The sequence below is a fragment of the Elaeis guineensis genome, chromosome 1, assembly GCF_000442705.2.
Source record: "Elaeis guineensis isolate ETL-2024a chromosome 1, EG11, whole genome shotgun sequence".
NCBI lineage: Eukaryota > Viridiplantae > Streptophyta > Magnoliopsida > Arecales > Arecaceae > Elaeis > Elaeis guineensis.
The window spans coordinates 106876772-107020950 of record NC_025993.2 but is presented as its reverse complement, the minus strand read 5'-3'; the positions used below and the strand labels follow the sequence as shown (position 1 = coordinate 107020950).

Genomic DNA, 144179 nt, shown 5'->3' with positions numbered 1-144179 from the left:
GATACAGTTGGAAGATTATGAAGAACATATCACATAATAAACAAAATATGTGTAAGAATTATTGGGAACCCAATGGAGATGCCATGTTGGCTCAAAAAGTTGGTGCTTAATATATGGATCACACTGTTAATATTGGTGTATGCCCATCAACCATTATAAGTGGGTCACAATTATCAGTTCTACAGAATGCCTAATTGCTATTTTGTTCAATAACATAATTTGTAAAAAAAATACAATTCTAGAATCACCATACATTTGTGCCACCAAAGTAGGATGTCAGCATACATAAAATTCACATTCAATTTCTAAAAAAATTGTGTAGGAACTCAATTTCATATTCAATTATCATTTTATAGCAATCAGAACTTTGACATCCACGCATGGTAAGAAGATCTATATCATAGTTTCAGCTCAAAACTGAAGTTAACTTTGTAAATCAAAGGCAGGGTTCTAATCAAAGGTTTACATATGAATTACAGAATTACACGAAATTTGTTTATGCAAATGATAATAATACTTGGTACTTTTAGCTATGTTGCGGTCAATTCCCTCGTCGCCTGGTCGTCGGGAGCGAGCGCCTGCAAAAGAAGTCCGCACTGACCGGAGGTGTCTCCGACGGAGACCCTCCGACGGTCAAGTCAGGGAGGAGACTAGGCAACAGTAGAAAAAAATCAAGGAGCTCAGCGAGAGAGAGAGAGAGAGCTAGAGAGGAAGAGTTCAGAGGTTTCGAAAAAGAACCTCCTCCAGCACTGTTGCCTTTCCCGTTTTATAGTAGAGCGCGGCGTGATGCCGTCATTAATGGCGCAGACAATGGGAGAGTTGTCAAATCGCCGAAGACTGTCAGAGTCGCCGTGAGGCTGTCAAGTCGCCGTGGGGCTGTCAAATCACTAGGGTTGACCCATGCCTTAGGTGGGACAATTCCCAAGGCAGCTACTCCACACGCCTTTGTCAGGGTGGCGGCCCACAGTAGTCATACGGCATTCGGGGGAACCGACCGACTGTACGTCGGTGTCTGGTTGAGAAATGTCGGATGGAATCCCAGGGACCCTCCGGCGGATAGTCGGGGGCGTTGTGGGAGTCGGATATCGGGCTTCACAGTTCAGCCAGTAGGGAACGGAGAGGGTTTGCCCGACCGGAGGTCGGGCGGCGTCGGCAGTCTTCGGTTGGTGCGGTCGGTAGAGTCGGATGCCGTCAGGCGGGCCCGACGGTGAGTCGGCGTGAGAGGGACCGGCCGGCATATCCCAACAGTTGTCCCTCCCACTCCTGAGTCGGACGGTGCGCTGGCCAGCATCCTTGCGTGGGCGACGGTGTCGGGCGAAAGGAATGCATATCCGTTGCATTAAGTCCTGACCCTAACGACCATACCGTTGGTTGGTCCTATGTCAGGCATCTTATGAGTGTCAGACGTCCCATCCCGTCAGCGTCAGGCATCTCGTCCTGTCAGTATCGAACATCCCGTCCCATCGGTATCGGACGTCCCGTCCTGTCGGTGTCAGACGTCTCGTCGAGAATGGAAACCGCCGTTTCCGCCGTCTCTTCGGGAACGCGAAATGCCATGGCCTTTCCACCGCATGGCAGGTGGCCATTGGGCCGGGTCCGCTCAAGCGGATGGAGGTGACGTGGCCCGATCTGAGGGCAGGTGCGTCGAACCGTCGGGCCGAAGGAGGGGCCCAGATGTCGCCACGTGTCACGATCTGGGAAATCCTCGCTGGTCGTGCCTTCATCTCGGCCGTCGGCGGGTGCTATATATACAGGGTCGCCTGCATCCAGATTTTTACTTTTCAAACTTACTATCGAAACTCTGGTTGAGCGGTTCCTTGCCTCAGGTAACCGTCTCCATTTTTTTCCCTCAGGAAATCTTTTTCTCTAGGAGCCTTCACCGTTGTCCTTCTTCCTTGCTTCCTCGTGGTCCTCTTCCTTCTTCTTCTTATTCTCTAACTTCTGTTCCGATGTAATGGCTAGAACATCTCCACGAGGAGGTCGGTCGGGGAACCCGACTGACGATTCCCGATCGACCCCGGAGGTGGAGGTCTCTTCACTTTTAGAGCCGAACATTGATCGGCTTCGGGAGCAGTACTGCATCCCGGAGTAGTTTCAGCTGTTCGCCCCTGAAGCCAATGGTTGGGTTAACAACCCACCTGAGGGCCAGGTGACCTTCTACGTCGAGGACCTCTGGGCCAGTCTTCGCTTCTCGGTTTTGGAGTTCGTCCGGAACGTGCTGGACTACTACGGGCTATATCCGACGCAACTTGCACCAAACTCGGTCCAGCTAGTAGTCAGCTTCGCCCTGTTGTGTCGGCTTTTGCCGACCGACCCTCGAATTTCACTCTTTCGAGCCTTTTTTGTTCTTCGACCTCACCCTAAAGTCTGAGGGTGGTGGTATTTCAATCCTCGGAAGGGTCTCTCCTTTATCATCGATCTTCCATCGTCGATTCATGGATGGAAGAACCAGTTCTTCTTCGTCTCCTCTTCCGTTCCTTGGAGGTTCCCTACCCATTGGGGGGACCGTCGGCCGAGGGGGCAGCCTCACCCGAGGGACGGGCGATCGAGGAATCGATCGAGGAGGTGCCGGCCGCCCAGCCGGTAGCAGAGGTTCAGGAAGAGGCGCGCGAGCCCGAACAACCCGCGTCGGCGGCTGCCGCACCTTCGGGAGGGACCCAGTCGGGCTCGAGCATACCCTCCCTTTCCGACGTCAGGGCCTGGGTGTCCGTGCGGGGGAAGGCCCCAATGGCATCCGACGACGACAGGAGGTCGGTCGGTGGTGGAGCGTCGACTGACTCCCTGTTTCCCGAAGGGGCATCGGCCTTGGCCAACCATGACTTGGCCAGGAGGCTATGCCAGGCGCTCATCCTTCTGGCCGACGTTGAGGTCATGAAGAATCAGCGGGTATCCGACATGCTGTCCTCCTTCTACCTGACTATGATCCGAGTAAGTCTTCCTCCTTTCCACTTTCGTTATCATTTTTCATAAGTTTGGTTTTCTGACGGTCGGCTTTATTTTTTTGCAGCTGATTTATAACATATCCGAGCTGGAGGCCGGATATCGAAGGTTCGACGATCTGCGCGCGGCCGGAAGGATAAGGCCATGGCCGCTGAGGCCGACAAGATCATACTGGTCGACCAGCTGCAGCAGTCGGTCGACCGAGAGGCCCGGCTTGAGGGGGAGATCTCCCGCCTCACCGAGGAGGTCTCCTGACTCACAGGCGCTCTGGCCGCTTTGGGGATCAAGTTGCAGTCGGCCCAGGATGACGCCAAGCGGAAGTCCCGCACCGTTCGTCGGCTGCACCATGAGCGGGATGACTTCGCTAAGGAGCTCAAGGCCAAACGCGAGCAGCTCCGAATGAGCTTAGGGAACCTCGCTAAGGCTGAAGAGAACCTGTCCACTACTCAGGCCGATGTGGACATAGCAAGGGCGAAGGCGGAGTCGGCAAAAGAATCCATGGGTCGGGCCGTGGAGGACTTCCGCGACTCCGAGGAGTACCAGGAGGAACTTCTGGAAAGTGGTTTTCTCTCGTACCGAGTGGGATACGAGGATGCTCGGGAAGCCATCCGAAACTTGTATCCGGAGCTCAACCTCAGCAGTATCGTCCCACCAGAGTCGGAGGCCCAAGCTGCGGAGGAGATGGCTGACCCGTCGTCGGGAGATCGCACCGCCGTGGTGGAAGCCGACGCAGACCAGCCTACCGAAGGCCAGGCGGCTCCGACTCCCGAAGCGGCCCCGACCTCTGAAGCCCAAGTGGATGCACCGACCGCCCCCGGTCTCCGCCCGGTGGAGGAGGCCGACTCCGAGGATTAGTCGGTCTTTTGTTCTTATTTTTGCTTGGTACACTTGTAATCGGGCTTCGGCCTAATTTTGTAGACTTAGCTCAAGCTCCAATGAAATCAAAATTCTTTTTAACTTTGACTTTTTTCTGTCTCTATGTATCCTGGGATGTGTCTTGTGTGATTCACCGAAATGCTTTTGAACGCATAAGTCGTGAGCCCGTCGTATTAGTTAGGACGTTCGGTAGGATCTTAGGTAATGATCCGGAATAGTCGGTAGTGCGCGCCATGGCGAAGGCAGAACGAACTCCAACTTTAGATTAGCCTCCCGACTGTCGTATGACCCGACAGTCGAGAGCTTAAGTCGAACGCCCGTCACTCAGATGTGAGTCGGGCGTGTTCGTTGAGTCGAAGGTCGACCGACCTTCGGACATAGCTTGATGGCTGGATCATTCCGTAGGATCCGATAGTCGAATGTCATCCGACGTGTTCAGCCGGATGGTGTCCGACGCGTTTAGTCGGACGGCGTCCGATGCATCCAGTCGGATGGCGTCCGATGCGTCCAGTCGTAAAAATGATGACAAGTCGAGTTTTCATTACCCAGACCTAGGTCGGGTACATAAGTCGCACCATGTGATAAACGGTGGTAAGCCGAATATCCTTCGATCGATCGTGACCTGATCGGTAAGTTGCGAATGCGACATTGGTCACGTTGGCGCTTTGTCTTTCTTGTCTGGGGCCAAGTCGGCAAGTTAGTTGGCCACTTCGCCCGAGAGTTTGACAGTAGAAGGAGTGCGACTCCCATCGTTATGGATATATCGATTCTCGATGTGTCGTTGGTGATCGGGCCGTTGATTCCCGATGGAACGTTGGGCCCAAGTCGGGGCGTCGGGGCTCGTACTTCTGGCGAGCGTCGACCCTCAGTCGAAGAGTCGAGATTCCGGACTCTGAAATTTTGAAACTGAATTTGTATTCCAGGCGAGGGGATACAAAGTTCACTAGTAGTACAACCTCAGATTGTCGGCATTCCAGGTTCGGGGGATGGCCGTTCCTTCCAGGGTCTCGAGTCGATAAGCCCTCGGCCCGTAGGTGTCGGCTATCTTGTAGGGTCCCTCCCAGTTCAGGGACAACTTCCTCCAGTCCAGGGGCTTCGAGACTTCCGCCTTCCTTAAGACCAGGTCTCTGGGTCGGAAAAGCTTCGGCTTAACCCTAGCATTGTAGTATCGGGCCACCTTTTATCGGTAGGAAGCCATACGGAGCTGTGCCTCACGTCGGAGTTTGGGTAAGAGGTCTAAGTCGGCTCTCCGACATTCGGAGTTGTCTGGCTCATGATACTGCTCGACTCTGGTCGACGGTATCCTGATCTCCAGCGGGATCATTGCTTCCGTTCCGTAGGCCAAGTTGAAGGGAGATTCTCCGGTCGGGACACGGGGTGTCGTTCGGTATGCCCACAGGACAGAATTCAATTCTTTGACCCATAGGCCTTTGGCTTTATTTAGTCGGGTCTTCAGTCCATGTAGAATAGTCCGGTTGGTCACCTCGACCTCATCGTTGGACTGTGGATGTCCGATCGAGGTCAGTCGGTGCGTGATATGAAACCTCGCACAGAAATTTTTGAAGTCCTAGTTGTCGAATTATCATCCATTGTCGGTGATAATGGTGTGCGGCAATCTGAACCTGAAGATGATGGACTTTTGGACGAAGTCTTCCATCTTCCGCTTGGTGATTTACGTCAGAGATTCGGCTTTCACCCACTTAATGAAGTAGTCGATTGCGACGACTATGAACTTCCTCTGGCCAGATGCCGGAGAAAAAGGACCGAGTATGTCGATCCCCCACTGGACGAAGGGCCACGGGGCGACAATAGGGGTGATTTGGCTGGCTGGTAGGTGTTGTATGTTGGCGTACCTCTGACACGGCTCACACCTCCGAACCAACTCAGCTGCATCCTTCCTCATAGTAGGCCAGTAGTAACCCTGCCGTAGGACTTTGTAGGCCAAGGATTTGCCCCCCAAGTGATTTTCGCAGATCCCTTCGTGTACTTCTCTGAGTGCATAGTCTGCGTCGGTTGACCCCAGGCACTTTAGCAAGGGAAGGGAGAATGATCTTTTGTAGAGTCGGCCATCCATTATCACATATTGAGAGGCTGACCATCGAAGCCGTTTGGCCTCCACAGGATCTTCAGGGCTAGTTCCATCGGTCAGGTACTGAATGATCGGATCCATCCAGCTTGGTTCGGCCGCTAGTTGTAGCACCTCCTCGGCCCTGTCGATGCTTGGCTGTTCGAGATTCTCCACGAACGTCCGACCCAAGGCATCGTAAGCTGAAGTCGCAAGCCTGGAGAGTGCATCGGCCCGAGCATTTTCCGACCTAGGGATGTGGGAGATCTCGAAATATTCGAGACGTGACACGAGATCTTTCATCTTCTGGAGATATCTTGCCATAGTCGGATCTCGCACCTCGAATTCGCCCTTAACTTGCCCCACGATCAGCTGGGAGTCGGAGAAGACTCTGAGGCTGTCGATCCCAAGCTCCTTCGCCATCCTCAAGCCAGTGAGGAGCGCCTCATACTTGACTTGATTGTTGGAGGCTTTAAAATCGAATCGGAGGGTGTACTCAGTGACCACCCCCTCCGAGTTGGTGAGCAGGAACCCGGCCCCGCTCCCTCGAGCATTGAAAGCTACGTCGATGTGCAGCACCCAAGTAGACCCGGGGTCAGGCTCCGAGATTGCAACTTCTCCGGGGCTCCCGCCTTCCGATCCTTGGTCGGTTGTCGGGCACTCCGCAATAAAGTCGGCTAGGACCTGGGCCTTCAAGGCAGGTCGCGGTCAGTACTGAATGTCGAACTCACTGAGCCTCATTGTCCATTTTGCCAGTCATCCCGATGTATCGGGGCGGCGCAATATCGCCCTCAGGGGCTGGTCGGTGAGGACCACGATGGGGTGCGCTTGAAAATACGGACGGAGTCGTTGTGCAGACACGATCAGGACGAATATCATCTTCTCCATCTTTGAGTACCGGGCTTCAGCACCGTGGAGCACTTTGCTCGTATAGTATATAGGTTGATGGATTCGGCTCTCATTCTCTCAGGCGAGCATCGAGCTAACCGTCTCAGGGGAAGTGGCCAAATAGAGGTATAACGTCTCTCCAATTTTCAGCTTCACAAGCAGTGGCGGGGAGGTCAGGTACCTTTTCAGGTCCTCAAAGGCCCGCCGGCACTCATCCGACCAAGAGAAGTCCTTCACCTGTCTCAGGGTTTTGAAGAACGGAAGGCATCTTTCAGCCGATCGAGAGATGAATCGGCTGAGTGCGATGATTCTTCCGTTCAACTGCTGGACCTCCTTCTTGGTGTCCAGGTGCTGCATGTCGATGATTGCCTTTATTTTCTTAGGGTTAGCCTCGATTCCTCATTGAGAAACGAGGAACCCGAGGAACTTCCCCAAAGTCACTCCGAAGGTGCACTTAGTCGGATTCAGCTTCATCTGGTGTTGTCACAGAGTATGAAAAGTTTCTTCAAGATCTCGAATATGATCTATAGTCTGCGCGCTCTTTACCAGGATATCATCCACATACACCTCCATGTTGCGCCCAATTTGATCTTTGAAGACCTTATTGATGAGTCGCTGGTAAGTGGCTCTGACGTTCTTCAGTCCGAAGGGCATTACTCTGTAGCAGTAAAGGCTCTTGGCGGTTACGAAGGCTGTGTGCTCCTCATCTTTGGGTGCCATCCGGATCTGATTGTATCCGGCAAAAGCATCCATGAAGCTGAGCAGTCGATGGCCAGACGTCACATCTACCAGCTGGTCGATTTTCTAGAGTGGAAAGCTGTCCTTCGGACAGGTGCAGTTCAGGTCGGTATAGTCGATGCAGATCCTCCAGCTCCCGTTGGCCTTTTTCACCATGACAACATTGATGACCCAATCGAGGTATACAGTTTCTTTGATGAAGCCTGCCTCGAGTAGCTTGTCCACTTCTTCGTCAATGGCCTTCTGTCTTTCGGGAGCAAAAGATCGCTTCTTCTGCCTCACTGACCTTATTGCTGGATCGATGTTGAGTCGGTGAGTCATCGTCTCCGGGGGGATGCCCGACATATCCACTGCCGACCAAGCGAACACGTCGGCATTGGCCTTCAGCAGTTTCATTAGCTGCCGTTGCTCGGGGTCGAGTAATTGAGACCCGACCCAGACCACCCATTCGGGATTCTCCGTTATCGAAATGGGAGCAAGCTGTTCGGCTGGTTCACCCCGTTCTTCCTCTTCCCGTTGGTCCAACTTGTCGACCGTCAGGGAGCCCCTCAGTTCATTGCTTTGAGCAGAGATCTGAAAGCATCGTCGAGCGAGCTGTTGATCCCCGTGCATCTCTCCGACTCCATTTTTGTTTGGGAACCGAACCAGTAGATGATACGTCGAGACTATCGCCCTAAGGGTGTTTAGTCCGGGCCTTCCAAGTTTGGCATTGTAGGTCGAAGGTACTTGGACGACCGCAAAGGTCAAGTGGACTGTGCTTTGTCATGGTTCGGTTCCAGCGGTTACGGGCAAAGTAACTTCCCCTTCCACCGTGACAGCATCTCCAACAAAACCTACCAGGGGTGTAGAGACTCTCTTGAGTCGGTCGACCGACAGTCGCATTCGAGAGAAGGTCGAGTAAAATAAAATATTCGTCGAACTTTCATTATCAACAAAGATCCTTCTTACATCATAATTTGCTATTATCGTCGAGACAACAACAGCATCGTCATGGGGAGTTTGGATACCCCGAACATCTTCGTCTGTAAAAGTAATTACATCATCTTGGCGCAGCTTCTTCGTCGGCTCCCCTCCAGCAGTCGTCTCCGGGCCCAGTCGTTTAGAGATCATGCTGATGACCCCGATCGTGGGCTGGTTATTCGTCGCTTCTTCAGTCGGCTGGGGTCGTCAGTCGGGGACAGGTCGAGTCGGCGGATTCCTTCGAAATTTGCTGAGATACCCTCGACGTATGAGGGCCTCGATCTCATCCTTAAGTTGGATGCACTGCTCGGTGTTGTGGCCATGGCCCTGATGAAATCGATAGTACTTTCGTCGGTCGAGGCCCTTTGCCTTCAAAGGCAGGGGCCGTCGCAGATATTCTTCCTCTTCGATCTCCATCAAAATCTGCGCACGAGGAGCAGAGAGAGGGGTATAGGAATCATACCTGGGATGAATCGGCCTCGGACTCCGCCGTCGAGGTGACCTCGGGCTCCGTCGCAGGGGTGAGACCTGTTTGTCGGTCGGGGGCCTACTAGGCTCGACGGGGGCCCGACCCTTCCTTCGCTTCTCCTTCGGACCCTTGGCCTCAGTCAGGCATCGATCGGAAGCTCCTTCATCCGCACGCATGTACTTGTACGCGCGCTCCAGCAGTTCGGCGTATATCCGGGGGAGGGTCTTGTCCAAGGAGTAGGTAAATCGGGACCCCCTTAGCCCCCTCTTCATGGTTGAGATGGCCAAGTCTTCGTTGAGGTCCCGGACCTCGAGCGTGGCCGTGTTGAATCGCATCACGAAATGTCAGAGCATCTTATTTTCTTCCTGTTTGAGGGAAAAGAGGCTGTCCGAGGTTCGTGGCGGCTTCCGACTGGTGCTGAAGTGGGCCACGAAAGAGTGCTCAAGCTGTCCAAAGGAGTGAATACTTCTTGGGCGAAGGCTGGAGTACCAGGCCCTGGCAGCTTTGCAAAGTGTGACGGAGAAGCCGATGTAGAGAAGAGCATCGGTCGCCCCTTGGATCGTCATGAGAGTCTTGTAGCTCTCTAAATGGTCAACTGGGTCGGTGGAGCCATCGTAGGGCTCCACATGGGGCATCTTGAACCGACTAGGAATCGACTCATCGAGGATGAGTCGGGAGAGAGGTTGGGCGGTCTGGAAGTCGACATCGTTCGAGGACTTCTGTCCGTCCATCTGCAGCTGGGTGAGTCGACGGTCGATTTCTTCGAACCTACGTTCGTAGTCATCGACCCGTCGGTACTGAGAGACCCCGAGGGTGGAGTCTCCCAACGAATCTGAGAGGGAGGCGGACGGTGTTCGCGGCCGCTTCTCCTTCCTTACTCGTTCCAGCGGGGAAGGAGACGTCCGTCGAGATCGATGGGCATCATGCCGTGGCCGCCCCTCCTCCTCTCGATGGGAGTGTTGCGATAGCTGCTCTTGAGGGGGAGACGACGATCGATGCGGGCGTCGGCGGCTGCTCCTGGAGGGCATCGGATGCGCTGCCAGTTGCCTCGCCGGCGAGTGCGGCAACCGGGTTGGTTGTTGTTGAAGGCTCTTGACCGCGTCCATCAGCACGGTCATCTGCCGCACGATCGCCGTGATCTGTGCCTCCGTGGTCACCACAGGATGCAGAGAGCTGGGTTCCACCATGGAGGGTGGAGGAGAGGCCTCTTCCCGGCAGGAAGAGTGCCTTGCCGATCCGATGGCCCTCGATCGCTGAGCCCTGGTTCTTGTCATCTCGAAAGGATGTTTCAAATTCTGTGGGGGTCGTGATCCCTGTCGCCCCCCTACCTGGTGCGTCAAATCTATTGCGGCCAATCCCCTCGTCGTCTAGTCGCCGGGAGCGAGCGCCTGTAAAAGAAGTCCGCACTGACCGGAGGTGTCTCCGACGGAGACCCTTCGACGGTCAAGTCAGGAAGGAGACTAGGCAACAGTAGAAAAGAATCAAGGAGCTCAGCGAGAGAGAGAGAGAGAGAGAGAGAGAGCTAGAGAGGAAGAGTTTAGGAGTTTCGAAAAAGAACCTCCTCCAGCATTGTTGCCTTCCTCGTTTTATAGTAGAGCGCGGCGTGATGTCGTCATTAATGGCGCAGACAATGGGAGAGTTGTCAAATCATCAGAGATTGTTAGAGTCACCGTGGGGCTGTCAAGTCGCCGTGGGGCTGTCAAATCACTAGGGTTGACCCATGCTTTAGGTGGGACAATGTCCCAGGGCGGCTACTCCGCACGCCTTTGTCATGGTGGCGGCCCATAGTAGTCGTACGGCATTCGGGGGAACCGACCGATTGTACGTCGGTGTCTGGTTGAGGAATATCGGATGGAATTCCAGAGACCCTCCGATGGATAGTCGGGGGCATTGCGGGAGTCGGATATCGGGCTTCACAGTTCGGCCAGTCAGGAACGGAGAGGGTCTGTCCGATCGGAGGTCGGGAGGCGTCGGCAGTCTTTGATCGATGCGGTCGGTAGAGTCGGGTGCCGGTCAGGCGGGTCCGACGGTGAGTCGGCGTGAGAAGGACCGGCCGGCATATCCCAACAAGCTCAAAGATGGAAATTTAAGTCCAAATTTAAACTCGGATTCACCGTGGCTGTCCATCGAGATGATCAATACAATAGTTTTAACAGGTTCCATAACACTTTACTATAGTAACAATCCGATCGATAATGCGACACAGTCAATATGAAACAGTCCAATCGAAAGTGAACATCGTAACCTCAGCAAATACGTACGACAATTATAACTGGTTCAATAACATGTTCTATAACACGGTTTGTAAAGATTTAAAGAGAATATTTCCTCACACTCTGATCTTTATTGCCATACGAGAGTGGGTACGTATACAAGTTGAGGAATGATTGGATAAGTACAAAATATCTGACTAAAAGATAAGTATAAAATATCTAACTAATAGCTATCTGATAAATATAAATAACCTATAATTTTGTTATACGATCTTATCAATATAACGTTCAATACTCTTCCTCAAAATAGAGCATCAAGATCACAAATCCCAACTTGGATAAAAGATAACAAAATTGATCATGTCCAAGCACCTTGGTAAAAAGATTAGCCGGTTGATGATTGGAAGAAATATACCTTGTGACAATATTTTTGGACTGAATTCTCTCCCACACAAAATGACAGTCAATCTCAATGTGCTTAGTACGCTCATGAAAGATAGGATTAGCAATGATATGTAAAGCTACTTGATTTTCACAATAAAGTTCCATAGGAATAAAATGACTAACAATAATATCATATAATAATTGTCATAACCAAATAAGCTCACTCGTAATAAAAGCCAAAGAGCGATATTTAGCTTTTGCAGAAGAATGTGAAACTATAGTCTGTTTTTTGGTTTTCCAAGAAATAGGAGCACCACCAAGTGAAATGAAATAACCTGTAAGTAATCGACGAGTCATCGGACAAGCAGCCCAATCCACATCACAATATGCTCGAACGAGAACATTAGATGAAGGAAATAAAAATCCTTGTCCAGGAGAACTTTTCAAATATTGCAGAGCGTGGAATGCACCATCAAGATGAGGCTTTCTAGGTGACTGCATGAACTGACTGAGGATATGTACAACATGTATGATATCTGATTGAGACACTGTGAGGTAAATCAACCTCCCTACTAATATACAATATTGGCCTGGATCATCAATTTGATCATCTTCTTCTGATGATAATCTATGTTGTTGAGAAAGAGGAACTCTAGTTGGCTTACATCCCATCATGCTAGTTTCATCAAGTATGTCAAGTACGTACTTACGTTGATTAAAAACAATTCTAAAAACTAACCCAACTACTTCCAAATCAAGAAAATATTTGAGTTTGCTAAGATCTTTGATATGAAAACAAGTTCTGAGATAACGTTTGATCTCTTGGTATTTACTCAAATCATTACCTGCAAGAATCATATTATCAATATAAACTAAATTAGCAATAAAGGAGCCACCATGTTGAAAAGTGAAGAGAGAGTGATTTGCCACTGATCGAGTGAAACCAAATTGAAGCAAAGAGGATGATAACTTTTCAAATCATTAATGAGAAGCTTGTTTCAAACCATATAAAGATTTGCGCAGATGGCACACTCGATTATCTCCAAATTTAAGATATCCAAAAGGTGGAACCATGTAGACTTCTTCATATAGATCCCCATACAGAAATGCATTGGTAACATCAAGCTGAAAGAGATTTCAATGTTTAGCAGTCGCCACAGCTATGAGACATCGAATTGTAGCAAGTTTAACTATAGGTGCAAAAGTCTCTGTATAATCAAAGCCTTCAATTTGGGTATATCCTTTTGCCATAAGTCGAGCCTTATATGTTTCAATACTTTCGTCCGCCTTATGTTTGATCTTAAAAATCCACTTGGAACCTATTGGTTTCTTGCCCTCAGGCAAAGATTCCAAAGTCCAAGTGTTGTTCTTTTCAAGAGTAGCGATTTCTACAGCATTAGCTTCACACCACCTAAGATCCTTGATTGCTTGTGAATAGGATTTGGGCTCATAATAATCACTAAGAGAAGTTATGTAAGAACAATATGAAAAAAGTGAATTTATTGTAAGAAACAAAATGAACAATGGGGTAGGCCAAACCAAAAGAGATTGAGAATCGGGATATGTTGACTTTACCACTCCAAAAAATTTGCATTCATAATCTTCCAAGTATCTGAAAGGATGTCGATCGCGTTGTGGACGTTGTGGCTGTGAAGGTATGAGTTCAGCTCGTGAGGAATCGTGCCCATTTATTGAGTCAACATCAATAGATGGCAAGTCATGATTCAAAGACTGTGGTTGATCATGGGATGGTAAAATGGGCTTATTATGGGTAACAGGCATTGGTATAAGTGTGGTAGTGATAGGATCAGGAGTTTGCCACATTTGAGATACAAGAGGAAAGATATTCTCAGAGAATCTATAACATCACAAGAAACAAATATTTACTGACTCTTAAGATCATACACTTTATAGCCCTTAATACCTTGTGGATAACCAACAAATATACACTTGTGTGCTCTAAGAGCAAACTTATCTTTGGTTTGGTGATGGATAAAACAAAGACAACCAAAAGTACGCAAATATGAATAATTTGGAGGTTTGGAAAACAGTAATCCATAAGGGTTTTTCTTAGACAAAATTTTTGATGGCATGTAATTGATCAAAGATACGTTCCCCCCAAAAAGTAATAGGTAAGCCGTTATAAGAGAAGGGAGACATCCGTCGGCCATAGGACTGGGGACTCACTCCCTGCAATTAAAGCAATTCAGTCGGAGGAGGAGCAGCCACGCATCTGGAAGGCAGCGTGGTCGCATGCCCTCATGGCTTCGATGGCGATGTCGAAGGAGAGGAGCAGCCACGGATCCGGAAGACAGCATGATCGTACAACCTCACAACTTCGACGGTGACGTCAAAGGAGAGAAACAACCCTTAGCTGGAGGAGAAGGAGCCGTTAGCCGAAGGACACTACAATAGAATAGGATATTAACAATATAAAAAATTTATCATTAATAATAAATTTTTATCACTAATATTTCATCACAAATAATATCATGTTGATAATTTTTTACGATGAAAAAAAATTTTTGTCATCAATAATCAATATTATCGATCAAAAATTTTCTTCGTTAAAAAATTTTTTTCGAAAACTATTTACGATGAAAAATTTTAATCGTAAAAAAAATAATTTACGATAAATTATTACGTCACTAATAAAAAATATTTATTTACGATAAATAATATTCATCGCTATTAAATTAATTAAAAATTTTAATATAAATTAAATTTAAAAAAATATTAGTGACGTAAATTTTTCATCGCAAATATTATAATTTTTGACGTAAATTTTTATTATTAATAAATTACTAATTATTTATGATAAAAATATTTTCATCGTTATTAATTTAATTAAAAATTTTTATAAAAATTAAATTTAAAAAAATATTAGCGACGTAAATTTTTCTTTATGAATACGATAAATTTTGACATAAATTTTTATCGCTAATAAATTATCAATTATTTACAAAAAAAATATTTTCATCATTATTAATTAAATATAATATTTTAATATTTTTAATTTTATTAAAAAATTTATTTACGATCAATTTTTCATCACTAATATATTTTTTGGTGATCAATATTTCATTAAAAATAATTATATCGTTAATAATTTACATATATTTTTTTAAAAATAATTTATGAATATATATATTTAATTTATATTTATAATATTTTTTATAAATTAAAAATAAAAAATAAAAATAAAAAATTTACATAATAAATTTATAATAAATTTTATCATTTTATTATATTAAATTAAAATTATAAGAAATCTAAAATAAAAATAAAAAATTACATAAATAGGCCATCAAGTATCGACATCTGCAGGAGGAGAACAAGCTAGAGAAGGAGAGGGCTAGGAAGAGCTCGGACCGACCTGCCGTTGCCTCATCAGCTGTATCATCTGCTCTATCTATGCTATCTACTCCATCATCTAGATCTGGAGTCACTAGTACTCATCGACGCATACAGTCAACTTATCAGCTCAGCCTGCCTCTGCACCTCCGTCAGTCGAACATCGCAAGCAGTATGGATGTCAACCATAGACGAGTGTGAGGATGAGAAAGCACTGATCCCATGCCCTAGACCCCTAACATAATAGGATCTCATACCAAGCACCTGATCACAGATCTCATCATCTGTGGGTGCGGTCAAGCCTTCAGGAGTAGGTTGGGATCTGATGCCTATCATATGATCTGAAAAATTAAAGTTATAGCTATTTTAATTTCGTACTGAAAATCAAACTGCGAATAAAAAAAATAATTAAAAAAACTTATAAAAAGCTCTTCGCTCTTTATCATCCACTCCCCTGACCGTCGTTGGTAGGTCTACTGATAGATATCGATTCTATTAGGAAGCTCGTCACTTTCTGCGTCTCTCTGTAATTTGAGAATAATTAATTAAAAATTTTTAAATAGTTAGAGAGTTAAAATATACTAATTAAAAAATTTTTTACTATCTGCTCCATATGACGAGAGAACGACCTCGAATCCTCACAATGTGATACGGTCTATCTCGCCCGATTCACGATGTTCTGGGCACATCATCTCTGTATAGTTAGCAGTCAAATTAGTAGGTAACAAACTGAATTTAAGAATAAAAAATTTAATTATTAAATTCTAAAAAAAAAATTTGGATGTGTAACCTAATATGCCAGATCCTCATAATGCCGGTATATGAGAGCCTAATCATCCATAGTGATGCTATCATAGGACCGCTGTCATGCTGCCTCCACCCCATGATCCTGCATCACATGGTACTAATGCCGATGGATGCGATGGCGATACTCCTTGAAACGCAAACATAAATGAGCATCCACAGCTAGCCGCCATGATCCTTCTCAAAATCAATAATATCAAATATATCCTGCCAATAACAAGTATTAGAAGAATACCGTGCTAATTAAATATTCATAGTATAATTTATTTTATCTATAACTGAATGTAAAAAATTTCTCTGAGTCCGTACAACGTGACGTCAATCAAAAAATATTACGAGAGCATAGCTACGGCATATGATGCCCAGCTCAGTCTGTCACAGCTCACACCATCTCCTAATGGGTCTGGTATAGCTAGGTGGTATCTTAATACGGAGACGCTGTCCCGAGTGCTCGCATCTTCAATGCTCTAGAGTGAGGTTCTTCGATGGACCTCGCCTTCGCCTCACCACTGGTGGAGACTGGCCTGAAATAATAATAAATAAATCATTAGTATGATAGCTATCCAAATAAAAAAAATTATAAATTTTATTGTATAAAATATATAATAATATCATTTAGATCTACCTCATTGGGACCTGCCAGTGCAGGACCCTCTAACAATGGAGCTGGTGTGGCAGTAAAAATTGATGAAGATGCCTCAGTCTTCGAGGTAGACTGCGAACGTGAACATCATCGTCTATCTCCTGATGTCATACCTGCAATTCTTGACATATAAATGAATATAATATTGAATAATAATAATAATAAATAAATTATATTTTAATAAATAAAATTATAACATATACCATTATTATAAGAAAAGATTGAACAAAAAATATAGATCTACTCATCAATATTCATATCTTCCTCGATGTGTAGATCCTCCTCCGAATCATAATAATTGACATATGTATCGTCTTCTATCTCATCGTCATTTATGAACTGATCGTCATCCTCTGACTCGTTAAGATTAAATACAAAATCAGTTTCAATTTTATTGGACTGCAGATCAGTCCAATTCAAAGGAGCTGTTACAAGTTCTTCATTAACAAGAAGCTCGGTTAATATTTGTTCTTCCTCTTGAAAAGCTTCTTCTTCATGTAAATATGAATTTTCATCCATCTCTAATCAGGTTGGTATGTCATATACGCCTCTAGGTGTTATTTTTTATACAACATGCCAATTACCTCGATACTTTAGATCTTTCAAATATATTACTTATCTCGCTTGAGTTGCTAATATATACGATTCATTCTGGCACCATGTTCGCATAAAGTTTACACTGATAAAATATGGATCGATATGAATATCAATCTTTTTATTATTAATATCCCACCATTCACACTGAAATAATAATATAGAATTACTGAATCCATACTTCAGTTCTATGATATCTATCAGTACACCATAATATTCAATCCCTTCTTCTCCTTCATATCCTATCATAGCAATCTTACTATTCTGGATCCGTCGTTGCATCTCAAGCTCTCTTGTATGAAATCTCATTCTTCTAATGATACAGGATGCATAGTGGTTAACCCTTCGATTGGAACCACATGCTAAATCGTACAACTCATCGATCGTACCTTCTTCTTTATTGAAATACTTATACTTCATCTATACCATAACATAAAAAATTATATTAGTTCAAATAATTATTTCTATAATTATTAAAAATAATATGTTACTAGTGCAACTTATAAGGTCACCAAACTATTTTGCAAATTTCTTTCTATGTCGATCATTAGCATCCGTATTTTTCTCTCTACATAGTATACTCTTATGCTCACTGCAACAAGTCATAATTTTTAATTTTACATCGATATAAAAAAATTATTTAGAACATTAAACAGTATGCTAAGATGGTACTTACTCAATGAAATCTTCAATTTCTTCACAATTATTTAGAACGTAGAAGTATGCCTTAGTAGCTCATTCACGTCCAAAATTCATATCTCCTTCCATCAAAGGGTCAAACTGTTTGTTTAAATATAGACAGCATTGGTTTATTGTCACCCTATTCACGGTTTGTCGATCTGTACGATTGAATTTGTTTCGATATTGTCAAGATACATCGAGCAGAACGTGACACACTCCATAGCTATATACACTTTCGCTATAGACCCTTCAGGTCATGCTTTATTGCACACATATTTTTTTAGGATACACAAGAATCTACAAATAAAAATAAATTTAAATTTTAGTAACTGATATGATAAAGTACGTATAATTTTTTTACCTTTTAATAGGATACATCCACTGATAATGTATCGATCCGGCCAAAAGAGCTTTCTTTAGAAGATGAATAGCCAGGTGCACCATAACATCAAAAAATGATAGTGAAAATTTTTTTTTAACTTACAAAGAATGAGCACGATATCCTTCTCGAACTTCTCAAGTAAGTTAATCTTTAATTTTTGACAATACAGTTCTCAAAAGAACACTCCCAACTCAATCAATGCAGTTTGAATATCACCACCCAAATAGTCATATATGACCATAAGAAACAAGCATTGTATCATCACATGGGAGTCATGACTTTTTATGCCAGAGATATTACCATCGTTATTTCCAACACATCGCGATATGTTTGAAGTGTATGCGTCAGAAAACTTTATGATTTTGAACCATCCACAGAAACTCTTCTTTTCCTCGCCAAACAACGAATAACATGTAGGTGGCATAAAAAATCTATCACCTCGATGAACTAAATACAACTTCGATCAAATTCTCATTTTCTACAAATCAAGATGAACTTTTATACTATCTTTTATTTTTTCTGAGATGTTCAATACAATATCGATGATATTATCACAAATATTCTTTTCAATGTGCAGTATATCCAGATTATGATGAAGTAGTAGCTGCTTCCAATATGGTAGTTTGAAAAAAATACTTTGCTTCATCCAATTTAGCTCAGCTTCAATATGTTTTCGCTTGTAAGTACCCGATGTTTTCTCAAATTGGATGTTTCCAATGACTTTAAGTTGTTCTAAAACTTCTGCTCCACTTAACTCTTTATGTGGCAGATGTCGATCGGACTTACCATCAAAGTATTGGTTGTAATGGATCCTCCAAGAATAATTACTAGATAAAAACCACCGATGACCCATAAAGCATATTTTTCATCCATGTTTTAAATATAAGGAGGATGTATCCTTGTTGCATATTAGATATGCCAGATATCCTTTGGTGCTCCACCCAAATAAGTTTTCATATGCAGAAAAATCATTTATGGTCCATAAAATTGAAGCATACAACTTAAAATTTTTTCGACTCACAGAATCATATGTCTGTACTCTATTTTCTCATAGCTCCTTCAGATCATCGATTAACGGTGTAGATATACATCGATTTCATTATCTGGTGCTTTTGGATCCAGAATCAACAGTGACATAAAAATAAATGGTTCTTTCATGCACTTTCAAGATGATACATTATATACAACTAGCACTATAGACCACATGCTCTAGGAAGTACTTAAATTGTCAAAAAAATTAAATCCATTTGTCGCTAAACCAAGCAAGATATTACGTGGATCACTCATAAAGTACAGATGCTTTGCATCAAAATCTTTCCATATTACGGAGTCAGTCAGATGGCTAAGTATGTTCTCCTCTGAAATCTACTGCTCATGATGCCATCTCATTTCTTCAGCTGTCTTTGTAGACATATACAACTTTTGAAGTCTTGGAATCAATAAAAAATACCTCAAAATCTTTTGAGGTATCTTCTTTCCTTTCTTGTTATCGATTTTGTATCTAAGCTCATTGTATTTTGGATATTCAGTTGTCTGTTCGTTATCCTTATAAAATAATAAATAATTATTTTTACAGACGTATAGAAATATAGCCAAGTTTCAATTTCCGCATGTATATTTTTGCTTCAGAAAATAATTTTAAAAGTCTCTTTCTATCAAAAAGAGCTGCTTTAATCAATATCAAATTTTGATCAAATGACTTCTCAATCCATCAGTTCACGATTTTAATATGAAGTAATTTTATCAAAAACTCTAACTTAGAAAATTTTGTATAATTTGGATAGAGTGGCTCTCATGTATCCCTTACAAGCTTTGCAAACTATTCAAAAGTCCCTTCTACCTCAAGCCGGATATTGTGCTCATGATCAAAATTACCTTCAGATGCACTAGTACTCATGCATACATTTGAACAAACATCTTGATGTAAATCATCCAATAGTTCTCCTATACCATCATGTTCGACAGGTTCAACAGCATCACTATAATCTTCAGTATCGTTATCGTCGCGTACAACTTCATTCGGATCATCCTCTCCATGCCATATCCAGCAAGTGTACTTCTTATCCATACTATAACATAGCAGATGCTCCTCAACAAGTATTATATGATGATATATCATATTGATGCATCTCTTGTATGGATACTTTATCCGACTAGCACTGTCAACCTTATGCCGTGCAAACTCAATAAAATCGCGAACATCTTTTCGATATTTAAGCAAAAAAGTATCTCTAGCATTCATCTAACTTTTGTTAATATCCATCTAACAACAAACACAAAAATCATTATAAACAAAAAAAATTTCAGTGATATTCATCCGAATTGGATCCTGATCTGAATTTTGGATCGAATTCCGACCCGAATTCCAGATCAAATCTCGATCCGAATCTAAACATTGATCATTTTACACAACATAGCACATATTAAATAACACAGACTGAATAGTAACACAGAAAATTTTCTTCCATCAATTTAATGAAGCAAAAATGCATGGTCCTATCCATTTCAAATCATTACTAACAGGTATGGCCTTATCCCTTTCTGAAGAGTAATAATCTTATTATTATTATTAGTCGATATTTTATTTTATTATTATAAAAATTTTGAGAGCATCTCTCATGATTCTCCAAATATACAATGTGAATATGGTGCCTACGTACTCTATCCACCATATACTCGGAGAACAGTGGATAGATAAGTGCTGAGTATCACATAATGAAACAAACTATTAATTATTAACAACAATAAGATTATTACTTTTTCAAAAAGTTCGAATATGAAACATCCTAAAAAATCTATGGCTTAATGTAAGTTAACAACTATATCGGAACATACATTCAAAGATGAATTTCTAATTTATCAAAAAAAATAACTCTGTATTGAAATTTTTTTTAACAAAAATTTTAGTAATTTTTTTTATAAAATAAAAATATTTTTTATATTTAATTATAATAAGCAAAAGCATACAAAATAGCACACAAAATAATTAAATTGTAATAAGCAAAAGCAATGTGCATTATGCTAGTGAAATAATAAAAAATTTATAAATTTCAGCAGCAATACTAAAAAATTTATGCAATAAATATAAAATAAACTATAAGTACTTGAGCATGTAAAATAATATTAACATAAAATAATAATACAAAATCCAATCCTGAAGGTCCGATGGTTTTTTTAATTTTTTCTCAAATATTTTTTACCTAAAAATAATAAATAATTTTTTATTTTTTTAAAAAATATTTTTTATCTAAAAATACTTTTTTTAAAAATATTTTTCTCCTAAACAAGCATCGAACTCGACCGCCCACGGCCCTCGCTCTGCTGGTGCCGTCACCCACCCCGCGTTGCCCGAACTCAGCCCCCATGACCCCCGCTCCCGTGGTGTCGCCATCACCCACCCCTCACGATCCACCCCCCACGGTGCCGCCGCCCTCTCCAACCCCCTGCGATCCGGATCCCAACTCGAATCCTGATTAGATCCTGATCTGGATCCCAACCCAAATCGGGATCTCGACCTGGATTCCAATCTCGATCCAATTCGGATCATGATTTGGATTCTATTTTTGTTAATCAAATAATAAAATATGTGCTTAATATTTTTTTATTTTTTTTCTTTTTTCCCCTCATTTCTTCCCTTCCTTCCCTTCCTCATTTATTTTTTTCACTTTTTTTTTTATTTTTTCCTTCCCTTCCTCCCTTCCTGGCCGACCTTTTTTCCTTCCCTCCCCAACCGACCTTCCTCCCTCCCCAACTGACCCCCTCCCCGGCCTTGTGTCACCCCCGACCGCCCACGGCCCCCTCCCCACCTCTGTGTCACCCCCGACCTTCCCTCGACCCCATCCCCGCCCCCGTATTGCCCCTAGCCACCCACCCCCACCCCTGCAACTCCCTCCACCGGCTGACCCCCTCTCCGGCCCCATGTCACCCCCGACCGCCCACGGCCCCCTCCCCACCCCATGTCGCCCCCAGCCGCCCACCAACCCCATCCCCACCCCCATGTCGCTGCCGACCACCCACCCCCACCCTGCAATGTCCCTCCGCCGGCCGACCCACTCTCCGCCCCCGTGTTGCCCCCGACCGCCCCACGGCCCCCTCCCCGCCCCCATGTCACCCTCGATCGCCCACCCCCACCCCAGCAACTCTCTCTACCCCCAAACCCCTGACTCTCGTGTCGCCCCCGACCACCCAACCCCACCCCCGCAACCCCCTCTACCCTCTGATGGCCCGATCAACCAAAAAAAAAAGATGATAGATTGTACCTATGGGGGAAGCAATGGCGGAGCTGAAGAGGCATCATCTGTGATGGTCGGTGGAAGCGACGGTGGAACCGGAGAGGGAGAGGGAGGGACAGCTCAACGGGAGCGGGGGGAGGGGAAGGTTTCGTGAGAAAAAAAGGAGGGAGAGCTCTTAGAGAGAGGGAGAGGAGGGTTTCACGGTCGCCGACAATGGAAGGGACGTCGACTTGACGTGAATTAAATAAGTAACTATTAGTGATAAAAATTATTTTCATCATCAATAATTTTCATCAAAAAATTTTTCAGTAAAAAATTTTTTCTCTAAAAAAATTTTATCCAAAAATAAATTATTGATGACGTACTAAAAAAATTTCATCGTTAATAAGACTATTAGTGACGGAAATATAGTTTCTGTCACTAATAAATTCCACCCAAAAAAAAATTTCTTCTCTAACAATTTTTTCTTCAAAAAAATTAAAAAAAATATATTTAAAATGATTTTTTGATAAAAACAAGTTTTTATCACTAATAAAAAAATTTTTCATTAACAAATTTTTTATTCACAATAATTGATTAAAATAATATTTTATAATATGACTGTCAATGAAAAATAAATTTATATCATAAATATATTTTCATAAAAATTTTATAAAAAATTTAAAATCTATTTACGATAAAAATTGGCTTTACGTCACTAATCATTAAATATTTTTTCAATAATAATTTTATAAAAAATTAATTTTAGATTTTTTCATCAAAAAATTTTTTTATCCAAAAAAATTTAACAAAAAAATGATATTAAAAAACTATTCATGATGAAAAAAATAAAATTAATTTTCTTTAATCTAAAAAATTTTTGGTCTAAAAAAATTTTTCAAAATAATTTCATCAAAAAAATTAATTTTTTATTAATCAAAAAATTTATATAAATAGTTAATTTGTAATTTTTTTATAAAAAAAATTACATATATAAAATATAATTATGATGAAAAATTTAATTTACATTGCTACTAATTATTATAAGAATAACTTTTCAGTTTCTGCAATGAAATGAGCACTATAGAAGATCGATAGCTTTGAGGTCTTCGATCTTCAAAGAACTCATCTTCTTCTTAGAGTCTTCATTTTGAAAGTCAAAATATGAGAATATCGCGGTGATTTTGAGATCATGAGAGAAATCCATCAAGATTGAGATTTCGATGATAGAATAGGAACAGAAAGTTAGAGGTCCAGAAGCTCGTATATTGTATGCATGTGGGGATCGAGCTTGAGAAATTCAAAAAGAATTGTATGAGCATCAAAGATCTAGCAATTAATCAGAATCAAAGCAGACCTGCGGATAGTGCAAGTTGTGTTATAAAGCACAAACTCATATTTATGCTTTGCATTGCTAGAAGGATGAGTGCTCATATTGTTTGTCTTCTTATGATTGAAATTTCTACAGAGATATATTTGAGCATCGATCGATGTGGAAAGTATAGTACCTTTCGAGATCGTGAAAGTCATGCTAGAATACACTGCTTAACTATATAATTTCTATATGAAAGAAAGCTCCTTTCATGCAGCTTAAGGTAGATACTCCATCAAAAATATTCATTGATATCACTACAAAAAATAGATGCAGTTGTCTTACACAAAATTAGATATTTAAATTTTATAATTTTTTTTAATTTTTTTATATATTGATGATGAAAATATTTTTATCATAAATAATAGTATTTATGATAAAAATAAAATTTTTATCATCAATACTTATTATTTATGATGAAAATTTTTTATCATAAATAATAAACAAGTTTTAATTTTTTTAAATATTTATGATGAAAATATGTTTATCATAAATAATCGAGTATTTACGATAAAAATTTTATTTTTATCATAAAATTATTTATTTATGATAAAAAATTTTCATCATAAATAATAAGCAACTTTTAATTTTTTTTAAATTTTTAATTTTTTTAACTATTTATGATGAAAATATTTTTATCATAAATAATCAAATATTTATGATGATAATTTTTTTATCATAAATACTTGATTATTTATGATAAAAAAATTTTATCATAAATAATTAATAATTTTTAATTTTTTAAAATTTTTAATTTTTTTAACTATTTACGATGAAAATATTTTTATCATAAATAATCAAGTATTTATGATAAAAAAAATTTCATCATAAATGCTCAATTATTTATGATGTAATATTTTCATCATAAATAATCTATAATTTTTAAATTTTTTAAATATTTTTATTTTTTTAAATATTGATGATGAAAATATTTTTATTAGGAATAATCTTATTATCGATAAAAAATTATTTTTTATTATCAATACTTAAATTATTTATGATAAAAATATTTTCATCATGAATAATTAAAAATTTAAAATTAAAATAAATGATAAATTATTTATGATGAAAGTATTCATCGCAAATAATGTGTATTTATGATGAAATAATTTTTTCATCGTTGATAGACAACTATTTATGATGAAAAATTATTTTCATCATAAATATTTTATTATTTATGATGAATATTATTTTTTATTGTAAATATAATTATTAATAATGAAAATATTTGAATCATAAATAATTATATCATAAAATGCTTTTTTCTTGTAGTGGGAGAAGCAAATATGGGAAGCAGCCATTAGTTGGAGGAGGAGTGGATCTAGGAATCTCTGCCGCACCCTGTGGTACCTTCATCCACTCGACCTTGACCTTCTGATTGGGGAAAGGGAGATGGTGAGTGACGAGCGATGATTGGGGAGTGACGAGACCAAATCCGACCGAAGTGAAGGATAGATTTGAGGAGGGAGATCGGATCGAAGAAGATGATGGGAAGAGGAAAATCAGATCGAAGAAGAGGATGGGTTTAGAGTTAAAACTTCCCTTATCCTGCCTCTTTCTATCGCCCCTCTATAATACCATGTAAAGATTTAAAGAGAATATTTCCTCACACTCTGATCTTTATTGCTATATGAGAGTGGGTACATATACAAGTTGAGGAAGGATTGGATAAGTACAAAATACCTGACTAAAAGATAAGTATAAAATACCTAACTAATAGCTATCTCATAAATACAAATAACCTATAATTTTGCTATACAATTTTATCAATATAACATTCAATATGGTAAACTGAAAGTAAAATCTGAAATACTAAAAATATTTGATAGCAAGTTCATAATTCCTATAACAAGTCCATTAACACAGTTAACTGAAAATTGAACTCACAAAATTGAAAATATTTAATAGCATAATTCGTAAATTCTATAACTTGTTGTTCTATAATATGTCTTTCAGCCTATGAAGCAATATTAACTCGATAACTTGAAGGCATAGGAGAAAACATAAGTAAAAATTAGAGATCAAAGAATGTAATATGTACTAAAAGGGATTTGTTACAGCCTGTCTCCGATGGATTAGTTGGATGGAAGTTGGGTTGTTGCATCTGGGTGTTGATCGATAGGAAATCTACAAAATAAGTTCTCTTGCCGAAAGTTGTCCAACGGAGGACCCTCCGATGCCTAAGACAACCGAAGAAAGAAAACAACCAACGAGCCAAAATGAGAGCTTAAAAGTTTATAATTAGCAAAAAATTACTTATTTGATCCTCCGTAATTTACCTCTTTATACAAAGCTAGAAAAGTCGTTACTGTACAACTCTCATCTCTGAATACTCGGGACGTGGGAGTCATAGTATTTAGTAGGCAGTTACCTCATTAACTGCCATTAAGACTGAGTAATGGGCTGCTCGTGAATGATAATTGCGCTCCATGTTCGCGTGTAGTTAATACTCGTATCGAATAACCATTGTTTGATTTCTAGATGTACAAAATTTAGATAGTTGGTATAGCACTAAGGAAGTAGTCGGTTTGGTACCGGCTATATTGTTGGGAATAGTGTCTCAAAGCCAATCGTCAGCCTGTTGATGGTTGTGCTTATTTTTATATTTGTACATAAATTATGAATTAATAAAAATTATTTTGATATTTTTTATCACAAAATATTTCATCTTCTAATGAACTCCTATGTTGTGGTGAAATCCTTAGGACTATTTAGACTCGACAAAGGAGGATTTGTCGTTTAGTCCTTAAACCAGTTTGCGACCAAATGATATGTTGTTACCAAGGACAACAACGTTTATCAAGCATAGGTTGTTGTATGCCATATAAGTTGATTGTTCTCTTAACCAAGGAGTGTGAAGACACTGATATGGCATACAGGTGAGATGTAAGGGTACATTTGCACTGAACGTGACCGACTCTGGAGCTATTTCTGCTGTCAAAATTTGCTCCGATGGAATATGGGTATAAATGTCCCTCCGACCTGAGACCACCACGGTGACTTGCAAGCAACTCACTGCACTTAGGCACTAGACTACCTAAATTTTTAATTCAGTGATGAAAGGCTGCTGGGTGTAGTCAAGTACTTGACTTGTCGGTGCGTGTGTCAAGATGGGATTGACCACTCCAGTTTAGGAGCTGTGTACAGTCCTGTTTCAATTTAACAAAATCTTGGCTAGGGTAGTCCTTGTGAGGAGTCACAAGACTGTTTGAGTTGAGCACGATTCGGATGATCTGATCAAGGTTGACAGTTTAACCCTGAGTCATCCTAAACACAGGGGTCAAAAGGATGAATTATACAGTAACCATATTCATGTAGGTTCTGAGTGTTGCGATTGTGACTCTTCGATCTATCTGGACGTTGGGGTACCATTGCAAGATGGTCACTTCGATTAGTACAGGAATTGGTTCCTGTGCTACCGGCTTAGGTTCGAACCTGCGGGGTCACACACATTAGAGGTTCCTATCTGATCTGATGGCTGGTGTAGAATCCTACATATTTGAGACTCAGTGATCGAGAATCAGGATTCTCTGATCACGAGTTCCACACATTATGGGTACCGGGGTCAAGAGTCCCACTGGTTGGGACTTTTCGATCAGGGTTACATATCGATGAATTCTGATGCCCGATTGCCCATCGGATTTAAACTCAGTATTTATGAGAAGTTTAATTAGTGATTTGATCGTTAATTAACTCAATTTGATTGAGTAATTATTTTTGGATCAAGTCCAATTGAATTGGATTCAGTTGGGTTTGATCCGATTAGGTTAAGAGTTGACCTAATCGTCGAGATGGTTTGGTCCCTGATTTGATCAGAGATTGGGCTTAGTTAATTTCTGATTTGATTAAAATTTTATTGAGCCTAATTAAGTTGGATTTAAATTAGTCTAATTGGACCTAACTTATTTGGTTCAACTAGGTTGGTTTAAATACTTAAACCACCTTGACCCAATCTCCATGCACCACCTCACTTCCATTGCACAACTTCTCATGAATTTTTTTCTCACGCCAAGCTCTCTCCACGCCCCACTTTAATGTGCCAAATGAATAGATAAGGATGATTGGTTGGCCATTCAAATGCAAAATAAAGTTTGAATTTGAATGGGCAATCAATTTTTGCACCTTATTCCTTTTTTTACACCCCATTTATTACATGAGAAAAAAATTTCTCATGAAATCACTCCATGCATAATTTAAGCCATGCCTCACGCCTTTAGTGGATAAGGGATGAGTTGGTATCCATTTGAATTCAAAATTTGATTTGAATTCAAATGTGCAATGACTCATCTTTATCCTTTCTTTTGGATAAGACGTTTAACGTTGTTATAAAAGGAGGAGAAGAGTGGGGCGTGCAAGAAGAAGATTTTTGAAGAAAAATTCTGGGACGTGAGAAGTCTTGTGCGTGAGAAGAAAGTCCATATCCTTCCAAGAGAAAAAGAGAGAAAAGAAAGAAAAGTGGGTGCAAGATTTTCGATGAGTTCCCTAGAGTTTTAGCCCGAGGTTCGGGAAGTGAGAAAGTGAGCTACGAGTGTCATGAGCCCACAAAATCTCAGAAAAATCTTCAACATCCTCTCAAGCACGTCTGTTGATGATCCAGAGTGTCCGAAAAATCGACAGACATCGATCGAAGGAGTTCGATCAGCATCAGCCATCAAAATGGCTCTACAACGAGCTAGCACTCGTGAGGAGTCGATCAGATCGGGAGCTTCGTGTAGATGATCCACAGAAGCCAGACATGCTATGTGGCTGCATCGTGATGATCAGACTCTTCCGACGGTGATCAGATTGTGGCGATCTACTACCCGCATAAAGGTATTGTGTTCTGAACACATTATAGTAAAGTATTTACTGTTCAAATTTAAATTTCAAATTTAAATGAATGCTTGCTATATATCATATTTATATCCTAGTATAAGATAAATTCATATTAATTAATTAGATTAATTAATAATTTTTACTGTAAAATCATGATTTTAAAAAAATTTTAAAATTATCATTTTATCCCTGCACTGAATTTTCCACATATATATCTAAGTCCACCAGCTAATCGTCGATTATTTGTCGAACCAAGTTGGTTAGACACCGACTTGATTAGGTCCATCGCCCTTAATTGTTGGTCAAGTCCCATCGATCTTAGTTGGTCGAATACTGACTAGGACAAGATCCGTTGATCTAAGTTGGATTGAATCATAGCAACTCAGTCGGTGTAGAGAGGAGAAAGAATCGATTGTTGCGCACTTGATCGGTTAAGAGGCAAGGAAGAAGACTAGTCAGCTAAGCGATGAGGATCTACTCCAACACCTGCCTTCCAACTCCTGAGTCCGATTATGTAGCCTTAATCGGATGAGAAAAGTTAATTTGTCATATGGATCCAAGTTGCTTTTTTCGACAATCTTCATTTAATGTCACCCCGAAAGCTGTGTGCAACAGTCCCGTCGGCTCAAAGAATGAGTCGTTATTTTGTCATTTTGTAAACCGTACGGTGGCTCTGTCGTATCGCAGGTCGTGTGGCAATTAATACCACAGATCGCTCGAAACGATCTTCCATAATGATTGTGGAAGGTTGGATGACCGGTCAATAATTCATTGAGCAGTCCGAGTTTTTCACATGTTAGATGGCCATTTACTCGGTTTGTTATCATGGAGATCCAGCTGATCTGATGCAATCTCAATGGTGGTGCACCAAAAAATCAAGAGAATTATCGATTGAGATTGCCGCCACATACTGAAATCTTTGAGGAGGTCACGATTCCCTATGTTCCATTAAAGAAATTTATAAATAGGGGCCATCTCCTTTTTAGCTTTTCTTTCGATTTCAGTGCCTTTGTTCCCAGTCTCTGAATCTTTGTCTTTCAATAGAGTTTTTAGGATCCCTAGGGTGGTTTAGGCTTCATCATTATCGGCCATCTCGTTCATCACCAGTTTCTTCATCATCATCGATTTTCTTCTTCCTTGTCGGTCTCCATTGTCATCGATTCTCCATCGTCGTTGGTTGTTTCCCAAGATTAAGCCTCTTTATCTCCTCTTTTTAGATTTTTGTCTTGATTTTTCTACTTGGAAATGGCTTTTTCTGGTAAAGAGTCTGGAGACGAAGATTCTCGAACTCCAACAATCTGACAAGAGACTGAGGAAGTTCCTCAGGAGGACTCCGAAGATGCTTCTACTCGGTAGGATCATCCTGATCCTAAAGAGTTGGATGAATGATCAGCTCCTGAGAATCTTCTCGGGCCTCTTGTCTAGATGTCCGAATTGTCTAATGCCGGTATTGAACGACTAAGGGATCACTACCATATTCCTAATCGATATCGGTTAATGGCATCTGATGAAAAAGATTGGATTGTTCATCCTCCTGACTATTACATCGCCGTTTATGAGGAGTTCCTCCTTTCGGGACTTTGATTTTCTCTTCATCCCTTTCTTGCAAACATCTTTGACCGGTACAACATAGTTCCTGCCCAGCTCATCCCCAATTCTTTTAAGATTTTGACTTCTTTTATAGTACTTTGTCATCTTCTTCATTCTGAGCCATGAATCTTCCTCTTTCGAGCTCTTTCATGTTGAAGAAATATCCTCGAGAATAAAGATGATAGTTCTTCAGTCCCCAGTATAAACGTCAGTTTATCACTGAGCTTCCTTCTTCCATCCATGGATGGAAGAATAAGTTTTTCTTCATAGCTGCCGACCACCTTTAGGGCTTTGACTAGATCTAGACCACTCTTAGTCTTTCTCCGAATAAAAATAATGTGGTTCTGGAAGAAGATCAAAAATTGTATGATTGGATGTTCAGTGTCCAGGTTCCCTGCAGTGGGAGCTCCTCGACGAGCATTCGTTGTATGACGTCAGGATAAGCCCGACCAACAATTTAGGTATATTTCTTCCTGTAGATCTTCGAAGTTCTTCTTTCTTTCTTTTCTTGTAGACTAACTCATCTTTTGTTATTGTCTTGTAGGCACGAGGATCTCAATCGAATCCTTCCAGCGCACCATCAAGAAGAGACCGAGATCCAGGCCTGGTGGCCCTTCCTCTAGCACCATAATCCCCCTCCAGTCAAGAGGAAGCATGTGTAAGTAGAAGGCATTCTCATAGATGACGCTAATGTTGTAGTCAAGGATCAAAATGTCAGATAGCTTAGATGGTTGGGTTGACTACATGCCCGCATACGTAAGGTATTGTCTGCTTTGGTCTCTGGCGCTGTTGCACGGGGCTTCACGATTTTGCCCTTAAAAGATACCTCATGAGGGAGAGAAGATCCCAATTCATATAAGTCATACTTTCTCTTGACTCACAACCAATGTAAGACTAAAGAGGCCCTCTCTACACCATAACAATATTCATATGAATGAAGAAAGAACATATTCCTTTCCACCAGAAAACTGAAAATTACCTTCAATTTTAACAATTTGCATTACAAATTAAATAGATGATTAACTTCAATAACAATGAAATCATCATGTTTTCCAGCTCTTCAGTACATTAGGCACCGAACATGATACTTCAACAAAATCTACGACAGGTTTCACGGTTCAACATGATACATTAGGCAGTACTATGTTCCCATATACAGTAAACTGAAAATCTTAAGGATAATAACGGCTTCCATGGTACGGTCCAAACTCATAACTGAAATCCAGAAAAACAACAAAGTTTGTAACAGCTTCTACAATCCAGGGCAATTAAAGGAAAAAGCACAATATCATGTATTTTATACACATAGCATGAATCAACACTCCATTAGATAGTATACATGATGCATCAACCAATAGTCTATGACAAATTTAATGAGTTATATAACAATATCGACCAAATTACAGTGCTATCTTATGATTTCAAAACAACAAATCACCATTTCAGGAAACAATAATATGATAAATGTGCATAATCAACTCGCCAAATGCACAAAAGACTGCTCTTATTGGCATGACTGTTGTCAATATACACAATATAGGACATGTTCAGCTTATAACTGAAAATTAACTTCAATTTTTGAAACTTCCGCAGCAAGTTTTCTAACACAATCAAATAGAAATTAGCTTCAACTCCAAGAAAATCTAAGCCTGCTAATTAGGCTCTGTTTGGTTAAGCTTTTAGAGTGTCAGAAAGTACTTTCCGATTCTCAGAAAATATTTTAAAATGATATAATGATATTTGATAAAAAATCAAAAAATTATTTTGACTTTGTCAGAAAGCTGAAATGATCTATTTAAAAAAAACTCTATTTTGAAGCTTTCTCTAAAAATATTTTCTAACTAATATCGAAAAGCTGTTTTAATATAAATAAATTTTTTTTAATGATAGAAATATCCACTAACAAATATCATAATTATATCATATTATATTATTATACTATAAATATAATATAATTATAAATTAATATTATGATATATTATAAATATATAATATAATCTATTATAGTGTTATTATATTATTCAAATATAATTTGATATAATAATATTTATTAATAATATTATATTGTTATAATATAGTATGTTATATTATAATTTATTATTAGATTTGATTTAATCTATTATATTATATTACATCATAATTATAATAATATTACATTATAGCATATATTATATTATATTATAATAATATTATATAATAAAATAATATTTTAAAATATAATAATATTTATTTTATAGACATATAATATAATCTATTGTAATATTATTATATTATAATAATATAATATAACATAATAATATTTTAATAATAATATAATATAATATAATCTATTATTACATTAGATTATAACTGATATATTATATTACATTATAAATTATATTATAATAATATAATATTATATTATTTTTTACTATATAATACTATATAATATCTTTTATTGTCATTTTGTCGTATCAAAAATATTTTTTTTATTTTAGTTATCAAATATATGTTAAACTTTCAAAGCATTTTATAAATATGATTACCAAACAGTAAATACTCTACTTTCAAAAGTTTCAAAAGCTCTACCGTCAATAGCAATCTTAAACAGGATCTAGTCATCATGATTCATGGAGCAAACTACATATCATTTTTTTTTAACAGCATTATTTGGATAGCAAGCATCAAAACATAACATACAACCAATAAGGAGGTCTCTTATAATCAATTTAGAAACACTATAAAATGGCAAGTAAAAAATGCATGATTATCTAAGCTTATCACAAATGCATGATTCCAAATTAAAATGCATCCCTACATCTAGCCCATCTCATCAAAACTTCTTCGTACCCATATAAAGTTTTTGCTTAATTACACAGGTGACAACAGATACACAAGTTGCTACATCAAACAAATTCACATCTCAATACACATTCGAGCATCGAATCTAGGAGACACCATACACACTGCGACAGAAAGCAGAACAAAGAAGAAAATTGAAAAAATATATATCATTCAGAACTTGAAGATTTGCCACATGAGGACAGAGTTTGCACGGTGCCTGCCAGCGACCAAGAACGGAGCAATTAGGTCTGGGGCCTAAAGCCCTACCTAATTCGCAGGCTCCAAAGGCAAGGGGAGAGGAGAGAACGGGACAAAGGCGGTAGCTGGTGGATTAAAAACTCATCTAAATCACAGACAAACCTAGGCTCCACTGCCGCTGCACCTGCATCAGAGCTCCAGACTTAGCATTCGAATCCTCGGACCTCCTACTATTGACTCAGAGGACATGGAAGCCATGGACAAGGCGGCAGCGAAATCCGCACCCAGGGAAGAGGGAGGAGGACTAATGGAGGTCCGTGGAGGGTTAATGGCCTTCGTTCAGCTACATCTTACTCGGAGAGGAGCACATGATGGCCCCAAAGACGGCGTTGGTGGAGAAAGATTAGACTAAAGGTAGTATCGTTTTAATCCAAAAATAAAATGATGCATGTAAGGTTCAAATCGAGTCCAATCTAACAGCTTCGACATGGATATTGATCACCCCAGCTTAAATTAAATCAAGGTAACAAGTTACCCAAAAAAAAAATCAGGCTAACAATTCCTGTACTTGGATTTGAATCTTTTTGCAGTGAATATTTTGCACTTCAAAAAACTGTATAGTTCTTCATCACTGCCATATCTTTCAGTAGTGGCATGCCATTCTTGGATATTGGCCGATGATTCACTTTTGTAATCAGATAACTTATTAAGATCAAAGACCATGCGATGCAAAATATAAGCCCTCAATGATATTTTAATGAGTTAGATATGCGATAGCTCAACATAATATAATTTATAGGTTAAGTTAGATTATTTTGGAGTTAATCCAGCCTAACTAGCAAGTTTAGCATATCACTAGGCAAGGGTTCGGATTATATCATTCGTGCAAAAGGATGATTGATCTTTTCTCACGACATCCACCATTAGATAGCTCCTTACACAGATTTCAAAGCATTCTGAAATCTCTGATTGATCAATTGCACAAATCTCCAGCAACTATCACACAATCCAATGGAGGATTGGAAAGTGAGTCCTTCCTTCATGCAAAAGTTACAATCCCGATCAGCCGATGAAACCCTTATTTTCTTCCAAGTCGCTCTCTGATTTTTTCCACCCAACACTTATTTTCTAACTTATTTGCAAGTCATATTCTTTATTTTCTAACTTATTTGCAAGTCATATATTTTATTTTATTTTACATAGGAGGCCACGGCCCGAACAGAAGAAAGCCCAAACTAAAGGTTACAAGCGAGGATATCGCACTCCATGCATGTCAGCCAAGATAAGAGCCCGAACAGGGGCAGGGAGAGATGCAGTAGGGTAGAACAATGAATTGACCAAAAGTCGAGCTAATCCATCCGCCGATTGATTACCTTCCCGCTTTATATGAGAGATTGAGAAGTGATCTAAAGAAGAAATAGTAGTAAGGATATCCACCAAGAGAGGGTGAACAAGAGGAGATAGACCCAGAGATAAGTCAGTTCTAGCCATTTGACGGATCCAATGAACGACAACAGAAGAGTCCCCCTCCCTACAGATCCGCTTGTGCCCGAGCTGGTGAATGGAAATAGAGAGGCTTTTCCATGCCGCTTGTAATTCTGCCTCTGAAGCAGAGGTAGTGTATGACCGGAAAGAACCAGCAAAGATAATAGCTCCTTAATGATCTCTGATGAGGTAGCCCAGACCAGTTGCAGTAGCTGACCAAGAGGCATCAAAATTAATCTTCACCATGTTGCACGATGGTGGTACCCAAAACACAAACCGAGGAGTGGAGGCTTCAGAGCTCACGGAGTTGCCGATACCCCACGACTACACTGCCATGGTGGTGTTGATAGCCGTAGATGCACCAATAAATTCGTTAGCTAACTGCTGTGCCAAAACAAATATTGTAAGAGAGTCATGACGAATGTCATGAAAGATACGATGGTTTCTTGCATTCCAGATCGACCAAGTAGCATAGCAAACAAGACTTTTAGAGTGATTAGAATTGGAATTCTTAGAAGTGAAATTGATGAGCTGAACCAAGGAGTTGAAGTGAGGGATCTGAAGATAACTCTGGTTCATCTCATTCCAAATAAAAGTCACCCGGGGGCTTTTGAGGAGACAATGTTCCAGATCTTCACTATCCGAAGAGTAGAGGTCACACATGGTGGTCTGTTGGTGGACAAATCCTCTTGAAGATAACGAAACCTTGGAAGGTAAACAACCCCAACACACCTTCCACCGAAAAACTTTAACTCTAGGGGCAACATTTAGGCACCAAATCTACAAGAAATGAGAAACAATGGAAGAATGATAGTTGGTAGACAATTCAGAAGAAATGATTTCAGAGTATACCTCTTTCACCTTGACTCTCTTACTATCGAAAATATGAGAAACAAAGACATCCTCACAATGAAAACGAGGGATAGCAGTGGCCAGAATATGCCCAACTATGTCAGGAGGAAACAAATGGTTCACCAATTCTGCGTCCCAAGATCCATTAGCACCCAACAAACAGGCCACCTTCCAATCTTCTTCACAAAGATCCACATTTATTGGCATAGCACTTCGACTTATAGGAATATTAGACATCCAAGGATCATCTAACAAACTGATACTCCAACCATTTCCAATCAGCCACCTAAAAGAATGCATGATCCACCTTGAAGCAGAGCAGATAGAACGCCAAAGATGAGATGATTCCCTGCTACAATTTTTATTCAAACCAGCCTTGGAAGTCATATTTTTTTTTGAACCAATTTAGCCCATATAGTATCCCTGTTTAACATCAGATTTGTAGCAGCCTTTCCCATACAAGCTTCTCGCCGAGCTCTGATAGAATGAATCCCCAAGCCACCCTGACTTCTGTCCATACAATCAACCTTCCAAGATAACAAATGTAACTTCCTAGTGCCTGGCTCATGGCCCCAGAGGAAACTCTTAAAGATTTTCTCTAGGTCCCTAAGAACAGTGATAGGAATAGGCACATTAGTCATAAGGTAAATATAGCTAGAATTCAGCGTAGCTTGCAACAGGACAATACAACCTGCTTGAGACAAGTGTTTCCACTTCCAAGCATCCAGTCTTTTGTAGATTCGATCAAACAAAGGGTTAAAATCTTGTCGAGACAATCTGGAACATGAGAGAGGCAGCCCCAAATAATTCCAAGTGCCTTCCTTATGAGGAATGTTTAATAAACAAAGAAGTTGCTGCTTAATTCTTGGGTCAATCCTCCCGCTGAATTGAAGCTGTAACTTTTGAACATTAACCCTCTGCTCCGACTGAAGACAATAGTCCTCTACAGCTTTCTTAAGCCTCTGAGCATTTTGACTAATTGCTTTAACCACCAATATGAGATCATCTGCAAACATCAAGTGAGTGATGCAAGCTCCATGTCGCCAGGGTTGGTAGCCACAAAGAGCACTTACTGTAACAAGGTCATTCAAGGATCTAGATAACACGTCAGAACATAGAACAAACAAGAAATGGGAGAGAGGGCATCCTTGTCGAAGGCCCATAGAAGAGAAGAACCAATCAGAGGGAGCACCATTAATGATCAAAGAGAAGGAAGGATTGTGGATGCAGCACAAAATCCACCGAATGAAATTCCTATGGAAACCATGATGATTGAGAACAGCTTCCAAATAACATCAATAGACTTTGTCATATGCTTTCTCCATATCAGCTTTGATAACCATCAACGAATTACGTTTAGAAGCACGGGCCATGGAATGAAAAATCTCTTGCGCAATCATGATGTTATCGAGGATGTTGCGCCCTAGAATGAACGCCCCTTGTTTCGAAGAAAACATGTAAGGCATAAGCTGATCTAGTCTTTTCACAAGCACCTTAGCAACAAATTGTAGGGGGTGCCATAGAGGGCGATAGTGTTTGACCTCCTTAGGACTATTGACCTTTGGAATGAGGACAATGTGAGTTCTCTTCCACTCATTAGGCATCACAGCTCCTGCAAAAACCTCTTGGATGGCAGCAAGAACATCATTTTTAACTACAGACCAAAAGTGCTCATGGAACATAGGCTGGAATGCTCCGACCTAGGCGCCCGATCCAATGGGAGCTGCGACAAAGCTCCCGATCCAATGGGAGCTGCGACAAAGCTTCAATAATCTTATCAACAGTGACCTCTCTAGACATTATTTGGTTTTGTTTAGTGATTTTATTTTGGATATGTTGACAGCCTTGCCTATCTTGTTTTTCCATCCATGGCCTTTCCCTGTTTAGTTAATAGCCATGAATGATTTTTTCTTATTTAGAGGGTAACCAAGAATAGATTATCACCTTCTTTTGTAAATAATGAAACTCTTGTATAAAATGGGGAGGACCCCTAAGATTGTAATATGAGAAAAAAAGAAAAAAAAAAATTTCCTCCATCCTCTGAAATCCCATCTTCCTCTCTTTCTTCTTCTACCTTCTCCCATCTCTAGTTTTCAACTTGGTATCAGAGCCAACATCTCCGAAACACATATTCCATCAAGCTCCACCTGCCGATCCAAGCCTCCACCGCCGTCGACATCCATGTCGTCGCCCTCCTCGCCATTCGCCACAGTAACGTCAGTCGCCGTCGCCCGCCATGGCCGTGGCCTCCTGTTGTCCTGCCGTGGCCGTGGTCGTCACCTGCCATTGCCGACATCTTCACCGTCGACATCCACCTCGTCGTCCGCCTCAGTCGCCGACCTCCTCACCGTAAGCCACCGTCGCCTGTCGTGGCTATGGCCTCCTCTGTTGTCTGCGATCCAGTTGTCAAGGAAGTAGCCAACGAGAGATAAACAGTGAAATCGTTTGATTTTCTATGCTCTGAAAAAAAAAAGGAGGATGAAAATCATCCAGTAATTTTTTGAGCATACTTGGAAGTGCCGGACGGTTTTATTGAAGAAGAGTTTGAGCAGACAATCGGTATAGGGGTCCGCACCTCTGACTCTTGGTATGTGATGGACAATCCTTCTCTCTTGATTAGTTCTGTCCGACTTGACGAACCTCTCACCTTATTACATCTCTATTGTAGAGATTTGGTGTATAGATTTTAGAAAAAAAAAGAGAAGAAAGGATTCTTCTCATGATCTTTAGCATGGAGATCAAGATCCTCCTATATCTTCTTATTTTCTAAGAGTCTCTTAGGAGAAAAGAAGATTTTCAACTATCAAGATGTGATCTCTGTAAGGGAGCTAGCACTCCGGTGAAATCAAAAAGCTTCTGTGGATACTCGTAGAGGTCGGACGCTTGTGTGGCTACAAAGGACCTTCGAAGGATATCCATGATCATCAGTTCGCATTGAAGATTGATCCATATCCAGGTATGTTTTAAATTTATTTTTCTCTATTTGATTTCTGTATCTGAATCTTATCTCACATATGATGATACTGTTTATGATTTGAAGATTTGATCTTATGCCTACTTAGATTAAATTAGATTTAATCTAAAAATTTTAAAATTTCGCTGCATACTTGTGTTGTAAAATCATGCATACATGAAACTATAAAACTCCAACAGTGGTATCAGAGCCACATTATATGCATGAGATTTAGATTTAGATTTAAAATTTATAGTGAAAAATTTCATATCTGAAAAGTTTTGATGTCATTCTGACATAAAGTTGCCTTGGCATAATTTATTATGCTGTATGGTTGTCCTAGAACGATGTTAAAATTTTAAATTAGATTAAATTTTTAGATTTGATTTTTTCAATATATATGTGATATATGTTTTATTATTTAGATCTGAAAAGAGTTTCGAGATCTGTTTTGATTCATATATATGATATATGATAGTAAGTTTAGGACTGAAATTTATTTCTATGATCTGAACTTGTTTATGTATATGATGCATATTTGTATGCATGATCTGAAATTATTTCAAGATCAAAATTTATTTTTATGCAAAGAATTTAGATCTAAAAATTTTGATTTAAGATCTGAAATTAGTATTTGTGCATGAGGGATTGGTCATGGGTAGATCAAATTAGGTCATGTAATTGGATTACATTAAAGGGTTTCTGATTTGATCATATTGGGTCTAAATCAATTTAGTTATTGATCAAATCGAGTCAAGTGTTGATTAGGATGAGGTCAATAGAGCTTAAGATCGTACAATTGTTGTTGATCGAATCAATTGACATGCATATGTAGAATCGATTAAACCCAAAGACCTAATTTGGCTCTGTGGCTCGAGTCTAATTCACCTAAGCTAATCTATTCGGATCAATTGTCCAATTGGTGTCTAAGACAAGTAACTGAAAGGTGATTATTTAATTGGTTCTGTTCGCTTACTTGGCCAATTTATTGGTGTCTAAAGAAAGCAACAGGGGGACCCCCACCAATCTCCACTTATCTGGCTAATTTGAAAAATTGAGTCTCAAATATGGTTACTTAGTGATTTGATTTAGCCCATGCCAATTACATCAGTCATGTGATGACTGATTAGATGTGACCTAAACCTAAATCTCTCCATAAATATTAAGTCCAAGATCTTTCACCGTTGTAGATGTGCGGGCGTACTACCGGCATTGATTATTCTCGACTGGTCATAGTGGTTCAGTTGCATCAGAAATATGCAATCACTCTATTAGCAAAGAGTTGCTCCAGGATAAAGATGGGGTTGGACCCAATAACTGTTAGGTGAGGGATCCAATGACGGTTTTGCACTTGCTTGTAAACGATGGGTCTAACTTAACTAAGAAGTGTGAGCAATAACTGTTAGGTGAGCCCACATGACTTAGAGACTAAATGACTGCAACATGCTTAGAGAAGCATCTGGGTAAAGAGTTGTCCATGCATCGGTGTTTATTCATATTATCAATAACTGTTAGGTGAGGTGCACGGCATCGGTGGGACCGCAGCACCCACTAAAAATTCAATTATCGCATCAAAATTTTTGTTTCTCCATCCGAAGAGTGTGGGAGATCTGATAAAATAGTGGGAGTCTCTTTTTGCATCTAAAAATTTTTAGAGTAAATCATAAAATAAGTATAAACATCCAATTAGAATCTTTGCTCTCTGCTATTCATTGTGTCAGCTTCCAATCCTCTTGCTTGAATCTTAAATATCAATCGATTAATCAAAATCGAGTACATAGACTGGCTCACAAATCTAAGAATTATTCTTAATTTTAAAAAATTAAGCTATGTTCTTTATCAAGTTATTCTAATATTAACAACCCGTCCAAGCCATAGTCAGCGAGCTATACTTGATGAGTGGATGGACAATGATAATTAAGATAGGAGCTATACATGAGTACATATTCACTGCCTACGATATGTTAATTCATTTATAAGTGTTATGAGATGATCAAAATCACACATCACATGTGATACGTGATGACAGTCAGTCTATGATCATTATTTGATAATGATCAAGGATATTAAGGAGCTCAAAAGATTCGACATGATCATGCACAAGAAATTACTTATGGATTTGATCCTACGATCCATGATTAGTTTATATGAATAGTTTATTATCGACTACCATATAAAAGATTATCATGGCACCTTATCTGAATTGGTCAAAGTGTTGATCATAAAAAAATCTTGAAAGAGTTCAGAGGTAAATACCTGGAGAGCCTAAAGAAACAAAGACACGCCTAGAGTAGGCATGTCAAAATTGCTCAATGATGTCCTTACGATTTCTTCTCTCAGTTGAGCTAAGGACTCTAGTGTAGAGTCGATGAAAATATATAGGGCTAAGGAAGTAACTCTTGTAATTAGCTATATGACAACAGTTGCTGCTGTGGCCATGGTATCTGTCCTTTGTGATCATCGTTTGGATTTGTTCTTAGAAACGGTCTCTATCATTTGCATGGTGATGCATATGTGAACTTAATTGAGCAAGCAGTGAATGCCATTAGATCTGAAAGATCTAAAATTGAGATGAATTTAAAGTATATATAGACCCTTAGGCTAAGTCGTATTGGAGAAGAAATGATTAACAAACTGAAGAAATATGGACTTGGGCTCATTGACTGTTGAGTCAAATCTAGTTTGTGTATCATCTCTTTGAGAAAATATAATCAAGCTACTCTGATGGGATAAGAAGAAAAGTGTTATGATCCAGGTGGTGTGCCCAAGGCCTAGGGGACCAAGGCTAAGACCAAGGTCCATCATTCATGAGGGCTTCATGGAGGCTCTAGGGCTAGTTGGGCCCTAGGTTGAAAGGCTGTGGGCCTTTCGGGTTCTTGAGGTCTAGGTTATGTGGGCCTCAAGGGATCAACTCTTTATGGGCCAGGTCTGGGCCCAGGATAGGTGAGATTAGGTCGAGTCATGGGTGTACATGGGCTTGGGTTAACCTAATCTCCCATAGAGTTGATCAAGGGAGTTTTGGATTTGGGTCACTTGACCCGGTGTTTATATATACATGTACTTGTATAGGTTTGATTAAGCCAAAAAAATACAAGACTCTTTCTTCCAAGTCTTTCTCTCTCTTCTCCCTCTCTCTCCAGTAATTCTCCATGTCCCAGGAGCAAGAAATCCTAGGGTTTCTTGCTGCCAGGTCCATAAAAGGAAAGAAAAGCAAGGAGGCGCTAGCCCCTTCCCCCTTGCAGCTGCCGACTCTCTCTCTTCTCCCTCTCTTGAAGCCACCCAAGCATTAGGTCCAGGACTTGAAATCTCTTGAGAAGAGGTTGATACAAGTCCCTCTCAGATCTGGAGTTGATCTGAGGTCGTTTGAGGAATGGGTGAGATCTCCATCAACAGATCTACAAGAAAGGCTGCACAGGACATATCTGCAAGGTCTGTTTCCATCTACCTTCTTCTCTATCTAGAACACCCCGATTTGAGATCTACAATTGAAAGACCTCGGTCCAGGTCTGATCTAGTTGGGTACCAGATCTTGAATTTTTTAGAGGTGATTTCAGAGGTGTTCTTCATCTGGAACAAAAGGCTAACGAAGAAGATAGCAACCAGGCTGATTTCGTCAAGGGCCTTCAATCGAGTCCAGAAGTCTTCAGATTTGTTCGTTGCTGGTTCTGCTGCACCCAAGATCTGTGGGAGGAGCCGGGATCATGCTCCAATAGTTGGTATCAGAGCCACGGTGGTGAAGAAGCGGTTTCAAGCATGAGAAGTTGAAGATCCCAAGTGCTGAAAATTTTCAGCAAGGTACCATCAAGGTATATTCTACACTTCTTGATTTTATATTGCTTGTTTGGCTTGGATCCAGTCATGGGCAGCAATATGAAGGTTAAGTTTGAGAAGTTTGATGGAAAAAAAAAAATTTCATGTGGAAAATTCAGGTGGAGGATCTTCTGGTGCAAGCAGATCTGGATCAGGCTTTGGATGAGAAGCCTGAGGGAATGACGGATAGACAATGGGCATCATTGGAGAAGAAAGCATGCTCGGTGATCAGAGGATGTTTGGCGGCTGCGGCGTTGTATTCGGTGCTGGAAGCAAAGATCCCGAAGGGCCTTTGGTCGAAGTTGCACACCATGTACATGGGGAAGAATATATGCAACAAGTTAATGCTGAAGAAGAGGTTGTACAGTCTTCGGATGCAGGAGGGATCTGATTGTTGGGAAATGTGTCCCAAAAAGCCAATCGTCAAGCTGTTGATGGTTGAGCAACCAAGTATTGTAATTGATTTGTTAATAAATAAAATATATTTGATATTTTCATCATAAGCTTTCATCTTCTAATGAACTCCGTTGTTATGATGAAGTCCTTAGGACTATTTAGATTCGATAAAGAGAGGATTTAACGATTAGTCCTTAAAACTGTTCACGACCAAATGATAAGCTGTTAATAAGGACGACAGCTTCTATCGAGCATAGGTCGCTGTAGGCCATATGGGTTAGTTGTCCTCTTAACCAAGGAGTGTGGAGACACTGGTATGGCATACAGGTGAGATGTAAGGGTACATCGTCATTGAACGTGACCAACTCCAGAACATTCTGCTGTCGAGAATGTCTTTGATGGGATATAGGTATAAGTGTCCCTTAGACCTGAGATCGCCTCAGTGACTTGCAAGCAACTCACTGTGCTTTGGTACTGGACTAACTGAATTTCTAATTCAGAGACGAAAGGCTTCTGGACACAGTCAAGTACTTGCGAAGTCAGAGTATGATCGAGATGGGATTGACCACTCCAAGAGTTGGAGAAGAATGAGTCACTGTATTTCAATTTAGCAAAACCTTGGCCAGGGTAATCCATCAGATGGATTTGATATTTTGAAATACAATGTGGACAACCTGATCAGAGTTGACAGTTGAGCTCTGGGATGTCCTATGATCATTTTGGTCAAGGGGATGAATTATATGAAAACTATATCCGCATGGGTTCTAAGGATGTTGTTCTACACATTCGACCTATCCGATCGTCGGGACCATTGCTAGATGGTTACTTCGATTGGTATAGAAATTTATTCCTATGCTACCGGCTTAGGTTCGGACCTATGAGGTCACACACATTAGAGTTCATGATCCGATCGGATGGTTGATCAACGATTAAGAATCGTTCTAGGGTTAAATGATCAATACGATTGACATTTAACCCAGTACAAGTGTTGCAGGAGGATCGATTAGCAATTTGATTGCTAATTGACTTAATTTGATTAAGCCAATGGGCTGAGGTTAAGTCTAATTAAATATAATTTAATTAGATTTAGTTTGGGCTTGATTAGATCAAGTCCAATGGGTTTATTGGATAAGCCAAGTGCAAGAAAAAATTAGTCCTAGTTCAACTAGGACTTGGGTCAATCTAATTTCTAATTTGATTAGAAAATTAAATTAGATTTAAATCTAATTTAATCTGATTAAATTAGGTTCTTAATTGGGTTAAGACCTATTTTAATTGGGTTGATCTAATTTTGATTTGATTTGGTTTGAGAAACCAAATTAAAACAAGTCATAAGACAGAATCCTAGTAGGACTAGGATTCCACCTTGCGCCACATAAGCCTTCTCCACGCCCTCTCTCTTAATTCAACACCAATCTCCACTTATTTTGTGCGACAAAAGCCCTCTCCCAGATCTCTCCCACGTTCACAAAAGGTCTCTTCTCTTCTTTCTTACATGGAAGGTGCTTTGGATCAAATCTAAAAGGAATAAGTTTGGATTTCGAATTCTATGAGATAGAGTTTTAGAAATCCAAAACTCTTTCAATTTTGCACCGAATTTATCTAAATTTTTTTTGAAATTTTTGTAGCTTTTAGGGTATACATCGTGCACCCTTTTCTAATGATCCATACATGAAAATATGAAGGAGGTGCTCAAGAGTTGGGCGTCCCTTAAATTGCCATGTTTGGATAAGCCTTGACTAGGTGTTTGACCTAGACAAGGACTCTATCATATCTCTCTATATAAGATGAGTTTCTTCATAAAATTTTAGGAGAAGTCAGAGATTTGAGAGACCTTTGTGCCATCCAAAAATCAAAGAGAAATACCTTTGGGTCGTGGAGATATAAAAGATGCAAGTTTGGGTGTCTAGAGAGAAAAATGTGAAGAAGAAGAGGGTCTTCTTCTAGGGTTTTTGTTTTCATATCTTTCCTCCCTCCATCTTGAGTTTCCTGAGAGCGTCTCAGATCTGAAACTCCTCCTTCTATTTTTCATCTTTGGAAGAGTTCAAATCAAGAAGAAGGAGGCACCTGATCAACCATCAAAGAAGGATCAGCACAGTACTAGCATACTGTGCTGATTTCCTGAAGCAGGACTTCTGATCGAGATTCGTGGGCTCGTGTGGACAACTCCTAGAGGTCGGACGTGTGTGCGGCTTGCAACATCATCCTTAAGCCCAGATCAGCGAGGTTAGAGCATCTAAATCGCAAGGTAATAGATCTGATCTATTGTTTAATACATACATTAGATGTGGTATAAAAACATGTTGATTTGATCAACATGTAGTTCATGCTATATTCATATATTTTAATTTATGATTTAATGCTATGTAATAATCATGTAATAGGATCTTAAATCTAGAGATTCTCTAGTTTTAGAAAATAAATTTTGATTTATTTTAGTCTTCCGCTGTATGATCTTGAAAAAGTTTCAAGATCTAACCCTGAAACTCTAGATCTGGTTCCAACAATTGGTATCAGAGCCTAGGTTCTTTATTACATGATTATTTATACATGCTTAGATTATTTTTTAGATTAGATCTAATTTATAATCTGATTATTAAATCTAAAATTAAAATTTTAGATCAATCACAAACTGCAAGGTTGTCCTGCTGTAAGGTTTACCCCTTACAGTGCAAAGGTTGTCCTAGTTTGTGTAGATCTATCTTTAATCATAAATTTGTTAGATATGATCTAGATTAAATTTATGATTTATTAGATTTAAAAGATATTTAAATCTGAAATAAAATCTCTTTGTTAATAATTTTTGTGCAAAGAAATTGTTTAAAGTTGAAATTATTTCAATTACATGAATCTGTTTAGATTAGATCTAAAGTAGTTTCATGTTTATTTCACTTGCATCTTGATTATGAATCAAACATGCAATATGGTTGGTAGAATCATATTGTAAAATTGTTTTACAAATATGAAAATTATTTTTTTTGAAAAGCCAAACCCAACCCTTAGTCCAAAACTTAATTAAGAATTAAGAAGTTGTTTGATTAGGTTCTAGGATTGTGAATTGAAGAACCTAAGACACAAATCATAACACATTGGGTTAGTGGAAATTAGGTCCATTAATTGGGTTGGACCTATGGTTAGATTAAAGATGGACTTAATTAGAGAATTGACTAAATCTAATCAATTGTTGTCTTAGATTAGGTCAAGGATTCTCTAGATCAATTACAATAGTTGTAGTTGGTCAAGTCCATGTCTTTAACGAGAACCAAATGGACTTGATTCTTGGCTAAGCGGTCTAGCACGAACTGTTAGTTTGATCTAATCGAAACTAATTAAACCAGTTGGTGTCTAAGGTAAACCAGACCGGTGGTTTTTAATTGGGAGCCTGCTTACCTGGCCATTTCTGATGGTGTCTAAGGCAAGCTTTGGCAGACACTCTCACTGATCGAACTTACCTGGCCTCTTGGTGAAATTATGTTTTGATCAGATCACTTGACTATTCGAGCTGACCCATGTCAACTAGGTAAATCAGTGTGACTGATTTAGGTGCTCCTAGACCAGCCCTTTTAATGGTCTCCCTTAAGCTGACTTGGTGAAGCCAATGGGAGGATCATGATAAGCTGGTTCATTTGACCTCATCCTCTATATTATTTAAATCCTCTAAAATTATTAGGTTCTTAAAATGATAAAGTTATGGAGATAACTAGTCATAGCCTCCCATTAAGGTGTTTGATAATGAGTCCATTAACTCAATAATCATTGCAGACCCAAAGGCCTGGTGCTTATTGACTAATGGAATTATCACTCATCATATGACGACTTGGAAGTGTCTCTCTAATGGTGGTTAGGTGAGCCAACCAAAGTTGGGCTTAATCATTCGTTGGTTAGATACACCATGTATGATCATGTTAATGGTTGGACCTAACTGGATCGTTACAGTGGAGGCCAAAGCCTACTGATTAGGTTTCTGGGGCAAAATTAAAATTACTAGAAATTGTTTAGAGAAATAATTGGTTATGAACCTACCCTTAGATGTACATGGGTTGGCCAACCAAAGTTGAGCTTGTGTGCAGTCTAAGTGGATTCTAGTACCCACTAAGGAATTAGGGTAATTCCTCGAATTGGAGGTAGAGGCTACCAATTCGAATAAAATAGTAGGAGAAACCTTTTGATTAAAGTCCAAATCTTTAGGTTTAATGAATCAATTACTAATTAGGTTATGGTTCTCCTTTGTGCAAATATGGCCACTTCCCTATCGCTTCAATCATTGTTGGACAATGATAAGTTGGTGGGACCCAACTTCGGTAGCTGGTATCGAAAGTTGAAGATAGTCCTGGAGCATGAACGGATCCTATATGTGATAATGGATCCTGCACCTGAGGAGCCAGCTGTCAATGCATGTGGAACAGTCAGAGATACTTACCAGAAGTGGCTCAGTGATCGGACCACGGTGTGCTGTATCATGCTAGCTACCATGAGCGACGAGTTCAGTCGCAGATTCGAGATGGCTCAGCCAAAGGACATGCTTCAAGTGTTGGAGGATGCCTTTGGCACACCCGATGACGTGGAGAGGCACAAGACTAGTTGTGCCATCTTCAACGCCAAAATACGGGATGGTGCCTCTGTCACTGATCATGTATTGTACATGATCGAGCTGATGGAATGATTGAGCAAGCTCGGCTTTCCCTTGCATCAGCAGCTTGGGAAAGATGCAATACTGAACTCGCTGCCCAAGTCTTATCTCTCATTCCTCACTCATTATAGAATGACAAAGCCTGAAGAGAACTACCACGGGTTACTGGGGTTGCTTCAGAACTTTGAGAAGGATCACCAACTTCACAAGGAGTCGGTGAACTCAGTGGGAGGTTCGTCTTCTGGTTCTCGATCCTTTGAGAAAGGGAAGAAGAACAAGAAGAAGAAAGTGAAGAAGGTGCAAGTTCAGGCTGGGACATCTGTACAGTGTCAGACCAAAAAGATCAAGCCTGATAAGAGTCTATTCTACTGGCAAGCACCCTAGATTAGATAGTGTGTCAGATATCTACTTATGGCACTGTAGGCTAGGTCATATAAACAAGAACAGAATAAACAGGTTGACTCAAGAGGGAATCCTCGAAGTTAGTGATTGTGAATCACTTCCAACCTGTGAGTCCTGTCTTCTTGGTAAAATGATCAAGTCACCTTTTACTGGAAAAGGTGAGAGAGTTACTGAGCTCTTGGACCTAGTACATACTGATGTATGCGGGCCCATGAGCACCAGTGCTAGAGGTGGATATTTCTACTTCATAACTTTCACGGATGACCTATCCCGATATGGATATGTCTATCTGATGAAACATAAGTCGGATTCATTTGAAATGTTCAAACGATTTCGAAGTGAAGTAGAAAAACAAACTGGGAAGAGTATTAAAACTCTTCGATCTGATCGAGGAGGAGAATACCTTTCTAGTGAATTTCTCACATATCTAGGAGAGAATGGGATTCTCTCACAATGGACTCCTTCAGGAACACCACAGCATAATGGTGTGTCTGAAAGGAGGAATCGGACTCTGTTAGACATGGTCCGATCCATGATGGGTTTTGCTAGCTTGCCGATATCCTTCTGGGGATATGCACTCGAATCGGCCTGTTATCTGTTAAATAGGGTTCCAAGTAAGTCTGTAATTAAGACTCCATATGAGATATGGACGGGACGTAAGCCAGCACTTTCACACCTTAGGGTCTGGGGGTGTCCGGCCTATGTCAAACGATTAGTCACAGACAAACTTGGACCTAGGTCTGACAAATGCTCATTCATAGGGTACCCCAAAGAGACAAAAGGATATTTTTTTCTACCATGCTGATAAACAAAAGGTGTTCGTCAGCCTTAAGGCAATCTTTTTAGAAAAGGAGTTCCTTGGTGAAGGAACCGTTGCCTCTAAGATTGAACTTGATGAAGTTCAACAGGTAGAAGGACCGACACCAATAGCTGAACCTAAGTCTGATATGATTAGATCATATTCGGAGCCTAATGTACCTGCACCATTAAGGCGATCTGGTAGAGTACCGCCTCAACCGGACAGATACTACAGTTTCTTGGTCCGGGACGGTGATCCCATCGAACTTGATTTGATCAACATGTAGTTCATGCTATATTCATATATTTTAATTTCTGATTTAATGCTATGTAATAATCATGTAATAGGATCTTAGATCTAGGGATTCTCTGGTTTTAGAAAATAAATTTTGATTTATTTTAGTCTTCCGCTGTATGATCTTGAAAAAGTTTCAAGATCTAACCCTGAAATCCTAGATCTGGTTCCAACACTGATGTGATTGGCCATGTTCAGAGGTTCGACCAGTTGTGCATGGAGTTGACGAATATCGGGATGAAGCTGGATGAGGAGGACAAGACCCTGTTGCTTTTGTGTTCGCTCTCAGGATCATATGATTCTTTGGTGACTACACTGCTCTACGGTAAGGAGACTCTGAAATATGAGGACATGGTCTCGGTGCTGAGGTCAAATGAGCAAAGAAAAAAATTGACCAGAGATCAGGCTCTCCGGGAGGGTTTGACAGTAGGGGAGAGGACAGGTAGAGGCAGAGGCAGAAGCAAGTCCAGGGGGCGGTCCAAGTCCAGGAAGGAAAAGAAAGAGATGAAATGCTTCAAGTGCAACGAGTTCGGGCACTTCAAGCGAGAATGTCCACTATGGAAGAGCAAGAAGGGAGAAAGAAGTGGCTCAGAATCAATGAGTGTAGTTGCTGGGCAACAGGTGGAGGATGATCTACTTGTGGTATCAGATGGTCACAGGCATTACACAGAGGAGTGAACACTAGACTCTGCATGCTCACATCACTACACACCACACAGGTCTTGGTTTGCGACATACACCAAGACAGATGAGAGATCAATGACTCTAGGTGACAATCATCCTTGCAAGGTGGCTGGGATAGGGACAGTCAGGGTGAGGATGTTTGATGGGATTGTGAGGACATTGACAAATATAAAGCACATCTCGGAGCTGAAAAAGAATCTGGTGTCACTAGGCTACTTGGAGCGCAGTGGATACAGCTTCAGCAATAGGGCTAGAAGTGGAGTACCGAACATCTCCAATGGAGCTATGGTGGTGATGAGAGGCAGGAGGTTAGACAATAACCTCTATCGCATGAAGGGATCTGTGGTGACTGGAGAGTCTGATGCAGCAGCTGCAGCACAGGACCAGCAGGGGGCTTACAGGATGTGGCACTACCACCTAGGCCACATGGGTGACAAGGGGCTGAGGGAGTTGAGCAGGAGAGGACTCATCTCTGATCTGGAGGATGGTGCTACAGGAGAGATCTGTGAGCCTTTCCAGATGGGAAAGCAGAGGAGAGTTCAGTTCAACATCAGTACAGCCCGCAGTACAGTCCCTCTAGAGTTAGTACACACGGATGTGTGGGGACCAGCCCCAGTTTTAGCTAGGAATGAGGTCAGATACTTCATGACCTTGATTGATGATTTTTCAAGGAAACTCTGGATTTACTTCATGAGAGAGAAGTCAGAGGTCTTCACCAAGTTCAAGATCTGGAGAGCTGAGGTGGAGAAGGAGCAGGGGAGGAGCGTGAAGTGTCTGAGGTCAGACAATGACGGAGAGCACACCAGCAAAGAGTTCCAGGACTACTGTGAGGAGTGTGGGATCAGGAAATACTTCTCAGTTAAGGAGACTCCACAGCAGAATGGGGTGGTCGAGAGGATGAACAGAACACTTCTGGAAAAGGCACGATGCATGAGGCTGCAGGCAGGGCTTCCAAAGGAGTTCTGGGTTGACACAGTTGACGCAGTAGGCTACTTGATCAATCGATCACCTCACACCAGGTTGGATGGCAGGCTTCCAGAGGAGATGTGGTCTGGGAGGACAGTTGGGCTGGACCATCTACGGATATTTGGGTGCACGGCCTATGTGCACATTGGAGCTGGTGAGCGGAGCAAGCTAGATGTCAGATTATGCAAGACGGTGTTTCTAGGCTATCCGCGAGGAGTCAAGGGATACAGACTGTGGGATCCCTTGGAAAAGAAGGTCATCATTAATCGGGATGTGACTTTTGATGAGGAGTCAGTCCTACAGAGGCGAGCAGGCATGGAGGAGCAGCAGGAGCAGGAGGAGGTCTAGCAGGGTGCTGCTGGACAGCTAACCTCTTTGATTTTGCCTCTTGCAGGTACTACGGGAGGACATAACATTCAGGTGGAGAACCTACCTAAGGTGTCTCCATAGGTGGAGAGGATTCGGATGGATGATCGAGGTGGAGAGGTCCAGCAGGAGTGAGCTGGATCGAGGACTGATATCGGTGTTGCCCTACACAAGCCCAAGAGGACCATCAGGCAACCGAACCGATATGGCTTCGAGGAGATGCTGTCATATGTCCTGGTGATAGCGAATGGAGACCCATATACGTATCAGGAGGCTATTGAGAGCCAGAATAGAGAGCGGTGGATCCAGATGATGTCCGAAGAGATGCAGTCTCTCCACGAGAACCAGACGTGGTGATTGGTGCAGTTGCCACAGGGGAAGAGGCCCATTGGCTGCAAATGGGTCTACAGTCGCAAGAACAGAGTGGAGCTGGTTGAGGCCTTGGGACACCAAGGTGGAGATTGTTATGATCCAGGTGGTGTGCCCAAGGCCCAGGGGACCAAGGCTAAGGCCAAGGTCCATCATTCATGAGGACTTCATGGAGGCTCTAGGGCTAGTTGGGCCCTAGGTTGAAAGGCTGTGGGCCTTTCGGGTTCTTGAGGTCTAGGTTATGTGGGCCTCAAGAGACCAACTCTTTATGGGCCAGGTCTGGGCCCAGGATAGGTGAGATTAGGTCGAGTCATGGGTGTACATGGGCTTGGGTTAACCTAATCTCCCATAGAGTTGGTCAAGGGAGTTTCGGGTTTGGGTCACTTGACCCGGTGTTTATATATACATATACTTGTATAGGTTTGATTAAGCCAAAAAAATACAAGACTCTTTCTCCCAAGTTTCTCTCTCTCTTCTCCCTCTCTCTCTAGCAATTCTCCACACCCCAGGAGCAAGAAACCCTAGGGTTTCTTGCCGCCAGGTCCATAAAAGGAAAGAAAAGCAAGGAGGCGCTAGCCCCTTCCCCCTTGCAGCCGCCGACTCTCTCTCTTCTCCCTCTCTTGCAGCCATCCAAGCATCAGGTCCAGGACCTAAAATCTCTTGAGAAGAGGTTGATACAAGTTTTTCTCAGATCTGGAGTTGATCTGAGGTCGTTTGAGGTGCGGGTGAGATCTCCATCAACAGATCTACAAGAAAGGCTGCAGCAGGACAGATATGCAAGGTCTGTTTCCATCTACCTTCTTTCCTATCTAGAATGCCCCAATTCAAGATCTACAAATTGAAAGACCTCGATCCAGGTCTGATCTGGTTGGGTACCAAATCTTGGATTTTTTAGAGGTGATTTCAGAGGCGTTCTTCATCTGGAACAAAAGGCTAACGAAGAAGACAGCAACCAGGCTGATTTCGTCAAGGGCCTTCAATCGAGTCCAAAAGTCTTCAGATTTGTTCGTTGCTAGTTCTACTGCACCCAAGGTCCGTGGGAGGAGCCAAGATCGTGCTCCAACAAAAAGGATCATTGAGATACTTATCTTTGAACATATTTGATATGTGTAGCCCATGTGATGTGCTAACCAAGGAGTTATCTCTACTTTGTTACATTTACTAATGATCAGTCATGGTATGGGTAAGTATATGAGATACAAATCTGAAATTTTGAAAGATTCAAAGAATTCAGATATAAGTAGAGAAATAAATCAAAAAATTTCTAAAGGTACTTCGATCGGATCGAGGATGCAATACCAATAAAAAAAAATTTGGTTAACTCATAAAATGGCATTGTTTCATATTGAACTGCTCTTAGTATATCTCAGCTCAACGAGATAAGAAGAGTCATGGGACTATATGAGATATGATTTGGTCCATAATGAACTTCACTGATTTATTTATATTTCTTTAGGGACATACTTTACTTCTATGAAATTGGGTTCTCTCTAAATTGGTTCCTATCACACCGTATAAGAAATGGTATGGTGAGAACTGAATCCTGATTATTCTGAGAATCAAAGATGTCCAGCCTGTGTCTAGGACAGCATGTGGGTATGTTAGAGGATAGGTCTATAAAGCTCATCCTAAAAGAGTTTGAGATATTACTTTCTGAAAGAATTGCAATGTAATTGTGACCTGACATGCTATCTTCTTAAAAAATTGTTTAACCAAGATCAAGCAATGGGAGGAAAGTTAAGCTCAAAGAGAGTGTCTCTGAAAAGGAATGAGCCTTGGGACCTTAAGAACCTATTCATCATGAGTCAGTAAACATATATTCCTCCTACACCTTGTACACATAGTAGGATCTTCAATCTTCTCGAAAGGTACTCGGGTATGCTTAGCAGAGGATGTAGAGAAAGTAGTTTCTCATAGGAGATGGAGAGCATAGAGATGATCTCAAAACCTACAACAAGGCGATATAAGATATCGACTCTAAGAAATGGATGTGAAATAGCTTTTCTGAGAAGAGATCTTTTGAAGATTTCTATATGGAATAGCCTATGGATTTTACTTCTTGTGATAAGTGATCATAAAGTCTATAATAATCTTGGAGTTGAAACTTTTATATGATCAAATTGTTTAATCAGAAAAGAAGAATTATGAATTTCAAAAGGGTCAGTGGGAGTGTCCAATACTGACATCGATTAAAATATAATTCAATATAGATTTCTCTATAAAAGACATAAAGCGAGCATCCTAAAGATCTATAGTGATAGATGCAATTGGATGCTTATATTTTCACAGATAAAATACAGAGACTAGATGCTGAAAAAGATTCAGCATAGAAATCTCGGAGTGGAGTCTGCTATCCTCTCGGGCATTGAAGTATGTCATAATGTATTTGAACTGATATAGTTATTACTATGAATGTCACAAGTTGATATCAGTTGTATCCAAGCTGTGAGCGCTGGATTACTGTGAAAACGACCTTAAGCCCTTAAGAAGAACTAAGGACATGTTCTTAATTTGGAGAAAAATTAATGCTAGGAGTGAGAGGATACACTAATTCAGATTTTATGTCTGATATTGATGGTAGAATGTCTACATCATTAGGTGTATTTCTATTCTGATATTTTAAAGAGATTTCAAATAATCGATCAATGAAAACTGAGTACACTGTAAATGTATAGAATGCATTCTGGTTCTAATATTAGTTGCAGAATTGATTATCATACCATCAGATGCCATGATATTATACTGCAAAGACAATGGCATCATAGCTCTTGCTAAGGAGCCTAGGTCTCACTAGATATCCAAGCACATAGAACAGCAGAACACGTGACTACCTCAAGTAGAAATACATAGAGGTGCAGAGAGCAAACTCCATATGTGATGTGGATGACCCATTGATAAGTCAGTTAGCCAGCCTAAGACTAAAAGCTTATCTTATGAAGATAGGGCCTGGTACATGACAGAATGACTTTAGTACAAATTAGAGATTATTGAATGTATGCCCTAGAAGTCAATCCTGACTGACACATATTATATCTTTAAGATATAGTTTTGTACTTATTGGACAGTTATATTACCATTCAAGTTTATGTGTCTATGAATCATCCAAGGAATTAACAAGATGATGATACATATTCTCAAAGAGTTGAGAATTTGAAACATATGTCATTGATGATTAATTCTTAAATTGCTTATGATCATAGGATCATCATGGAGATGGTGATTGATCTGGATAGACCAGTGCACCGATCGTTTCCTTCGAACAGATGGATCTCGAGTCTACAGTATAGAGATACTGGAGCGAGAGTGCAAATGGTTATTAGAGAATAAATAGCACTGACCGTGACCAACACGAGAAATCACATGGATGTCTGCTCACTTGTTAGTGACTTTCTCGATGCTGCAGTTGTATGACTGATCTTTTAACCTGAGATGATACTACTGCTCGCAGTGAGGCTGCTGGAGTTTGACTGATACATCAACATAGGTCTCAAGAAACTCTTGTAGTGGATGTTGGCGTCAGTTGGTCGACTATAGGAGTGGAGTGTGCATCAAGATAAAATCTATTGATCCTAGCAGAAGGGAGTAGTCCTATGAGATTTAAGAGGCTGAGTCCTTAAGTCTATGGCCATAGCATTGTGATTGATGGAAAAGAGTTTCTATAGAGTCACATATGGACTTGAGCTGATTAAATCTATCATATGACCGATATTGAGATTTGACAATTCATCCATGACCTGCCATCTGGTTGGAACTCACGATAGAGGGATGTATCATGCACTAACTGCACCTAGAGATTCATCACTTTTATTCTGCTAGATTGTCACTACATACTGCTAGGTGTCACTGGTGGATTGTGAGACTCATGAGGATCATCTTGATGATCAATGATCTTTGATGGACAGAGTTGGAAGTGTTCCAATCCATTGAAAAAGAGTTTCAATAATATTGTGATAGAGATCATAATATATCTCACTACCAGACAGAATAGAACCTATGGAGTCACACACAAAGAGACTTTTGACTGATCAGATGATTGAATTATGATTATGAATCGTAACAAAATTTGATTATCAATTTGATTGATAATTGACCAATGTAAATGTTGTATTATGTAACTTATGAAAGAGTTAGTGAGTTATAGAGAAATTAATTAGCAATAAGATTGCTAATTGGCTCAATTTGATTGAGTAATAGGGCTTGTATTAAGTTTAATTTGATTGGATTTAATTTGACTCATTTTGATATTGATTTAATCAACCCTATAGGATTATAGGATAATCCCAAAAGGATCGTATGATTAGTCTCAATTGAATTAAGATTTGAGTTTGACCCAATTCCTAATTAGATTAGAATGTATGTATTCTTAATTGGATTAAGAATCTTTATTTAATGGTGTACCAAATTCTAATTGGATTAGAATTAAAATTCAGCACCAACAAAGAGTCCAATTGGACTAGAACTCCTCCAATTAGAAGATATCTAATCTAAATAAATTGGGCTCCAAATCAGATTTAGATTTCTATTTATTTGAGTTTAATCTGGTCCTAATATGATTATTATTAATTGATATTTTAATTAGATTTAAAATAGTAATTTAAATGAGAGTCCCATATGATTGAAACTCCTCCAATCCATGCACCCAAAACATCCCATGCCATAACTAGTTTTGATGCCACATATGTCCAGATTTTTGATGCCACCTCCCTCCCTTTTTTAGCATGTAAGCATGAAGAGGAATCTCCCTTTTAGCGTGTAAAAATCTGGTGTGAAACCTGGTGGTATGGGTGGCACAATATTAGGAGAGTCCAAGGTTGCAAGGACTCTTGATTCCTATCCAAAATCAATCTCTTCTCTCATTCAAATTGAGACTCTTTTTATGCCTATAAAATACCAGCATATGGGACGGCTTTCGAGGGGAATTAGATCTGGTTTTGATGCCCAAAATCAAAGAAATTGGCATGGAGGAAAAAAAAATAAAGAGAAAGGGGCGGTGAAGAGATCCTTGGCATGAGGTAAGTTGATGTTATCTTTTCTTTCTTGCAATAATCAAGTATTGGTTGTTTAGACATTTCTATCTCCTCCCTCTTGTTCATGTTTAGACATGGATGTCTTCTTTTTTTTTTGTCCAAAAGTTGAACAAAATTATTACATCTCTATTGTAGAGATTTGGTATATGAATTTTAGAAAGAAAAGAGAAAAAAAGGGTTCTTCTCATGATCTTTAGTATAGAGATCAAGATCCTCCCATATCTTCTTGTTCTTTAAGAATGTCTTAGGAGAAAAGAAGATTTTCAACCATCAAGATGCGATCTCTGCAAGGGAGCTAGCACCCCGGTGAGATCAAAAGGCTTCTGATCAAATCAAAGTCTCGTGTGGATATCCATAAAAATCGGACGCTTGTGCGGCTATAAGGGACCTTCGAAGGATATCCATGATCATCAGTTTGCATTGAAGATTGATCCATATTCAGGTATATTTTAAATTTATTTTTTTTATTTAATTTTTGTATCTGAATCTTATCTCACATATGATGATCCTGTTTATGGTTTGAAGATTTGATCTTATGTATGTTTAGATTAAATTAGATTTAATCTGAAAATTTTAAAATTTTATTGTATACTTTTTTGCAAAATCATAAAATTTTGGATGGTTTTATTGAAGAAGAGTTTGAGTAGACAATCGGTGTGGGGGTCCGCACCTCTGACTCTTAGTATGTGATGGACAATCCTCCTCTCTTGATTAGCTCTATCCGACTTGACGAACCTCTCACCTATCTTATGTGGTCTCGGAATATGTGGCTATATATCAAAGCTCGCGGGTTTAAAGATTTTCTCACTGGAGTTGCTGTTAAGCCATAATCCAGAGATATCGAAATTTTAAAATGAGAATCAGAGAATTCTCTTATAATGGCTTGGCTTCTCAACTCTATAGTGTCTTCTGTTGCTCAAGATACGTCATTTTTTGAAACCGTCTGAAAAATTTAGGAGGCTGTTCCCCAGACTTATTCATAATAGGGTAACACTGCTCAAGCTTTTGAGCTCAAATGCAAGGTGCGTGCTATTCGACAAGGGGATCTCTCTATCACTGCTTATATGGTAGAACTCCAGCGTATGTGGTCCGAACTAAATTTTTATCGTCCCTTCAAAGCCTATGGTTCTAAAGATCCTATTATGTTCAAGAAATTCACTGACGAAGAGCGAATCTTTAATTTTCTTACTGGACTAAATGACGAATTTGACCCAATCAGGGTTCAGATTCTAGGTCGAAGTATAGATTTGCCTCCTCTTGAGCAAGTCTTCTCTCTGATTCTAAGTGAAGAGACTCACCGTCATGTGATGGTTGCTCCAGATACTATCCGCTCTGCAATGATTATCCCCCCCAATCACAATCTCAACAATCTCAGAGACGTGGTAGTCGAGATATGCGGATATGCTCCAATTGCAATAAAATGGGGCATGTTCGTGATACCTGTTGGCAGCTACATGGCCGTCCCTCTGGTTATGGTAGAGGTGGTCATCAAGAAAGAGGATATTCTGGTATAGCTATTGATCATCATCAGGCCAATCTTTCTGAGCACATAGAGAAAGGTATTTCATCTACAAAGGCATCAACTCCTCCTTCACCTGTTGATGCTGGGAGTTCATTATCTACTGATTAGATGCTCCGCTGAATTATGGACCGACTTAATGTTTCTTTTGGCAATGCTTCTTCTACTAACAGTTTGTCAAGCAAATTTTTTAGTTCTCCTTTAATTTTCTACTCTCATTTTGCACAATCCAATTTCTCTCATATTAAATCTAGTACATTAACCCTTGACACCTTTACCTCTTCCATTAATACTGCTAAAATATGGGTCATAGACTCTGGTGCCACTATGCATATGACTGATAATTTTGATAAATTTATGTCTTACTCGTTATGTTCTGATAAAGTTCGTATCGATCTGTGTCCGAAAAGGGATCCATTACCTGTACACCGACCATAAAACTATCTTCTACTTTGCATGTCCTTAGTTTTTTCACTAATCTAGTGTCTATCCATTCCATTACAAATGATCTGAATTGCAAAGTTACATTCTTTTCCACTTATTGTGTTTTTCATAAGCTGACAATGGAGGGAGACAATTGGGCATAGTAAAATGCACAATGAGCTCTATTACCTGGATGATGGGAAGCTGCAAAACTACTATCAGAAGCTAGTATAATTATCATCATCTACTGATGCCATGAATGAAATTCAGTTACAGCACCACAAACTTGGACATATCTCTTTTTCTATCTTATCAAGGCTATTTCCTAGTTTATATAATTCTTGTGCTAAAAAATAGTTAGTTTGTGATGCGTGTGAATATGCTAAACACACGCGAAATAATTATCTGACTTCAGAAACTCATAATAATAAACCATTTGAGATTGTTCACTCTGATGTGTGGGGATCCTGTAGTATCTCTACTTCTGGACATCATTATTTTATGATTTTTATTGACTGTTACAGTAGAGTAACTTGGGTATATCTTCTAAAGGTTAAAGATGAAGTTATACGTTGTTTCAAAGAATTTCATAAATTAGTTGATACCCAGTTTAGTGTCAAAATTAAAGTATTGAGATTTGATAATGGCACAAAATATATGCATAAGGAGTTTCGTGAGTATCTAACTACTCATAGAATTATCCATCAAACTACTTGTGTTGACACCCCAACCCAGAATGGTGTTGCTGAACGGAAGAATCAATATCTTTTGAAAGTTTTTAGATCCTTGTTATTTACTATGCGGGTTCCAAAAATTTTATGGGGTGAGGTAGTTCTCACTGCAGGTTATCTGATTAACCGGATGCCTCTTCGAACTTTGGAGTACAAGGCACCACTTGAATACCTATAGAGAGAGTCTTCTTTTATTGTACCTCTTCGGATATTCGGGTGTGTGTGCTTTGTCTGAGATCATCGTCCTACAGTCGGCAAGCTTGATCCAAAAGCTCTGAAGTGTGTCTTTATGGGCTATCCTGCTACTTAAAAGGGTTATAAATGCTATTATCCTCCTGAAAGATAGATATTTGTCAATATGGACATCACTTTTCGAGAGACTGAATCCTTTTTTGGTAGTATTTCAATAATTCAGTCAGCTACTCAGCTACCTTTAGCCCAACAGTTTATTTGCTCTCCTAGTATCCCTTCTAGAGCTACTAATCTTGAGGGGGAGATTATAGTGACTGAAGAGACTGAGCAGGAGCAAGAGCAAACTGATGAACAGCTGGACAGTAACTCTAATCGATAGGGGGAGTCCTCAACTGAGTCCATTGTGCATTCTATCGCTACCCAACAGTCTTCCTCTGACCTAGCTCCAGCATCTTTATTTGACAATGGTGATATTTCTCCTCCTGACCCTACCTTGAATCTACCTATTACTCATAGAAAAGCTTCTCGTTCTGATATTATTCCTTCTCGATATCGGTATGATATTGCTAATTTTGTTTTCTATGAGTCTATATGACCTACAGATAGATCATTTATTACATTGTTAGAAGCTGTCTCTATACCAATACACTGGAAGGATGCTATGATAGATCCTAAGTGGAGGGAAGCAATGCTTGAAGAAATGCGAGCCTTGAAAAAAAATTAGACTTGAGAATTGGTTCCCTTACCTGCTGGAAAATAACCAATGGGTCTATACTATGAAACAAATCCTAGAGGATAAAATTGATCGCTATAAAGCTCATCTAGTTGTCAAAGGTTATACACAGACATACGGCATTGATTATAAGGAGACTTTCATCTCTATAGCCAAGATCAATACAGTTCAGACCCTCATTTCTTGTGTGGCAAATCTCAACAGGAGTTTATTCCAACTAAATATGAAGAATGCTTTTTTACATGGTGATCTTCAAGAGGAGGTGTATATGGAGATTCCTCCCGAATTCATTCATACAGAGACTGCTGGCAAGATCTGCTGTCTGCGTCGGTCACTCTATAGACTAAAGCGGTCACCCAAAGTATGGTTTGATCGCTTCCATCATGCCATGCTCAAAATTGGTTATCACCAAAGTAATGCAGATCATACAATGTTCTTCTGTCATAATAAAGGCAAGGTTGCTATCCTAATTGTTTATGTTGATGACATTATTCTTACTGATGATGATCTCCCAGAGTTGGCCCATTTGAAGACTCAATTGGCATAATATTTTAAAGTCAAAGATCTGGATAACTTACGATACTTCTTTGGGATTGAAGTAGCCAGATCATCTCATGGCATCTTTCTTTCTCAATGAAAATACATCCTGGATTTGTTGACTGAGACAGAAATGTTGGGATGTCGACCTGCTATCACACCTATCGCACAGAATCATCGTCTTACTGCTGATAGTGGTGAGCCAGTTGTTCGTGAGCGATATCAATGTCTTGTTGGCAGACTGATCTATCCATCTCACACAAGACCTGACATAGCCTTTGCAGTCAGTGTTGTGAGTCAGTACATACATGATCTCCGTGAACTTCACCAGGAAGCTGTATATAGAATTCTTTGATATCTTAAGAGTTGCTCAGGGCGTGGTCTTCTTTTCTCTCATCATAAACATTTCAAAGTTGAAGCCTATTCTGATGCTAATTGGGCAGGCTCCATAGATGATCGTCGATCCACCTCAGGCTATTGTACTTTTGTTGGTGGTAATCTTATGACTTGGCGCAGTAAGAAGCAAGATGTTGTTACTCGATCTAGTGTGGAGGCTGAGTACCGAGCTATGGCTCAAGGCATTTGTGAGGTCTTATGGTTAAACGACTGCTTATTGAGTTACATCCTTTTTAGTCTTCTTTCCTATTTCTGTTCTGTGATAATAAGGTGGTCATTAACATTGCCAATAACCCTATTCAACATGACAGAACTAAGCATATAGAAATTAATCGTTATTTTATCAAGGAGAAGCTGGATCAAAAAGTTATCTGTTTATCATTTATTAAGTCTTTAGAATAATTGGCAGACATTCTAACGAAGGATCTCAGTGGTTATATATTTTTTTCGATTTATAACAAGATGAGACTTCGTGATATCTTCGTCTCATCTTGAAGAGGAGTATTGACAACCTTAGCTATCATGTTTTTTCATTCATGGCCTTTCTAGTCATGAATGATTTTTTCTTATTTAGGGAGTAACCAAGAATAGGTTATCACCTTCGTTTGTAAAGAATGAAACTCTTATATAAAATGGGGATGACCCCTAAAGCTGTAATATAGGAAAAAAAAAAGAAAAAAATTTCCTCCTTCCTCTGAAATCCCATCTCCCTCTCTTTGTTCTTCCACCTTCTCCCATCTCTGGTTTTCAACCGGATAAAATGGAGCTCAATGGCAATATTGGGGCTAGGAGAACTCCAATGTCGAGGGAAGAACTCAAGGAATGTGGATTTGATCTCCATTTCATCTTCGGTAACTTGACCATCAGCTCTTGTAATGCATTGAATTCTATTCCTGCGCCGCCGAAGCACCGTGGACTGATGAAAAAATGAAGTACTAGAGTCACCCTCTCGGAGCCACCTCACTCTAGGCTTTTGCCTCCAATAAATTTCTTGAAGTTTAAGGTTTCTATTATAGTCAAAAATTTTGTGGGAAATAGCAGTCTGTAAGTGGACGTTTGGGCCAACCAGTTCATATATCTTCTTCTTGTAGTGCTTCGATCTGGGCTTCGAGCCTCTTAGATGTTTCAAAGAGATTGCCAACAAATTCCTTGTTCCTGTGTCTGAAGGCACATCTAGGATTTCTGAGAAGATGGATCAAACGGACCCCATGAGACTCAGTGCGAGCAGCATGCCAAGCCCCCTGAACAACAGCTTTGATATTGGGATATGATAACCAAAATTTATAGAATCTGAAAGGCACCATGCCACCACCCTTCTTAGTGTCACTGGTCAGTTAAGAGTAATGGACAGTGGTTAGAGCCGATGCAGGGTAAATGAATAACTTCAGAATTAGACTCAACCATTCCGAGTTGGCCAAAAGCCCGATCCAACCGTTCTCAGACGCGAGCTCTCCCAAGCCTGTTATTACACCAAGTATATTTGCTCCCTGAATAGCGCCTTAGACGTGATGAATTCTCTAAATTCAGATCTTTCAACATTTACTGCGTAGCCCTTTCCCCCCAATTTCTCTTCGCTGGAACAGATCGCATTAAAATCTCCCATTAAGAGCATAGGTTGACCAATGGACATGCAAGAGGTAATCATGTTCCATAGCTCCCTTCTCTTACGATAGCTAGTACTGCCATAGATAACCCAAATATCCAGAGCTTACGATCTTCAATCGTAATCACCCCTAAAGGCCCCCTGGCGGTCAGGCCGTGTAAAGCCCATGATACTCGGGCCACAACTCCGTTTAACACTGGCTAGAAAGGGGAAAAAAATCTAACCTTTTCGACCAGGCCGCGTAAAGCCCATGACACTCGGGCCGAGGAAAGCAAGCAGTGCTTAAGAAAAAACCCTAGGTCCGGCAAAAGAGCCGGCGTTCTCGCCTCCAATGGCGCAAGCCAAGGCCTAGAAAGTAGAAACGCCCAGAGCCTCCGTTGTATTCTCTCGCGCGACTTTCTTCGATTCCTTGAGGAGATATCTTGGTTCGAGATGCGAGCGGCCGCATGGAAGAGCGTGCTCAGATTTCGGAATCCCCTGTCCCCGACTACCGATTCCGCGCTGTTTCATTCTACCCCCGCCTCATTCGCCAAATGGAGGAGCAAATGGGACCCCGACGTTAGTTCCCAAAGGCCAACCTTTGTTTATTTATATACTTTTTTTTGCCTGAAGAATTCTTTGCATTGCGGGGTCTGATGGGTAAAGATTAGCTCAAAAGTTTTTTTTCGAGAAGATAATGGAGGACGGACTTGATTGGTTCTTGTGTGCATTGTTTTTAAATAGTATAAGTTACTTTAAACTTTGGTTCTTCCCATTCTTGATTTTTTTTCTTTATTTTTTTAAATTCATTTGATATAGAGGAGGTATTGGAAGCTCTAGAATTTGCTATTTTTGTTGGTAAGGTTAATCAAAAACTTTTTAAAAACAAATAATCGGTGATGGGTTTGAGTGGCGTGTGTAGTGATGGGCACTCGGTATCCGATATGTTGAATTTAAAAGGCATCGGCTACTTCAGAAGTTTTTCTTCTTTTTTTTTTTTTCTTTATTAATATAAAGGAAAGATGGAATTTTTTTTCCTTTTCTTTCTTTATTTATTTATTTTTAAAGCTTGTCAACTAAATCAAAACCAAGAAAATTCATTCATAAAATTTAGCTAAACTAATCATGCTTAAATATTCAATGTCGCTTTATGACCAAAAATGAATTTTCATAATTGTGCTAAGCTGTAATGTGGAGAATGATCAAGTTGATTGTGAGATGGACTAGCAAATACAATTGAATCAATTAAATTATTGCTTCCATATAGAGCTGCACATCCATGCCGGTGCTAAAATGCTTAAGTTCCTGTTTTCTAGATATTCCTACTTGCAAGGTGACCATATTGTTACTTTCATTGGTTCATTATATATATATATATATATATATATATATATATATATATATGTTGCCTTCAGACTTATTATCTTAGGTAGCTATATATACCGAGGAAGACATGAGATAGAGGGAATAAATGGCTGTTTGTGTTCCTATATTATCAACTTTAAAAAAACTTGTGCTGTTTGTGCGGACAATATATATATATATATATGTTGCCTTCAGACTTATTATCTTAGGTAGCTATATATACCGAGGAAGACATGAGATAGAGGGAATAAATGTTTGTTTGTGTTCCTATATTATCAACTTTAAAAAAACTTGTGCTGTTTGTGCGGACATGTATGCATGCATGTTGAGTAGATAATCTACATATGATTTGTAAGTCATATATAGTGCCTTCACATCTTCATCACTTATTGACCTGTAATATTGTGTGATCTTAATCTTTCAGGATGAAGGAACAAACCAAGAACCATCCAAGGTATAACATGTCTGGATCTTTCATATCTTGTTTAAATTAATTAGGTAGCTTTCACTTCTGATTTTTTTTTTTTGGATGATATACCTATATTCTTCTATTTTGCATGAGTGTCTCATGTAAACACTCCACATTTTTTCAGATGTTTTGTTTTTTTAAAGTTGCCAGGCCTCCAAGTCCAAACACTGGATGTTCTGATTTATTGGTCCTGTAATTGACTGAGAATTAAAGCCTCCAATAATATTTGCTCTCCTCACTTTATCCGATGCTCTTAAAGGTTTATAGAAAATGTTAACTGTGTTCAAAGATCAAGCAGAAGGTAAAATTCCTTGCCCATTTGTGTGGCTGGACAAATTCTAAATGGGTGTAAGTTGCTGAGGTCAAAGGCATACCAGAAAATTATGTGGGAACTGCATGATCTGTGAGAACTGAGAGAACTATGGGATAATGACTTCCTAATCCATATTAGAACCACCAAAGAAAGTCATAAAAGATGAATTCCTATAGAGTGGGAAGGAAATAATACAATCCTATCATGATCTCTAAAATTAGCCACCTTCCTTTCTGGAATAGCAGATCTTGATTTGGGTTGATCTAAAGGGCCTTCAGCTGAACTTTAATTTTATTGCATAACAGAACTACCCAATTAATGATGTAGCATTCTCACACTGTATGGAGATGGAAAAATTTTTAGTTGGTCATGCTTTGATAGAAATATTGTCACAATTGAGGAAATTCATTGATGCATCCTTTGAAGCTGGAGGGAATGGAACATGAAGGTGATCTTAAATCAGACAGAACCAACTAGGAGGGGTGGCTAAACCTGATGAATGGTGGAAGTGGATGAAGTGCTTGCCTTCCAGTGAAATAAAGTATATTCCCATCCTTGGAAGTTTGAACATATCTGTGTAGATTCTTCCTTGTCATTGTAACAATTGGGAAAAGCACTTTTCATTGGCTTCCCCATCAAAACAGCAGCAACAAACTATTACTACTGCTGCTATAAGCAAGGAGGAGACAGTGTGGGATATGCTCTGAGAATAAATTTGACACCATGAGTTGGTGATTGCTGCTCAAAGAGTCCTTGAATGGTCAATAGGATTACTCTTTATCTTTTTGGAATTCAACATGTTCCAAGACGCAAGGCATCTTGGCTTAGCCTTGTTGCTTATTCTTCTTTGTAGAAGTGGTCAGACATTTGTTGATGGACATTTCAAAGTATGTTTTGCCTATAAGGATGCTTTCTCGATAATTATAATATTCCAATTAATTATCTTCAAATTGACAATAAGTATGTTTTGGAGTCTTTTGATTCTCAAAATTATCATATGCTGTTTTGAAATGATTTATGGTCTTGAAACCACTTTCTCCAGTGTTGCTTTTTTTTTTTTTTTTCAATATGTGTAGTGGCATATATGTGAAAATGCAGATCTCATGTAATTGTATTGCCTCTCTGACTTTAACTTGCTTGTCAAGTTTCTAATTATTAGCCTGTACACCATTAGATGTAGTGGATTGAGTTCTGCTGTTCTGATGACAATTAGACTTCATAGGAAATTGGCAAGCTAAAGGAGAAAAACTTATCGTTCTATTTCCATGCTATGCTCTCGTGGATGATTACATTAGGATTTACTTTTGATAGGGACTGCTGTCAACTAGGAGATGTTTATGCTTTATGCTTACACATCATCATTATTGGGAAGCAAACCTCTAAGATGCAGTCCAAGTATTGATAATGTTCTCAGGGACTTAATCAAAATTAATATGCAAGATGTCTTCTTTATGGCCAAGTATTTTTGTTGATGCCATACATCTCCATTAGCATATTCTGATGTTTCTGGGAGTAATTTCTTCTCTTAGTCTTATATGTTGGTGTAATCTGACAAAACGATGCTTTGGACAGACTTACATCAGGTTTTCAGTTCATCAAAAGCGATCTGATGCAAAGGCGGCTCTCAAGAATCTTCTTTTCGATGGTAGATCTTCACAGCAATATTTTCAGGTAAGCATATCTGGTTAATTTGTTTTTCTTTGACCGTTGGCTCATTATGTTAGGGATCACTAGGACCTTGTCCAGAATCAGTAGTCACCTTTTCTGACTTTGATTTGATATCCTGAATGATATTCCATATGCACATTGTTAAGTGAATTTTAATTAGTGGTATAATTAATTGCATACCATCATTGTCAGTGATATTTTATTTTGTAAATTATGCCTATCTTTTTCTTATGTTATCACCTTATTTTCGAAGCTACCGTGCATGCTGTATAATGACATGAATCTACCTGACATCTGGGTTTTTATTAATAGGACGAAGATATCACTTGGTCTACCGATAAAAAGAGCAGCAGAAATGTCAAAGCAAAGGACAGTTCACATGATTTTGATAAACATCAACGGTCAAAGAGTGCTGGGAGACCAAATCCCCACAGTAAAGGCAAACGTAGTGCAAACAAGCGTGAGTCTAGTTTTGCCAGATTATTTGTACTTTGTTATTAACATATTTGTTTGTGTTTTATAGCTGAATTGTTAAGTGGACAATTTGTTCATGTAGTGTTTTCAATGACAAGATTTTAAGTGCTGCCTTTGTTTTCTATTATTTACTGCTATTACTGTTCGTACTGCTACTGCTGCTAATACATATTGCCTTATCTTGTATTCTTTTCCCTCGATCTTCATAATATGATGCTATTGAGGTATCAAGAAAGTGGATGCTCAACATTCTTTTCTCTACTACACTTATCTGCAAACTCAGTCATATCATAGCAATTCAGCATGTGGATTAACAGCACATGGATGTCAGCTTCTCTTATCCCTGCCTCAAGAACTTCCTCGATAGCGTAGCTTATATGCTTCTAGAATCATGCTCTCGTACCTTAGTGATGGTTTGTCAATTCATGTACTTGCATGTTCTTTCATTTTTCTTGACATCTTGAAGCGTGCTCGTTGCGGGTTTTTTCATAATGTCCCTTTTTTATAATTGCCTGACAAAGTCCCATGGTCAAAATCTTAAAAGATTCTCTTATAAATTTCTAGGGCTTGAAAACCTAAATCTTACTCTTTGAAATTGTAAAGATTCAGAGTTGCATGTTCTTTCATTCTTCTTGACATCTTGGAATGTGGTCATTTTGAGTTTTTTTTTTTTTTTTTTGGCATAATGTCCCTTTCTGTTTGTAATTGCCTGATGAAGTCCTATACTCACAATCTTAAAGAGTCTCTTATAAATTTCTAGGGCTCGAAGACTGAAATCTTATTCATTGAAAGTGTAAAGCTTTGATGGCAATCCTTTGTGTTTCTCATGTATCCTTGTAAAAATTTCTGCTGTCCAATTGTCATCCTTCATGCAAGCCCTTTATTTGGCATTCTGTTTTTGTTTTTTCTAATGAAATGTTGTTCATCATAAGTCCCACTATTTACTGACTAGCCCAAGATTATATTTGTTTGATTTGGCTTTCCACTGTTTATCGGTGGATGTTCCTGCCACAGTTCTCTGTATAAAAACTTTTATCCAGTCTGACATGTCTAGTATCAATGTCCAAGTCTTTCTCCAAACTTAACATGCATTTTACTGGAATCCCCTTTGTTCCATTGGAATATCTAGGTGAAGTATTAGGGGCCCATAGTGTTGAAACTTAGTTACTGTAAATCAATTGCTTTCGAATGCATAAGCAGTTCATAGGTTTTTTCCACAGTTCCACTGAAGAAAATAACTCTATAGGCATCAATTTTCTTCCAGATGAAGACAATTTTAGCACAATGCTCATTTGAATTATGGACACTAGGTTGGAAAAAAAATTAATCAGTTTGCCATTGAAGTCAACAGTAATGTCAATCAAAGTACATTCATTTTTAGTTACCATATGATAGATGCAGTGTATGATACAGCATACTTCATTGTTTTGATCCCAAAATTCATGCTTGGGACCAGATTATTTAGTTACTGATTTTGTTGCCTTTATACTCATACAACGAGACAACATTTCTTCTTTTTTTTTTTTTTCAGGTTGGCGCAATAGGCAGAGCAGTTATGATGAAGATGATTATGAGCATCCTGATACAAAATTTTCAGCTACCTTTGGTGGACAAAGACGTTTTACCTGGTCTTTTACATCAGGGGAAACCCTTCATTTTCAGAATTGTGCAACTGGATTTGAGTGGAGAGATAATTCAGAGCGGATCAAGACCAGAAAAAGAGTATGGAGTGAAAGCGATATCGAAGATACTGAAGACGATCCGAGTGATACAGATTCCCAATCCCATAGAGTTATCCTTGGATTGCCACTTACAGGCCCCTTAAAATTAGATGATGTTAAACATGCGTAAGTTATTGTTGTACAAACCTTGTCCTAAATGATGCTTCTTGGTTCTCATAGTTACTGCATTTTCATACTATGTTACTCATTTATATCATGTAATTTATTACTTTTCACAGTTTCCATGCAACTGCTTTAAGGTGGCATCCTGACAAGCATCAAGGCCCTTCCCAGGTTAGTTGTCAACTTTATTAAATATGAACTCATTGTTCATTTGAATTTTTCTTTTTTCTTTTTTGTGTCTGTCTGTTGAATGGATCTGTTTTTTCATATGAAGTAGACTGGCCGGATATGAACTGCCACTTCCCTGACCATGGCCTAAAACTTAAGTAGCTTGTGTGAAGGGTCCAGTAGGCCATTTTGCCTACCTCATAAACTGATAGATCTGATACATCTCCCACTTTTCATCTATCCTATAGCTAGTCCCTTTCTCTCACTCTTTTTTTCTTTTTTTGAACTTAGTCATGACAATTAAATGAGGCTGGACCTTGGTGTAGTTGTAAGGTTGCTCCATTGTAACCTAAGGTGTTGTGGGTTCAAAACATGGAAACAACCACTCGCTCGCAGCGGTAGGACTCTGCACATCTGAACCTTCTTAAACCCTGTACTGGTGGGAACCTTATGTACCGGGACACACACACACACTCTCTCTCTCTCTCTCCCCCCCTCCCTCCCTCACACCTTTAAATCGTGACAGCTAAATTATTTGGGGGAACATTAATCCTTAATTTGCATGCAAAATATAGCTGGAGTAATGGTGTACATTTTTTTCTAAGTATAATTTATGCACAAGTAATAACTTTTTGCTTATTAAATCATATATGTCAGTTGTTTATTTTCCATTTAGGTCATCTTGTATAAACTTTTATTTTCTAGTTTAGACTATCATGTGTGATCATGAATTTCTATACTTTTTTGACAAGTTACAAGATCTTTGGGTGTATCATTTTACCTGCTTTTTTTTCCAATTGGATATTGCCTTTTGGCAGTTGTGGATCATGACTCACATGAACCTAGTTTGCGAGGATGGGGTTACATAACAATGAGTCAGTGAGCTATGCCTGTCTGGACACCTGTACTATCACTCTGAACTTTGTATTAGCTGGAAAAATCATATTGCCTTGTTTGAATTTACCATGTGTTCCACTACACTCTAAATCAATAGTTGTTATATATCTTTTTGACGCAAATAGTTGCTATATATCAACCATCTAGTTCTTCCCAAGTTTTTGTTCAAATTTCTAGAATGATCTAATCATGTCTCACCCATTACTTTTTGTTAATCATTAGTAAATTTTTTTAACTTACATTCTAGGTCTTTTATTGTTAAAATCCTGAAAGAGAAACCATTGCATGTGTTAATGCAGGCAATTGCTGAGGAAAAGTTCAAGCTCTGTGTCGATGCATACAACTCCCTCTGCAAAGCCTTGAAACCCAGCTAAGGCATGGGCGATAATAGTCATTAGGCATACCTTCATGGAGCTGTGTATGTTCAAGTTCTCATGTAATACTTTAGAAATATATATAAATATTAGAGAGAGAGAGAGAGAGAGCTAAGATGCTCTCCAGAGGATAGTTGAGAAGGTCTTTTCATCTTAAAAGTCAATAATAGATCATTTAATTTGAAAATGGCTATAAAAAAAATGATTAGATCACAGCAAAATAGGATCCTATATCATTTTAACCATTTATTTTTATCACTTAGTTGATGCAGGGATTAGAACTCACCAATGTTTCTAGTGGTATATATCATGATCAACTGTGTGAATCTTCAATTGAACGGTCTGTTTTTAATTTTGGAAGCAAGAGAATTATATATCCTTACCTCTCGAGAGAAGCATAGTTTCTCTCTAATAATTCTATGATATATTTTATATGAAGTTTTTGTGGCGATGAATAAGGCAAGGCAAGGAGAACATCATAAAGATAATCTTTGATTGATACAATTCCAATTGGTTGTTAATAGACTCATCTTTGTTACATTATACCAATGATATTAAAAAAAATAATAACCGCTAGTTATCAAACTACACTTCATGATTATGCATTCCAAAATGTCAAAAATAATAATTCTCCCACACTGGTGTGTTTTAGGTCATATTTGATCGCCTCTCTGTGGAAACAATGTGATCCAAATATGTCTAAATAGGAGGTTACACACTTAACATGATCATAATATTTAAAATCCTGTTTGCGAAGTTTTAAGGAGTAATATGGGCCCCATATAATTGAACCCTATTTTAATTAATTTCAGCATATAAAGTAATGATAATGCCCCTGCGTCAGCATTTCCCACAATTTCAAACTCTCAGTCATTTCCTAAGCACTTTCTAAAAGTATTTCTAAAACATTCACTTTCCATACATGCATCTCCTCCAGTTTTGGCAATTAAGGTCATGTCTGCGTCACTACACATCTGCATACATAAGCTGTGATGAAAATGTGAAGAAAGCCAGTAAAAGAAGTAACAAATCCAAGATCATATTCATTTTGCATGCAGAACAGCGATCATTCTAACTGTGAAATTTGAGGTAGAAACACTGTGATGCTCATCTGACAAGCAAATAAAGGGTTAATTGCATGGCACATGTCTACAAGTTTAACAGAAAACAATCCTATTATCATACACAGTTTTGAGAAATACAAAAGGACTTCGTCTAGGAAGCACTTCAGTTATAGGCTACGGCTTACCATATCTGAAGCTTGAATTCCATGCATCACTGACTGCTCTTCAAATTAAGATCAACCTCAAACTCCCTGCGCTTCAACTCCAATGCCAGCCTTTCATTCTCAAGCTTCATCCTTTCATTCTCCATTCTCATCTTGTTCAGTTCTCTGTCTTTCTTCTTACTAAGTTGTTGCCACTTGAAGCTTTGCCTTTCAAGCTCCAACATCTGGAGTTTAATATTATGGGTTCGCTCTTCCAGCTGAAGTGAAGGAAAATTCTTAGAGTGCTTCTGCACCCAAGTAACAGTAGATCCTTCTGGGAATACTTGCTTCATATCTACAGACGTGTCTTGGGGATGAGGCCTTCTTATACAGTCCTGTAACCCTGAAGGGCTTCCAAAACTCACTTCTTCATGGTCCACCAAATGCTTCATCCTTTTCGGAAAGCATGATCCCCCAACATCGCTATGCAATGTAGTATGCTCTGGAGCATGATCCTTCTCATCGTCGGTACCTTGACCATCTTCATCATTATTTCCATGGACAGCCCTCCTTGTACCATGCTCATCTCTACTTCTCAGAGCCAGCTGCAAAGACCGTTGAAGCGCTGGATCGTGAGGTAAATTTAACCGATTTGCATTATGATACGAGCACATCTCCTCGTAGAATAGATGCTTTGAACTCAAAATCTTCTTCACATCATCCTTCAGCTTATCAGATATGTGCTTCATTTGGTCCAATAGAGCTGGATTCTCCACCACCTTGCAAGCTGTGCCCCTTCCAAGAATATCTACCAGCCTTTTATATCTCTTGTTGAGATCATTGAACTTGTCTTCACACTGCTGAGGAGAAACATAACAGCCCCTCTCTGTCATCACTTTTGATATACACTTCCACTTCCTCTTCTTCTGCAATACTGCACTTTTTCTCCTCCCATCATTGTTATATTCTGAGATGGCATCGTCTCCTACATAGGAAACTGCAGTTATCAATAGCCTAACCATTCGACCGGTCCACTTCATCCGCTGCCATGGAGTGCCCTTCTTCCCTTTGCCACCATCATCCTGATCATTGACTCTGTCCTCAGCCAAGCTCTGATCACCATCATCACTCATGGAGGTTTTAACATCCTTCATGTGGTTGGCAGTCAAGGGGAAAACTTCATGCATTGGTGGGTGAACCATCAAGCTCTGATGTAATTGGGTGCTGCTTGGCTGTTGCTGGTGGTGACCAAAGGACGCTTGTGGGTGCTGTTGGTGATGCATATGCACAGAGCCTTGCAAGTCCAAAATACCATAAGAAGCAGGTATCATGTTAGCAGTTGGTAAATTTCCCTCCATCTATTGTGCTGAACAGAAGTTCTAATGGAATCTGCGGGGTTAAAGTTTCAGATAGAAAACAGCATCTTTTTACACATAGAATATTGCATACATCTGATCTTCCCTGGACCTTGCAGTGGCAGGAGTCTTACCGCCCTCCTTTTAAGAGCTAAAATTCTTCGGTTTTACATTGAAAAATTGAAAACTTTCTTAGTTGAGAAGCTGTTTTTCCCAGCAACAAACTTTGATCACATACTTCTTGGTTACTTTCCTTCAATCAGCTGTCATGGAACAAAAGATCAGATTGGCTCAAATTGTTAAATAACTACTTTTCTTCCTTTGGCAATCTTAAATTAGACTGCTTTATGGAAGAAAAGAAAAATCGGAGCTTTAACTTCAGAGCGAAACCTTCAGAAGCTGGTCAAAATTCTCGAATCCAAAGGTTCCACCTTTCTGAAGCTCCAGCTAGTTTCTCCACAACAGTCTCAGAATCTCAACATAACCTACTCGAATCTTTGGTCAAAAAAAAAAACCATAAAAAGAACTAAGATAGTACGAGAAAATCATAAAAATCTCAAACTTAAGCGAAACAAGAGATAAAATCTCCCAACCAAATCTTCTTCATTTATCTGGAAAACTAATAACCACCAGAAATTTCGAGTCCAGCTTCAGATTTCTCTATAGATAACAAGATCCAAACTCCAAGTAAAACACAAAATGAAAGCCAAGGTAATCAAATTTGACTTGCAGACAGATGCTTATCGGACTTACCTGGATGGAAATCAAATGCCAGCATGAGAAGCCCAGGCGACGTTCTGTGGAAGAGAAAGTGGAGTTTTTCTCTAATTTTTTTTGTTGAAGGAGAGATTGCAGGGAAGCGTGGGATTTTAGAATCCAAGGAAACCACCTACCGGCATTGGTGACGCAGAGGAAGGACTTAGGAGGGGAGTTGGTTTCGATACAATGCATGAGGGAGCGTTGGCCCCTCGGTGGAGCGCCGGCCCCTCGGTGGAGCGCCACGCTTTGGGACCATATGACCCCACGGGCACAAGAAAAAAAGCCTCGTGGGAACAAAAACTGGTTCTCATGCATTGAAACGAATCCAGGGGTGGTGCACTCTTGGAAAAAGGTGGCTTTCAGCCATTAAAAAAAGGGGGCATGGCATTGTTTTCTAATAACACTTGTAGTAAATTTATTTTAACAAATTATCCTACTGTGGGTAAGAGTTATCTACTTGGCCAAACTCTTGATGGAGTAGCTTGGCCAAACTCTTGATGGAGTAGCCAATAACAACCCATATCCCAACCACACGCCAATGTGATTGTCAGATTGTGTATATATAATTATGGAGTCCGATCATGAATGAGGTTTTCTTAGTTCTCTTTTTTTTTTTTTTCTTGAAATTAATGGCTTTCTATTTATTATATTGTAATTGTGTATTCAAAATTTAGAGAAAGCTCTTCAATCTCTTGAAGACTACTGTCAGGCTTTATCACAACCCACTACTAGCTAGGTTGGTTGCTAGTTAAACTACCACGCAACACTCTTCAGCGGAGGGAAAAATAAAACTATTTTTATTTTTATTTTTATTTTTTGATACATCCAGTGAACTTCAAATGAAAAACAGAAAGAGTTAACTATGCCTAATATATCCAACTCCGTAGCCATCCGCCTGCAAAATTCAAAACAAATCCGGATAAAAAGCATCACCGTGCTGGAGAAAGAGATCCCCTTGAAGCACCTGCTTAGCCAGCCAGTCCGCTGGGAGATTGCCTTCACCATAAAAATGAGTTGCCACAGAAGTATTCAAGGTTCTCCACCATGCTTTGGTATCCTTCAACAAAGGAAGAGCTCCACCTCCTTGAACAGATGGCTTGTTAACCCACTTAGTGACCGCAGCAGAGGGCCCCCTGCATGTAAATCTCCATCACCAGGCAATAATGAAGAGCAAAATAAAGGCCAAGCTAGGCCCAAAATAAAATTCTCTTTACAATATATCATTGGCTTGATCACGAAAAAAAGCATGAATTATTTGGATGTTTTCAATTTCATCCGACACCTTAATTTAATGTAATACCGTAGTCAGACCATCTAGCTTTTAAATTACTTTAATTCGTACCTTAGCTATGAATTCCATCTAGCTGTCGTGATAGAATTATCATGTGGTGTCATGTGATATACTAATGTAGCAGAAGATGATGTGAACAAAGTTTTATTTTCTATTTTTGTCTTTCATTAAGGATCTTGAATTTTAATTTCTGCCCAATTCTCGATCAAATATTGGCAACGCTTATGAGAGTGGTGGGTTTTCTTCCGGTGAGAAACAATTGTATGTGATGATCAGTCCCCCATTTCAGTGACATAGATGATTTCTTTATCTTATATTAGGGTTTCATTTAAATTTTTTTCATAATCCATAATCCTTTCATCCCAAATTTCATAGTCCAAAAAAAAAATAAAAAATTAATTTAATATCAAATATTATTAGTGACTTCGAGCAGAAAGTGATCAAAAAAATTTGTTTTTGTTATGTCTGTATGTAATCCCAAAACTTTGCTACATTGGAGAATATGATCCTAAGATATCTATCTCTATGTCATCCGAACTCTCCTAGTTGCCATCTCATCCAACTTTTTTCTCTCTTTTTCTTATACTTGTTGTTGTATGTCTTGCAGTCAAAGTTAATCTCCAATCACCAAATGGGGAGCATGGAATGAATTTAGAAAAGTAAAATCCTAATAAAAAAAATGAGAAAAAAAATAGGAGAAGAACTACAGGACTTTCTTTCCACATCACCCTAATTTCATAACGACAATAGAACAAAATTCATAGTCGCATTTGAATTGAATTAATTTTTAAAAGTTGGATGGCACACTAAATTAAAATTCTTGATAAAATTGAAAATCACCTAATAGTTCAGAATTTTGATTAAGCTCATGTTATTTTGCCGCTAGAATAAATACTGAGACTTCGCTCACAAAATCTTCCTTTGAACAACCGATATCGTCCTAATTGCCTCCAGGCAATTTTTGTTGTATTGTCGTTTATAACTGTTTTTTTTTTTTTTTTTTTAAATTCGGATCCAAATGGAAGTCGGAGAAGCTGTGTAGCTTGATTACAATTATATGCCTCCCGTTAGATTAAAACTCTCCCTCCACCTCCCCCGGCACACGGCGAGCCGAGCGGGAGATAGAGAGAGATGGCGAGCGAAGAAGAGAGCGCCGTGAAGGAGCCGCTGGACCTCATCAGGCTCAGCCTCGACGAGCGCATTTATGTCAAGCTCCGCTCCGATCGAGAGCTTCGCGGAAAACTTCACGTAATCTCTTTCTTACCTCTCTTACCTATCTCTTTTCCTAAAATCTGTTCGTTTTTCGCTTCCAAAACCCTAGAATCAGCTCTCCGTAATTCGTAAAATCCTTTTCCTTTGATTGTTTGTCTCCATGATCTAGAGTATGTTTCGTACATGGGTTCATGGACTTGCCCGAGTATTCCCGGGGGGGTGGTGGAATAATTTCTTTGGCTCCGTTTTTTCTTTATTAATGGGATAAGAAATAGGGTGTTCTAGGGTTTCAATCCATTGGTTCATTTAGTTGATAGAATTGATTGTAAACATGACCATACTGGAAGCAAACAAGAAAACTTTTTTAAAGTCTGTGATTTGCAACCCTAGTACGGGTAAAATCGGTTTCTTGAGGCAATAATGTAGCAAGATCCTGAGAGAAAAAAAGTAGTATTTTGTTAAAAGGAAGACCTTTTGATGATAGTATGGAGAGGCTGCTCGGAATTGTCGAAACCGAACCAAACCTAAGATTGAGAGTTGTCAACGGAAACTCCTCTGGGGTAAGCCAATACAGTCTTCGTGAATCATGTTGATTGCAACAGGACGCTAGCATGTCTTAATGAAACATAAACAACACAGTCTTGATTAAATCATGAGGAATTAGGGAAAGCAGAGTGGATAAACGCTTGCCATGGTTTGAATACCACACCAGCTATGGAGCATGAGTACATTGAGGACACCTTAATTTCTTGCGATAATGGAGAAGCAAAAACAGTTACAGGGAGTCCACAAAAGAAACTTAGTCAGCTTAGTGTATCTCTTCAACTCAAATCTCCTCTAACTCTATACATTATACAGGTTGAGTTCACTATATGTTGAGGAAGTAACCAGCAGAGGTAATCTACCAGGTGTTCCAGACAATGTAAAGATTGGGAATCTGGTAGTTAATCATCCACCCCTCTCAAATATATCCTTAATATGCTGATGTAAAAACTAGTATTAGCTATAATTATTACAGGAATGCAGAAGTCTTACAATGACTACCTTTTTTTCTTCCTTCTTCTTTAAGTGTTACCTCTGTTTAGCATTATGTATATACATGTATGTATTACCAAACCATGCCCCTATTTCCAAGGCTCTAGACATACATATTTTGAAAATATGCCTCCGTAATTTGTCGTTAGTGGCAGCTCTGATGAATGGTTTCGCTAGGATAGGTGATAATGAGATCGCCATTTTAGGAAATTAGTGCCATGAGAGAAGCAAGAAGGTCAACCTGCTTCAAATATATAATATGAATTCTGGCAGTGCTGGATTTGGATCTCATGTTGGTCTGAATGAATTAGTTTTTTCACAGAATGCGTTCGCATGGTTCCTTTATGCTTAGAACGTTAGAATTTCGAACATGAATGAAAAAAGGCATGAGAGAAAAGTATATTGGCTAATTTATTGCAAGGCACCAATTGCACACACAGCACACTTATATAATTATATTCATTTATTTCCCTAAAATTTGAGCAACTGTCAAACGCATGATAGTCAAACTCACTAACTAAATAGAAAAAGAACTAGATTTGATGGATATTTTTCTTTTAATATGCTTAAGTGAGAATTGCATTATCTAAGCACCTAGCTTCCACAAACACTTCTTGATAAATTGCTAATAGCATATTAATTTTGTACTCAGCTGTGCTTCTTTTCCCCTCTACATCCAGTTTAAAAATGTGAAATGAAAATATTGTGTTTTCCATGTCAATGTCAGATGATTTATGAAGATGTTATTATGCCATGGCATCTATGTGCAACAAATCCTACATATTTGCAGTGAAGTTCCATCCAGATAAAATTTGCTGAAACCTTATTGTGGCATCTTTAAGGAAACATCACTGACATTCAAAATCTCTCCTCATTCTAAATATTTGACTTAAATTTTATATCCACTGTTTATTTTCACATATTGATTAAGCCACAATTGCTTTGTTGTATGGACTGCCAGAAATTCTAAAGAAATTTAGAGAAGTATCTTGGCATGTTAGAATAATTCAAAAGGTTGTCTTTGCTTTGGTCATATTCAACTTCCATTTGCTTATTGACTCTAACTGGATTGTGACCTAATATCTATTTCGTCTCAAGTTAGCAGTGTGCAGACATTGATTTGTCCTCTGTTTTCAGGCTTATGATCAGCACCTGAATATGATACTTGGGGATGTTGAAGAAATAATTACTACTGTAGAGATTGATGATGAAACTTATGAAGAAATTGTTAGGGTAAGGAAAATCAACTTTTGTTTCCAAAGTTTTTTTGCCTCGATAAATTTTTGACTTTGTGAAGCTGACTTTGTCATGAGAAATAACTGTTCATAGTAGTGTATTGGAATAGTCACTGGTATCGATCTTTGTAAAACCTACTCTGATCCCTTTTCTTTAGTTTTATTGATGTTTTCTACCATTCTTATCTTTGTTGTCCTTCTTTTCAATGAACTTTGTCAATCAACTAAATGTCATGGGTCCAGGATCAAGTTTATGAGATGTTCCAGCCATTTTAAGATTGTTTAAACTTAGCACAGTTAGACAATAGTCCCGACAAGGTTGGTCCAAACTAGTGCTTTAATAGTTGATGTCTAGGTCCATGATGTGCTATAGGTATATGTGTGTGATTCCATGATGTGCTATAGGTATATGTGTGTGATTGTATAGAAATACTTTTGCTCCATGTTTATGAAACATTCCAGTTGTTTTCATATTGCTTAAACTGAATCCAGTTAGAAACTAATCCTAACAAGGTTGATCCAAATTAATGCTTAAAGTGTTAAATTTTAGGCCCTTCATGATCTGCTTTAGATTGATGTATGTGTTGTATGGAAATACTTGGACTACATATCATAGAACAGGTCAATACTCAGTGGAGAAGGAAATAGCTATTGAAACACCATCCACCTTGGTTACTTCATCTTTGGAACAAATGCTGGAGTCAGACACCAAGATTATTCAGCACCTAACAAAAATTTTTTTTCAATTTTATCAGAATACAAAAAGCATCATGACTTGCAAGCAATATGGCTAACAATACCAGCTTGAATTGTGAACAGTCATCTGTCTCCATACATCCTGTAGTTTTGCTGGATGATAAAGGTGTCTGTTCAGAAGGAAGCTATGGCTATTATTCTGTAAACCTGCGCAACAAGTACTCAGGCCACCGTAGGGATGGTTATATAGTTTAAATAATGCTAGCCATTATATGGTAGCCTTGCAGTTAGCCAAATAAAATTTGTTTTATTTTATCTATATCTTGAAGCTCTTGACGTAAATCCATGATTTCTTATTTTTTTTATCAACTGTTCTTTTCAGACCACCAGGCGCACTGTGCCATTTCTTTTTGTTAGAGGAGATGGAGTCATACTGGCTTCTCCGCCTCTGAGGACAGCATGATCAAGCTGTAGAATTAGGTCAATGGTCAGAGCAGAGGTGGACTTTATGTGTCCAATACTGACTGTTGTGGATTTTGTGATACAGCCTTTTTTTGCTTCTGGATGACAACCAAAATGTTAGGTTGGAAACGGATATGAATATCTGCTATTTTATGTGATAATTATGTTGATGGTTTGAAGAATCCTTGCTATAACTGTTGATCAGTTGAATGAGTTTAAATTGTATAATCAGATTGGGTTATTACTGTTTCTAAATCTTTTTAATTTGGCTCTAACCACAATTTTTTGTCAGTATCTGTGATATCTGCAGCCATAAAGCTCCCTCCGATAAGGGGTCTTGTATGCCTTGTGTCCAAGGGGCATTTGATTCCCCTTGGGTGTGATAAGGTGCTTCGGTCTAATGTTTTGTCATTTTAAGGTGCCAAAGAAGCTAATATATATATATATATATATATATATATAAACAGAAATTGAGAGAAAATCTATTAGCAATTGAAACTGCCATCTAGATTACATCAATTTTCAATATGTTGTGTCTTTGACTATTCTATCTAGTATTATATCATTAAAAGAGTGCATTGAAGTCTACTTATATGCATTAAATTCTATTATGAAAGCATGATATTATTGTATGCTTGCAATTAAAGCCCACTTTTATATATATATATATATATATATATATATATATAGTTGAGAATATAGATCGACATCAGGAATTTGAATGGATATCATGTTGTTATTCATAAATAATTTTTTGAGAAAAATAATCAATTATATGATTTAGAATCTACAGACAGCATGTGGGCTCGAAACTAGTTATTCTATAAAATCTCTAGGCCTCAAGTTCTAGACTAATTGCTTGGACCAGAGCAATGTCTCATGGTTATCGTTGTGTTGCGGGTTTGTTTTAGAGGTTTAGGCACCTCACCAGATTGAGAGTCTGTTTTGCTACCTACCAATTTTGCTGCCTACTACTTGAGGCTACCACTGGATATACGATATTTAAATTAAAATAACCGCACACAAATAAATATTTAGGAATTCGAGTGAAGGTGGTACACTATCTTGATGCCCTAGAGTGAAAATTTTCTGTGCACCACACATCATGCAATAGATGGCCATGCACAATGTGCATTGCATGGCTCACATTCGTGCATGGCCATCCATCGCATGATGGATGGTGCACGATAGATGGTGTGTGCGATGCACTACACAATACAATGCACTGCACAGGATCCATGCTCATGCCCTAAAGAGACATTGTTCCCTTCTATTCTTTTGTATTTGTGCCCCTCAATGTCAAGCAACAGTTAACAAATAAACATTTGGGAATTTGAATGAATGAGTTTAATTTCGAAGTCCACCATACCATGCCCAAGACTACATCTTTCTATTCCATTCTTCCCTTGTAAATATTCCTCTGCGATGCTTTGGTATTGTTCTATCATGGATGAAGTGCAACTGAGCTCAATGTTCACAATCTTAGTCTTTTGCCTGCTCTGTCCTCTCCAAGATGAAAATGTTGCCTTTATCGTCCCTCCCAATCCGCATGGTGTCATCAACATATCTAATGATATTTAGAGAAGACAAGAACGAACAAAAGAATATCCATATTAAACGAACGACATTTTTTTTCCTCTCCTTAACAGAAGATGATCGAATATAGGCAGTGTTGTATTTTCAGATTTAAGATTGTAGAGAGGATACGTTATTTCCAGCCAACCCTCTGGATTGAAAATGGCAAGGAGAAGATCATAATTCTTCTGAAAAAGATTCATCAGCTATTGTATCCCCATGTTAGCATCAGTCAGGAGAATAAAGCTTTTAGTCATCTGAAAAGATTTCTCTGAGGTGTAGTTGTAGACGGTTTTACCTGATCCGGAGTAATGCTTGAATTCTCAAGTTTAATGTCAACTCTCTGAGACAGAACAGATGCGACAATGAACTTGAGAAGTAATTTCATGATCACGAACTCCTTGTATGTCTAGAGTTTGAAAGGTGGGAATTGTCTCACAGTTTTGGACACAATCTTGTAGGATGCCTCAATTGTCAGCTGCCCTGTCAGCAACTTGAATGCCCTCACATTAAACTTAATCACATTGACTGCCTTTTCCTGTGAGTATTAAGAATCTGAAGTTAAATTTTCCATTTATTTGAAATAACTACAGAAGACAACGTTTTCTTTTTTTTTTTTTTTGCTCACACTGTTATAACGTTAGACAATTTAATTTGTCCTTCACAGTAAACATCCTCTACCAATTTTGGAACATTACCATTAGCTCTGATTTACATGACAGTGCGTAAGCACATGTGCGGTGTTGCACTGTGATAATAACATTTTAGTACTGAATAAAAATAATACATCAATGTTTAAGCACTGATTTGCATCTGGTCATTGATATACCCAAACGATTAGGAGGATAATAAGGATGGTTTTGTCTTTGTCCATGTAATGAAATGGCACAACATAATTAAAACTGCAAAAAATAATTTTTCCTAGTAAAATTTCAATATATTAAAGATCTTTTTTTTTTTTTTTGGTGGGTGCGGGGGGACTCCTTTTAAAGATTTTCCTAATTTTTGCATAAATGCCCCAAATTTGTTAGATAAGTTCTTCACAGAGGCAACCAGCACTAACATATACTGTGCAACATAATGGACAGCCTATCTGGAAATACTATTGTGATAACTTCAGTCGGGTCCAACATGCGGAGCCCATTGGCAGGCAAGTAAGCAGCCATGCATTTTGTATGCATGCATATGTGCATGACAGGCTGTCTTTTTCTTGTTGGATTAATTTGATGAGCTTACAAATTCTACAGAAAAACAGATCTCACCTTTGCAACATCAATTATCTGGATAAAGTCATCAAGAGTGATGAAGTCGCGCAATCCAAGTTTTGTTCTCTTAGCTCCGAGTATTGTAATTGTGCTGTAAACAAGCTTCCAGCATCCATCCACCTAGTTTTCTTCCAAATATTAGCATGCATTACAGAAGCAATCATATATATGATTAAATTGACTAAACTTCAAATAAGAAATTGGCCCTCTGGTTGATTCATGAAGTCAATAATTTACTCTCTCAATATGAAAAGGAATTCCACTATTCAGTTCACGAGTCCCATCTACTTGCTTGTCGGGTGGGTCCCGACCAAGTACACTTGCACGATCTGTATTTAGTTTCTTTGGAAAATATCCAAGATCTCATCAAACTGCCTTTAACAGGAAGTTTGTGTAAAAGCTTCAATCCAGCTAAGCAATCAGGACTCTACTGTCTGAGAAGCAGCAGGTCAACTTCATACAATGTATTAGTATATTTTCAGGTATGAAAATGATTGCTTTTATGAAACTAATTGTCTGCTTTTTCTTACTTCAGCAGCTAGTTGTTCAGGGAACCACAGGATTATTTAAGAGCACAAACTTATCTAAACTTGATGCTTGGAGAAGTGCCTAATTTTAATTAGTACGTGCTTGTGAAAATTACAGAAGATTGAAACAAAGAGTTATTGTTGAGTGTTAATTTGTTCATTAGACGCCTCTGAAACTAACTTGAATGACAATAAACTTCATGATGTTACTTGAATCAAAATTCTGGGAACGGATGTATTATGCATGGTGCAGAGGAACACGAGGTTGACAAGAATATCAATGGGTGATTTTGTCAGATAAACCTAGGAATTTCATGCTGGTATCAGCACATGAAGTAAAGATGATGAGCCCTTGAAAAAAAGAGGCATTCAGATCAGTGTTGGAAAGCAAGGTGAAAGATTAATGAAGACAATGAGGAGCAACCAAAACTAACTTGAAATGAATGATGAAGAAAGATCAACAAAACTAACCATACAAACATTGTTGGTTTTGGTTCTAATATTTCTGCTTTTGAGTTATACTAAAAGAAAATAAAAGAGTTGGATAACTCCACCTAGTTACCTATGTCATAAACATGAAAATGACAAAACAATTGGAATACCTTATCTAACAGATGATCAGTTGGCTGAGGGGTGGGGTTTTGGGACTCCAGTAGCTCCACCAGGCGTTCAATCTCCAATTTCTTTGCAGATGTGACTCCAAAAATCCCTCTGTTAATACCTTAAATTCATGACGATCCATTATCACCATTGCCATCACACATCTTGCTTCAACAAAGAGATAGATATTCCCTTGTGTTCTATCATGGAATATATATCTAGACAGCAGAGCAACATGAAACAAAACCAAAGCCTTGTACTAATTTACATTACCATCTAATTTCTGGTAAAGTGCCGATCTGATTTCTTCAGTTGTCTTGTAATCTTCTTGGAGTTGTTTGTCTACCCCTTGTTTGCCATTGGCATCATCCAGTAGTCCAGCAGCTGGTGCTGTTGCTGCTGAAGCAAAGGCTAACTTTGGTCTCTTCCCTGATGGGTATTCTCTGCATATGAGACTCTTGATTCCCAGTTGGGCGGATCGGTTCACCTCCAAGTGCCTCACCCGTGCAACATCGTGGCAAGAAAACGGTGGCCGGAGGAACAAAGCAGCCATGGTTCTCCAACCATAAAGAAACTTTTGTGGACCAAAGATGACTCCAAGGGCTTCAGGATCATGTGGTAGAGCTACTGAATGTTGAGTTCCAAAAGACTGGGTCCACCGGCCGCAGATGTCTAAGATTCACAAACACAGCCTCCACAGGCTAAGGCTTTTCTCGTTTAAGACGCAGGCACATGGAGCCGTCCAATGTGTGGATATCTTCTCTCGAGAAGATAACGTTATAGACGCCGACACCACTAATTTTTTTATTCGCTTATTTCTTGAGGGACAGCTGGACCTGGACCTGGACCGGGGCCTGCATTTAACGGATAAAAACGACAGCAACAGGACCATAGCATTCAATGCAAGTAAATAGGAGTCTAAAGTTGAACAATCACGGTAAACTATAAACTCATAAACAACCTGATGCTGAAACTAACCCATGCATGATGCCTTGAGCAAAAGAGGCGAGATGGTCGTGTACGTGCAACTAAGATTAATAACAGCTACTGGGCTCAAGTTTTTAATTATGCAAACAAGCAGCTTTTATTCCTGGATATGTTTAGCATCAGCCAACAGGTCACCAGTGTTTTCTGTCATTCCAATCAACAGTTCTTGCAGTTGAGAGGCACAATACGGATAACATATTTTTGAATAAAGATAATAGGCGAGTCTCCTCATTGCCTGTCTGAATAGAGAGCTATTTAAAGTTCAGACGACGGAATGTTAAAACTGTTGAACATAAAATACTAGCATTTAACCACATTTATCTCTATACAAAAACTGACGAAAATAAAATGAAGAACACGCTCGCAATGATGTAGAGAAGTTTGCGTTTACAGGAAGGTTCTTTCCGAAACCTTCTCAGCTGTCAAACTCAAGCTTCCAAGCTGAATGGGGCAAAAAAAAAACATGGATGTTACATCCTGCTGATCTGTTCAAGACTAGCATGCCGGAAGAGGTTGGACAGTGTTTATATATTACAATGGTTGATTCTGGATGAGCCTCGTCCATCCTCACTTGTACCTCCGACTGCATATTCCGACCTTATCCATTGCCCTCTTATTTACATATCACTTGATCTTAATGCTGCAGAAACAATTCATCAAGAGGCTGCATATGGATTAATGACAACATACTGAATTCACGAAATCTCTGAAAAGAAACCAGGATCTTTCTATGCTTTTTGCTTGCTACCAAAATTGATGCAATAAAAGGAGAGATACAATAGGTATTGACAGATTATAGGCTAGAAAAAAATGTTAGGATTAAAGAAGGAACAAATAGGATTTTAGAAAAACCTCAAGATTCTGAAGTTTATTGATAAAAACAATGATAAAGATGACTGCAAACCTATGTTATAGCACTTAAATACGATAGTTACAAATATTTTTTTTAATTCCAACCCTAGATTAACTACTTTAAATCCTAGCTATTAAAAACTATTAAAATAAATCCGGAACTAGAGTATCCGTGAACAGTAATGGCACTACCATAACCCGTGAACAATAATTTGCTCAAGTAAAACAGCAATTAAAATAAATAATCTATTTAAAGTTTAATCCTAAGCTCCTGCATCATCAATTTATGCTTGATTTAGTTCCTTTGCCATTAGGAGCAAGGATTAGGGATGATGGAGCGGTAATTGCGGATCACATTCGATGAGTTCACGAGATAAAAGCTACACTAAAAACCAACAATAAGACATGCGAATGCAGCCAATCAACATCGTCGTGTCAAAAAATTTGAGGAAGGAGACTTGGATCCTATGCATTGATGTAAGAGAGGTTTTCTAAAGGTACTTATCACAAACTCAAGTCAAGAAAGTTTGGACCTTGCAAAATGTTGAAGAAAATAAGCTCAAATACTTATTTAATTGAGTTGCCAGTAGATCTGCAAATCAGTCTAATGTTTCAGATTTATATCCATTTGAAGGTTTTAATGAAAAAGTGGCGGAAGTTTCAGATCTGATTCAACAGTATTCTAAGGGTTCGGTTGAGGTTATTGAAGATGTTTTGCATGTCAAAGAAGTCAAGTCTCGAAGGGGTAACCAATATAGAAGATTCTTGATGAAGTGGTTGGGTAAACCAGCTAGTGAGAGTGCTTTAGATTGCTGAAGATAAGTTGAAGAAGATTAATCCAGAGATGTATGTTGAAACTTTAAAAGCTTTCTTATCGGAGTCGAGTTTTTCAAGCCGAGGAGAATGATGCAGAAGCTTAGCGTTAAACTTTAAATAGATTATTTATTTTAATTGTTATTTTACTGTTGTGAATTACTATTTACGGATTATTATAGTGCCGTTACAGTTCACGGGTACTGTAGCTCAGAGTCTATTTTAATAGTTTTCAATGACCAGGATTTAAAATAGTTAATCTAGGATTGGGATCAAAAGAAATATTGTTAATTCTAATATTTAAGTGCTGTAACATAGGTTTGCAGTTATCTTTATCATCGTTTTTATTAATAAACTACAAAGTTCTTATATTTTCTAAAGCCCTATTTGTTTTTTCTTTAATCCTAACTTTTTTTTTTAGTCTATAATCTGTCAATGCCTGTTGTCCGCTCCTTTTACTACATCAATTTTCAGTCAAAAGCCTTGCAAGACTTTGAATATCCCCCCTCCTTGAAACAGAAGCTTCTGCACTATATTTTAACCCAACACTAACAAAAAATTACCTGACAGAAGACCAAAACCTGGTTAGCTTCAATCATGAAAGCAACAAAAGCTAGTAGGAAAAAAGTGATATAATATATTTAACCAATGACAATATTATATTAATCAAAAGAGTAATTAGAATATCGATTAAAGTAGCAATGTAATAATAAGATATTAACTTTTCCAAAGACTTGTTTAAGAAATTTTGGTTTTTTTAGATATCATGATGAACCTTTGGCCATGAGATGTGGAGTCTTTTCTTCTTTTTTTTTTCTTTTATTGAATTAATGAATTAATATGCGAGTTCTTTGCAACAAAACAAATTAGATTTATCATCTCTAGCACTTAAAAGACTATACACAAAATGATTAAAAGTATTTTTTGTCAACAACCACTAGGCATCTTATTTTCCTGATGCACATTGATTATGATGGAAGATTTTGAAAGTATATTGACCATTCACGATAAAGGAACTACCAACTATATAAGTGCATAAAAGGGTGACATGACAATATGGTCCATGCATAATGGCATGCAGAGCATAAAAGCATGTCTAAGAAATTAATAATATAAAAATCTTGGTGTCCCCATCAAATCTCCAATTATGAGTCCAAACCACATCAGAGAACTTTCAGTCAGTTCAAGTAATAGTTTGACCACGAAAGATTGATCATGCATCCATCAGCTTCAACCTGGAAGAGATGCCACACAACTCACAAGCATGGAATCTCAAACATGACACATACAGTCCAAGCATCAGAAAATAACTGCATAGCCACTGCATGAAGTGTCATAAGATGATCATGTATATGCAATACCATTAATTATTAGCACATTAGACAGAATTTTGCCAAGGCATCAACTCTATCTCATCACTCTCCACTGCCGCACATAATGTTGCTACAATCTACTCAGCATTGCCTCCATATTTCTGATGTCATAGAAACTTCATAAGGTAGCTAGACTTGATTAGGTCAGCTAAATGTTTTCATTTAAGAATGCAATTGGAGTCTTTATTTCTCTCTATAATAACTTGTTGCTCGCTGTCTGCATGTTAAATCCTTTCTTTTGGTACTTGAAGACCACATATTCATTCTCATGCTATGTTTAACTGTGCATAAAAGTAACTGCAAATGTTCTTCCATAACCAATTCTTTAAAATTAGATGGCAATTGAACATGTTACAAAAAAGTAAAAAATGATAAGCTAGTTGTTTCAGATAAGTAGCTTATGGTTGGAGGGGTCCCTCAAGCTAACACTAAATAATGATATGAACGTCAGTGATCATATACAGAGCCCAGATCAAAACTTTTTATCTACTCTCATTTTCTAGACACTTCCAACTGCAAAACTTTGCAAACTGCAAGATGGTTGCACAAGCTTAAACTGTGACCAGAAAGGTATCCCTGCAAACTGGCTTTCCTGGTGTTACAGCATTGTTCCTATCTTGTCTAAAGTGGACTCAGCCAATAGATAAACCAAATTCTTAAATCATTCACATCAGATTGATACTGGACATTGATTTAAATATCTGCTTAATCCTTCTGCAAAATCCTCTTGATTTAGAGTCATGCTACATTGTTGACCCCAATGTAGCAGGAGAAGGATTGGATGATAATGATGAAGATTAGGGACAAAGTTAGATAATCAACAAGTTAAAAAGGTCTAGTGAGCAAACATGAAATTCAGAACAAACAACTCTAATTGTTAGAGGAACATGAACCTACTAAATAGTTTTACTTGTTTTTCTCCTGGATGTTATTATTTAACAAAAGGGGTTGCTCCTAGCTTCCTTAGGATTGATGTCCCCCATATCAATAATTGACCTATAGGAGTGGGCAAGTCAAGTGTAGATAATTATTCAGGCATCCTCTATCTTCATTCCAATCAACCAAAAAATCCAAAAGATAGAGCGAATAAAGTACCGAAAATCACTAAAAAGAATACAACAAACAGGTCAGCAACACTAAAATTATACCCTAGTTAATCTACTAACAGCCCACTAAAAACTATACAACAAACTGATCGATAACAATAAAATATATCCTACTTGATCTTCAAGCACAAGTCTAGCAACACATAACCCACACCCCCCTCTCTCTCACAGAAAGCTTGATAACCAAATCTCAGAATCACACCATTAACAAACCTAACAACACCCAAGAACAATACTATTTTGTCCACTAATAGACAGAAAAACTTGCTTGATTGATTAGAGAATTGATAACCTCAAGAGTGTAGGCATGGACATCACCAAGCATGACTATTATAATATTTACAAAACATTCAAACACAACTCAATTACCATAATGATTGCTCCACTGTATAAAGAATGTAAAGATCCAACCAGTTGCAAAACGCAAACTCCCCCAAAAAGAAATGAAATATTAAATCATTTAGTTCATGTTTTAAAAAAGATTAACTTCGACAGAATTTTCAGAGCACAATATAACAATGATTTGAATTGATTTCAATGAAAAAACAAGTTGACATACAAATTGACCTAAATTTCATATGTAAAAAAGATAAAATAAAACCAATAGTAACTAATGTTTATAGAAGTCCTGATCGCCAATGTACAAGACCAACCATATGAAGAAAATGAAAACGAAAAAAAAAAAAATTGATGAAAATCAATACATCAGGCAACCATTAATTTTTTTCTTTTATAAAATGCGATCATAACAAAATTTGACAGAAAAACTACTTCACACTGATCGAAAAAATTTCTATCATCAAGAAACAGCAATAACTCAGAGAAGATCAACCACATTGATCTATAAGATTTTTTTTTCCCCCTAAAAGAAAAGTAGACACTACCTCTGAACAATGAGCATGGCCTTGGCCTCGAGCTGCTCCTCCAACAGCAGATCGCTCGTGTACATGCCCAGCATCTCCGTCTTCTTCTCAAGGACCATCCTCTTGATCTCCTTCTCATCCGGGAGCGGCACGTGGGCCACAAACTCCTTCTTCTTGCTCCTCTCCCTTTCCTCCCTCTCCATCCTCCTCTCCTCCTCCACGACATCCTCGACTCCCTCGAACAGTATCCCCGAGGCCGGTGTAGCGGTCCCCACGCTCGCCACCTCCACGCTCTTCACCGCCTTCCTTGCCTCCCTCCTGATCTGCTCCATCCTCCGCCACTCGGCCACCTCCTTCTCCCTCGTCGCGGCCCTCCAATTTCTCCAGGCTGCCGTCCTCGTCATCGCGGTAGCCTTAGTAGCTGGCGTCGATGCGCTTGTCGATGTCGTAGCGGGAGCGGCGCTTCTTGATCTCGGAGGGGCTTCTCAAAGAGCTCGCGGACGCCCGGGAGCTTCTTGGCCGCGCCGAAGTAGCGGAACCTGGGGCCGCGGCCGCTGGGGTTGGGGACGTCGACGGTGTAGCCCTCGAGGTCGGTCATCTTGGCGAAGTTCTTGATGTAGTTGGGACCCCAAGCTCCACGATGCGGCGCTCCCAGTGGACGCGCTCGCGGAGGAGCTTGTTGATCTCATCGTTCACGTCGCGGAGGCGGTGCTCGCCGAGGTCCTCGTTCTGGATTTCGGCGACCTTGATGCCGATCTCGCGGAGGATCTCGGAGCGCCATCGGTGGGCATCGGCCAGGTCGCGGCACTCGGCGGCGAGATGAGGCCGGCGCTCCTTGGGCTTCCGCTTCTCCTCCTGCTTCATCGCGATGAAACGGTTCAGCATCGACTGGGCCTTCTCCTCGTTCCGAGCCATTGCCGCCGGAGGAGGAGGACAAAGGATGGGACAACGGGACCTGCAGTCCCAAGTTCGCCAGCGTCGAGCAAGTTCCTCTGGTGATGATACCCTAACAAAGATTTCGAAACCCCTCGATCAAAACTGGGAATAGCCTTATTTCACTAGCTTTTCGGTAGTTCAACTTTGGAACCGGTAAATACGTTATATTCCTGGCCCTTCAGGATCTACCAAAGTCGGCGACTTTTTGCGGAACCCATAACATACGGACTGTAAATGGTTAATTAACCCTTTACGGAACTTTTTATAATTTTTCCATCCAGATTTCAGACTTTTTAACGGGCCCAAGGTGACCAACTAGTTCCACCATTGAAAAAAAAAAATCACGCCATCCTACTATAAATACATCTATAGGAACCAGAAAACAATATATTCAAAAATTGAGATAGTAGATCCAAAATTTTATAAGATAATTTTTATGTAATTGACTATTATTATCAGATGCCATTGGACCTGCTATATTGTTAGTTTTCCTATAGACGTTATAAAAAGGCAACATCCAAATCATCTGCCAACTTCTTTGAAGGACGCATTACCAATTTATCAAGGACCCTTATAAAGTTGGCAGAGTTTGTCAACATGTAGAAGCGCAAAACCCAGCAACATTGCCAACTTCATGCAGACCCGTAAGCTTTGTACAAAATGACAAATAATTGAATATACTTCATGCATTATCGCGCAGATGAACGACCACAGCTAGTGCGTCCGTGAACCGTCTGTAAAGAATACTAGCCTAATAAAGTAGTTCTCAAGTTAGAGAATCTGCCTCATTTCATCCAGGTTTGCATAAGCTTGAGAATTACGCTACTCAAGTTACAACTGTTGCCGTATCAAAGGCACATTTTATGTGTGGGGTTCCCAGCTGTGCCTGCAAACCAATCAGATCTCTAATCCCATCAGAAATGCCTCAGTCGCCAAAAGACAATGAGACGTCCACCTTTTGCGCAGTCCAAGAGACGGAAGGGAGATCCTTTTAAGACTAGAAGGGAGCTCCACATAGTGCTGCATGAAGTAATCACACAACGAAGATTTTTTTTTTACAAATTGTTGATTATAAATGCTTTGGACATGAATGAAACACCTTATCCCTTTTCTTCACCTAAATATCATATATCATATATCCCATTAGTCTCTGCATCAATCCAACCCTGCATATGTACCACTATTCAGGCAACACAACCAGTATCTTCATCTGGTGCTCTGATATGCATGTGCCCACCATTGCTATCTAACTTTTCCAAAAATACTAGCATTCGTTGTATTCCAAATTCAAATCAATATAATTCTACAACTGAAAAAAATATACAAGTAGAACGCTCGCCAGAGCACCACCTCTCAACCAATGTGAAAATTCTACACACCCAAGAATGGCCCAAAAATTTATCCAATGTACAAGATAAGAAAACCAACAGTAATAGTAAGATATTTTGAAAAGACAAAAATTGGGAGGACAAACAAACAGATGGCATCTTTTCTTCCCATCAACTCATCTGCGTCTACGAGAGACTGCTGGAGAATTTGCTGTTTGCTGCCTCCTGTATCTTGGAGAAGCAGCCGGCCCTTGGAAGGAAGGGTAAGCAGGTTTTGTGGCTTCTGGGGCAGAATTCGACCGAAGTGAAGATTCCAGGAAACATGCAATGTTTAAGCGAGTCCTCTCTAGTTCCCCTTCGAGAAGTTCTGTGCTATATTGTTGTGCAAGTGCCTGAAAAACATCAAGAAGTATTTATACCAAGATACCATGACATCCATAAAGTAGCACTGCATTATGATGCATTAAAATTCTCTCTTCTACATAGAAATATAGAATATAGGTCAGTGAAATCGTTGCAGCAAGACAAGTTCAAATGATTTCTAAATATATAAGCATATTCCAATCACAAAAAATAATAATAAAAGAAGAATACAAATGTTACTTGCAAAGAATGTTGTGCGGTATGTCAAGGGTTCAGATGGTCTCCGAATTTCAGCAAGCACACAAGTACGACCAGATTTTGTATCTATTACCAATCCTAAGCAGCTTCGCTTGAAACTGCTTCCATAATGAAATCCAAATGAGGATAATGCCCATCACAAAATCATGAGATACAATACAGCAGAAGAAACTAATTGCATGATGAAATCCAAATGAACATGACACCCCTCACATAACAATCTCATGGGCAATGTCACTCTCACAATAATCTTTTTTTTTTTTAAAGAATATGACAGAGCCATGACTTGCAAAGCAGAGCATTATGCGGCCTCTTGATTTTTATGCTTGGATTCAACTACCAAAGATAATAACAGAGCGCAAAGATTCATATGATTGATTTATGGACAACAGCCTTGGCAAGTAAGGCACAACTATGTTTTCAAGCCCCATCTTTGTTGAAAAAAAATGTTCTCGGTGCTTAGATCAACAATGCCTGCTAAGAACATTATTAAATATAGCACCTGCAGGCATAACAAAAGCCCTCACAAATACTCTATGGTTAAAAAGAGTAGATTAGTAAGGGACTACCATAGTCTTGAAAACAGTAATCGCTTTCTTTTTTTTTAACAGAGTTACAATTAGTTTCTTCCCAACATCTTTTGATAAATAATTTTCTTCAAATTAACCCTCAAAACAAAGAACTAAAATCAACTCTCATAGTTGTCCAGAATGGGTACATAAGTAAGATTTCACATCAGGCATCATATCTAAAATGAGAACAACGATAAACCTAAAAAATTTTAAGTTCATTAAAAGAGTAAAGAATAATCTTACAATTAAATCATCTGGGGGCACTGTAGGTCCTTGTTGCCGATCATCTGCCATGGCATCTTCACTCCCACGAGTTGCTCGGCGGTGGTGTCCTGGATTCTCAGAAGTCTCATTTGCACTCTCACAAGCCTTTTCTAGTAATAATCCTTGTAAAGACTTCAATGCTTCATGTGCATCCGGCGAGAAATATGTGTGCAAAACAGTTTCAAAATATTCAAGCTGCCGGGAAAGATGATCATTAAAAAAGAGTTCTGGACCCTCTTAGTACTTAGGTGGCTACTCACCCACAACAGTTCAAAAGCATAAATTATTGATACATTAACGCAACAAGTAAACAGTAACAGAGAAAAATATTCACCTCAAGCATGAGCTGACAGAAGCCACTTGTGTCCAAAGATTTGAGATCTTTAGTTTTGTTTTCATGGAAAAGGCTGAGAAATGTGTCAATCAAGCCCTCCACCAAAATGCCCAATGTCTTTTCCAACAATGGCCTAGCACCAGAAAATACCTACAATAAGCAATATCTTGATTAGACTTGTCCAACAGACAGAAAACAAGACACATCAGCTAATTTTGATATGGATGGAAGCCTTGATCATGTAGGATAAAAAGAAACCCAAAGCTCAGGACAACAGGCTGTTATATTTTGATGAGTTCAGAAACAACTAAAATCCATGTATTATTATCCAATATTAATATAACAGACATTGTTCATTAAGACAAATTATACTAGCATTGACAAAATTCTAAAATAGTTGCTGCATCTTACATGCATATAATCAAGCAAGACATTGCAGTCTCATTCTTTGCCTACGCATACATACAAATGCATCAGAATTCTCAATTTAGCAGTTGACTGGGATGAAACTGCTTAGGGTCAGATCTTATAACCGCATAACCTGGTATCCAGGTTCCTTGAAAACTTAATAGTAGAAGTTCTCCATACTTACCGTTATCTGGCATTGTTGTTAACTCCTTGTATTAAACCTTAGGATATTTCTAGCATGTATCCTAATTGTTTTTATATGGAATAAATTCAAGTTGGTCTCTCAAACAATACTCCCTTTATAAGAAACAGCTAACAGGCAACTATAAGCACCAGAACACTTGCAAGAGAAGACAAGGCAACGAAGACATGTAAAATTAGGTTCAGAGCAATCTTATACACTTCAACAAAGTAAAGCCTCTGCATTTAACAGAATCAGCATTTTACACATCCATCAAGATTTTTGTCCCTCCCTAACCACCGGAATTCTATCCTTTATTTTATTTCCAAACAGGAAAAAAATAATGAAAACACATGGAGAGTATATAATGCATGATAGACACATTATGCAACACCTCTGCATGCACGGACACAAGGATGTGTAGTAACTCAATTGTTGCATCTCGAATACCCTGCAAGAGAGACAACTCATAAGAACCCTGAAAAAAAATAAGCTTTCCTTTATAGTAGATGTTCTATTCAAAAGATAAAAGATCTGAATAAACTAGCCCCGTATTTCCCACATTTTTTACCTTCACATTAGTTGCTGCTCCCCATTGAACCCCAGAATCCAACAGATAGTTTAAAGCTGCAGTCCTAATCAAGTTTGACTGATTGATACACAGAAAAACATTGAATTAGACAGTTGTGTAAAGTGGCAACTATGTAAGTATGGAGTTCACTGGCATGAATATACATACATGTGTATGTTAGTGTATGTGTGTGTGCAAGCGCGCGTGTGTGTGAGACAGAGAGAGAGAGGGAGGGAGGGAGGGAAGAAGCACATAAAATAGCCTTGTGCACTAAACGCAATAGCAAGGCACAATAAACAAGTTCTGGGATCTTCAGGGTACTCAAAAAATACCATTCAAGATTTCCATCTAAAAAAGACAAAACAGGCAAACAGATTAATAGAAACTGCATAATTTTTGAAGAACTTCGTGCAGTTTTGGATCTTCAGGGTACTCAAAAAATACCATTCAAGACTTCCATCTAAAAAAGACAGAACAGGCAAACAGATTAATAGAAACTGCATAAATTATGAAGAACTTCGTGTAGTTTTGGATTAACTCTGAAAGTCATTGGAAGACGAGGATGCAATAGCGAGAAGTTGTAAATTTTACTTCCCATGCACACAGAGGCATCCATTATAAATTAATAAACCTCATCCTCATGTGGATTATGAAGAGGCATAAAACAAATTTCCAGCTCATTAACTATACATCAAGGAAATTGCTCGACGTTGAAAATTTCTGGCTTCTCAAACCGATGGGGAACTCGGATTGGTTCAGCCTGCCAGCTTGGAAAATAGGCTGAACCCCCAATGATTTGATTATAACCACCACCCCACCAGCCCCATGCTCACAATGGTGCTTGAGAGAAGCCAAACCCCCACCCCCCAAATATCACCTATGAGTGTCCCCCCACACCACCCCCCCCCCAAAACCCCCTCCTCTCTCGCACGCACTTTGCTAGTGTTAAGGTTAGGTATGACCCTCAGCCCTCCCCCTCCATCCCTCTCTCTTTCTCTCTCCTTTTCTCCTTCTGTCCTCTTTCTATTTTCGGTATGCACTGGAATGGCATGACATGGACCTACACCATACCAGCCGCCGGCCGGCACAACCTCTAATACCAATTCGCCAAACCTTGGTCTAAGTCTTTGGAAGAATTTTCTTCTAAACTGAACTCAGATTTTATGATTCTGAAAAGATTTGGGAGAACTACATCATCAGAGAAAAGTTTATTCCTGACATTATTTTGGCCACCATTGAACTTGAATGTTTTAACCATTTAGACTTATATTATATTAGATTGGAATCAAATATTGATATTATACATTGATTTTATTACATATCTAACATATGTTTTTCTAAAATTTCAATTAAATAATATTCTTTATTAGTTCAGCTTGAAAATATTGAACAACACCTCCAAAGGTCCCAAAACTACATCATAATGTACTTAAAAAAAGATATGTCTCTATTATTTTCATGACCTTTTTCACTTTATTTTTGATTATTATCCTAAATCTAAATGACATTATTTTAGTATTCAAACCAAAATTGTTGAAATCAAAATTCATTTGATTTCATCAAAACTAAAATCAAAACCAACTATCGAACCTTGATTGATTTTGATTGCCTTCTTTTGGAAAAATAAAAATCCAGCACATTCTTAATCAACACCTCAGAGAAATTTATGCTAACATATTTTTAATTCCATATCCCAAAAATGGACAAGATAGAATATTCTAGCAGTGAGATTGGAAGAAAGTGTTCAACACTGCATTGGCATACCACCCAAAAAATTTAAAGCTCCATTATTTTATTAGCTCATATATATCATACTCATAACGGTCTAGCTTTTTCCCAACTATTTTTGGGTTTGGCTTTATGGATCCTCATTCACCAATTATTCCTATTTAGGACCACCTTTGATGTTATTCTAAGTTTCTCCATACCCTTACTCATAGCCTCCATCCATGACACCTTAAATCTTCCCCTCCTTTTCTTACCACCTACATAAACCAAAGCACCTGTCCTTACTGGAGCCTTGTCATATCTTCATTGTACATGTCCACACCATCTCAAACAATTTTCTATTACTTTATCCTTAATTTGAGCAACTCCTAAAGCTTCACTAATATATTCATCTATTGTTTTATCTTTTCCATCTTAGTGTTCTCATTTCTACTATGCTCAACCTGTTTTCAATACTTTCTTTATTGCCCAACACTCGACTATAAAACAAGGCAGGCCTTATTGTTGTTTAATAAAATTTTCCTTTTAAGTCTCCAACCAACTCTAAGTCTATTGCATATATCTTCATTTATCTCCCCATTGTTTTGTACAATAGAACCTAAGTAATGAAAATGATCACTTTGTGGTATCTCCTGATTATCAATCTTAATTTGGCATCACATCTTCATTTCCATTCTCACTAAATTTACATTCCACATACTCTGTCTTTGTTCTACCAATCGTTAAGCCCCATCCACTAATATGTTCCTTCATCAGTTCAATTTTGTTTTAATCTAGTTCACTGTCATCAATCAACACAAAATCATCCGCAAATAGCACTTATCGTGGTACACCTTTCTGAATATTATCAACTAAGTTCATCCACAATTAGTGTAAAAAAAATGGGCTTAATGCTGATCTTCGATGCAAGCCTATAATAACTGAAATATACTTGTTGTACCACAACAACTTCTTATGCCTATCAATGCCCCAGCATACATGTCCTCAATTATTTCAATATGCCCTTTATGTACAATCATTCCTATTTAAAGCCAAACAAATTACTTTTCTTGGTATCCTACCATCAGCTTTTTCGAAGTCAATGAAGACTACACATATAGACTTTTCCTTTTTCTCCAAATTTTCCATCAATTGAGTGAGTAAAAAAATAGCCTCCATAGTTGATCTTTCAAGCATTAATCCAAATTGGTTATCTAAAATAGTTGTTTTTTTCCCCATAATCCATGTTCAGTGACCCTTTCCATAATTTCATAGAGTGACTCATAAGCTTAATTTCCTGATGATTAGAACAATTTTGTATATCACATTTATTCTTATAGATGAATATCGCAATTCCTCTCCTCCAATCATCTGGTATTTTCTTGGGTTTTAAGATTTCATTAAATAAGTTAGCAAGCCAATTTAAGCCAATATCTCCCATGATTTCCTACACCTCAATAAGTATTTCATCTGGCTTTAGTGCCTTACCTTTTTGCATCCTTTTTCAAAGCCATCTTCACCTCGCCTTTATGAATCGTACTAATAGAATCATAACTCTTCCCTAATTTACTTCCATGAAGTTCTTTACTACAATCCTCATTTAACAATTTTTCAAAATAATGTCTACATCTTTCTTTAATTTCCTTGTCTTTCACTAATATCATACTGCCCGCATTTTCCATGCATCTAACTTGATTAATGTCCTTAAATTTCCTTCCTAACTTTAGCTATTTTATAGATTTCATGATCACCTTCTCTTGTACCTATCAATCATATAAATTATCATACACTACATATTTAGCTTCACTACCACTTTTGCATTTTTAGCCTCCTTATATCTTATAAAATTCTCATTATTATTTTTTTTTGCGATTGTTTGAAGCGAATCCATTTGATTTGTTTGATTTGTTTGCCTCTTGTACTTCATTATTCCACCATCAAATTTCTCTATTTGTATATCTTTTGCCTTTTAACTCTCCTGGAACACCTTTAGCTACCCTCTTACTACAATTAACCATTTGGTCCCACATTTTAGCTGATTATATGATATCAACTTTACAACACAACATCTTAAACATGCTATTCTAATGAATTATTGCACATCATTTAAGTCCATTAATTAATTTAGGCACTGTGGATGACAAAAGATCTTATCAACCCCAGCAGGGCATCATCGCTAAAATTATGATAGACATGGGGTAATCAGGGAGGCCAAAGGAGTACCTAATCCTTGTTTTCTGCGAATTAGATAAATTGCTGGATAGAAGTAATTAGTTATCCCAAAAAACAGGGGCTGGCAAGCACAGCAGCCCCTAACTCTTTCTGTGATAGTTTCAATCATGGTTTAAGATGAAGGCCCTGTCCAAAGATCTTATCAGGCTGATGTTAGATAAGATCTTCAATGTCAATAGAGGCCTTTCAAGGCTTCTCTCAACAACAAAAGAATGCATCTTTAGGTGATCTTCATGCTACATGACAAATAAAGAAAAGATAATCCATCCTAACAAAAACCTCAAAAGAGGATGCATATTGCACCATACCTTTGCAAATGTATACTGTTCGAGGATCTTCTCTTCGAGTGCGGAAAATGATGTTACTAGGTCTTTTTTATCAGCATATTGTTCATCATTATCCCTAAATTAAGGGCAAACTGTCAGAATGGCCAGTAAAAGTATACAAAACAATAAGTCCACGATAACCACAGAAATCAGTGTACTAATTGTAATTTAACTAAAGCTAACCAGATTCAACAATCTCACCAATGATATTGTTGACCAAATAACACGAGGAGGTCAATTTGTATCTGAAACCAAATTCTAAAACAAAGTACTAATTTTTGGTTGTAATTCATGCTCTGCAACATGGCCACACAATGAGCAAATTATTGTAATTTGATTCATTGTACGTTCCAACAGATTGGAGTGTGCAACTTTCTTTACTTGCTCTCCTTCTATAGACCGGGTGCATTTATACATACATAAAGACACATGATATCTCAGGTATCATCTTATTTCTTGACCTTCTGATGCCATATCAAACCCTTCTCCTGACTGCATCTGCCTTACTTTTTGATTGTACATACCAAACCATCACAATTGGTTGATAGTAGTAAGGATAAATAAATCATGAAATTGTAACTCATTCTTTGATTTCATTTTTCTATTGTTCCCTATGCCACTTTGACATATTGACAGCAGGATCGGTCTTATAATCCCCTCTAAAGCCCAAATTTGTTACAGAAGCCATGGAAGCCCTCGGCTGAAGGAATCCAGGCCCCCTAATTGGTTCGTAATGTTCTAAATGAGAGAGGAAAGCAGAGGGGATGAAGAAAAAGAGAGGGGTTGGAATTAAGGGAAAAAAGGGAAGAGACGAAAATATAAACAAGTACAAAATTGTGAAGGAAGAGTAGAACATCATGGACATGGACCACAGGCAGCGTAAGGTTCCATTCTCGCTCATAACACCTAAAAAACACCATACCTTGATGAGATAGGAGACATCTAGAGATTTCCTCGATACTAAAGCTCTAGGAATTGGTACTTAGTAGGATTTTCAATATATATGCACCTTTAGAATGATTATAAAAGCTATTTTTTCATAGTTTTCTAAGTTGAATATGTATCTAAGACTGTGTTTGGCTTGAAAGTAAAGCAGGAATAGACCTTATTCCTACCAAGCAGTCATGCAAAAACAGGAGGAATAATTAATCTGACAAATCTGTTTATAATCTTAGAATAACTATTCCAATGGGGTCCGGCTAGCATTACTCTTGGAGTAACATCATCTATTACCCTTTCCCCCAATATTACATGAAAAGGGATACCCTCAGTTTTAAAGTTATTCCAATCTAGGAATAAGAAAATCACGCAAAATAAAAACATAAATGTCTATTCCAAAAGGAATAACTGTCTTTATTCCACGTTTCTCATTCTCAAACCAAGCACAACCTAAAAGAACTACTTTAGGTACAGATGAAGTGAAGAAATTTTGGAAGCCATTAGGACTGTCCCTTAAAGGTAATTTTGATTGGGAATCCGGAATTTCAGTAATCTAGTCTTCATTTTATCTTTTCTTAGGAAAGGATTTTACAGAGTCTTTGGACTTGCAATGGATTACAAATAGAGTTCGTGGAGTCCATGAAAAGAACATTTCTTCCTGTATTGGTCGAGCCATTTGGAATTATAATTGAAGAGCTCAATTATTCTCATAAAATAATGGAAAGCTACTATTTTCCCTATTCAGTGAAGAGTCTCTTTAATATGACACCAGTAACGTTTTCCCCTGTTGACTTCACAGCCACTACTCTAAAAGTTGGTGAGCAGAAGATTCTTATGAGTAATCAAGATAAACCCTCTAGCAACCAATCCTCTCCATTGCAAGTGTTGGATTTCACCTTTCTACAAAACTTTAACCTAAAACAGTGGGGACTTGTTGAAATTTCAGTATGACCATTAAGCATATAATCATTGTAGCTAGTTTAAAAGCTAAACTATCTTCTAGTCAACTTTAAATTGCTGAAAACTAATGAAACCTTCTCTCAAACAAATAAGCACAAGAAAGTTGAAATCATGATTCTTTTTTCTCAATTTGGAAATGAAAACTGAGATTCGCTTGCATGAAGGTGTCCTGGATAAGGAAAACTCCAATGGAAGCATTAAGAAATATATACCAGCTTATTCCCTAGTGAGAAATGAAAGATGCTTCTATATCAAGGGTTTGGCCCTGCATATTGCAAATATATACCAGCTTGTCCCTACTAAGAAAACTTCTCTAAATTTTCACTGCTCTGAGTTTAAATTCTAGATTCTCAGGAACATTCAAGATCATGGTCAATCCCCCAAATCTAGAAGATACTTTCCACCCCAAACTTCTGATTTAAGCTATGGAAAGATTCTCATAAGAAATTTCTAGAGCCAAAAAACCAGTCATTGGGATCTCAAATGACGAGGAGAAAGGGATAACTATAAAAGCATACCTGTATTGCAGCCATATGTGCTTGTACTTGTCATACAAGCTATGCGACAGCTCATCTTTACAATAGCCTATGTTACTCAGAACTATTAACAGCTTTTTGTGGCAATCAGCAGCAGCATCACCATCGACATGAATGCTAGATGACTTTCCGTCAAAACCATCTGCATATCCATTCTGCAAGTGATTGCTTTCTTTTTTTGATTTACTCTGTGAGATTTCACCTCCGATTCGTTCAATATAACCTGAGTCACTTACACAGATGGAAAATAAGACTCACTATGATAATTGATTATGCAAAATACCAAGTTACTTAATTACTGCATTCAATATAAATAAAGCATACCAGCAAAATCCAGGAAACAACTGAGAAATGCAAGTCTAACTGATTCTTGAATTTCTTGAACGTTTTCTAAAATGTCATCTGACTTAGTTGCTTCACCCCTCAGATTCTGAATCATACTGAACAGGTAGAAAGTAGAAACAATCAATCTAAAGCCAGTAAATACCGAGATTGATATACATAAGCTCCTTTACTTAGATTGATTCTGTAATAGGATGATTGAGTATTTATATTCTAAATACTCACACAAACATAAGAATATATTTACAAAGTGACGAAAAAATTTCATATACCATTGGTAGAATCCATAAAAAGAAGCAAAAACTCACACATCAATCCGGCCCATAGCTGACATTGTCATTGCTCGAAATGCCAAGGGCAAGTAAGAAATTGCATATGGAGACTTATTTCTTTCCAGAGTAGATAAAGGAACCCATGTTTCATCTTTGACTATCTCCTTGGTTGTTGCCCGCATCCATGAGCAGAGCCTTAGTATATAAATCTTTGTGATTTCAAAATGAAGGGTCCGCAAATTTTTTACTGGTAGAATCATGAAAATGCTCAAAAGATTATATCCTGTTTTACATTATGACTAACATACAGCTTTTTCGAAAAGAATAGTAAATACCAGCAGTTGGAGGAGCAGACTCTTTCCCCTCGAGAGCCTGACATGTTTTAGCTATGTCCCTTATAGTATCACCCATGAATGGGCGAAGAATGTTTGATTCTTCAAAATCACGAAATGTATTGTGGACCTGTCATCAAAACAGGAACTTATCTAACTTTCAGTACCTACCAACAACAGCAATAACAATGGACTGCATAATAATTGCACTCCAAACACAAAGCAAATTCCAGTAGATAACTAGAGTACATAACAATCATGTCAGGAAACAGTACACTCATAAGTGGTGATAGGTACAAGAAAACTGCATGGATGCTTCAAAGGGAAGATACAAAGCCTATACATAATAACAAGAAATAAAGTACATCAATAACTATGTAGCCATAATGCAAGTTACAGCTACAATTTGCATGGAAAAATCTACTCAAAGCACCACAATCTACATCAAAGCATTGAAACTAATGCTGCCAAGGCACACGCGCATGTCAGAATGTTGACTTGCAAATGCAAATCTGGATCTCAAAAAGCATGTGAAATAAGATACAAGATTTTAGAAAAATATTAACTAAACAGTTGTATGCCAGATGTATCTTAATATTGATATCCAAACCAATATGTTCTTTGGACCCATATATTGAATTCAAATATGCCATTACAACTAATTGCAATTTGGAGTTATTCGGACACAATAAACTGCCTTCATTTTATAAGCAGCATCTATACTTATAGCCTTTTTAAGCATGCCAATTTTTGATACATACCAATCCCATGTACCATGACACTTTTTATTTATGCTACCAAAACTAGACATACAGGCGAACCCTTTTCAAGCCACCTTCTAATGGAGTGACATGTGAAATCTCAAAAACCCATATTCTTACTACTCCCTCATGTATAGCCAAATCAAAGTCAGCAATATGCTTTGATCCATAGTCTATCATACCGCCTTGTACCACCCAGTATGAGGCATACCGAACCGTACCAGTACTGAACTGATATAGTATCTCATACCGTACCGACACTCAATACGCTATCTCGTACTATACCAAACCGCATACCAACACTATAATAGAATGGTACCAATACAGGATTCAGTACCAAGACGGTGAACCTTACTTTGATCACTATTCCACAAGCATCTTATAATCCCTTCTTCTCCATTCTTTGCCAACACCACAAAAATACTTGCTTTTGATGCTACATGGCTGGTTCAGCATAGAAAGCAAGATTATCTCATATAAAGCTTGACGGAAGAAATAAGAGTTGCCCCAAAGTGTAATCCTACAGAAGTCTAAATGAGGGAGCCAAATATTATGAATCATTCTAGGATGGCTGAAAGATAAATGAATGCATGATGTCTAGGGCTATGTAATCAATTAGAGAAGTGATATCATCATTAAGTTTTTTTCCCAAGATCAACAACGAACAACTAATATGAAAGAATAAAAAAGGGAACAAATTCGGAAAGGTAAGTTGAGAAAAGGTTCATTAACTAATTTGCAACAAAAAATGTGAGAAATTACTATACCTTGAGCTCAAATGCAGATATAGTATCATGAACCATGGCAGCAACCTCTTCAAGAGAATGGCTCGAGTATTTCACCTCACCAACTTTATCCTCGCTCCTATTTGCGGCAGGTTTAGCATTTGCGTCAGAATCAAGAAGTGTATTGCCAGCAGTGACCTTGGAAAAAGGGCAAGGTTAGCACATCTGAGAGTATTAAAAATGACTCAACTAGAAGGAAACCAATTCTAGTAATTTTCTTTATGGACATGAATGAAAGCACTCTTTCTCAGTATACAGCTTTTCACATCCTTCACTACAATTCTATGAACCTCTATTAACGTGTGACCAGCCCTAGGTCTTCATATGCCTACATACTGTACAAATTCTGTAGGTGACAACTGAAGAACAAACTTGTAAATAATAACATCCAAACCAACTGATACGGTAAAGAAATTAACATCAGAATTCCTATTAACCTCCCATAAAATACTAGCACTGTTCTATTCTGCAAGTCGGTTACTTAGTTAACTATAACAAACAAGGTGGCACATGAACAACAATATCTATTCAACCAGTCCATCCATGTCAGGCAGCATAGGCTGGACACTAAAAGCTGTACTCTTGGGGCCAATGTACCCATTGGTCAAAAACTCAAAATGCTATGTCAGGCAACAAGGAACCTGTGCACATATTGCTGGTGTGAAGCATCTACTTTATTATCATGCATACATAAACATGATGGAGATCAATGGTAAGAACAGCGATCTTTTCTTAAATCAACACATCATGCTCTTTACCATACCTTAAAAATAGTATTTATATGATAGATTTGAAATATCCTGCACATTTTACTTTTATATTTCCATTTTCCTATAAGATAATAACTATATGAAGCACATGAAAGAAAACGCCCCTCGTGTGGTTCTCATAAAAATTAATAAGACTGGATAAACTATGATGCTCATATAAGAAGGTCAAGTTGTTGTTTGTAATTACCAAGGTTTCAATAAGTTAGTTGATGATATCAGATGCAAAAATGAATGACAAGGGTCTCTTTCTTTCAATTTTTTTAAAGTTCTCTTCTAAATTGGAAAGAGTCAGCACTGTTGGCAAGGAAGTTCTGAGCTTTGTGGTTCTGCATAGGAACCTAGTTTCTGTGCAAAGAAGATCCTCGATACCTAAATTCTAGACAAAAGTAGGTCCACCATAGAATAGCACTTTGCATAGATGACAAAAACATGTTGAATCATTGGCTACCTAATAAAATTTCATTTGCTTAACATGCCAAGTAGAATTAGCCAAAGGTTCCAGTTTGGAGAAAGTGACAGTATAAAGGAACCAGACACTAAGCAGATGCAAACTTTCCAAGGACATTTCTCAAGTATATTCATAACAGTTCCAAAAATATTGAGCATTACAATTTATTAAACCCAGAAGTGTAGTAGAGATTGATTCAAAGTAATACCTTCGCAAACTTTCCACTGAACACAGATAGAGCTAATCTCCAGAATGCTGGCATGTGGTGGATAAGTACAGCAGCTAACCTGCGAATATACCTTCCTCTTAAAGCATCCACTTTTTCCCCCATCATATTTACCAGCTGTGAATTAACTGGAAGAGAGTCACCTATGGACGAATCAACATCTAACTGGATAAAACAGAAGATATCAAGCACCAGTCAATACATCTAATAGGAAAAACAGAAGAGTAACAATCATATCAACATACAGATGGTTACTTTAATTTAACATTAAATAGAATAATAATACATGATGAAAGTAACAGAAATTAAAGCTTGAGCATAGTTTTTCAAAGGTGAATGCACATTTTATGCTTGAAATTAGTGCAACTTGATCAAGGAACTCAATTACACATATAGTACTGCATGTATAGTTCTTTTTTGATTTTCATGTGGCAGTTCCTCTTTCCATCTTGATTTTACCCTCTGATTATTGATTCTTAAGAAATCATAACAGAAGTAAATGGCAAGTGATAAATCCATAGGCAGTATCAAATGCATTAGATAGGCCACTAGCATATCACAAATAAAGCACTTACAGATTTATTAGAGTCCTGTTGGAGTTGCCTCCATCTTGTATCAGATTGCATTTTTTCCCGCATCTCATTATGCAAAATTTCCATCCATCCCTCATGATCTAAAGTGCACTTTTCAAGCAAACCTCGAATCCTGCGATTCTGACAAAAGAAATGAAATTTAAAACACTCAGCTAAGTAAATGTCAAGTATCAAGAAGATGAAACAGCATTAGAATTTTTTACATAACTAGTTTCTAAAGAACTATTATAAAGTACCTGAATGTTAAGATAATACCACAAGGGATCTGAATCAGGCTCCAACTCCAGCAATAGCCTAGCAATGTTCTCAAGCTAAAAGCACAGAACACTAGTTAAACGTAAGACACATTGGGGCCCTTGAAACAAATGCACAAGGAACAAATTATACCTACCAGAAGTAGAATAGATAATACACATGAAAGTGAAGTAGGGCAAGGAATCCAAAATTATAATATTAATTCATAAATTTTGACATTAATTTATATTGAGGTATAAAACAAATTGGAAAAAAAAAGATTTACAATAAGAAAGATCGTGAACAAGGAAATCTTAGGGCAAAAGGAGAAATAGAAGGTCATTTGTCCCATTATTTTCCTCTCTTAAAAGTTTTCCAATTTATAATACATGAAAACATTCTTTCCTTTTTTTATTAACTAATTCACGTACAACTAAGGTGGCTCACCCTATGAGAAGGCTCAAGCCAAGTCAACACAGGGTTTTTATCAATTAGCACTTGTAAGGCACCAGGTAAAATTACATTATCTTGTTTATTTTCTGTAAAAGTGAATTAGACATGGGAAACTTACATCAGCTAGATCAAGCTCTGGATCTTCCATTGATTTATAAAGCATGCCCCTAAACTCCTGCATCACTTTTTCCACCTCCTCAAGTACACGTTTTAGTATTCCCACCTGCAAGTAAAAATTTCACACAATTGTGAATAAATTGACCAACATTAAGAAAAGAAAATGCCTAGCTGCTAATCTTGTTCAAAGCAAGATGCAGATATTCTTCCCCAAGAACATCAAAGAGCATAATGCAGAGTGCCTAAAATTTTACAGCATGACACAGAAACCTTGCTGTATTTTTAAATTTCAACAATGCAACAAATGAATAACAGGAACAAAGATATACCAAAGCTTCAATCTGGAAGAAGAATGTTGGGAGATTCATGTCTATAATCTAGAAGATAACATAATTTCCTTGGAATATAGCAGCTAGATGAAATGCAGTTCATAAGAACTCTAGTTATCAAGCACAGTATGATCAGAAAGATTGCAAATATAATGCCAAAATAGCTGACTACAGCGAACTGTTCCTGAAAGTGGAGAAATACCAAGTCATGCATCATAAGAAATAAGTGGGATTTGGTGTGGTTTTGTCTTTTGTGTGAGAGGATCGAAGCACAAAAAATGAAGACAATTTCTAAATTGGGTTTTATCAAATCATCAGTCTCCAAACTACGCCAATTGTCTTTCCATTCTAACAATCTAAGTTGCACCATGTTCTGACAGTTTCAAATCTTTGAACATCTAAAATGAAAGTGGTTCATCTGAATGAAGGGATTTGCGATATCCAGGATTTTCTCATGATAGAAAATACTAAAATTTACATCGCAAGGTGCATTTCAAGTCATATGTCTAACTAAACCAGAACTCCTACTTATTTCCAAATTTTAAGCAAGTTTCAAGTTGATATCAGATAATCAATTTCAATTCAAGACTTCAGGTTCCCACTGACCTGCAATGTTTTCTTGCAGTAATTAGGTAAGACAAGACTTCCATCATCTTTCCTCAAAAAAATTTTTTAAAAAAAAAAAAAAAGAGATTTCAATTATCTCAGGTCTGAATCTCCTAGATTCTACACCAGATTATAGAGCATGGGGGTCAACAAAGGTAAAATTGTACCAGATAAGCTTGTAGACTTCAATTTTTGGGTTTTGTTAAGGTTCTAAAGGTGCATAATAATCTTGACTTATAGGAGTTTCTCTTAAAATTTTTGGTGCTTAAAATGCAGGTCTTCGGTTGAGCTTCTGCTCAACACAAACCTTAGGAGTTTGTTATGTCCATGATAGAATGAAGTGTCCATAAGCTGATTCAACTTTGTTTGCCATGAGCAAAAAGATGGATTGAAAAACATAAAATTTATGTTAGCCCAGCAACAAAGTGTTATGTTCAAAACAATCCACAACTGGAAAAAAGAATTTAGAGACATTTACTGAGGGTAACCTTACTGATTCCTTTTTCATGCATTTCTATTAGGGCTCTGGAGTGAGGTTTAATCCATAGTTAACCAAGGTTACCACAAAATTCCAACAATTCCATGACATCACTCTTCTTTTGCTCAACATTCATCCGAATCCCTTGCATGCAACGTACCTAATAACCTATATAACAGCCACAAAGCATTTAATATAGCTATCGATGTTCGTTCTTAACAATCAAGTAAATAGAGGATGACTCAAAACGGTAATCCAGCTATAAGAAAAAAATAACATCCTGATGCTATTCTAGAAGATTGGACTCAACCTTAAGAAGAAACAAAGGCATAAGACACCATGACAAAAATACCGCCAATGAAACTTTAGGACTTCCATGGTTTTTTAAAGAGAAATATGAATACCTACACAACTTTGTTATATTGCTGAAATTACGTATTACACGGAGCATAGATTTATTATTTAAGTTCCTATTCACTTTTCTTTCTGAGTTATCTTTCTTCTATTTGTAGTTATATTTATGTTCTGGCAGATAGTAAATGGCTGTGCACATTAAAAAGATTTGGTCACAACACTGTGGCTCCTCCCTCTTATGGAAAAATTATCTGGCAATGAATGGGAGGAATGAAGTCTGGCCAAGATAGAAGAAAATTCAGAAAAGATGACACAAGAAGATGCAGGAAAAACTAATTCCCACAGAGCCTTTAGCTTCTACACCAGTGTCTCTTTAAGGGCCCTAAAAATTTTGTTTATTATTTTCCTCTACCAAGTAATGAGCCCCAAGACCACCATTACAGATGCACTTTGGTACCTTTATCTGGATTCTAAAAGGATAAGGGCCACTTTGGCCCGCCATAATGCAAATGAAAGACCCCTTTTTTCCTCCTTTTTTTTAAGGCAGGGTGGGGAGGATATAAACGAAACTTTCACCATGTTTCTCAGTGTTTTCCTCTTTATAGCAGACGACAACCCATACTTTATATTAGGACTTTCCATGGTTTACCACCACAAGACTCAATCCTTCCATATTCATCTTTTTTCTAGTTCTGACTAAAATAAATCACACTACAGTCTATATATCAACCATCAAGAATGATTCTAACCATAACGTACTGCCACCAATCTATAAGAGATAAGACATAACAAGAAGTTCAGCTCAATGATGTAAGTTAAGCATTCCCAATAGAAAACAGAGCAGTTTTACTGTCCAAGACACTAAAATGAATGAGTTGGCAAGGTTGACATACGTGAGAAGGAAGCACAATTGACTTCGCTTTCCTATACTCTCTAACAGCTAAATCATATTCGCCTTTACTAATGCTCCCACGAATTGCACTCGGCAGATTGAACAGTGTACGGAACCTCTGAAGCATTCCTTGAACTGATCTGATTTTCTCAGCTTGCACCTAATTGTTGCCAAGATGGATAAGAAATCAGGTTTATCAAATTAATGGAACCATTAATTAACTGCAAGGTTCCAAGGCACAAACTTTTAAAACAAAGGATTCAGTTTCTACCTGCCTCTCAAATAGAGGCTCAAATGCACGATTTGCTACTGCACTGATATTTTGTGTGCTTTGATGCAAGTGAGCAGTACCTGCACCTTCCGGATCTTCCTCTATCTGCCTCAGTTTCGACTCAATATCTGCAAAGAACAAAAGCAACTTCTTACAGCATCTGGAAGCAAACCTATAAAAACTCAACCCACAAATTACATATGTAAACACCATAAATATACATTGAAATTAGATAACTAAGTACCATCAATTGTGGTTTTGCAAGAGACAAAGCAATCAAAATTCTCCTTCACGAGCTGCTTTTTCTCCTGTGTCCTTCCTCTAAGATCAGTTTTTAAAGTAAGGGCACCAGATTCTAAATCTGCAGCACTTGTCTCTTGGTGAACCCGTGAAAGAAAAACCTTGGGATCAAAATTTGGAGAAGAATACATTACTTTTTCTGCAAAAATTAAGACACGAGCTTTTGTTAAATAACAACAGCACTGAAGTTGAAATCAATGAAATAATAAAAGCACAAAATCCTACTACTATTATTTTGTACTTAAAAAACTATCTCCCTTGCTGTTACAGATATAGATATATTAGGCCATAAACTCCGGCTTGCAGTCAAGCTAATACCCACAACCAATAATGAGCATATAGTTGGGCAAAAATTGGAAAGGAAAACTAGAAGTAATGAAAGAACCAATTTGTTTCAGATGTTAAAAATCTCGGAAACAAACGCAATTGATTTAGGTGACCATAGAAAATGGAAGAGACCCAAATTTTGATGATATAATGGGTAAAACAAATTAAAGTCTCAAAAAGACCCTCCGCTTTTGTAACAATTTTCTCCTGACTCCTGTAGACATCTACTTTTACTACTTTTAACATTAGAACTCTCATTTTTGCAGCACTTCTTTTGGGGGTTCATAAATATACTATCCTCTTTGAGTTATGCACTCTTTTATAGTTTCACCCTATAGATGTGTTACATGGAAATGCAGGGTTCTAAGGAAAGAGGAGTGTACATATCAACTCCACATGCAAATTTCTCATGACTCCACTACAGTTTCTATATACTTCATATGCAAATTTCTCATGACTATGTTACAGTTTCTATACATTATACTCAACAGTCAGCTAGATTTTGCCCATTTATTGAGTCATGTGGTTTCTACCAGATGTACCCTGCATTATTTCTCTATTTCAGCTACCTTTCACTTATATATTTCCATTTTCAACCATTGTCCAGATTTCGAGAATGCAAGGTCTGAAGTTGATCAATCTTGCTCCTAGACTTGCCAACATAGCCACTAATCATCACATTCCTAAACAACAGTCTAAATAAATGCTTCCCATTATCCACCTAATCCCCTATTCTTCAAGGGGTACCTGATCCTTCATCTTCTTATTTTGTTGAGAGTTGACAACACCTCTAAAATTGACTGGTTAGAGACTATAATTTTTGAGGCATTTGACTTCCAAGCAAGCGCCTAAAAGCCTTAATCACCACATCTGAATATGGTATCAGCTCAACAACCTTCAGATTCATTAGTGGATGTTAGTCACAAAACAACAACAGTGGCTCCTGCTAAGAATATGCAAAAACCTAACTCCACTAACTAAGAACCACATGGAACAACTCATGTCCCAGAAATGGACAAAACATCACCTATAAACATGGGCCATTCTTCTTGCAGCTATAAATAGGAAAGGTTACAAGGAACAGTCAGATAATTTACTAATATGTGTTTGATCCCAAGAAGCATTAAAAACCTTCTAGAGTGAAATGCAACATGCCAATATAAGCAATCCACTAGAGTGATGCACTTATTCAAAAAATCTGGTTTACACAACTCCATAATTTTGCATGCAAAATCATCATAAGTACTATCACCCATGAACATTCATGTGGATTCATTTTTATCAATAAAAGCACAAGTTCAACAACATATATTACCATTTCAAACCTATACAAAGTATTGAGAAGATTAGCAAAATAGCAACAATCAGACCACAACAATTATGGGATCGTCACTCATCATAAGAGTCAACTAGAACAAGAAGTTAGCATACCTCGAGTACTGGGATCCAATGGCTCAGTCCTATCTCGAGAAACTGGTGAGCTTACTGAAGCTTCAGTAATTAGCCTCAAAGATTTGTTATCTATTACCCTGTCAGTTCACAACAGAAACTAACTAAGGCAAAGAAAAGAAAATGACAACCTAGAAAGGGTAGCATATGATAGTGTGGATAGAATCATTTTCATGAATTTTAATTAAAATTTCAAAATAAGCCACGTGCCAATGATCAAAGACTGCCTAAAAAGAAAGAAGAGAAAAAGGAAAACTTACTTCCAAATATCCATTGAGCATTCCATGGTACACATACACAAATGCATACATATATACACATGCATAAACCTATGTATGTATGAAGCTCCACTTTGAGCATGATCATGGAAATAATAGCTAACACTATATGGCTTCAAGATTTGACAGCCAAAAATAACTAATTTATTAATGCGACAAAGTGGAAATCTGGAACATGATATATCATGTGAAGTAGTTGGATGGATAATATGAACTGAAACATTCAACTAAATTCTAATAAGAGCAACATCTTAGAATTGAATGCATCCAAAAGTACAACTGGGGTTCAGAGCTAAGAGGAAAAGCAATTCAAGACTGAAAAGATGAGCTAAGAAAGCCTAAGAAAAATACGAAAAAAATAACAAAATTATTGGTGATGGCCACCCATGTACATGAAATGTTACCCTAGTCCCAGTGGATCTAGAACTTCCACTCCTCGAGGTAAAGATTGTAGATTGGTAAGCGCCTTCCGACCTACTGCTGTCCCTTTTTGATCTAAGCTTTGAGCAGGTGCTGCCCTTGTCTCGCGCATTTCCCGGACTCTACGAGCTAGCTGAAAATAGGAAAAGATAAATAGGTCGTTCATCTTTCACCTTGTCAGTCGTAAATATATGCTTGACCAGAAATGAGAAGCTATATTGCAAATCTGCTAGCATAGATGCTATCAGAATGGATCATAAATGATGCAAAAGATAACAAAAAGAACAGTGAAGTTCTTGACAATCTAGAGGTACTGAAGGAACAGACAGGAGTTAGCGATAAGAATCACTGCTTGTCCTTAATAAGTAAGCATCAAAACATTTTAAGATTTAAAATATCAGCATTCATTAATACACTACAGCCCAACTTTACAAGTATACCTTACTGGCAATAAATACTAGCAATATATCAGTGAACTTATTGATGTTCAATTTACCATTGCAGCAAACACAATTTATAAGTTCAGTGGCATTCTTTCACTGAAAGCAGGTTACCTATCTGATTGAATAAACAGAAGTTTAACCAAGCCAATTACAACACATGAACCAAACCAAATTTTAAATGGTGCATATACCAAATTCATGATCACTGTTAATAAGGTAAAAAACATCAAGATGCCACCCAACCATTGTTGAAGCAACCCTATCAGTGTGCACATCACTGGAAAAACACACCGTGCACATAGTACAAGCTAACCGTGCATAAGTTACTTCTCTTTCCTAAAAAAATGCCAGTTGGCATGTCCCTTTTCTAGATGGGATCAGCTAGTTGATCTTTGTTTTCTAAATCATACCAGCCAGCTCATCCACTTCCTGTCAAGACACATGACCCACTTCCTTTCTCAGGCTATTGGTGGAATAGGGACTAGGATCGTTAACATGGAGAAAAACTACAATGTGGTGAAGAAAAATAAAGAACATGTGCCATAATTATCACCAGGAAATGTTGATAATTGTAGACAAAAGTGTCAAATTATCAGTAGCTTGCTTACGCTTCTCTTGGAAAGCAAGAAAACAACAAAACTTTTAACAAGATCCATGAAAGATGACACTCTAGATAGAATACAATTTTAATATAACAAACCATATTTGGTGCAGAGATTCCAAAAACTCTTAAAGATAACAATTCCAATGCACAGATCTCTTCAGCAGAAAGACAGACCAAAAAATTAGCCGAAACTTGACGCCATGGTTCATTGGGAATTTATCTATTGGGACTCCAATTCATTATCACAAACTGTTCGAAATGAAAACAGCATCTGTTGTTACAAAAAAATCGTAACCAATAAGATGCAAGAGATGTATTACCAAGAAATACTAAAGAACGCATCCCAAAATCAAGAATTGGTTCATAAAAAATGGAAGCATGCGATAGTAAGAACTGCCCACAACTCCATCTTCAATTCCAGAACTTACCGATCAGAAATGGGAGCATAAATTACCAAGAAATTACTAACAAGTCCATCTCAAATTCAAGAATTAATCCATAAAAGATGGGGCAAGAATGCGTCTGCCTCCATACAAGTGAACCCATCTTAGATTCAAAAGGACCAATCCATCAAGAACGGGGAGCGAATACCTCGGCCTCGTCGACCTTCTTCCAGCTCCTCGGCTCGTCCCCGTCCCAATCCCCCTCGTCCCTTGACGCCTTCCGCTGCCGATTCCGCTGCGGGGGCCCGCGATCCCTGGAGGCATCCTCATCACCGGACGAGATGCTGAGCAACTCGACCTCGGAGTCGTCGTCATCGTCCGCGCCGCCCCTGCTCGGCCGACGCTGCCCCTTGCCCACAGCGGCACCGCCCCTAGCGTTAGGGTTAGGGTTGCCCTGGCCCTTGGCCATCGACGGCGGTGGCCGGGGCGCTTGGACGAGGTTGACGACGGGCTTCGAGGCCTTGGACGGCTTCTGGTAGCTCAAATCGCGCTCCGCCTGCTCCTTTAGAGCGATCTGGAGGAGCTCGTCCTCGTCGATATCGCTATCGCTCGCCATCTCTTCTTCACGCCTCCGCCTCCCTCACCCTCTCTCTCTCTCTCTGTGATACGCTTCTGGTTTTCTTTCTTGCTCCCTGTCCAGATCTGGCGGAGGCTTTCAAGAACCCGGAAAGAAAGAAGGACGAGAGAAACCGGGGTCAGAGGACTCGCGGCTCGCGTCAGTTAAACGCGCTTTGGTGCGCCTGGCAGTCCTGATGGCTAATGTCGAGTGCCGTCTCCCGACCGGTGTCCTGCCTCTGGCTTCACCCACTACGAACAGAAAGGCTTATATTGATTTACTGGTGGCTGTGTGATTCGTGCAGTTACCCTTGGATGCGACCTGCTGTTTTCGACTTCTCTTACGCGGTTTGACAGGGTAGTGGACGGTGGGGATTGAACGGGAGTAAAAGGGACGGTGAATTTTGCGCTGTCGTATGAATTTGTACGCAGGCCGGAGGAGGTAGGATGACGACAGGCGTGTAAAGGGTGTCTGGCCCAAATGATGCGACGATGGCGACGTGGTCTAAAAATTTACGCTGAAGTGATTTTTTTCTTTTTTTTTGGGGGTACGTAAGCCCTGTTCTTTCTACCTCCCCAGCTCTTAGTGGCGCTGGCTTTCTTTCCTCTCTCTCTCCCTTCCCCGTCCCTCGGGTCGCCGCTCTTAGCCAACCGCCGGCGACAATTCCGTGCCACTTCCGTGTTAGAACAAAAATCGAATGAGATGGACACCAAAGAACATGATATAGGACAAGTTTTATATTTTACCATATTCCTCTTGATATCAAATTTAAAATTAAAAATTAATATTTTTTTACAAACAGAATAATTATTTTTATCATTAAAAAAAATATATTATTTTTTTCTCATTTTCAATATATATTTTTATCGATACATACTAAATGGCCATATGATATATACTAAATATATTAATCATCAAAAATCAATATGTACCTCCAAATAAATCAATACACGATTCTAGAATATAGATAATCAATACACAATATACGATCATATGATGCACATTTATTAAATTAGCTATCTAGTAACTCAATACACACTTCCAAATAAATTGATGCTTAGTTTTTAAAATATTATATTCACAATATATACTATATGACATAATGATACGCACATTCATTTTCTGATACATATTACAAGCTTTTTTAATACATATCCAATAACGATCTAATACATATCTTCAAATAAGAAACATATCTTGAAAACTACGTATCGATTTATTTAGATGTATGTATTAGATCATTATTAAGTGTATATCAAAAAATTTACAATATGAACTAGAAAGTCAATGAGTGTACATCGTTATACAAGATAGTATGTATCGATGAACTTTATTTTCTAGAAAATGTATATCAATTTACTTGAAAGTTTGTATTAGATTGCTAAATAACTGATTTATTAAGTGTATATCATTTGGCTGTATACTATATAGTGGTAAATTTTATGTTCTAAAAACTATGTACCAATTTATCTAGAGATATATATTGAATCACTAAATATGTATCAAAAAAACTTGTAATATCATCAGAAAGTCAATGAGTGTGTATCATCAAGCCACGCAGTATGCACTAGTAAACATAATATTTTAAATATTATGCATCAATTTATTTGGATATGTGTATTAGATTGTTAGATGACTAATTTACTAAATATATATCATCTGACCATATACCATATATTGGTGAACTTTATATTCTGAAAATTATATATTGATTTATTTAAAGATATTTATTGACTTGCTTGATAATTAATCTATTTAGTGTGTATCATATGGTGATATGGTATGTATTGATAAAATATATATGCTGAAAATAAGAAAAAAAGAGAATGATACATTATTTCTAGTTACAAAATTGATGACTCTATCAATAAAAAAAAATTATTTTTAGATTTATACTTTAAAATTGATATTAAAAGAAACATAGTAAACTATAAAATTTGTCTCATTTCATATTCTACAGTGCTCGACCCATATGATTTTTGTTTTCTATATCAAGACACCATCTTTCCTCCCCTCATCTTATCCTCCCAATATTATTTTATTAGTTTTGTTCAAATTTATGAAGTCATGACTTTTTGAGCATGTAAATGATCCCTAATAATGAAGAATATATTTAATATTTCTAAAAAACTAAAAAGCACTAATTTTTATAATTATTGGAGTTTGATCAGTTCATAATTATTGTTGAAAGAGAGAACATATGGCTTTACTTGATGGATGAGAGAATGAATATTATTTGATATAAAATTATTCAAATATTTAGATTAGAATTGTTCAAGATATTCACACTGGATGATGATGATGAGTGAGTAGGATCTTTCAAAAAGAAGAGAAACGATATCTTCAACAGTCTCGTCGGTTGTTTCGTGAGTAAGTCAGCAGCTATGCATGTGTTGTCATGCCCTGGAGTCCGAATTTTTTTATAAAGAAGAGAGATCAGGAGGCCTATGCCACCAAAGAAATCAAAGAACAAAGTCTCCTTTCCCTCATCTAGCATTTTTAGTCATGATCTTATCTTTGTCTACCTTTTTTGGATCAAAATATTATATTATTATGTTTTGATGTTGCTTTTTAAATTCTTGAAGCTTAAAGTTTATAATGTTTCTCTCATTTTATTTTTTTTTCTTTTTTGTTATTAGTTTAAAGATAAAGAATTCTTGCTGCAATACAGTTCTATAAATTTTCTAAAGGGCTACCCATTTATTCATGAGCTATTTAGTCTTTTTTTATTAAAAAAATATTTGATTACTTATTCTCTACAGGAAAATAACTATAAGATAATCAAATGATTCATGAGAATATTTATCTAAAAAAAATGATTGTAAAGTAAAATAATTTTTATTACATTTAGTTGGTAGAAAAATTACTTTGAAAAATGACACTGGAAAAAGATTACTATGTTTGATTGGAGGTAATCCTATATAAGAATATGACAAAATTTATAAATATATCTTTCAATATAAACTAATTTTTTAATACCAAGACAATACTATTATCTTCAATTAATTTTGATATAATTACTATAATCACATAGCCTTTTGCATAATGTGATATCCATCTTAATTTTTTTACAAAAGCTCTTTATTGAATGAATTTGAAAAGATATCAAAACAAATTCAATAATTATATATATAATTTTATTGAAAATATTTTTATCAAACATGGATTACCACCACTCAAAAATTTATCAAATATCCACCCCCATGTATTTGTTTTATCTTCTCTATCTAGAAAATAAACATGGGTCCATAAATTTTTTTTATCATCTCTCTCGTTCATTTTTCATACTAGATATGATAATCTGACATGAAAATTTATTTTTTCATGCTAGATTATCTCCAACCAAATAGATCCTAAGATTTTCAACTTGAAGATATATAGGAATCTTTAGATTCACATGATCACACGCTCTCAACATAGTGATCTTATTAATATTTTCAATGAAAAGATTAGTGCATGGACTCCGATGGTAGGAGGAATTTTTTTATTTAATTGAATTTAGTGCAAAGTAGGATTACTAATGTAGATTTAGTATGTGAATTTCCTCTTCTTTTTGGTGAAATAATAAATATAGTTAGAGCAGCAAATTTTTAACCTATCTTCTTTCATTTTCGATATCATTTGCTAATCAAAAAAGAGATCTGCTACTTAACGCTTCTCATTGATATGGACTTCATTATATATCTTGTAATATAATAATAATAATAATAATAGATTCACCTATTACTTTAGTGAGCTTGCAATTAAGGTTCAAACTATAAGGTTCCTCTTTCATTTATGCTTTTTACTGGTACTATCTAATCCAATTTTAGTTGATTTAGCAGCTATCATGGATAGACAATTACAAATGCTATAGTTCTCTGATTATTGTTTTATTGTTTATCTTTATGTTTTGGATATCTACTCTAATTTTCCTTGATGCTCATCCAAAAAAAATAATGAGTGAAGAGAATGGGACCGTTGTAGCTGAGAAGCATCCTATTCCATGATTGAATGAAAGGATTCTCTCATCCTTGTCGAGGAGATCAATTGCTGCACATCCCTGGCATGATCTTGAAAAAGGTACTCACCTCAGTGTAATCTCAATTAACTTTCATTTAATTTTAGTGGCATTCGATCAGCCAAGGATCTGAATAACCACATTGTTTGTATATAGATCCTGAAGCTCAGTCTATTTTCGATATGGTAAGTTTTTTTTTTACAAACTTTCTAATTCAGATACGTGGACACCTAAACATTCAACATTGTGACACCAATCATTTTTAATTTCATGCACTGAAAAAAGCTTATTCAAGCAAAACCACCAGCAGTTCAAGATAAGAATATTCTATTTTCTAGATCACTAATGGCTAGAGCTTGATGAAGCTTGATCCCTCGATTAAATTCTAAATGCATAGTGCGACATGACTAACGTAAGTTGGTTCCAGCATACTTTCAAATCAATATTTTAGAAGAGAGTGAATGTCTTATGATTTTTTTGCCATTCATCTGATATAGGTGATAGAGAGAATAAAAGGAAGTAAAATAAAACATGGACTTGACAAGAAGATGGGACTGATTAAGGTGTGTGCATGCTGCCTTTGCATCACTTACTTTTTTTTATGAGCAGCGCGGGACATGATAGAATTGGTGGTATAATGGAAGAGACTCTTCCTTTCTGATATAGTTTCTATGAATAATTAGAATTTTTTAAACCTGTGCTTCATTATACTTTTGTATTATTTATCATTTTGTAATCTTACAACTTTCAAACTTGGCCTCAAGTTGATCGAGTATTGTATTCATGAATGGTGTATCCTCATAATTATGGTGTCATTCCTTGAACGTTTTGCGAAGACAATGATCCAATGGATGTTTTGATCCTCATGCAGGTGACTTGATAACTTCTAATATGTACTACTTAAGCCACTTGCTTTTTTGGAGCATACAATATGTGGTTCTAAATGCATTGCTTGTTTATATTCTTTACCCCTTATATCCTTTATCACAAACTGTATCTTTTAATTTTATCTTCTTCTATGGTACACATAAAGAGGACGCTAATTCTAAAGTAATGATCAGGATCTTTATGATGATGGTTAGAAGTACTAATAAGTTCTTATAACTAGAGAAGTTTTTTTATTCAATTATTTATTTTTTTATTCCAATCTAAGGACCACGCTTATTAGTTTTATTAAATAGGAAAAGAAAGATGATAAAATTATTGTAGTGTATGCTGGCGATCTCGAGTACCATCACTATAATGACATCTCAGAGCTCCCTCATTGTCTTGCTGAAATAAAGCACTTCTTTAAAAATTATATCTTGTTTTACTTTTTGTTTGTAGCTTTTATATTGCTTGAGTCCATTCAGATAATTTTTATTGTTGTTATTTATCCATTGACAATAATGCTGAGGGAACTACCATGCTATAACCCAATTTGCTCCATAGAAATATGATAAATCTGAATTCTTATAATCCCTAACTAAGTTCAGACATAAAGAATGAGAACAAGAAAGTTGCTCTCAATGAATTCTTAGCCGCAAATATTGTTGTTGAAGCCATCCAGTACTCCATGTAAGTTGGTTTTAACTGTTGCATGCATGTGAAGTCTAAAACGTAAACATTCATATGCATGTAATTTTTTGTATCTATGTATAATTCTCCAAAATTAATGTCTTGGAACCACACGCTGGTTCTAATGGAACACATTATATAGGTTAGTGATTTGTGATTATCATCATTCATAAAATATATATGTATTTTTGCAATATTTCTCTGCTGATTATGCTCCATGGTGTTTGTTGTTGCGGGGATCTCCATACTTAGTACAACATGCTGAGCCTAAAGTGGTAGACTTCTGCCGTCTGACTTAGAATTGAGAGTGGAGATATATTAGTTTCCTTTTTTTCTTTCTAAGTTTGTGATTTCGAGTTTTGCCACGTGAATTGCTCCAGTGCTAAACATGTGTTATTTTTTTGTTCATAATTCAATGGTGTATTTTGTTGCTTGCACTGTTTTGATGGTATCAGCTATTCATTTTGTTGGTGCAAAAATTCGCTTGCGTCGGAGAAGCTGGAGTCGGAGAAGTCGCGGTCGCCGCCGGGACCTGCAAGGGAAGTCTAAACCGGAGGTGGGGTTGCTCCGGCAAGACCCTCCGACGCTCAAGTCAGTTCTCTGCCTCAACAAGAATGGAGCGCTCGAACGGAGAATTTAGCAGAGTTTTGAGATAAGAAATGAGCTTATAGAATAACGTATCTGGGACCCCCTTTTTATAGGCGGAGGAGGTAACGAATTGATGGCGACGTTTGTAACCGTCTGGTAGTGGGCCGCCCATAGTCAGGGAGAATTTATTGCGAAGAGTAGTGGAGCGGAATCGTGGCTATTGCCGTAGCTCGCCACGTGGAATCAGTTGCGAGGAGTGGAGCAGCGTCCGTTGTCGTGACTTGCCAGCGGATGGGAGAATCGCCCGGTATCCGTTGCAGGAGGTGGAGCAGGATCGTGGCCGTTATTGTGGCCTGCTAGGGGGTAGTGGAGCTGTGCGGAATCCGCCACAGGAAGTGGAGCAGAGCTGCGACGGTTACTGCGGCCTGTCAGGGAGTGATGGAGCTGCACGGAATCCGCCACAGGAAGTGGAGCAGGATCGTGGCCGTTAAAATAGCCTGTCAGGGAGTGCAGATCCATCGACTGAAGCTCGAAAGTGGTCGGAGCTGATGACGGAGTTCGGCTCCCGTAGGAGTCCGGGCGGAGTCCTCTGCAACTAAAGTCAGGTGGAAAGTCCGGCTCCCGTGGGAATCCGGACGGATCTTATCGACAATCGGAGTCAGCGACGGAGCCCGGCTCTTGTGGGAGTCCGGACGGAGTTCCCCTTGTGGTTGAAGTTATCGTCGGAGTCCGGCTCCAGTAGGAGTCCGGACGAAGTCTGTCTGCAGCCGTTGGAGTCGAGGACGAAGCCCGGCTCCCGTAGGAGTCCGGGCGGAGTCTTCCTGCAATCAAAGTTAAAGGCCAAGTCCGGCTCCCGTAGGAGTCCGGACGGGGCTTACCAGCAGTTGATGTTGAGGATGGAGCCCGGCTCCCGTAGGAGTCCGGGCGGAGTCAACTTGAGGTCGGAGTTGTCGGCGGAGTCCGGCTCCCGAAGGAGTCCGGACGAAGTCTGTCTGCAGCCGTTGGAGTCAAGGACGAAGTCCGGCTCCCGTATGAGTCCGAGCGGAGTCTTCCTGCAATCAAAGTTAAAGGCCAAGTCCGGCTCCCGTAGGAGTCCGGACGGGGCTTACCAACAGTTGATGTTGAGGACGGAGCCCGGCTCCCGTAGGAGTCCGGGCGGAGTCAACTTGAGGTCAGAGTTGTCGGCGGAGTCCGGCTCCCGTAGGAGTCCGGACGAAGTCTGTCTGCGGCCGTTGGAATCGAGGACGAAGCCCGGCTCCCGTATGAGTCTGGACGGAGTCTTCCTGCAATCAAAGTTAAAGACCAAGTCTGGCTCCCGTAGGAGTCCGGACGGGGCTTACCAGCAGTTGATGTTGAGGACGGAGCCCGGCTCCCGTAGGAGTCCGGGCGGAGTCAACTTGAGGTCGGAGTTGTCGGCGGAGTCCGGCTCCCGTAGGAGTCCGGACGAAGTCTGTCTGCGGCCGTTGGAGTCGAGGACGAAGCCCGGCTCCTGTAGGAGTCCGGACGGAGTCTTCCTGCAATCAAAGTTAAAGGCCAAGTCCGGCTCCCATAGGAGTCCGGACAGGGCTTACCAGCAGTTGATGTTGAGGACGGAGCCTGACTCCCGTAGGAGTCCGGGCGGAGTCAACTTGAGGTCGGAGTTGTCGGCGGAGTCCGGCTCCCGTAGGAGTCCGGACGAAGTCTGTCTGCGGCCGTTGGAGTCGAGGACGAAGCCCGGCTCCCGTAGGAGTCCGGACGGAGTCTTCCTGCAATCAAAGTTAAAGGCAAAGTCCGGCTCCCGTAGGAGTTCGGACGGGGCTTACCAGCAGTTGATGTTGAGGATGGAGTCCGGCTCCCGTAGGAGTCCGGGCGGAGTCAACCTGAGGTCGGAGTTGTCGGCGGAGTCCGGCTCCCGTAGGGGTCCGGACGAAGTCTGTCTGCAGCCGTTGGAGTCGAGGACGAAGCCCGGCTCCCGTAGGAGTCCGGACAGAGTCTTCCTTTGAGGTCGGCATCGTGGGCGGAATCATTGATTCTGTTGAGGACTTCGGCTGTGGGTATTTTATACCCAACACCAGTTCCCCTACTTCCGAGTTTGAATTTCGAACGAAGGAAGTACAGAGAGATGGGTACAGCCGAAGCCGTCCCCTCGAATCCCACGCACTGCTGCCCCTAGATATTTTGGGCATTAATTGCGCGCGTGCCGGAGTCTTTTCGAATTGGAGCGGTGCGAAGTGACTCTTCGAAATTCCCGCAAGTACACTGGCCTAGGTACGGCGTAATAATGGCCCTGCCAACCGTCAGCCGCTTTTAGCCGCCTGTCAGGGGGAGTGGGACACGTGTCGGATGCGGACTGGCCTGGGGGGATTCGCGATCATTATGGTGCTGGATCCCAGGGTCTATTTAAATCCGTCCTCCCACCTTTAGGTGCCCTACTTCGTTCCTGAGTTCTTACCAGCGTTTGCCTTTTCTTCGAGAGCCCTGTTTCAGTGGGCGTCTTCTCGAGTCGTAGGCGTCTCCTGTTTTCGTTCCTCAGGTCCCTCAGAGCGATATAGGTTAGTTCCAGCACCGCCAACCTTCTTCTCACCACCTAGGGACTTCTTTTCTGTCATTATCTTTTTGCATCCCTCCGAGTTAGCTTCCTATGACCTCTCATTCCCTCTTCTGTTCGCCTTCTTAGGGTCCTTTAGAGCTCCCCCTTCGAAACTACTCGAAATGTCTTCCGGCTCTTCTGCTCCCTGCAGTTCCGGGAGTTCTTCTGCCTCAAACCCCCAAGTCCCCGTCTCTACAGACGATCCCGTGTCTGGGGCTGGGCTCCGCCCGGTTTTTGCGCCGGGCACCATTTCGTGTTCCCTGACCTCGGAGGAGCTCCTTCTGATAAGGGTTCAGTACGGAGTTCCTCCGGAGTACGACCTGGAGCTGCCTGGCCCTTCTGACCGGGCCAGCACTCCTCCTCCCGGTCGCTTTTGCTTGTACCAGGAAGTGTTCCGTGCCGGACTCCGGCTTCCGCTTCCTTCCTTTGTCGTTGCCCTCTTCCGTTTCTTGGACATCTCCTTGGCTTCCGTGGCCCCTAATTCTTTTAGGTTTTTGATAGGATTTCTCTCCCTCTGCCACGTAGTCGAGGTCCAGCCGTCTCTCTCCTTGTTTAGGCACTTCTATACCTTCAAGCGCCATCCTTCGGCGAAGGACTGGTGGTACTTCTCCCCCCAGTTCGGCAAGAAGGGGTTGCTGAAAGGCGTCCCTTCTTCGATCCACAATTGGAAGGAGAAATACCTCTTCGTCCATTGCCCGACCCTGAAACTGGGCCTGCCCCCTTGGGGCTCTCTGAGGGATTCTGTCCGTCGGGCTCCCAGCCTGGGGGAGGACGACCTCCAAGCCGCCCAGAAGCTTCTAGCTTATTCCGCTCCTTCCCTTCCCAATCTTCTGAGGGAGCAGTTTCTTTTCAACATCGGCCTGAGTCCCCAGGATCCAGCGAGTATTCATCTTTTACCTTATCTTCTCTTTTCATGCTTCCCTTCTCTTCTTCTTTTTACCTCCTCTTTCCTCTCTCTCTTTTTTCCCTCTGTTTCTTTCTTTCTCTCTTCTTTCTTTTCTCTCTTTTTTTTCTTTTTTTTTTCTTGACTGATTGGTTTGCTTCTTTTTCTTCTTTCCTTTTCTCTCTCTCCTTTTCTTCTCTTCTTTTGTTTTTTTTTTTTTTAGGAATGGACGCCGAAGCAGTGCGGAGGCTCGCCAGGGGCATGAGGGTCCACAAGAGAAAGGGCGCTACGACCTCCGGATCGGCGAAGAGGGCCAGGGCGGAGGAGACGAGCTTAGCGGCACCCGTCCAGGTGGCCCCGGCCATCGACATTCCCTCGGATGCCGAGCCAACAGCTCCCCGGGCCTCCTCGAGGAGTCCGCCGATTGGGGCCCCCGCCCCGGGGGTTCGCCCCACGGAGGCACCCGCCGCGGAGAAAAGGAGGAAATCGGTGGCCTGCAGGGCGAGTAGCCGCCGAAATGCTGTGGACGAGTCCCTCTGCTCCGAGGAGGGGTCGGAGAATCCCTTCAATGATAGGGACTTGATCAGGCGGCTGATCGACGGCTGCATTCTGCCTGACGTCGTGGAGAGGATCGACCGCGCCGATCCTGAGCAGCGGGCTTGGGATTCTTTGGGGTCCTTCCTTGAGGTGAGCGACTCTTCATTTACATGGCTATTCGGCCTTTGTACTGATTCCCTGGCTGTCTTTGCAGATTGGGCACCAGCTCCTCGCCTATATCGAGGCGATGAGCCGCATGAAGAGAGACATCCTCCAGGTGGAGGAACGCTGTCAGGCGGAGGTTGCTCGCCTCCAAGCAAAGACGGCCGAAGTAGCCGCCCTCCAGGAGGCCCTGGAAGGGGAGAAGAAAGCCCGGGAGGAGGAGAGGCAGATCTTGGAGGAATCGGCGAGGAAGGTGGAGGCCGAGGTCGCCCACTTGGTCGAGCAAACTCCGGTCCTGATCTCGGAGGCCAGAGCCCTTGCGGTGGAGGAATTCAAGGCCTCTGCGGAGATGAGGGACCTGAATATCCAGTTCGGCCAGGAAGCGTTCATTAAGGGGTTCGAGCTCTGCCAAGAGAAGGTGGCCAGAAAATTTCCAGAGCTCGACCTCAGCTTCCTAGGCGAGGAGTCTGAGGACGAAGCCGGCCCCTCGTCAGCCGCCACTGCTGTCGTAGCCCCCGCGTCGAGTTTTCCACCCCCCGCCCCTGAGGTCTGAGACCTCCGATCTTGTACCTTTATTTCGTCATAATTTTTCTTTTTCATTTGTCTTTAAAAATCATTCAATCAATAAAGTTGAATTTCTTGTTGCGGACGGCTTCTCTTTCCTCCTCCCTCCTTCTCTCTGTTTTTCTTCCTGCAATGAATCGTTCTTTGACGCCTTTACCTTCCGATGGCAGTGTCCTGCAGAAGCACTTCCTCTGCCCTTGGGGGTCCCGCTGAAATCGACGATCCAGCGGTTGAAAAAGGAGGTCCTTCACCTGACGAAGAAGTTAAAGAAGACGGAAGTCGAGCTCCGCAAATCGAGAGAAGGTCACTCTGAAGCCGCCGCTGAGGCCACCCACTTTCGGAGTCTCCATGTGAAGGGGATCATGGAGTATAGCTGGAGGAAGGCGAACTTCGCAAAGGAGCTCGAGGAATGCAAGAAGAGCTCCAGTGATCGGATTTGGGCCCAGGCCGCCAGGATCAGCGCCCTCAAGGTGGAACTGTCAGCTGCGAAGGGGAAGATCGGCCAGCTGGAAGAAAATTCATCCCAGCTCTTGGCCCGGGTCGACGATGACCAGAGATGGTCGCAGAAGGTTTCCGACCTTCAGCAGCAGCTTCAGGATGCCGAGGTGAGCCACGACGTGCAACGGGCTAGCTGGCACAGGCAAGTGGAAGAATACAAAGGAAGATTCAGGACGGCAGCCGACGAAGTCGTCCGTCTCCAGAGACAGCTGGCTGGCAGGGCACAGCTTACTTCCGCCCAAGATTTTGAAGAGCTCCAAGCCCTAAGAGGCACCGTGGAGGGGATTTCTGTCTCCCTCAGAGAAAAGACAGCCGAGCTGCAACAAGTGAAGATCCAACTGGCACTCGAGCGGTGGGCCGTCGCGGACACGGAGGCGGAGTCCGAAGTTTTGAGGAAGAGGCGTCGAGAGGCGGAGGCTGAGAGCCAGCAACTTCGTCGGGCGCTCCAGGACGCACTGCGGAAGAGGGAAGAGCTAGAAGAGGAAATTGAGAATCTGAGGCAGTCCTGGTTGAGGGACGGAATAGATAACTCTAGGTCGGAGGGAGCAGGGTCTCCTTAGAGCTCTTTTTGTCTTTCTGTCTTGTCATGTAGTTACTTCTTTTTTGTCGTTTTGCCCTTCTTTCCTTGGCTTTCCTGGCTTTGTAGTGTGTATATCGAAAATGGAATAAAAAGAGCATTTTGTGTTACCTTGTCCGTGCGTTGCACTAATATTGCTGTCTGTCGAACCTTTTTTGTCGTTTGACTTGTCTGATGTAGACGTCATCAGGGGGCGCCCGGTCGTCGATGCGTTAGCTCGCCTTTCTCGTCGTGCGTGGCTGCAAGCCCGAGCTTGGTCGTTCGGGCCCCACATTATTTCGGAGATGTCGTCGTCTTCCTAATTGGTGCCGAAAGTCTTCCTTGGCATCGTGGATGGAACCCGACTCCCGTAGGAGTCCGGGTGAAGTCTTCCCTGGCGTCGTGGCCGGAACTCGGCTCCCGTAGGAGTTCGGGTGAAGTCTTCCTTGGCGTCGTGGCTGGAACCCGGCTCTCGTAGGAGTTCGGGTGAAGTCTTCCCTAGCATCGTGGCTGGAACCCGGCTCTCGTAGGAGTCCGGGTGAAGTCTTCCCTGGCGTCGTGGCTGGAACCCGGTTCTCGTAGGAGTCCGGGTGAAGTCTTCCTTGTGGACGGAACCTGGCTCCCGTAGGAGTCCGGGTGAAGTCTTCCTTGTGGGCGGAACCCGGCTCCCGTAGGAGTCCGGATGAAGTCTTCCTTGTGGACGGAACCCGGCTCCCGTAGGAGTCCGGGTGAAGTCTTCCTTGTGGACGGAACCCGGCTCCCGTAGGAGTCCGGGTGAAGTCTTCCTTGTGGGTGGAACCCGGCTCCCGTAGGAGTCCGGGTGAAGTCTTCCTTGTGGACGGAACCCGGCTCCCGTAGGAGTCCGGGTGAAGTCTTCCTTGTGGATGGAACCCGGCTCCCGTAGGAGTCCGGGTGAGGAGTCCGGGTGAAGTCTTCCTTGTGGGCGGAACCCGGCTCCCGTAGGAGTCCGGGTGAAGTCTTCCTTGGGGACAGAACCCGGCTCCCGTAGGAGTCCGGGTGAAGTCTTTCTTGTGGACGGAACCTGGCTCCCGTAGGAGTCCGGGTGAAGTCTTCCTTTTTGTTCGAGCCAGTGTGAGGTTCTCCTCCCGTTTCTGGCTTGGCTGTGGGGGTGCGTTAGGGCGCTGTAAGGCCTCTCCCCCCATCCGGTCTAAAAGAATCGGGCCTTCGACTTTGCTCATGTCAGGACGAGGTTCTCCTCCTATTCCTGACATGGCTGTGGGGGCACATTAGGGCGTTGTAAGGCCTCTCCCCCCTCCGGTCTAAAAGAACCAGGCCTTCGACTTTGCTCATGTCAGGACGAGGTTCTCCTCCTGTTCCTGACATGGCTATGGGGGCACATTAGGGCGTTGTAAGGCCTCTCCCCCCTCCGGTCTAAAAGAATCGGGCCTTCGACTTTGCTCATATCAGGACGAGGTTCTCCTCCTGTTCCTGACATGGCTGTGGGGGCACATTAGGGCGTTGTAAGGCCTCTCCCCCCATCCGGTCTAAAAGAACTGGGTCTTTGACTTTGCTCATGTCAGGACGAGGTTCTCCTCCTGTTCCTGACATGACTATGTTTTAAGCGTTCGGTGGGGTCGTATCCAGTCATAATAAATTCACGCCAGGTGGGAAGAGCACGTTAAGTAGAAAGAAAATTAGATTCAAGACGAAATCGTAAGTGATACATTTACAGGTTTTTCGAGCTCCTCGGTCGCGGGTGGCCCGCTCCTCCTTGAGGCCCTCCGGTGATGGAGTCGATGGTCCCGATGGGAGGCCGGTCCCCGGGTTGCTCCTCCCTTCTCGGCGGTTCAGGCTGTGGAAGGGCTCTTGGCCGATCTCCTCTATCCTCAGGCCTGCGGCGGATGAATCTGTCAAGTCGACCTCGCCGAATGAGCTCCTCGATCTCGTCCTGGAGCTGGATGCATTCCTCTGTGTCGTGGCTGTGGTCGCGGTGGTAGAGGCAGAACTTGTTAGGGTTGCGCTTCCCGGGGTGTGTGCGCATCCTCTCCGGCCTAGGGAGCTGCTCCCTGACCTCCATTAATACCTGGGCCTTCGAGGCGTTGAGGGGGACGTAGTTGCAGAATCTCCCTGGTGGGGAACCCCGCCGAACCCCGCGGTCCGGGCTTCTCTGCCTGCATGCCCGGGGTGGAGTATGGGCGCGCTTATGCCCAGGAGGGGATCGAGAACGCGGCCGGACTTCCTTTGGCCTTTTCTCAACTGCGGGCTTACTCGAATCTCCCGCTTGCCGCTCTCTTGCTGTCTCTTCATCCTTCATTTTGAAGGCTTCTTCCGCTCGGGCGTATCCCTCAGCCCGAGCCAGCAAATCGGTAAAATCCCTGGGATACTTCTTCTCCAGGGAGAACAAAAGATCATTCTTCTGAAGGCCGCCTTTCAGGGCGGCCATGGCAACTGATTGATCCAAGTTCCGGACCTCCAGCGCCGCGATGTTGAAGCGGTTGATGTAGGCCCGTATGGACTCCCCTTCCCTCTGCTTGATGTTGATGAGGGACTCCGAACCCTTCCGGGGGCGCCGGCTGCTGACAAAATGGGCCACAAATTGGTGGCTCATTTGATCGAAGGAGAAGATGGTACCCGATTTCAAAGCCGAATACCAGTTCCTCGCTGCTCCCTTCAAAGTAGACGGGAAAGCCCGGCATAAGATGGCGTCAGGAGCACTGTGAAGCAGCATCATCGTCCGGAAGGCCTCCAGATGATCAACCGGGTCCGAAGTCCCGTCGTAGCTTTCGAACTGGGGAAGCTTGAAGTTTGGCGGGATCGGTTCCTGCATGATCGTTTGGGAGAAGAGAGGGTCAGTACAAATGTCCTCACCATAAGTGGGGGGCGCATGGCGGAGTTCTTCAATCCGCCGGTTCATCTCCTGGAGCCTCCGGTCCAGGAAATCCTCTCGACTTCGAGTCTCGAGGGTCCTCTGGCAGAACGGGGGCAGGGATCTTCCAGGGGTGGAGTCGTGGTCCGATTGAGGGCTCTCTACCCTCGGGTTTGTTTTCCCAGGAAGGACGGGGCGGCTGGCCCAGGTGGCCCGCCCCGCCGCCGGGTTCTGGCATTCCGGAGATGCTCTTTTCGGGTGCGCTGACGCCTGCGGCTGCTGCTGCTGCATTGCTTGCACAGCTTCGACGAGGCCTCTGACCTGCTGTGCCAGCAAGTCAAACTGCTCCGCGCCGACCGCCGCCGCTGGAGGAGGAGGAGGAGGAGGTTGAGAAATAGGAGGGGAGGCTGGAGCCAGAGATCTGGCCGCGGAGGCCGTGGACCGTCACGTGGATGCCTTGCGTGGAGGCATCGAGTGTGGACCCAGCGGGGGAAAATAAGGAGTGGGTGTCAGAGGAGATGATCGGAGGCGGCTCCGTTGAACGCTCCTTTAAGAACAAGGGTACTGCGAAGGTTCGCCATCCTTCCTCTAGCGTCAATCCTGTTGGTACAAAAATCCGCTTGCGCCGGAGAAGCTGGAGTCGGGGAAGTCGCGGTCGCCGCTGGGACCTGCAAGGGAAGTCTAAACCGGAGGTGGGGTTGCTCCGGCAAGACCCTCCGACGCTCAAGTCAGTTCTCTGCCTCAACAAGAATGGAGTGCTCGAACGGAGAATTTAGCAGAGTTTTGAGATAAGAAATGAGCTTATAGAATAACGTATCTGGGTCCCCCCTTTTTATAGGCGGAGGAGGTAACGGATTGATGGCGATGTTTGTAACCGTCTGGTAATGGGCCATCCATAGTCAGGAAGAATTTATTGCGAAGGGTAGTGGAGCAGAATCGTGGCTATTGCCGTAGCTCGCCACGTGAAATCAGTTGCGAGGAGTGGAGCAGCGTCCGTTGTCGTGACTTGCCAGCGGATGGGAGAATCGCCCGGTATCCGTTGCAGGAGGTGGAGCAGGATCGTGGCCGTTATTGTGGCCTGCCACGGGGTAGTGGAGCTGTGCGAAATCCGCCACAAGAAGTGGAGCAGAGCTGCGACGGTTACTGCGGCCTGTCAGGGAGTGATGGAGCTGCACGGAATCCGCCACAGGAAGTGGAGCAGGATCGTGGCCGTTAAAATAGCCTGTCAGGGAGTGCAGATCCATCGGCTGAAGCTCGGAAGTGGTCGGAGCTGATGACGGAGTTCGGCTCCCGTAGGAGTCCGGGCGGAGTCCTCTGCAACTAAAGTCAGGTAGAAAGTCTGGCTCCCGTGGGAGTCCGGACGGATCTTATCGGCAATCGGAGTCAGCGACGGAGCCCGGCTCTTGTGGGAGTCCGGGCGGAGTCTCCCTTGCGGTTGAAGTTATCGTCGGAGTCCGGCTCCCGTAGGAGTCCGGACGAAGTCTGTCTGCAGCCGTTGGAGTCGAGGACGAAGCCCGGCTCCCGTAGGAGTCCGGGCGGAGTCTTCCTGCAATCAAAGTTAAAGGCCAAGTCCGGCTCCCGTAGGAGTCCGGACGGAGCTTACCAGCAGTTGATGTTGAGGACGAAGCCCGGCTCTCGTAGGAGTTCAGGCGGAGTCAACTTGAGATCGGAGTTGTCGGCGGAGTCCGGCTCCCGTAGGAGTCCGGACGAAGTCTGTCTGCAGCCGTTGGAGTCAAGGACGAAGCCCGGCTCCCGTATGAGTCCGGGCGGAGTCTTCCTGCAATCAAAGTTAAAGGCCAAGTCCGGCTCCCGTAGGTGTCCGGACGGGGCTTACCAGCAGTTGATGTTGAGGACGGAGTCCGGCTCCCGTAGGAGTCCGGGCGGAGTCAACTTGAGGTCGGAGTTGTCGGCGGAGTCCGGCTCCCGTAGGAGTCCGGACGAAGTCTGTCTGCGGTCGTTGGAGTCGAGGACGAAGCCTGGCTCCCGTATGAGTCCGGATGGAGTCTTCCTGCAACCAAAGTTAAAGGCCAAGTCCGGCTCCCGTAGGAGTCCGGACGGGGCTTACCAGCAGTTGATGTTGAGGACGGAGCCCGGCTCCCGTAGGAGTCCGGGCGGAGTCAACTTGAGGTCGGAGTTGTCGGCAGAGTCCGGCTCCCGTAGGAGTCCGGACGAAGTCTGTCTGCGGCCGTTGGAGTCGAGGACGAAGCCCGGCTCCCGTAGGAGTCCGGGCGGAGTCTTCCTGCAATCAAAGTTAAAGGCCAAGTCCGGCTCCCGTAGGAGTCCGGACGGGGCTTACCAGCAGTTGATGTTGAGGACGGAGCCCGGCTCCCGTAGGAGTCCGGGCGGAGTCAACTTGAGGTCGGAGTTGTCGGCGGAGTCCGGCTCCCGTAGGAGTCCGGACGAAGTCTGTCTGCGGCCGTTGGAGTCGAGGACGAAGCCCGGCTCCCGTAGGAGTCCGGACGGAGTCTTCCTACAATCAAAGTTAAAGGCCAAGTCCGGCTCCCGTAGGAGTCCGGACGGGGCTTACCAGCAGTTGATGTTGAGGACGGAGCCCGTCTCCCGTAGGAGTCCGGGCGGAGTCAACCTGAGGTCGGAGTTGTCGGCGGAGTCCGACTCCCGTAGGGATCCGGACGAAGTCTGTCTGCAGCCGTTGGAGTCGAGGACGAGTCCTGTGGATCATTTCTTAGCCTACATAATAATTCATGGATGAGTATTTTATATATACCACTCCTTTGAATTTGATTCACTATATTAATTGATTCATTATATTCAAACTCAATCCACATTACTTCACAGAGATGAGAGACACATCAATTACTATAGTTTTTTATTAGCTGCAACATTAGCTTGACAATTAAAGCTTAGTCAAACCCTCCTACTAAATAATTGACACCATGCAAAAAAAAAATAATGGTTCTAAACTTAAACAAGTATTTTAATTGCTTTTTTTTTTTTGAATCACATCTATAAGTTATTGAAATATTTTTTTATTATTCAAAAGAAGAGTGCACTAATTGATATTAATGATCTTTTCTTATACATAGAATATAAAGATTGATATCCTCTCTTGTGTAGGACTAATTTACCAAAATAATGTTAATTAAAAAAACTATGAAAATAATATCCATCAAAAGTTTTTTATCAAAATACTGTCTAAATAAAATCATCATTTGAAAGGATGATTTTATTTATTCAGTCAGCGACCGATTTGGTGAGGGAGAATATCGACTCAGTGAGTCACCCCTTGAAAGGGCGACTTTCTGAGACCACCTAATTTTTTCAAGAGGGTTCTCAATGTGGAAAAAAAAGAGAGTCATCCTATGGTAGGGCAATTATATGAGTCACCCTACAGTAGGGTGACTTAGGATCTTCTCTCTTTTTCTCTCCCCTCTCTCTGTCACTCATAGCTTGTTTGAATTAAGGGTACACGGAGATTCATAAGGGGAGAGGAGGGGAGGATAAAAAATGAACTCTTATTTGATAAAATTTTTTAAGAGATAAAGGAAGATAGAAAATAGTTCTCTCAACCCCTCCGTACCCCTCACTCACTTAATTTTCTGTACCCCCGATCTAGAGTGTAACGGAGGGAAAGATTTGAAGTCAAATTTTATTTTTCCAATTCATCCTTAATAAAACTTTAAAATTATAACTAGGCCATTTTATAATCTCTCTTTCTAATCACACAGACCAACTTTTTGCTCTTCTCACAAGTTAGAAACCCTAGTCGTCCCTTCACCCGCAGACCGTCCCTTCGCACGCAAATTCGGGTATTACGATATTTGGAAGGTAGATTCGAGTGACAAAAATTCAGAACCTGTTGGTGTCTGAGCTGACGGTAATCTCTCATAACCAGACTTCAGCTTTTAGCATTGACATCTCCATATTTTTTTGATGTAAATGCTCTTATTAGTATGCCATCTTTTTTTTTCCTTCAATAGATCTATTTTTTTTTTAATATAAAGATCTAAAAATATTGAGTCATTACTATAGATTTTATTAAAAATTTTGGTTAAATTCGCTTTCATGAGCCCTCATCTTCCCCACAGGTTCGGACTTGCCTTTTTTTCGACAACTTGATTTTGATGATATTCTACTTTTCGATTCCATTATTGTTTATTTACATTGTCAGTACATTGGTTTTTTGTTCTTTCAGATCAAGATTTTTTTTTGATAAAATAATAACATGAATATAATATTAATCTAAAAATTCTTTAATGTGATAACTCATCTATCTCTTGAATTTATTATATTATAAAAATGGGAGAGAGTAAAAGCCATGAAGAACATAATAAAAGACAGGGATATAATGAAAGTTAGAACACCCATGGGAATAACTCATACTTTTATTATTCATTCAAGATATAATCATACATGAATATGAAATTGTTGGCCAAGCAGGACAGAACTAAGACATCATTAAGCAAATAGTGTTGTTTGGTATTATTTTTCCTTGCCTGCATCTCTTTTTTTCATAAATTCATCTCTTTAACAGACCAGGATGATTTTGCTCCTTAGTTCAACACTAAATAAATTCAATGATCTTTGATCTCTCAAAAATTTATTTCAAATGCCCTTCAGACTATGATACACTACTGGGCCTGCTCCAGTTGCTGGTCTTTTACCTAATTTTGGCCTGATGCCCAAACTGAACAACTCCATTTAGGCTCTAAAAATTCCTGCATCAAGATCAGCCTGACCTTTTATTTATGCAAATTCGTGAGGAACTAGTGTAAAACCTATTTTCCTATTCTAAATTAGAAATTGAGATTGAACTGCAAGGAGGAGCTTGGATTTTAGAGAAGCAAATAAAAAGCAAAGAAGAACAATGGACTGACGAAGCAGAAGTGATATAAACAGTGAATTTAATCAAAATTTTTCGATAGGTTCTATTGAAAATTCTCTATTTTCGGACTGTTTTATTACTTAAGCACATTGTTGATGTAAGATATGTATTTTCTTTTATAAACTCCTTGTGTTCTTTCACTATGCAATACTCAAAGTAAAAGGTCTTCTCTACATTGTTAAGTTAATGATAATTATGATTGCTCTTTACTTGCTATAGGTTTATTTAGTGGTAGATTCTTTATAAGATGGCTTATATCAATGATGATGAACTTTTTAATTCACAACAATTGCATCGTATGGTTGTGGTATAAGTTGTTTGTATTGTTATTTATTGGTAATTTTTACGTCAAAGGCTTAAGAGAAAGCGATTTGAAATTTTGAAAGAAGTTATGGAGAAAAAAGATATAGATCGACAATCATTGCTTGTTGATCTTGCTAATGATGTTAAATGTCATAATACTTGTCGAATGAGAATAATGGCCTTTCATCAATTATGTCACATTTTAAGATCTGAGAGTGATCTTCGACCTACATGATGAGTGAGTGTAGAATAACAGGTTGCTATGTTTCTTATGCTAATGGGGCAGAAACTCAAGAATCACCTAGTATAATTCATATTTAACCGATCTGGAGAGACAATTAGCCGTTATTTCTATAATATTTTAAAGACTATCATAAAATTAGAAAAAAAATTCCTACAACAACCTAATGGATCTCAAGTCTCTGAAGAAATACTCAATAGCTCTAGATTCTTTCCTTTTTTAAGGTGAAAGATATGCTCTGAACTATAAGTTATACTATAATATGTATATTATATCTCATTAAGTAACAAAGTTTTAATGTCAGGATTGTGTTGGTGTAATTGATGAAACATATGTTTGTGCAAAAGAACACGTGTACTTTTAGTTGCCTGTACTTTTGATCTCAAATTTATTTATATTTTGCCTAGATGGGAAGGGATTGCATCTGACTCTAAGATTCTAAAGAATGCATTAACACAAAGATTATCACTAAAAATTTCATAAGGTAAAAATTTAAATCAACAGAATGATTTAAATACATATATATATTCCTTATAGTTCATATATGATGAGTGTAGTTTTCCTAGAAAAATTCTATCTTGCTGATGCTGGCTTCATGATGAAGGGTGAAATAATTCTGCTTTATAGAGGAGTATATTATCATATGAAAGAGTATTTGAGAAATCCACCAAGAAACATATATGAGTTATTTAACCTTCGACATGCATCACTATGCAATGCAATTGAAAGGACATTTGGTATTCCTAAGAAGTGATTTTCAATCATAGTAAGTGCTGATGAATCTTTTTTTGTGTTGAAACATATAAGCAAATCTTTATTGCATGTTCTATTTTACATAATTATTTGATGAGCACTGATCTAGATGAGGAACTTATTTTTGAAGTAGATGGAGAACTTAACAATCAATATCTTAAGTCAAAACTCATTTCTGAGCCTTCTGATGATACAGAGGATGAACATAGAGAAGAAGAGATTAGAAACTCAATGGCAGCTGCCATGTGGATGGATTACACAATATAATATTTTTTATCTCTGTATTTCTTATAATATTAAAAATTTATCATGTATTGTACTTTGATTTTATTTATCAGAACATATTTATGGTTAAGAAATTTTTAATCTTTGACAATATTTTATTTTTGTTATGGTCTGATAGATGATCCAGATAAATTGAGAGCATTGTTTAGATTACCAATGATAAGATGTAAAAGTTTTTTGATCCGGATGATTTTCGATACCAATCCCCCTCATCCACCTACTTTTTCCTCTCCACCTAGCTTTTAGTTTATGAACTTGGTGTTGGCGTATGATAATATTTTGTTGGATTGTGGTATGTATGGTGATGATATTTCTGTATTGTAATATTATAGTTTGTAGTGATGATATTTCTATAATATTTTATTGGATTGATGTAGTGATGATATTTCTATAATAATATAGTGATATTATGGTTTATAATGATGAATGATTTTAAAAAAATTATCTATAGGTCTCTAGATGGATCCAAAATTACTTTTAAGCCTTTGGACTTTTCAAGTTCAATAAAAAATCTCTGAAATACTAAGGAGTTATTTCTATGCAATCAAGGTGTTGGGTATAGAATACCCACAGTCGAAACCAGCGGAATCGACGACGGAACAGAACAGCTCCGTCCGGGCTCCTACGGGAGCCGGGCTCCACCACCGACATCGAGCAGCTCAGCTCCGCCCGGACTCCTACGGGAGTCGGGCTCCGCCTTCGACTTCGAGCAGCACGGCTCCGCCCGGACTCCTACGGGAGCCGGGCTCCGCCTTCGACATCAACGAGCAGCTCAGCTCCGCCCGGACTCCTACGGGAGCCGGGCTCCGCCTTCGACTTCGAGCAGCACGGCTCCGCCCGGACTCCTACGGGAGTCGGGCTCCGCCTTCGACATCAACGAGCAGCTCAGCTCCGCCCGGACTCCTACGGGAGCCGGGCTCCGCCTTCGACTTCGAGCAGCACGGCTCCGCCCGGACTCCTACGGGAGCCGGGCTCCGCCTTCGACATCAACGAGCAGCTCAGCCCGGCTCCCGTAGGAGTCCGGGCTCCGCCTTCGACTTCGAGCAGCACGGCTCCGCCCGGACTCCTACGGGAGCCGGGCTCCGCCTTCGACACCAACAGCAGCTCGGCTCCGCCCGGATTCCTATGGGGGCCGGGCTCCGCCTTCAATATCAGCTGCTGGTAAGCTCCGTCCGGACTCCTACGAGAGCCGGGCTTCATCTTTAACTTTGATTGCAGAGGGCTCCGCCCGGACTCCTACGGGAGCCGGGTTCCGCTTTCAGTATCCACTGCAGGAAAGTTCCGTCCGGACTCCTACGGGAGCCGGACTCCTACGGGAGCCGGACTCCACCCACAACCCCAACCGAAAGGAGGACCCCTCCCGGATTTCTACAGAGGCCGGACTCCGACCACTGTCGAGCCTCGATCAACAGATCCGCGCCCCCTGGCAGATCACAATAACAACCATGATCCTGTTCTACTTCCTGTAGCGGATTCCGCGCGGCTCCATCACCCCCTACGGTGGACCCATTACTCTCTGACAGGCTGTGTCAACGGTCACGATTCTGCTCCGCTCCCTGCGGCAGGTGCTGCACGATTCCACTACTCGCTGACAACTAGCGGCAACGGACGCCGCCCCACTACCTGCAACAGGCCCTACGTGGCGGGCTATGATAATAGCCACGGGTCTACTCCACTATCCTTCGCAATAAATTTCCCTGACCATGGGCGGCCCACTACCGGACGGTTACAAATGTCGCCATCAATCCGTTGCCTCCTCCGCCTATAAAAGGGGGACCCAGATACGTTATTCTCTAAGCTCATTCCTTATCTCAAAACTCTGCTAAATTCTCTGTTCGAGCACTCCATTCTTGTTGAGGCAGAGAACTGACTTGAGCGTCGGAGGGTCTTGCCGGAGCAACCCCACCTCTGGTTTAGACTTCCCTTGCAGGTCCCGGCGGCGACCGCGGCTTCCCCGACTCCAGCTTCTCCGGCGCAAGCAGATTTTTGCACCAACAGGATTGGCGCTAGAGTAAGGGGTGTGTCTTCGCAGCACCCTTGTTCTTAAAGGAGCGCTCAACGGACCCGCTTCCGGTCATCTTTCCCGGCGCCCAATCCTCCTTCCCTCATCTGATGCCCTCTCACGAGGTCTCTGCACAACTACCTCCGGCTATGGTCACCGATGAAGGGTGGCCGGATGACCGATCTCCGTCGGATTCCGTCAACGTCATCTCAGGAAAATCCCGGCGGGAGGCAATCAGCACATCAGCTGCATCCCTCAAGCGGTAAAAAGTTGAAGAACCCATAGCCTTCACTGAAGAAGACGTCCAGGGAGTCCAATTCCCTCATAACGACGCGGTCATAGTTTCCTTAAACATAGCAAATTACGACGTCCGTCGCATTCTCGTCGACAATGGGAGTTCGGCCGACATCTTGTTCTACAACGCTTTTTCGAGAATGGCCACTCTTGGCGGTCATCTAAGGCCGATTTGCTCCCCCTTAATAGGGTTTACCAGTGACGCCGTTCCGACGGAGGGAATGATAGCTCTAACTGTGACCGCGGGTCAGCATCCAAAGCAGTCCAGGGCCCTGATGAATTTTCTGGTGGTAAAGGCACCGTCTGCCTACAATGCAATTCTTGGCCGACCCGGCCTCAATGCCCTCAGAGCTGTTGTTTCAACTTACCATTTGAAATTGAAGTTCCCCACAAGCCAGGGGATCGGAGAAGTCCGGGGAGACCAAGCGCTGGCCAGGCATTGCTACAACATTGCCTTGCAAAGAAGCGATCAAGCGGACCCCTGTCCGGTCGATGGATTGGATGCTCACGATGACCTCACTGAAGAGAGGGGCAGTCCAATTGAAGACCTAATACCAATCCCTCTGAATGATGGGAACGTAGAGCATGTGGTGTTAATTGGCTCCAACCTGGGGGAGGAGGTGCAGACGCGTCTTGTGGATTTCCTCCGAAGAAATGCGGACATTTTCGCGTGGGTCCCGGCGGATATGTCGGGGATCGACACAGAAGTCATGGAACATCATTTGGCGGTCGACCCTAAACATCGGCCGACGAAAGAAAAAATCCGGAGTCATGCCCCGGAGAGGCAGAAGGCAATAGTCGAGGAAGTGGATAAGCTTCTCAAGGCCGGATTTATCAAGGAAGTCAATTATCCTGAGTGGATCTCCAATGTTGTTTTGGTCAAGAAAGCAAACGGCAAGTGGAGGATGTGCATCGACTTCAAAAAGCTGAATAAAGCTTGTCCAAAGGATAGCTACCCCCTTTTCAGAATCGACCAACTGGTGGACGCTACCTCGGGCCATGAGCTCCTCACTTTTATGGACGCGTTTTCCGGCTATAACCAGATTAGAATGGCGTTGGAAGATGAAGAAAAGACAGCTTTTATCACTAATCGCGGCCTTTACTGCTACAGGATTATGCCGTTCGGCCTCAAGAACGCGGGCGCAACCTATCAGCGACTGGTGAACAAAATCTTCAAGGAGCAGATCGGTCGAAACATGGAGGTTTACGTGGACGATATGCTCGTGAAAAATAGGTCTTCCGAAAATCATGTCGCCGACCTCGAGGAAACCTTTGGCGCTCTTCGAAAGTACAGAATGAAGCTGAACCCGACCAAATGCGCTTTTGGGACAACCTCATAAAGTCGAAGGCCCGGTTCTTTTAGACCGGATGGGGGGAGAGGCCTCGCAACGCCCATATATGCCCCCACATCCCTGTTAGGGACAGGAGGAGAACCTCGCCCTAACTTGAGCAAAGTCGAAGGCCCGATTCTTTTAGACCGGATGGGGGGAGAGGCCTCGCAACGCCCATGTGCCCCCACAGTCCTGTTAGGGACAGGAGGAGAACCTCGCCCTAACTTGAGCAAAGTCGAAGGCCCGGTTCTTTTAGACCGGATGGAGGGAGAGGCCTCGCAACGCCCATATGTGCCCCCACAGTCCTGTTAGGGACAGGAGGAGAACCTCGCCCTAACTTGAGCAAAGTCGAAGGCCCGGTTCTTTTAGACCGGATGGGGGGAGAGGCCTCGCAACGCCCATATGTGCCCCCACAGCCCTGTTAGGGACAGGAGGAGAACCTCGCCCTAACTTGAGCAAAGTCGAAGGCCCGATTCTTTTAGACCGGATGGGGGGAGAGGCCTCGCAACGCCCATATGTGCCCCCACAGCCCTGTTAGGGATAGGAGGAGAACCTCGCCCTAACTTGAGCAAAGTCGAAGGCCCGGTTCTTTTAGACCGGATGGGGGGAGAGGCCTCGCAACGCCCATATGTGCCCCCGCAGCCCTGTTAGGGACAGGAGGAGAACCTCGCCCTAACTTGAGCAAAGTCGAAGATCCGGTTCTTTTAGACCGGATGGGGGGAGAGGCCTTACAACGCCCCAGTGTGCCCCCACAGCCGTGTCAGGAACAGGAGGAGAACCTCGTCCTGACTCGAAGACCCGATTCTTTTAGACCAGATGGGGAAGAGACCCCACAGCGCCCCCGCCAGTCGGGCTGGTAACGCGAGGAGGACCTCACGCCGGCTCGAGCAAAATGAAAGGTCCGGACTCCTACGGGAGCCGGGTTCCAACGACAAAGAAGACTTCCCCCGGACTCCTACAGGAGCCGGGTTCCAACGACAAAAAAGATTCCACCCGGACTCCTACTGAGGTCGGGTTCCGTCCGCGACGCCAAGGAAGACTTCACCCGGACTCCTACGAGAGCCGGGCTCCATCGTCGACATTAGCTACAGGACAACCCCGCCCGGACTTCTACGGAAGCCGGACTTTGCCTATGACTTTGATTGCAGGAAAACTTTGCCCTGACTCCTACGAGAGCCGGGCTACTCCAACTTCAGGAGGGCTTCTCCGTTCGGGCTACCAAGGGAGTCGAACTTAGCTCCGACTTCAACGGAGAAAAATCCAAGCAAAAAAGAAAAGCAAACAGTGCCCGAAGGCAACGGAAGCTTGAACCCTCAAATCCAAGCCCTAGGAGGGACTTCGGGCCCGAAGGGCCCCAAGCGAACCTGCAGCCGTCGACGGAATAACAATCGAGTATCTTCGAACGGCATAAAGGCCGAAAAGGAGCTCGACAAACGACAACCCCACATGAACAGAAGAGTTCGTCAATGACCTTGGGACGACGTGAAAAAGAAAAGAAGAAGAGAAGGAAGAAAGAGGAAAATGAAGAAGTTCGACAGACAACTATTTTATGCGAGATACAAACGAGGTAACAAAATCTCTTTTTCATTTAACAGGAGTATACGTCACAGGACCCGGTGGGTCAAGAAAAAAAAAAAAAAGAAAAGAAAAAGAAGATACACGTCATCGCAAGTCTCGCAAGCACGGTTCGGGCAGGACGAACCGGAGGCCGCTCCGAGCTACGAGCTCCTCTCTCCGTCTCTATCCTTCTCAGTCGCGTTCTCCAGTGCGTGTAATAGCTCTCGCCCCATCTCGCCTCATTCTGTCTCCGAAGTCCCAACCCTAGCGGGAAAAGGGTGGGATAGATCTCCGGAGGCGGTAAGGGCAACGGCGGCAGTAGCGAAGACCTGTTTCAAGAAGAACCGGAGTCACCTCGGAAGCGGTAGCGACGCCAGAGATATGCCTCATCTCTGAATGCCCCACAACAGCCACCACCCAAAATGCTCCGGCAAGGTCGGCATGCGCTACTTCCACCGCCCCCGCAACAAGTTCCACTGCCCCACCGTCGACGCCGACCGCCTCCGGTCCCTCGGCCTCGACGGCGTTAAGGATCCTGTCATGGCTTATGACGGTAGCTCTGTCCTCTTGACCGGTGTCACCCCGCCTTGCTACTCCAAAATTCGCGGGCAGAATAACTTCACCGACAGCCCCCGTTACTAAACCCCTGTTGTTGAAGGAATTCTTCCCCGAGCCCCCTTTAAAACGACGGAGGTTCTCACCGGACGCCATTCTCCTCCTCACCTTCCTCCAAGCCCTAAAAATCCCCTCAAGAACAGCCTCCAGGGTAGAGGACATGGTGTGGAAACCCTCAGAGAAGAATTGAGGGGGGGCTGAAGGGGGCAAGGACTGATGCGAGAGAGGCAAGACTCTCAGACGAAAGAAAAGCGCCAAGATGAAGCCGTGAAAGGACTGAGGGGTTTAAATAGCCGACGGATCCTAGCGCAGTTATGGCGGCGAGTATCCCTGGGCCAGCTGGTGTGTGCCACGTGTCGCGCTTATCCCCTTCATTGCTATCGAGGGTTGACTGCTCGCAAATTCTCGTGGCACGGCGCTTGGGATCGCGTTTCAACGGGGGTTCCGAAAAGACTCTTCAGGTCACCTTCACCGAAAAGCGGGCTCTGACGTACACACATTAAATACCAAAATATCTGGAGGCGGCAGTGCGCAGGATTCGAAGGGACGGTTCCGGCTGTACCCATCTCTCTCTCTGTACTTCCTTCGTTTGAAATTTAAATTCGGAAGTAGGGGGACTAGTGTTGGGTATAGAATACCCACAGCCGAAACCAGCAGAATCGACGACGGAACAGAACAGCTCCGCCCGGGCTCCTACGGGAGCCGGGCTCCACCACCGACATCGAGCAGCTCAGCTCCGCCCGGACTCTTACGGGAGCCGGGCTCCGCCTTCGACTTCGAGCAGCACGGCTCCGCCCGGACTCCTACGGGAGCCGGGCTCCGCCTTCGACATCAACGAGCAGCTCAGCTCCGTCCGGACTCCTACGGGAGCCGGGCTCCGCCTTCGACTTCGAGCAGCACGGCTCCGCCCGGACTCCTACGGGAGCCGGGCTCCGCCTTCGACATCAACGAGCAGCTCAGCTTCGCCCGGACTCCTACGGGAGTCGGGCTCCTCCTTCGACTTCGAGCAGCACGGCTCCGCCCGGACTCCTACGGGAGTCGGGCTCCGTCTTCGACATCAACGAGCAGCTCAGCTCCGCCCGGACTCCTACGGGAGCCAGGCTCCGCCTTCGACTTCGAGCAGCACGGCTCCGCCCGGACTCCTACGGGAGCCGGGCTCCGCCTTCGACACCAACAGCAGCTCGGCTCCACCCGGATTCCTACGGGGGTCGGGCTCCGCCTTCAATATCAGCTGCTGGTAAGCTCCGTCCGGACTCCTACGGGAGCCGGGCTTCATCTTTAACTTTGATTGCAGAGGGCTCCGCCCGGACTCCTACGGGAGCCGGGTTCCGCTTTCAGTATCCACTGCAGGAAAGTTCCGCCCGGACTCCTACGGGAGCCAGACTCCACCCACAACCCCAACCGAAAGGAGGACCCCTCCCGGACTTCTACAGAGGTCGGACTCCGACCACTGTCGAGCCTCGATCAACAGATCCGCGCCCCCTGGCAGATCACAATAACAACCATGATCCTGTTCCACTTCCTGTAGCGGATTTTGCGCGGCTCCATCACCCCCTGCGGCGGACCCATTACTCTCTGACAGGCTGTGTCAACGGCCACGATTCTGCTCCGCTCCCTGCGGCAGGTGCTGCACGATTCCACTACTCGCTGACAACTAGCGGCAACGGACGCCGCCCCACTACCTGCAACAGGCCCTACGTGGCGGGCTATGACAATAGCCACGGGTCTACTCCACTACCCTTCGCAATAAATTCCCCTGACCATGGGCGGCCCACTATCGGACGGTTACAAATGTCGCCATCAATCCGTTGCCTCCTCCGCCTATAAAAGGGGGACCCAGATACGTTATTCTCTAAGCTCATTCCTTATCTCAAAACTCTGCTAAATTCTCCGTTCGAGCACTCCATTCTTGTTGAGGCAGAGAACTGACTTGAGCGTCGGAGGGTCTTACCGGAGCAACCTCACCTCCGATTTAGACTTCCCTTGCAGGTTCCGACGGCGACCGCGGCTTCCCCGACTCCAACTTCTCCGGCGCAAGCAGATTTTTGCACCAACACAAGGTATATACTTATATAACCTGAATATGAACGTGCATAACCAGATATTGAAACTAGGTACCTGTATAATCTGAATATAAAACTATGTAATTTAAACATAAATCTGTATAATCTGAATAAGCTCTTTATGAGCTTATAGTTTCAGTACAAAATTTTTTGGTACATGAAACAAATTAATCTTACATGAAAATATCTAATAAACTTATTCTAGATAATAAAAAATATCATAAATATTAAATAGTATATATATTTATAAGAAAAGGTATATATTTATCAAAATATACATAAAAGTTCTTTTACCCCTCTCTTAACCCTTTTACCCAAACAAGGGTAAGATATATACCCTTCTTTACCCTTTCCTTCTTTTTCCAAATAAGGGTTCATTAATTTCCTTACCCTCCCCTCCCCTCTCCTTATGAACTCTAATGTACCCCCAATCAGAAAAAAAAAAAAAAAAAAAAAAACCAAACACCCCGCCCCTCTTCCTGCCACCCCACCCCTTTCCCTCTTGGTCCCCCGACCCTCTTTCCCTCGGTCTCTATCACCCCTCTCCCCCTAACCTCCCTCTCGATGGTTGAAGAGTCTAGTAGTTTTTCGGTGCAAGTGCAGTGGTTACTCAAAGTTGCTCTATCATAGGGTGACTCTATAAATCACCCTACAATAAAATGACTTATAGAATCACTCTTTTATAGGATGACTTATTAAGCCGCCCTACAATGGGTGGCTTTACGTTGCTGACTCCACCATCCATATGACGTAAATTGTGGTGAGTCAATACATAAAATCATTCTATGATAGGATAACTTTATTTTGAACAGTATTTTGATAAATATTTTGTAAGGAGTATTATTTTTATTTTTTTAATTTAAGATTATTTAGATAAAATTATCCTTATGTAGGGATGTCAATAAGGCAGATCCAGTGTTGTTGGTGAAAAGATGAAAATTGAATCTGAAATCTATTATGGATATTCAAAATTGAAATAAAAAAATAAATAATTTTAAAAATAAAAACAAAACTGCTGGTGAGAAAAAGATACCAAGTCGAATTAGAAACAAAAAAATACCCAAAACTATTTAACGTATTTTATTTATTTTTAAATTTTCATATATGAATATCTAAATTAAAGATATCATCTAGAAACTCCATATAATTCATACAAACTCAACTAACAAATATATCTAAAATTAATAACACAACCATCCAACAAACTCAATAAGTATAAAAT

The 144179-nt window shown here is 40.5% G+C and overlaps 7 protein-coding genes and 1 pseudogene across 25 annotated transcripts; 2 read left to right on the top strand and 6 right to left on the bottom strand.

Annotated features, from left to right (window-relative positions):
- Window positions 1-34809: 34809 nt before the first annotated feature.
- On the bottom strand, window positions 34810-36500 carry LOC140856465 (uncharacterized). The gene is made up of 3 exons (XM_073253809.1): window positions 35770-36500; window positions 35338-35623; window positions 34810-35265 (listed from the first exon to the last, which is right to left on the bottom strand). Exons 1-3 carry the CDS (start codon window positions 36498-36500, stop codon window positions 34810-34812), a joined length of 1473 nt encoding a protein of 490 aa, XP_073109910.1.
- Window positions 36501-36632: 132 nt separating this feature from the next.
- Window positions 36633-37520, bottom strand: LOC140856463 (uncharacterized). The gene is made up of 2 exons (XM_073253804.1): window positions 37436-37520; window positions 36633-36991 (listed from the first exon to the last, which is right to left on the bottom strand). Exons 1-2 carry the CDS (start codon window positions 37518-37520, stop codon window positions 36633-36635), a joined length of 444 nt encoding a protein of 147 aa, XP_073109905.1.
- Window positions 37521-62463: 24943 nt separating this feature from the next.
- Window positions 62464-69939, top strand: LOC105038345 (uncharacterized). Its single transcript, XM_010914124.4, has 7 exons — window positions 62464-62725; window positions 63936-63965; window positions 65866-65964; window positions 66274-66421; window positions 67967-68282; window positions 68396-68450; window positions 69644-69939. Exons 1-7 carry the CDS (start codon window positions 62600-62602, stop codon window positions 69716-69718), a joined length of 849 nt encoding a protein of 282 aa, XP_010912426.1. The 5' UTR covers window positions 62464-62599; the 3' UTR covers window positions 69719-69939.
- Window positions 69940-70822: 883 nt separating this feature from the next.
- LOC105038344 (uncharacterized) lies at window positions 70823-80479 on the bottom strand. 18 transcript variants are annotated; one of them, XM_073258748.1, is made up of 7 exons: window positions 80340-80477; window positions 78480-78537; window positions 73174-74172; window positions 73034-73077; window positions 72874-72940; window positions 72671-72775; window positions 70823-72543 (listed from the first exon to the last, which is right to left on the bottom strand). In XM_073258748.1, the coding sequence occupies exon 7, from the start codon at window positions 72281-72283 to the stop codon at window positions 70994-70996; it is 1290 nt and encodes a 429-aa protein (XP_073114849.1). In that variant the 5' UTR covers window positions 72284-72543; window positions 72671-72775; window positions 72874-72940; window positions 73034-73077; window positions 73174-74172; window positions 78480-78537; window positions 80340-80477; the 3' UTR covers window positions 70823-70993. The 18 variants fall into 18 exon arrangements, with proteins under 18 accessions (XP_073114849.1, XP_010912423.1, XP_073114848.1 ...); XM_010914121.4 differs by having other exon boundaries at window positions 73034-74172; XM_073258747.1 differs by having other exon boundaries at window positions 72671-72940.
- On the top strand, window positions 75337-79245 carry LOC105038339 (sm-like protein LSM3B). Its single transcript, XM_010914110.3, has 3 exons — window positions 75337-75578; window positions 77715-77810; window positions 78891-79245. The coding sequence occupies exons 1-3, from the start codon at window positions 75462-75464 to the stop codon at window positions 78969-78971; spliced, it is 294 nt and encodes a 97-aa protein (XP_010912412.1). The 5' UTR covers window positions 75337-75461; the 3' UTR covers window positions 78972-79245.
- Window positions 80216-89107, bottom strand: LOC105038340 (fibrillin protein 5 homolog). The gene is given in 8 exon segments (XM_073258756.1): window positions 80216-80537; window positions 80678-80751; window positions 80844-80888; window positions 80985-81083; window positions 81808-81930; window positions 82940-83058; window positions 83211-84564; window positions 88953-89107. Coding segments are annotated over 7 exon segments (1164 nt in total). The 5' UTR covers window positions 83830-84564; window positions 88953-89107; the 3' UTR covers window positions 80216-80452.
- LOC114913880 (uncharacterized) lies at window positions 86159-89846 on the bottom strand (annotated as a pseudogene).
- Window positions 89847-91118: 1272 nt separating this feature from the next.
- On the bottom strand, window positions 91119-114165 carry LOC105038342 (exocyst complex component SEC5B). 2 transcript variants are annotated; one of them, XM_010914113.4, is made up of 21 exons: window positions 113522-114165; window positions 111868-112016; window positions 111168-111265; window positions 109354-109548; window positions 109110-109237; window positions 108840-108998; window positions 106181-106285; window positions 105612-105686; window positions 105358-105495; window positions 104765-104947; window positions 103321-103476; window positions 101796-101922; window positions 101497-101707; window positions 101171-101286; window positions 100829-101069; window positions 98394-98487; window positions 94147-94224; window positions 93970-94026; window positions 92987-93136; window positions 92632-92847; window positions 91119-91587 (listed from the first exon to the last, which is right to left on the bottom strand). In XM_010914113.4, the coding sequence occupies exons 1-21, from the start codon at window positions 113927-113929 to the stop codon at window positions 91372-91374; spliced, it is 3300 nt and encodes a 1099-aa protein (XP_010912415.1). In that variant the 5' UTR covers window positions 113930-114165; the 3' UTR covers window positions 91119-91371. The 2 variants fall into 2 exon arrangements, with proteins under 2 accessions (XP_010912415.1, XP_010912418.1); XM_010914116.4 differs by lacking the exon at window positions 113522-114165 and having other exon boundaries at window positions 111856-111984.
- Between the last annotated feature and the right edge of the window lie 30014 nt (window positions 114166-144179).

What these genes read in the sequence shown, in the direction of transcription:
- LOC105038344 (XM_073258741.1), bottom strand. Translation starts at nt 72,283, where the DNA reads ATGGAGGGAAATTTACCAACTGCTAACATGATACCTGCTTCTTATGGT.
- LOC105038342 (XM_010914113.4), bottom strand. Translation starts at nt 113,929, where the DNA reads ATGGCGAGCGATAGCGATATCGACGAGGACGAGCTCCTCCAGATCGCT. An exon ending in ATTGGATCCCAGTACTCGAG is followed by an intron (nt 109,549 to 111,167) that starts GTATGCTAACTT and finishes TAATTTTTGCAG; the next exon opens with AAAAAGTAATGTATTCTTCT. An exon ending in TATCTGCATTTGAGCTCAAG is followed by an intron (nt 101,923 to 103,320) that starts GTATAGTAATTT and finishes TTTTGATGACAG; the next exon opens with GTCCACAATACATTTCGTGA.
- LOC105038345 (XM_010914124.4), top strand. Translation starts at nt 62,600, where the DNA reads ATGCGAGCGGCCGCATGGAAGAGCGTGCTCAGATTTCGGAATCCCCTG. An exon ending in CTTCACAGCAATATTTTCAG is followed by an intron (nt 65,965 to 66,273) that starts GTAAGCATATCT and finishes TTTTATTAATAG; the next exon opens with GACGAAGATATCACTTGGTC. An exon ending in CAAACGTAGTGCAAACAAGC is followed by an intron (nt 66,422 to 67,966) that starts GTGAGTCTAGTT and finishes TTTTTTTTTCAG; the next exon opens with GTTGGCGCAATAGGCAGAGC.
- LOC140856465 (XM_073253809.1), bottom strand. Translation starts at nt 36,500, where the DNA reads ATGGGCCTTCGACAAGGATGCCCTCTCTCCCATTTCTTGTTTGTTCTA. An exon ending in AAGGCTGCTACAAATCTGAT is followed by an intron (nt 35,624 to 35,769) that starts GTTAAACAGGGA and finishes GCATTCTTTTAG; the next exon opens with GTGGCTGATTGGAAATGGTT. An exon ending in AGAGAGTCAAGGTGAAAGAG is followed by an intron (nt 35,266 to 35,337) that starts GTATACTCTGAA and finishes CATTTCTTGTAG; the next exon opens with ATTTGGTGCCTAAATGTTGC.
- LOC105038339 (XM_010914110.3), top strand. Translation starts at nt 75,462, where the DNA reads ATGGCGAGCGAAGAAGAGAGCGCCGTGAAGGAGCCGCTGGACCTCATC. An exon ending in AGCTTCGCGGAAAACTTCAC is followed by an intron (nt 75,579 to 77,714) that starts GTAATCTCTTTC and finishes CTCTGTTTTCAG; the next exon opens with GCTTATGATCAGCACCTGAA. An exon ending in CTTATGAAGAAATTGTTAGG is followed by an intron (nt 77,811 to 78,890) that starts GTAAGGAAAATC and finishes TGTTCTTTTCAG; the next exon opens with ACCACCAGGCGCACTGTGCC.
- LOC140856463 (XM_073253804.1), bottom strand. Translation starts at nt 37,520, where the DNA reads ATGGATGTCGACGGCGGTGGAGGCTTGGATCGGCAGGTGGAGCTTGAT. An exon ending in GATGTTGGCTCTGATACCAA is followed by an intron (nt 36,992 to 37,435) that starts GTTGAAAACTAG and finishes TTTGGTCTGTAG; the next exon opens with TTAAAAATGATGTTCTTGCT.